This window comes from Neovison vison, chromosome 4 (genome assembly GCF_020171115.1).
Source record: "Neovison vison isolate M4711 chromosome 4, ASM_NN_V1, whole genome shotgun sequence".
Taxonomy (NCBI): domain Eukaryota; kingdom Metazoa; phylum Chordata; class Mammalia; order Carnivora; family Mustelidae; genus Neogale; species Neogale vison.
Genome location: NC_058094.1, coordinates 161,645,645 through 161,789,823, shown reverse-complemented (window position 1 = coordinate 161,789,823; position 144,179 = coordinate 161,645,645). Strand labels below are relative to the sequence as shown.

General features: G+C 39.2%; 2 long non-coding RNA genes across 3 annotated transcripts; both read right to left on the bottom strand.

The window, feature by feature from the left end:
* Positions 1–910: 910 nt before the first annotated feature.
* Positions 911–19,358, bottom strand: LOC122904828. Its single transcript, XR_006384269.1, has 2 exons — positions 19,327–19,358; positions 911–1,323 (listed from the first exon to the last, which is right to left on the bottom strand). It is a non-coding gene; the product is annotated as an uncharacterized LOC122904828 (long non-coding RNA).
* Positions 19,359–51,745: 32,387 nt separating this feature from the next.
* LOC122904827 lies at positions 51,746–120,230 on the bottom strand. 2 transcript variants are annotated; one of them, XR_006384267.1, is made up of 5 exons: positions 120,200–120,230; positions 111,571–111,616; positions 74,409–74,549; positions 55,199–55,290; positions 51,746–52,219 (listed from the first exon to the last, which is right to left on the bottom strand). It is a non-coding gene; the product is annotated as an uncharacterized LOC122904827 (long non-coding RNA). The 2 variants fall into 2 exon arrangements; XR_006384268.1 differs by lacking the exon at positions 55,199–55,290.
* Positions 120,231–144,179: the final 23,949 nt, after the last annotated feature.

Below are 144,179 nucleotides of genomic sequence, written 5' to 3'. Positions count from 1 at the left end.
CGGGAAACATTTGAGGGGAAGAGTTGAGGTGAAGAGAGGATGAAGAGGCCAAATCTGGGCAAGTTCAGTGTTGAGTGACTGTACCCCCCACTCCCAAGCTGGATAGGTTCCACAGACAATGAGCTACTTAGCCCAGAAGTCCAGAACTTACACTCGGTCTAGGTTTACAGGCAAAGGAGTTAAAGACATTATGTACTGATGTCATGGAAATGGGTGAAATCCCCCAGGCTGTATGTGTGCGTGGAAGTGGACAATAGGAAAAACCCAGGACAAAACCCTGAAGAGGCCCAGAATATTAAGCCATGGACAGAAGAAGGGGAAAATGCATCCAGGTGACTGAGAAGGAATAGCCATATGGGATGGGGGAAAACCATACGGTCTCCATCACAGAAGGCAAGTAAACAGGTTGTTTGGGGGAGGAGAGAGCAGTTTTTTGGGTGTCGAAGTTTCATGTGTTTCTGAGAGGTCAAGGAAAGCTTAGAAAGACTACTTAAATTAGCAATCCGGAGGTCACTTGTGATCTTGGTGAGGTGGTTTCAATGAAATGGAATCCAGCTAGGAGAAGGTGGAAGGGTGAGGTCACAGACACATCTAGGGTAGAACTGCAGTTATACTGGGAGTATAACAGAAATCAGGAGAGAGGGGGATATAGTGTAAGGATGATGTTGGGATTCATATGGCAGAGAATTATGAGTGTTAGAGAGAGACCATCTGAAGCAGACTAACCTTAACACAAACCCCATTCTAAAGATTTCCACTGAAATCTCTTCTCCTTCTTTAGGAGGAGAAGACATTATGCCCACCCTCATTTGCTTTTTAGCATTGAAGCAAGGAGCAATTAAGTGCTTACAGATTTTTTTTTTTACTTGATAGTGAATGATCATTCTTTTTTCAGGAGTTCTCTTTAAAATACGTAGACACAGTCAATTTATCTCATAGTTTATGAATCCCAGCTTAATCTGGGATTCAGTGCCCCATTTTTCAAGTTTAGAAATATGAAATAAACAATCACTATTTCTGCAGGACTCCCAGTATTCTTGTGTACAGATTGTATGGATGTATTTGTTTTGTGGTCTCTTGTGATTGTCTATTCTAAGCCTGATAATTCCAAAGGAATATATTAGGGAACACAAATTTCAGCTTTCAATTAAGTCCACCTCTTTCTTTGAGAAGATGCTGATTATATTTCTTCAGCTAGTTCCAAATCTATCCTTAAATTGAAGAGCACCAGAATGCTGATGCCTTCCAAAAGTCCACTCTGGCTTATTAGAACTTTGGTTGGCTTGGTTTCCAGGTTCATATTTTTCAATTCGTTTCAAGTAGCTGGAAAAAATAAAAAGACTTTCACTTTAGTTGCAAGAAAGATCTGGATGGTGGTGATTGATTTACCCATTAAGTTGAATCGAGATACATCCTCTTTGGTTCCTGCACGGCATACAGAATAACAATTATAAAGACTTAATTATATATGATACCATATTTAGAATTTGTATAATTTATATTTCATCTTTTAAAAGTAACTAGCAAATTAAGTTAGCAGTATTATTGACGAACTCTTTAGAGTTTAAAATTCGATCTTGACCTTTGGGATTCTTAATTTGCATGGATAATCTTTCAGTTAGTTAATGAGCAATCGTAACTACCTATTATATTGTGTGCTAAGTATTTTGCTAGGAATTTGACATAAATTATCTCAAACCTCTAATAATCATTATCTAAATCTCGGGGAGAGATATGTTTTATTATTCCCGATTTTATAAGTGAAAAACCTAACGCTTAGAGAAGTGAAGTGACTTGTCTAAGGCTTCCTGGATACCTCAGAATGAGTCAAGTCTCCATTGTATGTTTTCTTTTTTTGTTTTTGTTTTTTTTAATTTCTAGTGTAGTTAACATAAAGTGTTATTTAGTTTCAGGTGTATATATAGTGATTCAACAATTTTATACATTATTCAGTGCTCATTAATAGAAATGTCTCTTAATCCCCTTCACCTATTTCACCTGTCCCCCCCATCTACTTTCCCTCTGGTATCCATCAGTTTATTCTCTTATAGTTAAGAGTCTTTTTTGGTTTGTCTTTTTTCCCCCTTTGTTCATTTGTTTTGTTTCTTAAATTCTGTGTATTTGTTTTTCTTTGCCTGACTTATTTCACTCAGCATTATACTCTCTAGATCCATCCATGTTGTGGCAAATCCCAAAATTTCATCTTTTTTATGGCTGAGTAATATTCCTCTGTGTGTGTGTGTGTGTACACGGGACATCTTCTTTATCCACTGATCTATCAGTAGACCTTTGGGCTACTTCCATAATTTAGCTATCATAAATGTGCTTCAATAACTGTAGGGGTACATATATCTTATCGAATTAGTGCTTTTGTATCCTTTGGGTAAATACCCAGTAGTAGAATTACTGGATAATATGGTCAATCTATTTTTAATTTTTTGAGGAACCTCCATACCGTTTTCTAGAGTATGCACCAGTTTGCATTCCCACCACAAGTGCACAAGGGTTCCTTTTTCTCCACGTCCTTGCCAACACCTGTTGTTTCTTTTTCGATTTTAGCCATTCTAACAAGTGTGAGGTGCTATTTCGTTGTGGTTTTGATTTGCATTTCTCTGATGATAAGTGATGATGAATATCTTCCTGTTGTACATTTTCTAATGCCTTGTATTTCTAATATCTAGTAGCTCTCACTATGATAATTGATTAATTAATGAAAGGAGTTAATTTTCCATTGACTAACCTCCTTAAATATGAGGTCATTTTTTTAAAAGATTTTATTAATTTATTTGACACAGAGAGAGAGATCACAAGTAGGCAGAGAGAGAGGGAGAAACAGGCTCCCTGCCGAGCAGAGAGCCTGATGCGGGGCTCAATCCCAGGATCCTGAGACCATGACCTGAGCTGAAGGCAGAGACTTAACCCACTGAGCCACCCAGATGCCCCAAATGTGAGGTGCATTAGCATAGCAGAGACAATGCCCATTTTATTCACACTTCCAACCCTTTATCCTAGCATAGCACCCACTAAATATTAGATGCTCAACAACTGTTTGCTCAGTTAATGAAGACAGATTTGGCATGATGTCACTGGAGAACAAGGACCTTAAATATCAGTTGTGGTTATTTTCTTCATTGTTGGTTTATCATCTAATGCACACACTTAAAATTTTCTTTTTATTGATAGGCAAGAGTGGCAGTCAACACATGAAATTTACTTGAATAATACATGAATGTGTTTTAGCCAATTTACCCAATAGTAGCACCTAATTTTTCCTTGATATTAACATGTTGAGTTTAATTACTAAAGAACAAAGTGATCGAAAAACAGGAAAAGGCTAACTTTTCTCATTATGAAGTCAAAAAATTTTAGAGTTAATAACCATAATTCTAAATGTGTAGAATCAGGATTTGTTTTCTACCATACTTTTAATGTCTGGCTAATGTTAGGCACATTAGGTATTCAGTAAGTTTTAGCTGCATGAATTAATACATTTTATAAATGCAGATACAGGCCTGGAGAGGTTATAAGACCAACTGCCTTACTATAGACTATGACCAGAGGGTTTCCTGATTCCCAGTATCTTGATTTTTCCTTTAAATAAAATAACAACTAGCATTTCCCTGGAATATTTTGCAGCATTTAGCCTTTACAATTATCTGAAAATTAATTATTTCAGGGAGGATAAAATTGAGACTCAACAAAGTTAAAGGTCTTCAGGTCAAGGTTCTCAAAATATGGTCCCTGTACCAGTAGTAATATTAGCATCACCCTAGAATTTGTTAGAGATACAAATCATACTCCCTGTCCCAGACCTACTATATCAGAAACTCTGGACATGGGTTAGCAGTAGTCTGTGTCTGAACAGCACTCCAGGTGATTTAGTATTGAGGAATGTAACTTATGGTTAAGCTTGAATTAGATCTAAATCTAGCATCATGGAGAATAGAGGTGAACATGACAAGATAGAAAAGTGGGAGAGTCCAGTTAAGAAAATAATAACTCCTTTTCTCTATTCTCCTTCACTACAGAAAGCCCCCTTCACATCTACTTTTGCTCTCTTTCCAATATATCTGTTGACTTGCTGCTTCTTTTCTTAATTCTTCTTGGTTAAAGGGAATGGGTAGCTGAACATTCTATTCTGAAAGGCAATTATTTTTTTTTATTTACAGTATTTGTAACATCAAAGGAAGACCGTACTTCAATCCTGTTTTGCTGATCCAAACTCTATTTATTTGGATAAATAGCGTTTATAGTGGAAAATGTGTGAGGAAGGGTAGATGTGAACTCTTGGGGAAAGCTGAGTGTGGCTGACCTCATAGTTGGAACTTGGTGCTAATAAAGTCTGGGCTGTAGCCACAGTCCCTCTATGGACCAATTAACTTCTTCCTGTTTCACTACCTTGGAATTCACCACTCTGTGGTCCTGGATGTAATTCCCTGGATAATTAGTTCAGGTGAGGCAGGAAAGATTCATGGTTTACTGCAAATCCATGACTCATTCTGGACAATGTGTGCCCCCTCAAAGGCCCAGATGATGTTTTGAAACATTTTATTTATATATTGACATCACAGACATATGCTTCTATTCCCTATGGTCCCCAAGTCATGTTTTGATACTTGAATTAGAACGGCACTTCAGAGCCTTAAAAAATGGACTTTCCTTCTGAAGCACCCAAGAGAGTAAGTAAGCAAATAAATCTTCCTATTCAGAGCTCCATAATGTGCATGATGCTAGACTAAAGCTGACGCAGAAGTCATTGTTCCTGGCTGGAAGTCCCCACTGGATTTCCTGACAGGGTCCCGATTTTATAACTGTGGCCACTTATGCACATCTTCAGACCTCATCCTGCCCAGACTCTGTCCTTGGATAAGATGAAATTAAGAAGCTCCAGTTCTAGCATTTTCTGTCAGTCTTTGGATTTGACTCTCTACATTGTTCCTTTTGTCTGGGCTTAATAAAGCTAAAGCCCAGTCTAAATGTATGACCAGTCTTACAACATAGATTCTGTCTCTCCTTGTACCCAAGTTCCTCTTTTGATAATATGCTTATCTCCTCAATGACTGGTTTTATTCACTCCATTCATTCGTCACTCAGTGAATCTGTTACTCTCCGTGTAAGACAGAGTGCTGGGAGCTGGCTGTGAGACATGCTCCTGGCAACCCTCCCCTGACTGCCCTTTCCTGACACCCTGAAGACCAGAGTCCTGCCCCTAACTTCAGCACTGGGTCACTACCTTCCTGTCTGATACTGTTGCAGACCTGCCTGCTTGGATCTGCAATAGTGATTCCCCAGTGCTCTATCTTCCAACATCTGTGGCAACACCTGCATTTCTTCTTGCAGGACCTCACTGACGGCAGTCCTGGCTGGGCCTAGCACATCCTCATTATCTCTGTGCTTTCCCTGCTTCTGACTTTCAGCTACTGCCTGCAGCTGAGTCCATTCCTGCCACGCCTGCTCCCAATCGCCACTTTTCTCTGAGTCTCCATCTGAGAGAAGAGAATGGGTTTTGCTGATTCCTCTAGCCGCATCTTGTTTTGGATTGTATGCTCAACAGTGCTGGAGTTCCAGTTATGTGCCAGGTGCAGATGTGGGGATAGACAGAGGAATAAGGTATAGTTCCAGTCTCAGGAGATGTCACAAATACAGCAGATTCTCCCCAGTTGTGAGGATAAGGAGATGTATCGGCTCAAGGTACTTAAGATGTAGGGGCAAAAATAAGGTTTTGGAAGGACTAAATGCAAAACCTTATAAATCTTTGTATCATCCTCAAGTAGAACCATCAAGACAGCATGCTAAATAAAGAGAGTATCGGTAACATTTTTCACGTCTTAAATTACTAATAATGGTTATGGTACAATTGCTTTCCATTTGCCATCTCTTGCTCAATAGAAATTTCTCAGGGTCTCTCTCCCCTGCCATTTCAATGAAATGCCCATAAATTTGCTTTGCTTTGCTGAAGATAATATGCATATGAAAGGCATATTTTCTCCCTGTATCTAGTTCTCCATCCAAATGTGCAATGCCTTTCTGATTTCATGATTTGGAATTGTTGACTCCCGAATCCTCAGTCCCAGAGATAACTCCCCAAAGCACATACCATCAGGCCCCTCTTACACAAATATCACTTCCCTGTTTCCTTGCAGCTGCGGGAGTGCCATTTTAAGGTCCTGGTTTATGTCTCCTCAGATCCCCTTATTTCCTAAAGCCTCAAGGCAAAAACCTCTGTTACTGCTATGCCATCTGCTTTACTTTACTTTTTTATTCTGGACACCCAATTTCTTTCTTTCTTTCTTTCTTTTTCTAATTATCCTCAACAGGAGTGACTTATAATTCTTATATATGGGAACTAAAATTTTGTGCTTGGGAAAAAGTATACAAAACCAAATCTGCATACACTGAAATCCCTTGTTTACTAAAATTTGAAATAGGGGCAATTTAGGCATGGGGAGAAAATGCCTTACATAGCTGGAGAAAACCACACGTTAGCTCATTAAAATAAAGATATTTTGTGTTTATTCAGTGAACAACGTATTAAGATCTCAGGAAGTCTCTAGGAGGATCAAAGAAGAAGTAACTGCTTCTGCCGGGGATGGCTGACTAGGGGAAGGAAACACTAAAACTGACTCTTAGAGGAATTCATCAGGCCAAAAGGAAAGGCAAACCTTTCCCAGGGAGGTGGTACAACATGTGCAGAGACAGATGACATTTACCATAATCCCTATTTAAAAAATAATTAATACTATAAAAATTTCCCTCTTGAATACTGGGTCTCAACCTGGGCAATTCTGGCCCCAGGAGATTTGGAAGATCTGGAGACATTTTTTTACCATCACAGGGGTTGCAGGGGGCACTACTGGCATCTCGTGCATAGAGGCCAGAGATGCTGCTAAATACCCTCCAATAAACAGGACAGTCTCCATAACACATAATTATCCACTTCAGATGTCAATACTGCCTAGCTTGTCTTATTCACCCCAGTGTCAACGGACAGGTAATACTGACTTAACATTTGTTGGATGAATGGAGGGATGAAAGAGAAGGGGACATACTGGGGGAGGGGAAATACATGTGCAGAGTTAGAAGTTAGGGTATAATTAAAGACCAGTGAAAAAACAAGACCATTGTAAGTTAAAGAAAAACTATAGGGGCGCCTGGGTGGCTCAGTCTGTTAAGCAACAGACTCTTGATTTCAGCTTAGGTCATGATGTCAGGGCCATGGGATCGAGCCCTGCATCACGCTTTGCCCTCAGCTCAGTCTGCTTGTCCTTCTCCCTCCACTCCTCCTTCCTCTCTTATTCTTTCTCTCTCTCTCTCAAATAAATAAACTCTCAAAAAAAAAAAAAGAAAAAGAAAAAGAAAAAGAAAAACTATAAAGAGCATCTTGTGCCATATTAAGGAGGCTTCCTCTAAAATATAGTGTGCGGAGACTCACTGGAGGGTTTTCAGCAGCAATTCGATACCATCCGATTTGTGCCCTATCAAGGAGCAGTAGAAAGAGCCAGGAGTCCGGGCAGTCATTTAGATAGGCATTGTAATGTACAAGGATGATAAAGGCCTAAACTAAGGCTGAAGCAGTAAAGATAGAGAAAAGAGGGCAGATCTGAGAGATATTCAAGACTTAAAATTAATTAAAATTAAAATGAATAGGACTTGATAATCAGTTAAATATGGAAAATGGAGAAGTTTCTATCGTGGGCTACTAAGTGGACATTGGTATCGTTATTGGAGATGAGGAAGACGGGAGGAGAAGCATGGGATGTGTGTGTGGGGGTTGGTGTTTATGAGCTTGTCTTTGTATATTCTTTAAAAACATTAACTTACATCATTGTACTCAACAGATTTTTGATTAACCAATTATCCAGGCACTGAGGATATCAAAATAAATAATTCCAGTCCTTAAGAAGTTGACATGTTCATAGCAGCTCTATTCACACTAGCCAAAAGATGGAAACAACCCAAATATCCACTAATGGGTGAATGGATACACAAAATGTGGTATATCCATACAACAGAATTTTAGTCATCTGCAGAAAGGAATAAAGTATTGATACATGCTGCTACACGGATGAACCTCCAAAGTATTATGCCAAGTGAAGGAAACCAGACACAAAGGGGTTACATAATGTATGATTCCACTTATTTGAATTACCCAGAATAGAGAAGTCCACAGAGGCAATTTGGTGGTGGCCAAAGGGCTAGGGGGAAAGGGCAACAGCGAATGAGCACTCAGTAGGTATGGGTCTCCGTTTATGACGATGAGAATGTTCTGGAATTATACAGTTGTATGGTCTCACAACAATGCAGAGATACTAAATGCCACTGGATTTTACACTTTAAGGTGATTAATTTTATTTTATGCGAATTTTACCTCAATTTTTTTAAAGTAAGTTCACAATCTCATGAGAAAGAAAGACGAATAAAAAATATGGCAAATCAATGTGAACCATCTATTATTGTCTCAAATAATACAAAATGTTCTTCAAGCTGAGGAAACTTTCCAGATAAAGCTTCAGCAGGTATGAAAGCCCATGTCAGAAGCGAGGAGCAAAAAGGGATTTAAGAGACCATTTGCTCTATTTTTACAGGCCTGATTACCACACTTCATGTGAAGCATAATGGAGTTATTCCAGAGACATAAAGTGGTTCCATCAATGTCTTGTGACCAGACAATGACAAAGGTCTGAAATAGTTTAGTTCCCTGATTCTTGGAACTCAGATCTCTTGCAGACTTCGTCTCCAAAATATTTGTAGAAGGTGAAGTCAGAGAATGACAGTGGTAATTCAAAGAATTACAAATAGAAAAATAATTCTTTAAGAAAGAATAGTGGAAATTTACAACACAACTTAAATGGAATGACCTCTAATGTTTCAGATGGATTTTTTTTCCCCGAAGAGTATTAAGGAAACTCCACTGCTTCAGTTGTTTTTAAGAATAAAGAAAGGGTTAAAAGATGTACTGTAGTGAACAACAAGGAACTGATGGAAGAGTCTCACAATTAACTGAAGGCATATTTATAATGTAAAGTGACTATAGTAACACTTTTATTTTCCATATATTTAAATACCTTAAAAAATAGACTATTGCCCCTTTTATGTTTATGATGCCTTTCAAAGATGGTAATGAGGAACTGGAATCACTGAATAGTTAGGATAGCTCCATCCCTCCATATTGGAAGAAATATTACTGAACCTACTTCTTTCTCAAGTGAAACATTTATCCATTTATTCAGCAAACATGTTTTGAATCATAAGCCTGAGGAGAAATGGATGCTTAAGATGATAATTGCCTTCGAGCTGCTCATAATTTAGTGGGGATGTGTGAGACAGAAACAATACAATTTGACAGAGGTCTTTCTATAGGGAAACAAATGAGGTATCTAACTTTGTCGGAGAATATTAAGGTGGAGCTCCAAGAGGAAAAGAGGATTATTGATGGGTGAGGGTTTAAATAAGAATATGTAATAAACAAGAATATGTAAAAGCATAGGAGTATGGTGCAATCAAGTTATTTATCCATTTACTTATTAAATACTTTATGTCTACTATACCTTAGTATTTTAAGCTGACTATGTCTCAGGCACCGTGGCAGGCACTGATAATCTAAGGCAAGAGGGTTCCTGCTCCCATGATCTATAGTCTAACAGAAAAGACAGAAATTAAACAAGTCTGCACCATAAACTGTGATGAATCTGACAGGAAATATGTGGGGTGCTAAGGGGGTACATGGCAGGGGCCCTGGTCTAGCCATGGGACATAGGGAAGGGCTCTGGGGAAATACCAAACTCAGAAAGTCAATGGTGACTTAGCCTGGGCTGCCATTAACAACATACAATAGACTGAATGGCTAAAACAACAGACATTTATTTCCCACTGCTCTGGAAGCTGGGAAATCCAAGGTCAAGTGCCTACAGATTTGGTTTCTGGTAAGAACCCACTTTTTGTCTTGTAAATGGCTGCCTTTCCTGTTTTATCTTCATATGGAAGAGAGAGCATGAGAACTCTGGTCTTTCTGCCTCTACATGAATGGATATTAATCCCTTCATGGGGGCCTCACCATCATGACCTCATCTATACCTAACAATTTCTCAAAAGCCCCATGTTTAAATACCATCACATTGGGGTGTTATTCATCACAGCCAAATTTGGTGGGGATGCAAACATTCAGTCCATAACAAGTGGCTGCCATTTAGGTAAGGGAAGGGAGATGGGTGAGGTATGGGTTGAGTTCATAGATGCTCCAGGTTAGCCAGAAGACAATTGGGTGGTGGGGTGGGGCGGGGGGGGGAGTGGTTCTTGAAAGGCATCTCAAGAAATTTATTCTAGCAGCAATGAGAATCCACTAAAGAATATTAAGCCCTAAGCTAAACATTAACCTAACCTTCTAACTCTAACCCTAATCAGATTTTTGTTTAGAAAGACAACTCTCTGTTCTCTTGAGAATGGACTGGAGAGGGCTGAGTGGCACAAGACTCTTTAAGGGAACTTTAAGAGATACTTCTGGATGAGAGTTGATTGGTAGTGGGGTCTGGGGTGATAATATTGGGGATGAAGAGAATTAGGTGGATTTAGGATATAAGAATCAGGAAAAGAGAAAATCAAATGTGACTCTGAGTTTTCTACCTTGTGATAACATTCCTTTCTTTCTTTTATTTTTTAAGGTTTTATTTATTTATTTTCCAGAGAGAGAGCACACGCACATGCAAAAGCGGTGGGGGGAGGGGAGGCAGGCAAAGAGAGAAGCAGGCTCCCCTCTGAGCAAGGAGCCCAATTGGAACCAATGTGGGACTCAATCTCAGGACCCTGGGATCATGACCTGAGCCAAAGGCAGACATGTTACCGACTGAGCCACCCAGGTGTCCTGTGATAACATTTCTGAGGCAGAATCCTAGCAGAAGAGTGCATTTAAGCCTGAGAAAATGGTAAATTCCTTTTCAAGTATATTGTTTTGAAATATCTGTGTATAATTTCCCATGGATGGAACATGTGAGCTGTTTATGGTAAAGAATCCGAAGAGAAGTAGCAAGTAGGCAGCATCCATGTCACAGAGGACAAAGGTCTATCTTACAGGGAATGGAGAGTTATCGAGGGACTCTCACTAGGGCAATTCTGTGGTTTGATTTGTGTTTTAGAAGACTTATTCTGGCATTGGGAAGGATGGACCTTGGGGACTCGAGATTAGAGGCAGGCAGTTAAAAAGCAATTGTATCACATAACATGGTGGTGGTGGATTGGACAGGAGGAGAAGGAGAATTGTGTTTCAAGGGCAGGTTCATAGAATTTGCTGAGAGAATACTGGGATTAAGGGAAGAATTGTGAATAGTTCCTAAATGTCTTTTGGAACACTGAGTGGATGATGGTGTCTAATAAATATGGGGAAAGAAGGAAGAAAGGCAGACTTGTGACTCTAACTTATAATTGTACCTGGTATATTTTAGGACATTATTTGCTGATGACTGGTAGGCAACTGCTACTGGTTTCTGTGAAATCACCACAAGTAGCCTTATGAATACTGATCCATTTCAATTTCCCTCTACAACCCCTTTCTTTCTCTTGATCCCTGTAGATGGGTCTTCTCCCTTCTCTGTACACTATTCCTGTGAGAAGATCTTTTAATGGGGAGGTAACTGAATATCATCATTCTAATATAAGCACCACCATTCAATGTTGACTTTTGTTCTATGAACTCAATATTAGCCTTAAATATACAACTAATTCTGGGTATTTCTATTTGCATGTTTTGCCATCTTCTCAATTTAACATATTCACATCTAAGCTTTCCAAAATTCTTTCATTATGTCCAAAATCTTTGTATTTTCCTGAGTCTCTTTGTACCATAATGGTCTCTCAGTTGTACATTTTGAAATCTCAGTATCACCTGTGATTTTTTCATAGTCTTTGTTCTTAAAATTCAGTCAATTGTAACATCTTATTTTTTTCCTTTAAGATGCCACTTGCTTCAACCTTCCTAAATTACTATTCGAAATGTTCTAGTTAATAAAAACAGAAAAGAAAAATATGGATTAAGCCCCATACTGTGTGTCAGATAATCAAAGCTGCTCAGAGTGTAGTACCATTGGAAATATAAATACAGAAGCCAACAAATGCTATTTAATATGATATGGAATTACTGTAGAGTATAATGTATAGTGAAGGCCACAATAAGAGCTATTAATTCAAACTGTGAAAATCAAGGAAAAGTCAGTAAGAGAAGCAAACTTCTCAGTGAGTTTTGAAAGAGGAATATGATGGCATGGTAGATAAGAAGAGAAAGACAAGATATAGAGGTAGGGGGTATAGTATGAAACAGAGTGCTGAGGCAACCCTCCATGGTTAATGGGGTTAGGGTACAAATTACGTGGCAGGAAGTGGTGGGAAATAAGGTTAGCAAGGGACCAAATCCCTTATCCTAAAGAAGCAATGCTTCACACAATTTGCAGATTGCTGTTCCAACTTTGTAGTTGCTTTGATGCTTCTAGGCTCTCCTTCGTCTGGCTAATAAGAATTTATTTTATACGGTATGTAGAATGAGCTTTTCCAGTACTGTCTGTGTATGACCGAGTTAGCCAGCACAACAATCCCTTGAGGTAGTAGCAAGCTCAGTAAGTTTTTTTATATCAACAAAACCAACTTTAGACCCTAGATCTTTTATATCAGATTGTCAAATTCTTGCCATTCATGTATGCATTTTTGTGTGTTTCTGCCAAACTCTTTCACACAATGCTGTGATTATCATTCTACTCCTCAAAACTTTCATTTACTCCCTACTATCCTGTATCAGCAGAAAGAGCCATTCTGCTTGATGTTTTCAAGGCTCTCTATAATTTGGAAACATCATACATATTTAATCTTATTTTCTACTACTCAACAAAATTTGCCTTTATGCTTTGGTTATCTACTGCTGCCTAACAAACCAGCCTGAACGTTAGTGTCTTTAAACAACAAACTTTTGATTTGTGGCTCAGATATTCAAGTGAGGCTTAGTTGGGTGATTATTCTGTTTTACTTTGAATCAGCTGAGGTCACTCAGATTTCAGCCATCAGCTGCTCTGGTCCAAAAGGTCCAATGATGGCTCTGTTCGTCTATGTGGTACATGTGTTGCCTTAACAGAGATGACTGAAAGTCTGGGGCTCAACTGGGACTGTTGACAGAAATGTCTACATGTGGCAGCTCCAGCACAGCAGTCGGTTTTCTTATTTGGCTCCCACACAGTGTTCTAAGAGACTAAAGCAGAAGCTGCGAGACGACTTCTATCGTAGCCATGGAATGGAGGTGATGCAGTGCCACCTACACTACATCCCCAAATCACAAAGAGAACCTCAGTGCCAACTGAGATTCAAGAGGATGGGATGGGATAAGGTCTGATTACCTAGAAGCATGATTTATCAGGGAGTTACTTTTGGAAACTAATAAGCACACTTGGCTTTAGTCCAACAAATCCTCAGTGTACATGCACATGCCACACTTACGTCCATATCTGCACCTTTACCCATGTTCTTCCCACCAGATCCCATTCCATAGCTCCTTTCACTTACTGAAATTCTCTTTGTCTTTCAAGGAGTGTTCAAGTCTCATCTTGAGCATTTTGAGTATTTTTCTGAATACTCTTGTTCTCCAAAAATCTTCCCCTTATTGAAAATGCAACATTATGTCTAGCCTGGTAGTAAGACTAGGAAGGAGACATCTGGGTGGAAGAATCAACAGGGCTAGTGGGCTGGTAGTGTAGGACTCAGAGATGATGTTGTAGCTTAGAGCCCCAATGGATGAGAGGATGGAGCTACTATTTATGAAACCACAAAACACCATGTGAGTAGTGGACTTTGGAGAAAAGATGAATTCCCTTTTGAGTACGTTGCTTTGGGGGCATAAGGGAGGAGCCAGAAGAGGGAGTCTTGCAAATAATAAAGGGTGAGGAATGGAGATGGGACAGAGGTCAGAATTAGAAGAATCTGGGAAGAATCTTGAAGTTATGGGGTTGAATAAGCTTGCCAGATGATAATTTGTGGAGATAGAAAGTACAACAGCCAATGGCAGATCTAAGAGGAATTTTTTGCAGCGGAAGGAATATGAGAATACAGAGAAAGAACATAGAAAAAGATAAGAAGACATCTGAAGGAGTGCAGAGCTCCTAATGCAAAGGAGTAATGGGCTTCAAGAAGGTGAAGATGGTCAAGTGTTAAGGCTGAAAATATGTTTAAGAAGGAAGGGACTAAAGAAGACCACTGACCACTGATCAAGGAATCATGAGGAGGAAAGCTAGATTATATCCACTAGAAGTGGGCAGTGGGGTTAAGAAGTGGTGAGGCAGACTGGCCACTCTTTCTAGAAGTCTAGCATAAAGGAAAAAGTGGATATCTTCTGCAGCAGAATTCCAAATAGAACTCTTAAAGGTGACTATTCTTCTCTGATAGTAATCACTAAATGGGAGGGGTGTGTGTGTGTGTGTGTGTGTGTGTGTGTGTGTGTATAGGGATACACTATATAGCAGTGTTTTCCAAGCCTCGTTCTACTTAAAAATCACTGGAAGACCAGTTACACTTTGTAACGCCTCAGATCAGAATGAGAATTTTAAGGGGTGGGGTCCTGGCATCTGCAAGTTAAAAAAAAGTTTACGGACACTGATTTAAGGGTTTTGGTACATCGAGGAACCTTGGGCTTCACAAAACAGTTGGTGTCTTCACAGGAGTAGGGTGAAAGGGAATTAAGTTAAAGTGGAAAACTGCAAAATGAAAACCACAGTAAGAATTCAAGGTGTATAAAAGAAGGCAAATATCTTTAAATTGAAGACAAATATTTGGCAACTACAGAAACCCTGTGCTTTAGATTTATTATTGTTGTTGTCATATTGTCCCTGTTTGCCTCAGCAAGCAACGTGGACAATTGTATGAAAGTCTGTCATCAGAATTCCAAGCCATTTTCCTTTTCCTCTTTTAATTTCTTTTCTTAAAACTGGGCTGGGGGAGGAGGGCAAAAAGAATGTGGTTTGTGAGGCAAGCTAAACCTCAGGAATTATTTCAAACCAAACATTTTTTTCTAACTATTTGAAGCCTGGAAGTCTGGATATTGGGGGTCGGGGAATGAGCACAACTTGGGCTGTGGAAACATCTGTCATTTCCTGGGAGGTGCCCTGGAATTAACTCTTGAACACACTTTTAAGATGTGACCAAGGTCAGGTCCAATCCTAGACTTTTTCTTTATACTTTTCAGGTTGGTGTTTTCTTGGTCTACATCTCAGTGCGAAAAGAGTGGCTTTCCTTGAGAAACCAGCGAACAGCAGCGCCATTTGGGGATGTCAATGATACCGACACTGTTCAGTGCCTCTGTGTTCTCGCACTTCTCTGCGGTAATCCGAAGTGTGGACACAAATGGTGTCACATTTTATTAATCATATTTAAATATGAATTAGTTTAGGGTGTTATGGTGTGTGTATGTTTTCAAGGGAAAATCTTTATCAGCACGCAACGTCTGGCTTTTGTGTTGCGCTAGTATGCCCAGGAAAGGGTTACAGAAGCCTGTCTTCTTGATGTATAACAGCTGTTCAGAAAGCTCTGCTTCACGCTAACTCACCGCCATCACCAACCCCCACTGCCTCTCTCTACTTAGTAAAATTCCTCGCAAAGTTGAAATCCAGTGGTAAGCAAAGGAAGCAGCGTTGGTTCATTAGTTTTGAGAGGACTAAGGATGAGACTATTGTAGTTAAAAAGGAAGTTTTAAATGCACCAACTGGTATGCAATCTCCAGGATTCGTGGTTGGGAGTGTTGTTCCTGAAAAGGAATCATTCAGGATAAAGAGTAGTCTTGGATTTATTGAGAGCCTGAGCTAGAATTGGAAGCCCCAAACCAAAATCACAATCAAGTCTGAGAGCTCAGCGTCTTCAATTATGTGAATACCGCTTGGCAGTTTCTTGCTCTATGCAGCTTAGAGCAGATAACAACTTCCTCTGCCTCTCTAATCAGTGTCTTACAGAACTGCGCTTGCTCGCTACAAATAAACAGGGACACACAAATGAAGTGTCCACAAAATGGCACACCCTTGGGTCAGCGTAATAGCCACTTAGGCTGTGGAGAAATCCACATGATTCATGAGGTCCTTAACTAAACACATTAAGGAACTATATATTACATTTTCTCCAAGTCAGAATAAGTGCTTTAAATAGCAGTCAGGAAGGAGAGGTCGAAATGTCCATCTCAGAATGCCCCCACCCCCGTCTCTGTGTGTCTGTGTCTTTCTCTTGCTTTATCTCATGAAGGTCAAGGGTCAGTGTGTAACCCCCATCTCTTGAGTAACATGAAGTCCCCAAGGAAATGAAAACAACTCATTTCTCCGTGAAATCCAAGGATCATCTGGATGGACCCGATACACTACAATGCTCATTGTTGAGAGCCACGAAACTGATTTAAAAGACAGAAGTTGGGAAATGAAAGAGAGAAAGAGACGCTAAAGTTTACTAAATGCATGAATACTGCTAGAGAAGGGGCTGGCTGGCTTCTTGGCTGGAAGGCTGAGGGCAAAAGCCTCTGCTGAGCCACGCTGGCTTCCTTCTGGAAGGGCGGGCTGTGGGGCCGCAGCTGGGCGGGGCTCCAGCTGGTCAGCTATGTGGCACTGCTGCTATTGTTGAACAAAATTCTTTCCTCATTACACATCTCTCTTCTCAGTTTAATAGAAAGTACAGTTCTTGGGATTTTTCTCGTTGTGAACTTGAAGAAAATCAGAAACAAGCCGCTTATTTTCCCCTCATTTAACAAGGGACGATTTGCTGGATCTGTGGCTTGAAGCCACTTTCTATGAAATTAATTCTAAGGACAGAGAAGAAAGAAACAGAAATTTGATCAATGTGATAGGATGAATATTCAAGCAGAATCCATGATTTACGAATGGAGAAGTCTGTTCGGCCTGATTGGCTGTTTTTAATGGACCTTAATTCTGTGGCGATTTGCTTTAAATTGCTTGTGTGAATTTAATGATCAGTCCGATATTGTTTCTATTACATAAGTTAAGAGAAACTTCTGGAGCTGGAACAATAATCTTTTTTTGAGAATTATTAAAATCCTGGAAAGAACAAAAATAAAAGAGGGGCAAGATCCTTTTTGAGCCTCATTTTTTAATCTGTAAGTTGGGAGTAATACTTTCTCGGCCTACATACATGGAACAATGAACGGAACCATTATTTGTGAATTCACCAATGCTTTGGAAAATCAAATGCAGAGGCTTTGCAAATTATGAATCAGTGATTCTCAACTGGGGTAGGAAAGCTGGAGGAATATGATTGGTGTAGTCACCTACATTTTTAACTTAAAAGAAGACTGTAGCCAGATTTGAGGACACGAATTCAAGATCTTTCCCCTTCAGTTTTAGCATCTGATGCCTCTAATTCCTGGTTAATATGGCCTCACATCAGACAGAATTTTACACGATCAATTATCATTGAGTTGGTACTCTTGTGTATTTAACAGCTTGGATAATTCAGGCCAAAAACAAGATCGAAAACATAAATAAACCCTGTTTTTGCCAAAAGCCAAACTCAAAAAAAACTTTTTTAAACTAGAACTTGGTGCCAAATTCCCTAATATCATAGCTGTGACAGTCCAGCCCAGTGATTCTCAACGTGTGGTCTCTAAAGCAGTAGAATCAGCCTCACTTGGGAAACCTTTAGAAATAGAAATTCTGGTCCTCTTCCCCAGACCTAATGACACAGGATCCTAAGGGTGGGGTCCAGCAATCTTTGTTTTAAGAAGTCTTCAGGCAATTCTAGCTCACACTCAAGTTTGAGAATCACTCATTGATCTAATTCTGCTGACTATTTGGTCACATCCTCGGACCAACAGTTTGAACAATTACAATGATTGTTGTCTCTCAACCTCTACTTCTCTCTCCTTCTAATCCCTCCTTTGCCTTGTCAGTACTGATCTTCCTCAAGCACCATATTACTCATATCCATCCCTTCTCTTAAATTGTCTCAGTGGATCTTATTACCTGCTACGTACATTTATGCAGATACTGTAGCTAAAAGGGGTCCTCACTATCAAATCCAACCATTTGGGAGACCATTCTAAGGCAGGGAATGAGGGTGGGCAAATCAGACGAGAAATCCCTGACAACTTTGGGGAGTGAGACAAAGTTGGTGCTATGAGGCGGCAACATGCTAATTGGGGTGTGTGTTTAGAAGGGGCAAGAAGTCTAGGATCCAAGCTTTTAAGTATTTGAGATAGCCAGACCCCTTTTTGTGTTCTTGGAACTAGCTCATAGTGTGTGTTAGTTTGCTAGGGCTGCCTTAACAAAGTATTACAAACGGCGTGGCTAAACCATAGAACTTTATCAGCTCCCAGTTCTGGAGTCTGGAAATCTGAGTTCTAGGTGTTGGCAGGACCGATTGCTTCTGAGGGCTAAGAGAGGGAAAAATGTGCTCCATGCCTCTCCCCTTGGCTTGCAGATAGCTTGTCTTCTTCCTGTGTCTTCACATCATCTTTCCTTTGTGTATACCTCTACAACCAAATCTCTCCCTTTTATAAAGACATCCGTCATATTGGATTACAGCCATCCTAATGACTTCATTTCAATTCTTTAAACCTTTCTAACTCTTTAAGAACCCTATCATCAAATAAGTACCTCACAATCTGAGGTACTGGGGGTTAGGACTCAACCTACAAATTGGGGGTAGAGAACAAAATTCAACGCATGACATGGGCTTATTACCACCATTGGATGGTCCAGTGTGACGATCCCAGACGGACTAGCGTGAGGAAGAGTGCTGAGTGAGCAGGTGCTGTTCAAAGGCTTTCCCCCCCCCCCAACCTGGGAAACAACTCTGGTGTTAGCTCTAATTCTAGAAATGAAAAACGCTAACACTGGAGAGTCTTTTAGAGAACTTCTGGCCTGACCTCATCATTTTGAAAGAAAAGCCCACTGATGGAAAGGGTTTCGCCCACAGTCACAAATCAGGCTTCTGATTTTAACTACTGTGCTGTTGAGTATCCTGCATCCTTAAGTGATGAGGCCACTGACCAAGGTCACAGCAGACATGGGACAGCCAGATTCAGGTCTTACAGGACTCTATGCCCTTTACTGGTACTGCTGAGGGGCAGATATACTTCTGAACACTGAATATTATGTAACACTTGTGGGCATAACCATGGCTTTCCAACGTCACTTTCCACCTGAGACAGCTATATTACAGTGACCTAGAGGAGGTTTCAGCTTCTTTCCATCAAAATGGATTTCTGCCACATTTTTACTGAACAATATTCACCTGAATTCATATTACTTCTTTTAGTTTGCTTGTTAGAACTTTTGTAATAATTGGTACAGCAGAAATAAAGAACAGACTAACCTTATGGGTCTCTTCGGATCAAAAGTCACCTATTTCCTGCAAATTGTCAGAGAAAAAGAAAACAGATTGAGACAGGTTTTTTTTTTTTTAAGTTTTTTTTTTTTTTTTTAACCTCTTAAGACACACGACTGCAGAAAAAGAAAAGAGTTGCTGATCAGTTTCTGCCCTTGGTTGGGGCGGGGGAATACTAGGATAAAGCCTCATTAATTTAGACTTATTGTGAGTCTGTGATTATATGAATATATGGAATCATGTAAATAAGATCATAAGGGGAAAGATTAATTAGAAGAAAAGTTTTTCCAGTTATACAAGATGCAATCAGGTAAAGAAGCAATTCTCTCTTGTTAACCATTCTATCTCTAGCATCTAGCATCAACCTGGCAAATAATACATGCTCAATAAGTCTGTGTGGAAAGAATGAATGAATAAATGAATAAAAGAGTATACTTACAAGATAAGCAGACGTCGGCAATACTTGGGTTGGTGCCTGGATATGATAATCTAATTGCAAATCTTGCTTCGTTATTTATTAAATTTGAATCTCAACGAAGCAGTTCTCAGTCTAGTTTTAATTACCATAGATTCTTTAAAGCAATAAACCTGAATTTCATTAAAAGAATTATATTACCCAAACTTCATTAATTCATACTCCTCTTTTCCTTTATTTAGGATGGCATGGTAAAGTCTAATTTCATTGAAATGACCCAGAGGGAAGTAAGCAATACCAAATGGGAGACAGGAAAACTGATTAAAGACAAACTCCAATGTTTACCACCATCCCCATCTTTCCTTATGAAAGTCAACCTCACCTGAGAGAGAGAGAGGAGAAACAAAAAATATTTTTACAAATACAGAGAGATGGGTGTGACTGTCTTGGGGTGCCTGGGAAATTGTTAGGAAGTATAGAAGATAATTGCTGCCTTAAAGTTACAAATCATAGATTTCCCCCCTTCTGCAGCAAACACCATCACCCACACGGAGGAAGCAAACTTGAAATCCAGCCAGTTATGTAAATCCCATGAGAATCATACAATGTATCTTACTTGACTCCAGGATTGAAAAAACTACCACAAATCTGTCGTCTTTAAAGATCTTGTTCAAATTCTTTATTTTAAACTTCATTTTACTTTATGTCTAGGACTACCCAGGGTGAGTGGAGAGAACACTCTGGGCTTGATCTTATGGCTCGCAGGTGTTTCATTTTACGGTAACACCTCATTCTGAGGTGACTCCCCTTGGCCAACTCAAATGGTTAACTGAGACTGGCATTGGTCTCAATGGAGCCATTCTTTTCCCTTCACTTGGGAGCCAGAGTTGATTACAATCAAGAGAATAGAGGAGAAAGATAGACAATGGTTTCCTTTGGCTAATCTTGTCTGTTTTAGAGGGTGAGCTCCCTGGATTTTCAGTAAATAATCATGGTTTTACCTTATTCCTGGTACCAGGACTTATTTTCATGTTTATCAGTGCTGTATTTTTCTTAGACGTGTTCAGCATGCTACTGTTTTTCTAGTAATCTGTTTCTCCTTCCCAAACCATGAATGTATTGTCCTTGGGCCTATTGTCTCACATTAAGCAAATAAAACTTCTGTGGCTCAGTAAGCCTTCACAGCCTTTATGATTAGCAATGACATTCTATGGGGCCTAATGGAAAACCACTACATAATAATGAGCTCTCACAGAGATGAAAACCAGCACGTTTTCCTTTTAATTGCTGAGTATGATCAGAATGCTGCATTTTACTGCCGCCAAATATTAAGAGCTACTCTTCGTTAACAATACTTCCCCTTGGGGCACCTGGGTGGCTCAGTGGGTTAAGCCGCTGCCTTCAGCTCAGGTCATGATCTCAGGGTCCTGGGATCAAGTCCTGCATCGGGCTCTCTGCTCAGCAGGGAGCCTGCTTCCTTCTTTCTCTGCCTGCCTCTCTGCCTACTTGTGATTTCTCTCTGTCAAATAAATAAATAAAATCCTTTAAAAAACAAAAAACAACAACAAAAAAAACAATACTTCCCCTTTACCAGGCACTTATCATGCGTGTGGAGTTAATCTTCACAACAACCTAAACATGTCGACTTCCTTTAATCACATAAATACAGATGCGAAAATCCAGGATTCAGGTCACCAAATGGCAGAACTAGACTTGGAACGAACTCTGCCCAACACGGAAGCCTCTGGTCCCTCGGTGGAACTGCCTCTCCACATAGTCTGTGGTCAGCAGTAAAAAGAAAGTTTCCAAGCATTCAGATCATTCTAAAATGCCTTTTTAACATAGCGTTTTTCCTAAATACTAATAAAAGCCTCTACTCAATTGTAATTCTTCCTAATTACGTGAAAAATAAGGGGAAGAAATCAAAACAAAAGTAGGAGCTTGGTAAAAGGGAGAATATTCCCTTCAACCATATGCCTCCGTGGCACCTATAAAGTTGTAGTTCTTTTTGAGTGCTGGCCAGAAAGGAATAGGGTAAGAGAAATGAAAGCAGAACCAGATGTGGGCAAGTCTAGGTGACCTGCCAAGGGGAAGATAATGTTCTATACAGATGCAGACACAAACACAGTGAATAAAAATCTTAAAGACATACTCATCTCCATTCACTGGGCACCAAACAATGAGAAAAACACACGTCTTCCAAGGGTAATGCTTTACAACTTAGCTCTAACGTTTGGCATATAGAGTTTTATTTCCATTCTAAATTGTCTTCAACTTCCTTTGCTGAGCATTATGGGACCAAAGTCTTAACTGATTGCAAATGTTTCTGTGGTAAACTTTTCCATGGGAGTCACCAGCTGGATTCAGCAGGACTTCTTCTTTTGCAGTAAAACTCGGGAAGGAGTGGGTATCATCAAAATCTTCCTGTAGGACATCATTGTAAAAAGTTGTCAATAAATGTGTTTTCTGTGTTTGTTAAAGTGCAGGGTGCTCAGGAGGAGCAGGTAAAATAAAGCCATAAAAAAAGTACTTGGACTCTAATTCCTTCTCAGCCAGACGACTTCTAGTGGTTTTCGGAGTGCAACCCAGAAGTACGAGTGGTTTCCAGAAAAAATAGCGTAAGCGTCCAAACCAAGCAATCTACCTAAAGTGGGCAAAGCAAAGCTGGATGCCATTATGAGTTTGAAGCAAGAGACTTTCTTTTCCTTTCTCTCTCTCTAAGTGGACCTAAGAATTGAATGGATTTTATTTTATTTAATTTTATTTATTTGAGAGAGAGAGAGAGAGAGCATGAGAGGAGCAAGGGTCAGAGGGAGAAGCAGAGGCCCCACTGAGTGCAGAGCCTAATGCAGGGCTTGATCCTGGGACTCTGGGATCATGACCTGAGATGAAGGCAGACGCTTAACCCACTGAGCCACCCAGGTGCCCCAAGAATTGAGTTGTAATAGGAAATCAGAACCTGGAAAGACTGTCCAGGAGGAGCTGAGATCTTAGCAGTTATTCAGTTCTGTCATCTGTTGTATATTTGCATGAAGAATTGAAATTCTTCAAAATAAGCTTTCCTAAGGATTAAAAACAGAAAATCTATTATTACTACTTTTGGGTATTCCTCCTTATATTTTCCAGGGGCCAAAAGTCCTTGTTAGAACATACAGCCATCTTCAAATTAGACTTTCTAGAAAGGTCTTTCTTATTTAACGCATCTTCAATAGAAAGACAGCTGCGTTTTCCTTTACAGAGGATAGCTGTGAACATAGCAGGTGGTCAATTAGCACATTAGCCTAAAATATTTATGTTTGTTTATTTTTATTTTTAATCAAAGGTGGAGAGTGAGGTTCTTCCTAAGAGAAATCACTTTTCTTTGCTCTCGGGGTATTGACAGAGGTCACTCCCTATAGCTCAACCTCTAGGGCTTCATAGGCACTGGGACCATTTTTTATGTTATCATAAGGGAGGAAACCAGAACGTCTGAGGGCAGCAAGTCCTTTGGATTGGCAGGGAGGAAGCTCTCCCACATTCTTCACAGGGTGAGGCAGGCTTAAGTGCAGCCCATTTATCTTTGGTCCTCCTTGTGTCCTGTCCCTTATCCTCTGTGGTATGTAGAATTCCTCTCCTGCTATTTCTCTGCAGAGACCCAAGACCTCCTCCTGGAGTTCTGCCTCTGGCAAGGACCCATGAGATGCATTTCTCTTATCTTATCCTTTAGGTGTGACTGGCAAAGCTTTATGTGTGAGGTCTGGGGCTGACCCCAGAAAAATAAATCTCTAAGTCTGTTCGTAGAGTACTTTGACTGAGCCACCGAGGCATCCCTGCTCAGCTCTATACTCAGACCCTGGTGTAACCTGTCAATTCCTGTGAGAGTAAACCTCCTGGGCGTTGGGGTGGGGGGATTCCTTGCAGACGCTGGACTTGGCAGCACCAACCCAACCCGCTGCTGGGGACATTCTAGATCTGTAGTTCATAACTCTTTTGTCTTTGAGGCACCCAAAAGAAATGAATTCTAACTTGGGCGGCAGTGCCCTTGAAAACAAGAAAAGGTAAATATCAGCTTAAAAAAGAGGAAAATTTTGGAAAACTGAAAAAACTTACTGAAGTGATGTTCCTCTTCAACTAGTTACACTTTGGCCTTCAGCTCCAGTCCCTGCCTGAATCCAGTTTCTGAATGCTCTGACAATACTTTCCCTTTGTGAAGCAAGATCCCCACATGTTCCAGTGAATGTTCAGTGCCCTTTCCTGCTAGACAGAGTTTAATCTCTTACGTTCAGTAAGGAATACCCTAGTCCATATTGCTCTGGGCGGTCAGTCAGCCCAGCGTCCCGTTGGAGGGACCCCACCCGAAAGGGGTCTGCAGCTGCCGCACAAGTATACTCTACCTACTGAGCCCAAACTCTACACCGAGGAAGGGTCTGCAGTGCACTAGTGTGTTACAATTCACTGAGAACCTGTACCCCAGAAAGCCCTCATGTTCTGCTCTCTCCAGCCTCAGCATGAAGGAAAGCCTCAGGAGCAGGTTTGGGGTGGGGGAAGCCTCCATCTCTGTGCACTTCCTCCTAACTGATTCTTGTTAAGAACTGTCAAGGCTTTGAGATTTTTGAACCTACTTGCAAGCTAGCCAGTGAGACCACACTGTTTCACGGATACCTGTAGAGGACAAAAAAATAAATAAATAAATAAATAAATAAATAAATAAAATTAAAGAATAAAAAAAATTCCCGAGTAAGAAACAAAAGACTACTGCTCACAGTGATAGCAATGGTCAGAAAATGAGCATTCTTTTCTCTTTTGCTAGTTCCCTGAGTTCCACAGGGTAATGGAAACAAACTAACAAACAGAAATGGGGTCCAAGGGACACTGTCACGTGAAGGAGGAACTCTGAATTTAGGGAACCCAAATATTTTACAAGGGGCACTAAGAATTTCCATGTTTGCTCTCAGGGAGGCATTATCTTTATTGCACTGGAGGCTAAGCATGCAAAGTATCTCTCTTTGTTTTGGAGGGAAATACTGTCTTTTCCTTCCAAGGCTGTTGACTATACAAACATCCTTGAAAATACAGCCCAGAATAAAAGTGCAATCAGCATTTGTAGGGCAAAATGTGCAGAAGTGTGTGACCCACAGAGAATTGTCTCCCAACAATTTGTACTTGTACTGACAGAGCTAGTAAAACATTATTTCAGGATGAAGGAGAGTGAAATTATTTCTAGCCAGGATTCTAACTCCATCTTAGGCCGTGTTATCTTCTGTAGGGTTGCTAGACTAGTCTGGGAGGTTAAAGAGAAAAAAAAGATAAAAAGAATTGTTCTTGAGAGGTGAACGTATTTAAGGACTCCTAACTTGTCAGTTCTTAATAAATGCTAAATTGTAGAAGTTAATGATTCTTCACTGAATGGTTACCTTTCAGGTTATTGCTCCTAGGTTCGTGCCTCAATAAACTAGTAGTGGATAGTGTAGTTGAGTGCCATCTTTCCAATGTTCAAACATTACCCAACCACTGTAAGATCATTAACATTTTTATACTATTCTTCCCCACAAACCGGGACATTAACCTCACCACTAATAGGTAGAAGCTAACTTCAAAAATCGGTCTCTGATTGTCACCAGAAACCACACCATCACCATTTATAGACTGGAAAGCAATTATTGTTTTGTCAGTTCAGAAGTTTATAATAGTAATCTTTTAACTAATTAAAAATGATATATAAGGCCTAAGCTTCAGTTGACTAAAAATACAAAGGAGGGGAACTTTGCACAAACTGAACCATTAAAGGGGGCTTGTTTGAGGAGTCAAGCGAGGAGGATAATTAAAACAGTGTCTCCAACTCAAATGGGCTCGGGTCAGTCGCCTCTCCGAATAAAACAACATTTTCTCAGTGGGAGTGTGGTCTGGTGAGCAATTAATTTTAAACGATAGTTTTATATGTTCTGGGAAATGTAAATATCAATACAAGAATGATCTCCCCTCCCCTTTCATTACATTTTCCTCTTTCCAAGATGGATCATATAGCAGGGTTAGAATTCATACAGAGTCTCTCTGCTAACCAAGAAAGAGCAGCCTGATGAATGCTCTCAGAGAACACAGCTTCGGCAGATAAAAAGAATGGTGGGGAAAAAATGACTGCATTGCATCAAACTCAGATTATTTTTCCCTGAGGAAAAGGACAGCTTCAGCCTTCTCTTTCGTGAGCTTTCAGCCTACCATTACTCTTCTTCTGGGTCTCCACCGTGAAGTAAATAATTTCCAGGTTGCTTTCATTTTGGAAAAGAGAAAACACCCTGAGAGGATTTAGAGAAAATAGCCATGCTCATCAGAGATACCCAGCCTCACGACTCTTTGCTCTATGGAATTCTGAGGGAGAGTTTGTCTTTGCTGTTTTTATAGCAATGGAGTTTGCTATGCTGTTTCTGTGGAAAATATATTCATGTTAGGAATTAAGTTCTATGTAAGATGCAGAGAAAGAAATGTCTGGTGCATGGTGGGATAGAAAGTTTCTTGAAAGACACCTTTTCCTTGTCTCTGTATATATTGCTGAGGTACACAATATATATTTTTCTTTTAAAATTAGATTCCAGTTGGTTATGAAACTGTTTCTCTAAGGACCATCTTTTTCATATAAGTTTCTGTCCAAAGGGTATAATTTCTTGGGCTTCTAGAAGGCCTTTTGTCCAATTCATATACTACTTCTGTTCTCTGCTCATTATTGTCTACCTTTTGTCTATCCTTTCTATTCAAATATATCTCCTTCGGTTGGTGGTAATTACAGAGCCTTGCTCCTATGCTAGTTCATAGGGGACATCACAGAGGTAGGTGAACATCGTTTATGACTTCAGGGGTTTATGGTGTAGAGCTGTGCTGTCCAATACAGTAGCTATAGTTTGTCCAACATGTGGCCACATATGGCTACCAAACACGTGAGATGTGGCAAGGGTGAATGAAAGCTGAATTTTTTATTTTATTTACATTTACTTAATTAAAACTTAAAATATCTCAATTTTTTAAACATTGGTTACATGTTGAAGTGATAAGAAGCAGAATCTTAAGATTTATTTCCCTGTTTAGATGGACAGACTTACCAAATAAAAGAAGAAAATGCCCAGTTAAATTTGAGCTTCAGAGAAACAAGGCATGACTTTTTAGTGTAAGTATATTCCTTTTTTAAAAAAAAAAATCTGGCAAGTCTGCCCATTTTCATTACTTGTTTTAATAGGAATACTAGAAAATTTAACATTACATATGTGACATTTCTAGAGGACAGTATTGCTGTAGAGGAAATGTTGTTAATCTGACTTCATTACAATATAATTTCATGAAGGGAAGGAAATGTTTTTGGTTTTGCTGGCTACCATAAATGTGGCTGATTTTTCAAATACAAGATTTGCTACATGACTATTTTTCCTGGGAACAAAAGTGACCGGTTTTAGAAGAGGTGCTTAAAGGACAAAAATGTTCAAGGGCAGGGGTTCTCTCCATGACTCCTCACATCTCTCAATACACCATTCCCTTCCTTTCCTAACTTTCCTCCTCAACCATAAGTCCATGTGGTATTATTTCAATAACACTATGGCCATTACCACTAAATGCATTCACCTTTGGGTTTCTCTTGCACCCAGCGGGTTAGAAAGTCTTCCCCAGGTCACGCATAGATCTGCCCTTCCTGAGCTTGCATTGCACAACCCATCCTGGCTGAACAGGGCTGAGAGGGCTGAACAGCAGGGCCATAGGATCTGCCATAAATGGATACTCAACAACTGCAAAAGGGCCTTATAACTTGTTGCACGTTTTTGCCCAAATCTCACCCCCATTTTCTGAAAAGACTTTCAAACTCTCCTCAGAATCCTTCAACTTCTCTATCCTTCCCATTGCTCTCAGCCAAGGACATTTTCACCGAGAAAATGGAAACTACTAGATAGCATCGTGAGCTCTCATCTTCCCATTTCCAAACATATCTCTGCCTACATCTGTATCTAATCTATTTTTCTTTCCTCCTGTATAATAGAAGAGCTGTTTGCATCCTCTCAAAACCCAATCTGTTCACTTGTCCTTAACATTTGTACTCCAAGTCCCAAGTTCCTCCCTACCCAACGCCCACCATCATAGAGGGAGATTGGCCTGTCCCCGTCACTGAACTGTGATAGTTTTTATTAAGATCAACAATGGCCTCCATGTCTCTAAATCCAATGGACATTTTCAGGCTGCTTCTTACTTGACCTCCCTGTGGTGTTTGTCACTATTGATCATTTCTTTCTTCTCTTGACTGGACACAATCCTTTACCGCTTGCTTCCTCTTTGCGGACTTGTTGTTATCTTTGCAGGCTCATCCTTCTCCTTCCTGACTTTAAGTACCAGAATTCACCAATACTCAGGGTCCTTTTCTCTTTTCATCTGGTACTCTGTCCCCAAGCTCTCTCGTGATGCCTCCGGCTTCTCTTACTACTGATATGCAGATGACTCACACACATGCAGTGGAAGTACACTCCAGACCCCTTATTTCCCTTTGACATTTCGGGATAGATGTCTTAAAACACCTCAAGCTCAATACATCAGAACTGAATCCATTATTTCTCCTTTTCCCCAAACTTGGTTCCTTTTTTGCATTATCTGTTTCCATGACCCCTGCCCTCTCACCTTCGCGAAGTTCAGATTTAACACTGCAGTCTGACAACTCTCTCAGCCTCCTCCGATGTTTCCCCCAAGAAATCTGTTGCACCTTTAATTCCATCTTATTGTCTGTTTTCTGGACTAATATACAAAGTAAACAGAAACCTTCCCTGGGAGATGAAGCAACAATGAAATATAGCGACTACTATAATAGATCTCACTGAGGTTGGTCCCTTTATTTTCACAAGCAAGGCTTTCGAAGCTTAGAAACCCTTAATTGGAATGGAACTGAACAAGACCTGTCATCTTCAAAGTTCATAAGCATAACCTCTGTTGCACTGCCTCACCTGGTTCACAGCTGGTAAACGTAAAGTTCCCTTAGAGGCAGACAGTGCTTCTATTCTCAATATGTTTTTAGACATTTTCAAAGGGTAATTTTAATGGGAGCTCTAATGCTAAATAACATATGCACAGAAAACGGCATAAATCATGCATCCTGCTCGGTGCATTTTTACAAAGTAAACTCACCTACACAACCTCCCACAACAAAACACAGAGTGTTTGTTCCTCATACTGCACAAGACCCTTGGGGCTTCCCTCTAAGTCATGAACACTCCTTCTTCAAAGGAAACCACAACCGAGACCTCTAAAAACAAAGGCTCATTTTTAATTTACCTTTACGAAGTAGCTCAAATCCATCTTTTTCCATAAATTCGCAGTGCTTCAAATAAGGACGTATATATGTGTACTTACAACAATTCACCAGGAAAACCTCGGAAGCTGGTTTGTTCACCATTTCAGTGCTAAAGTCAAGGCACTTTCCCACTCCTGACCCCGTGATATTTTATAGGAAAGACAAGGCACCTTTGCCAGAAGCCGGGCATGTCCATTCTGCTGTTACCTTGGAAAAATTATTTAACTCAAAGATTCATCTTCCTCTCTGTGAAATGAGGATAATAATATTATACACAAAGATTACCATGATCTGGAATAAATATGTTCATGCATATAAAAGCCATATATCATGGTGCCCAGAACACAGTATAACTTCAGTGAATATTAGTTTTGTGGGAGTTATGATTAGTATTACTAATATACAAAAGTTCATACCAGATCTTTGTAGAGGCAATATGTTAAATTAATGCCTCCCTGTCCAGCCTAGGCCACATGATTTAGTTTTTGGGCGTTTGTGCTTCTCCTCTTTTCTGAAGAGACAAACGGTGAAGAAACAATTAATGAGTTGTTTTTGTAAGCACCAAGCTCTACAGATGAGAAGATGAAAGGCACCTTTAAAATATACAAATTATCTTTTTATTTCAAAGCACAGCAATGCAAAGGCAAGACACTATCCTCTTGAGAGATGATTTTTTTTTTTTGAAAGAGTAAAAGTCATATTGACTTTTGAAATCCCTCAAGAACATTTATTTGGATTACATTCTAATGCAAAAACCTCTATCTCCATTCCAGATAAAAGATGTCAAGAATTAATAGGTTGAAAAAGGAATCCAAAATTAATTTCTCCTGAAGTAATGAGATTAAAAACCACAAAGGCACAAATGTATATATATTGTTGATTATAAACGGCAGAGTTCAGGAGGTAGATGCTAGAGAGGAGTCAGTAATTCTGGGATCTAGAATCTTCTTTTCCACTATCCAGTTGTATGACCTTGGGCAAGTCATCTTACTTTTTTAGGACTCAATTTCCTTGACTGTAAAATGAGATTGTTAGTTCAATAACTTTATATTAACTGTTGATGGAACCGAGATTTTTAGATAATATCAAAGACTAAAGCCTGAATTCGATTCTCTCTCTCTCTCTCTCTCTGTGTGTGTGTGTGTGTGTGTGTGTGTTGGAGTGGTTCAGATGCTGGAGAGAAATGAGTTCATAAAAGGGAAAGAGGATACCACGGGTGACAAGAGAATGAGTACTTATAATGTTATATCCTAGATTTCTTGTTTCTGGATATAGCTTGAACCTGAGAGTTCTCAGTTTGGAATTAAGACAGGCAGTGTGTACCACAGTGGAAATAGTACTGAAATAACAGGCAGGACTCTGGATACTGGTAGCTTCTCTGTGTGATTAGCAGTATGGTATCTGACATATCATTTCATCTCCTGGTATTCTCAGATGTAAAAAGAGGTGGTTGGACGTGACTACTCAGATCTCTTCCAATTCCTAAAGTCTGATTTTTAAAGAGGAGGATGAACCAATTTTTCTGTGCCGTGTGGGTACTGGGTGGAGTGGCTTCATGGCATTTTTGGATCAATCTGAAGCTTATAATTAGAGAAGAGTCCAGGCAAAACTTCGTGCCTTCCTTTTTTAAGGTCGTTTGGGAGAACTGGAATCCAAATTTTGTCTCAGTCAGCTATATTCACAAGAACGCCATATACTAACCACTGCAAAGCTCAGTGGCTTCTAGCAATAAAGTCCTTTATTTCCCACGCATGCTTCTGCAGGTCAGCTGAAGTTTGGCTGATAGGGACTGAAGTGGGATCCAAAACTAACTGCAGGTTAGTTTTGGCTGTCAACATGGGAGCAGTTGTGGACTAGCTCAGGGCTGTGTAGGTGTATAAGACAGCAAGTCCAGCTGCTCAAGCAAATTTCTATTTTTATGCATAGGTTATCTCTGCTAATGCCCCCTTGGCCAAATCAAATCATATTACCAAGCCCAAAGTTAAGGGGCTTAGAAGTGGAGTCTACTTACCATAAGATCACAGGAAAAAATACAGATGTATAGATAGCACTTTTACCAAAGAGTAGAAGACTTTGGACTAATAGTTCAATGTATGACAACTTGACATAGGTGTGTGAGCATGTGCATGTATAACGAAACAAGGAAAGAAAGCAAAAGAGGTTTCTGAGTCAGTTAGGAAAGAGAACAGCATCGGACTGAGAAGGAGGATCTAGGTTGTATAACCATATGCCAATCATTCTATACCCACTAGCAAAGTAGTTTCTTGTACTCTACATTACTGACTGAATGGGGCTACTAATGAGTTTCTGCAGAGAAACGTTCTCATCATGCTCAACAATGATCTCCCTATTCCTAAAATCCCATAATTGCTAACTCTCAGAATCCTTTCTCAAGTCGCACAATATTTGACCTGTCCGTGGCATTCGACACAATCAAATGCTCTGTCTGCTTAGTACACTTTTGTGAGTCCGGTTTTCTTCTGCTCAAAGGCTGTTGACCAGAACCAGTCACATGGCTCCTTCCAACTGCAAGGAAAGCTGAAAAAGTGAGAGTCCCGTGGATATTCAGGGATTTTTTTCTGATGGATTCTCTGGGCCCACTTTATTTCCCTTATTGCCACAATTTTGGGGTACACCTCATGGCACCTCCCCCTCCCCCCAGATACTGAGGACATTCTCTAAAGGTAAGCATTCTCTACAAGAATGCATGATGAAAATGGCCTTCAAGAAAACACAGGAGGAAGGAAAAAAGAAGTAGCGAACACACAAATGATGGTCTGTATGAGTAAGAAACACTAGGTGTGGGCACCACTTCCTAGAGGGGGACGGGAGCAGCGTATTTAACCCTCTGTGTGCTCCATTACCTTATCTGTAAAGACGGGAGTGATAGCAAGAGCACCCACTGGCACAGGATCCTTTTGAGGACCAAATTAATATACATGAGGCACTCAGAGCAGTGTGTGGAACGTGGGAAGCCCAGTAAGTGTTAGCTATCATTATTTCATGCATTGAACAATTAAATTCTGAATAATAGAGAACTGAAGAGAAAAGTGATAGTAAATTTATAAAATTTTAAATCACCTCCCATAGAAACCATAGCCTAATGAGGAAGATTCTCATTTTAATATGTTTTATTATGAGGATTATGGAAACACATAAAAAAATAAAAACAGAATGTGTTCTTTCTCTGCACATGTGGCACTTTGGCTGGAGATTTTTTTTTTTTTTTTTTTTTTTTAGAGGCTGAACTAGAGCATTTTGGAAATGGAACAGTGCCAATGAGTAGCGGGCACTTAAGATGTGTTTGTAATTGCACACCATATTGTTTTATCGAAACTCTTCCCATTCTGTGTCAAGGGAGCGTGATGAGTGTCTGGAGGTCTAAGGGGCTTGTTAGAAGCCTGCAGAGAACTCAGGCCCGCCCCTGCTGATGTGGCTCTGTGGTGATGGCTTTTCTTCTAAACTGACAGCAGGAAGATATTCTCGCTGCCTTCTTTCCCTCTGCATTTCCAACAAGGAAGAACAGCTGAGGCAAATGAGACAGAATCTTTTTCCAATTACATAGTATGCATATTTCATTTCAGCCGCCGCCTATGAGGAACATGATACTGAGTGATTTAGTGGTGCTGAAGCAAACCCAGCCTACAAAAGATTTGGGGGTATGTTGTTAAATTTCCAGAAGATTATTTGGGTGAAATGGCATGGTAGGTTAATTATCAGACTGAAAAGAATAAGGCTTTTAGTTGCTTTAGAGGAGAAATTGCAGCCCTAAATACAGTCCCAAATTACTCTTAAAGCACAAAATGGTAAAAAAAAAAAAATTGTGACAAATCAAACTGGCTTTTTAGACTATAATTGTCTTGAAGGGGAGAGGGCAGAGCTTTTAGAGGAGAGGTGATTTACTTGGTGGCACTTAGCTGCTAACTTTTACTTTGAAGAAGGGTATATGTGAATTGACTTTCTTCACTTCACATCATCATAGAACTCTTAACTCTTCATAAATGTTCCTGAGGGAAAAGGCCAAGTTGGAATTTTCCCTGTGCTGAACTAGGTAAAACATCAGCCAAAATTCAAGCCAACATTTTTTGCAAAGGCATTACTTCTGAACAAGAATCTAAACAAAGTGAATTATATTTCTTAGTCCTATCTGTTTCTTCCTCATGTCTTATCACCTTGGGTCCTCTATTTTTCCCCTTGGATTAATCCTTCCTTATCCCTGCCCCCCCCCTTTTTCCTTTGTCCATTTCTGTCTCCAAAATTCTTTGATATCCTTCAGTAAAGCAGATACTATGCAGCATGTTGAGGAAGGGGTGGGTAATGTGTGATGAGAAGGGATGAAATGAAGATCTTTCCTTGGTTCTCAGGAAATATGCAAACTTCTGAGGGGTAAACCCATACATAAGCATACTCTTCTTTTTTTTTTCTTCCAATTTATTTATTTTCAGAAAAACAGTATTCATTATTTTTTCTAAGCATACTCTTCTAATTCAGGATGCCTGGACTGAAGCTTTTGGTCATGCTGAAGTCTAGAAGATCTCTCCCAGATCTCCTGACTTTGGGGTATAGACCAGTGTAAATTTTAGCTCTGCTACTTAATAGTTGAGTGACAGAAGGTAAGAAGTTTCTGAAACCCTTCGAAGTTTCATCTTTCTGATCTCTAAGATGGGTGTGAGAGTAGGTTAGTTGAAGAGTAGCTTAGTAGAAAATAAGAGTGGGTTTCAAATACACAGGAAGATGAATGAGCTGTCTACTACCATAGTAATACCACAAGAACTGCAGGTAAAATGAAGGCTTGAAGTTAAGGAAGGATGAATGGTACCAAGAGGATGAGAAGGAGGGTGAAGACATACTAAGTTTGTAGAATCAGGTCTTGGGTACCAGGTGATGCCATTAACTGGGAAAAGAAATTCAGTACAGATATAATTTACTTTGGGCCTATGGTTTTGAGGGACCTGCTGAACATTCAAGTAGAGATACCCAGAGTGTAATTTGAAACCTAAGTCTGGAGAAATCATCAAATTTCAACACATATTTGTGAGGCATATAAAACATGCTAGATAACCTGTGAGACACTGAATATGGAATGGCTACAGAAAGGTTTAATTATCCCTTTGCTTTCTAGAGGAGGAGAAAGATGTAAAATAAATGCTAATGCAGTGAAATACAGAACTAAAAAATACATAAGTTATATGAAGTAAAGTCACTAAGTGCCATAAAGTATCTAGTAGGAGGTGCTAATTTATACTGGGAGATTTCGGGAGGTCTCTTCAAGGAGATTTAAGCTGTGACTGAGGATAAATTAGAGGTAACTCGGCATAATCTACTCCTAGGCAGTACCTACCACAAAGCCGTTCTCTTGAGTTTCCCCATGGCTGCAGGTTGGCGATTACTGGTCTAGTCAACACATCTACACTGTAGCAGAAAGAATTAGGAAGAGGAAGGAGCACTGCCTATCTGTTGTAGGAACATTAGCATAGACTTCATCTTGCATCTAAGTGGGCAAAAGCACCCTAGCTGGAAGGAGATGTAGGAGAAGGACTTGGAAACTCAGGCTGGGGACCTTGCCTAATAGTATCTGCTATATTAAGCAAGAATTATGCCTTCAAAATGGAGAGAGAAGGAAGTCTCAAGAAGGTAAATTGGCAACACAATCAAATGTCACAGAGGTTGAGAAAGATGAGCTCTGAAACGAAACTATGGATTTGACATTTAGAAGGGCAGAGACCCTGCCCATCATGCTCTCTGTTGAATTCCAGGCACCTTCTCCAGCGCCTGGGACAGAGTAGGCAATTAATCACTGACTAGGGAAATTAATCTGGCTGCAGTGTATTAGATGTATTGCATGCATAAAGGTCTGTATTGATCATCCAGTATAAATTAAATTCTAATTTTCTCTAAGTAAATACTTTCTGGAAAGAGTGAGCATCTAGAGAGTTATCCTTCATATGTACATCAGAAACCAGTTAGGAGGAATAGACTAAAAGTTAAAAAATATTTCCCCAAAGCTCAATGAAAGCAAGAGAAAGAAACTACCTGGAAGAATTTGCCTGCCTCTATAATTTTAGTAGCTGTTTTTAGTAGGGACAGGTGGTTTGTGGACATGGAAAAGCTGTTTATGTAACATTATAGCTATGTATTTATATGCTCTCTTGCTATAGGAAAGACTCAGAGATGTTTTCTGTCACAGGTTGGTAGAAAAATTTCCACGACAGACATTTGTGTCATCGAATGTATTCAATCAGTATCTTACATTTGCATAGCACTTTAAGGTTCACAAAGCACATTTTAATGTAACATTTAATTATCTCAGCCATATTGGAGGTTATTAGGGCAAGTATCATTAATCCCTCATTTTATCACTGAGAAAAATAGATCTTAAGTAATTTACTGAAAATCACATACATACTAAGGGATTGAGCCAGGATTGGAACATGAATTTTAATTCTCAATTCAGTGCTCTTCACTAAATAAAGTTGGCTTCCCAATCATGTAGAATTAGGTAGGTAGTTTCACACTATCACTTGAAACCCCCAAACTAGTAGCTGCTTCTGTGGGATGGGGTGAGTGTGCTTATCTGAATCAGTAGCTAAATAAGTTTTTGAGTGTGGTGCATAAACAATGAATCTTGGAACACTGAAAAGAAATAAAATAAAATAAAATGGAATAAATAAGTAAGTAAGTTTTTGAGATGCTCCCCTCTCTTCCCAGAGGCAGCTAAAAAAGGATGAGAGTATTAATTGCAGGGCAATTTAAGGATCCTGTGTTAAGTGGTGTTCTTAATACAGGAGAACTCCAAGGATAACTTCCTTTTTCCCATTAATTTATGGTATTCTCTGCACATGGCCAAGTATTTACTGTCCATGCATTATTTTAGTGGGAAATAAGAAAAACGTCACAGAAGAAATTTATAGGTACATGTGGTAACCTGATCTGATTTAATTAGAATTAACCTGATTTAATTAGAATTTAGCATTTTTAACTCCTGGCGGGGGAGGGGGGGTGTCGTGGTTTCCTTGGTGGACATTCTTCTGCCTTTGCTGTTGGTGGTTTACATTTCCACCTCAGTTTCAAAATTGAGTTTTATGATGTTCCTCCTTTCTTCTGGAGTCTTCTGCAGTTTACCATATGCACTTTGAGGCCTTTTAGAGTAAATGTTGTTATGTTTATTCGAATCCTTTCAATTCCCTATCTCATCTTCCTTGTGACCGATGACAGGAATATGCACTCATCTTTTAAAAAAGAAAGGCACTAACTATATTTGTGGTCTGTAATTCCAGGATTTTATTTTGTGAAGGGAAAAAAAAGACAAAGAAGAAGAGAAATAACTCACTATTCTATAAAAGATACTTATATTGTAAATTATTGCCCATTTGATTTGACAAAGTCTAAGTTTGCAGGCCTTGAGGCTAGGAGCAGTTCCGAGCTGCCTGAGAGATAAATGAGAGCCGCTGATCCAGGTGAGCAATGGAGCTGAGGGACTCACTTGTCACTAGGTGACTTTGGAGATTATGACTCTGTGTGCTCTGAGAAGCCTTGCAGGTGGACATGTGCAATAAATCAAAACTAATCATATCCTGAAGAGAACAACAGCTGTGTTTACACCCTTATGGGGTTATGGTGACCCTCCCTGGTGGGCCTTCTAGAAGTGTTAGATGTGACGACTTGCTAATAGTTTATCTGAAACAGCTTTTGAATCCATTTATTAAAGTTTTAAAGATTTATTTTATATCTTTCTTCCAGGGGCCAGGGTTCAGTACCTTCATTTATTCACTCAACAAACCATTCTTAATGCTCTCTGTGCCAGATGTGGGACAGTGAGATGCAAAGATGAAGTAGGCAATGTCATTATAATTAAGAAACTTACAACCTAGTAAAGAAGGCAAAGCAGGGGCGCCTGGGTGGCTCAGTGGGTTAAAGCCTCTGCCTTCGGCTCGGGTCATGGTCCCAGGGTCCTGGGATCGAGCCCCACATTGGGCTCTTTGCTCAGCGGGGAGCCTGCTTCCTCCTCTCTCTCTCTGCCTGCTTCTCTGCCTACTTGTAATCTCTGTCTGTCAAATAAAATAAATAAAATCTTTAAAAAAAAAAAAGGCAAAGCACACAGACCATGAAAGAAAAAAAAATGTGTCACGGGAATATTTATCAATAGCACTTTATATATTAATATATTTAATAGAAAGAAAAATAAGAGAAAAAATAGGAGTAAGAATACATTAGAAGAGCGGCAACAAGAAGGCTCGGAACAGACGTAACAGGCTCCCATTCTATATTACCGCCTGCTTTCATTTTGCAGAACCCTTTTTTGAATATAAATGACTGCAGTGATATTCAGCTAAAATGATCTAGTCATAAGAAATTTTAGTGAATTTGTTCAAATAGCAAGCACAATTCCTGAGGTTTACAAATAGTCAAAACCCAGCAATTAAAAAAATGTTGAATTTGTTTATCTCTGTGCTTGCTCACATTAGAGTCCTCTGTATAATTTTTGGTACTAGAATTGGAAAATAATATAGACAGCTTGGAAAGAACCAGAATTAAAGTCCAGTAATTGATTAAAACAAGGTCCTTCACAAGGACAGTACCAAATGGCTTGGGGGCACCTAACCCTCCAATCACCCTGCTCCACCCCCCCCCACCCCGTAAAGATGCCATGTGAGTAAAACTGTGCTCAACGTTCACAGGCGGCTGATTCAGGATAGAAGTTGGCATCCTTGCCAGCCGACCAGATTAGTACCCCCAGGGCTCTTTTAGGTAGAAATTCTGAAGCCTCCACATGTCCCTAAATGATGGAAAAAAGATTTATGAGGACTATCTATGGGACTTTCAGCATCTGCTTCACCCTAAGTACTCAAAGATATTTGTCAGAATGAATAAAGATGACTCCAAGAGAAGTGACTCCAAGACTGACTTAGCTTTTATTTCCTGTACCTCCTCTGCACGTCTTTTGGATTTAAAAAGAAAATTATTATGAATTTGTTAACACTGTTAAAAATGGATGGGGTGAAAGGCCCTATACCATCGAAGGATCCAATGTGCAAAAGAAAGGACTTGGGGTAGACAGATTATTTCCTTATTGATGTGGTGGACAAGAAAAAATACTACCCGGCTAACTTATAGGACTCATTTTCAAAAGGAGAGTAAATTTTCAGTAGGCTGGGATAGTTTCAGAGAGTAATTTGAAGACCTATCAAAGTTTCTTCCTGCCCTATGGGTAATAATATAGGACTCTATCTATTTGGAAAACTTAATGATATGTGAACAAATTATAGATTCATGAATCATTATTTCATCAATCATCAAGCTGTATCTATTTTCCCCTTCCACATATCCTATAGCTTAACTAACAACCATCTCTGAAAGTTTTCTTTTATTCATTGTAACATGTCTTCGTTGAAGACCTGCAGTAGCAGATGCTAGAGCAAGGGACTATGGGGGAGAAAAGATTACTGAGATACGGTTGTTCTTTGATTTTAAAGAGCAAACACACTTGTATGAAAGGAAGATGAACGTAAAGGGTCTTGAAACCTCAAGCTCATGATTTGTAACAAAATACCTATTCAATTGTTAACGTGTAACCTTTTATAGTATGGTGCATCCTTTCTATTGTTCTGGGCTCCCCTCCCCAAGCAAAGAAATGGATGATGTAGGATTGGTTACAGACTCTTTGTCCAGCACAATTTTGGCTGTAAATATTTCACTAACTCACTACACACTTAGACACACTAACACACACACTTACACACACACACACATAAAATTTTAACTGATAGGAATTTGGAGGCAATTATTTTATGTTAGCTTAATTCTGAGTTGCATTTCTTCACATCAGAATGCAGCGGTATGTTGAAGCATACTTTGGCTTTCCCAAGGGTGTGGGCTTTCTTCCTGGGGTTTCACATTTTCCTTTGTGCCTCTTGTGAAATGGTTTGTGGAGACTGCAGAAAACAGAGGCCTAGCCTGACTCCTCTCCCTTCCCCCACCCCTTCCAGCTCATCATAGTCTTATATAATCCAAGAGAAATCTGCTTTTGGTTAGAATGCAGTTGAGAGCAAAGTAAGATTTTTTTTTCTTCCCCCTTTGGACATGAGCATGTTCCAAGTTTGTATGAAAGTTCTGTCAAAGCAACAACTTTTAAATGGAGGCAGCTGGAAATCATTAAGGAAACTTGCAGTGGACAGTGATTAAAGCAGGATGGAATTTCCACTCTCTCTCTCTCTCTCTCTCTTTTTATGGTACTTTAAGCAAGTTAGTGTTGCTTTTGAAACTTGAATTAGCCCTCTGACTATGAGAGTTGGAAAATTATTTTACTCTTTTACTTCCTAGAGACCACTCCACTGATTTTCGAGGCCGTTACTGCAAATGAATAAATGAACACATTTGGAACTAACTGGTGCTCGGCAGCACCATGCCTCATATTTCATGATTATCCCTGCATCTTCCTGGTCTGAGTCTGATTTGAAATGATAACCACTGAGGAACATTACGAACACTTTGTGGCTACTTTCCTAGTCTTATATGATAACAGAAGGCTACTCTCTAAGGCCCCAATTTTTACCTCCCACCTTTCTTCTTTAATGGTCGTGCCACTTTTAATAACAAGAAATAGTTGCAAATGAGTCACTTCAAGTCCTCTCTCCGTCCCAACTTTCTATGGGTTCAGCCGCAAGGCATACAGGGACTTCAGCAGCAAGGGCTGAGGGGCAGTGGCTGGGGTCAGAGCTGGGAAAGCATGGCTGTGGGTGGGGCGGGTGTTGCTATAAAGAGCCTGAATCTGGTCAGTGAGGCAGGGCAGAGGAAGCACAGATGATGGATAGAGCTGGGCAGACACAGAGAGTCTAGGAGATTAGTCTGTCGGGAGAATGACCCTGGCTCCTGGCAGGGTGTGTGGGACAGAGGGTCCTGGTCTCTCCAGGAAAGCAGATTACCATCACAGTCAGAGCACAAACGGGTCAGTTCGTACGAGGAGAGACCACCGTGGGCCGCGCAAGAACAAACAGCCTCGGCTGGTATTGAACTTCCAGCAGCAAAATGAATCCTGGCGATTGTTGCCTGCCTCACTCAGTGCTGGTGAAACACTGGGCTACCTGAGTAGGACTGGGCTGTTCTTTCGTCACCTGTCTCCAGTTCTTCTTCCCTCTCAACGGCATCAATATAAAACAAGGATGTCTGCGCTCGTCCTCATTTTCCCCTTTGATACTTACTGTAAAGATCAGAATACAGGACTTCATAGAATTTTGATGTGCCAGAGTAACCTCGCTGCAGTGGATGCGCAGGGTGGAATAACAAGACAACTTTGAGCTCCGCCCCCCCCCAAACTTTTTTTTGTTGCTGGAAGAATTCCAGGAAGAACACAGGGACTGTTTGGGTGTATTAGGTAGTGAGGAACCCTTTGTGCTGTTCTAGTCACCCAAGAGATCTTATTTCAGTTATTAAAATGTTGACTTCCATGTAATAACGTTAATGTGATTGGAAGCCGAGGCTTATGGTCTTTCTGAGCTTAGGTCTGTAAGAGGTGACCTGCAGGGGAAGGCAGACTGGGGAGCTCCATCTCAGAGTCCCCACTTCCTGCTTCCAAGTGCCCCCTCCTCCCTCTCCACCGGGCTACTGCAGGTGCCAACTCCATAGGAGAGGGCTGAGAGAGAGGGAGGAGGTCAGAGGAAAGGAAAGGTATTATTGGATCAGTGGTGAAATGAGCTGATGTCTGTGTTCTCTGTACTTGGCAGGTTTTTTTTTTTTTTTAAAGCTGACATTTCCTCTTGGCAAACTTGAGTGCATTATTTGAAAATTGCCCACCCTCCGTCCCCAAATCACTGGGGTATCTGACCTGCAATTCTCCTGAAGTACTGGGAAATTCATCATTGCCGATGCTTGCTTATTTGATATTCTCCCTGGGTCCCTGGGAATCTAGCATACAGTCCTTTGTAAGAGTTACTGTGTGCCTCGAAGCAGTCATTTGGGGCAGTATTTAGAGGACCTTAAGGCTGTCTCTGTTCTCTTGCATTCACGTAAACGTTCACACTTCCTCTGCACAAAAAATTTTCATCATCTTTCTTTGTAGCAATCCTTCTTGTCTTCCATCAGAGTAGAGTTGCTCGTCTGCTAGAGTTTTTCTATTCTGTTCACCTCTGTCAACTCTGGGGCACACCTTAAACTCTCTTAAGTGGTTCCATCGAAGCCACTTTCTGTGGGTTCAAGATGAGGGAAATCATGCCTAACTTTTCCTGTCATGGAGAACAAGAGGGACCCAACACTCATGAACAGCTCTCTTACCAAATCTTATTTTTAAATTCCAATTCCCCTTTAGCCTCCACCCTCCATTACATGGTAGAAATGGGTGGCTTGATTAGGCTTGCTTGCCTATTTCTTTCTTTCTTTCTTTAACCGCATCTCAGCCTTATATAGATGGTATCAAACTTTTCAAGGGTTAAAGAAATATTTAGCACCCATTGTCTTGGGACCTCTATAAAACTAAGGAGAAAGGAGCCATTTAAAAAATCTTGTTAAGACCTGATTCAGATACTAAAGGTGTATTGTTTTCTTGGTGGTAGAATCATCAAGAAAGAATGAGAGTTGTCTTTTCCCTGCTAGGTTTATTAACTTTGAAGAGTTGTTGCTGCTGTTGTTGTTGTTTTTTAACTTAACATATGCTCTCGATTTTCACTGAAGTCTAACTGCTAAACTCAACTTCTATATAAGAATCTATTATTAAGAGACAACTCTTGTTAAGAATAACAAAACAAAACATTAATTTGGCAGAGGTCTTAAAGTCCATAGTTGAGTAGACAAACTATTAGATTGATTAAAGAGATTTTCATACAAAGGCAGTCTACTAATTTGCTGAGCATTGTATCTCAAGGTTAAAAAATCCTGGCTACATTTTAAAGCAGGGAAGATCAATTAAAACATTCATTAGATTCCTATTTACACTTTAATTGTCAACTCTGCTCATTTGTTGGAACCCTTTTTTAGTCATTAGTGTCTGTCAGTAAGAAATATGTCTTAATTTCACTTATATTCATTTATTCCTCCTTTCATTCAATCAACAAACATTAATAATGTGCCAAGCTCTTTGCCAGCTTTTAAAAATATACTGATGAAAAAGACAAAGCTTACCCTCAAGGACATATTCACCTCAAATTTTCATGCTACTGAAATTAGTATAAAGGCATTAGGTTTTACTGAAGTCAGAAAAATAATTGCCTTTCACAATGGAAATATATAAAAAGGACCCTAATGAATGTATAACCTAATTGTTCTTTTCTGTCTGTGGTTATTAATTATCCCAGGTACATTTCAGTTTTAAGATACCTAAGTGTGTTTTGTTTTGGTTGCTGTTGGGCCTTTCTGTTGGAGAGCTCTTGGGAACAGACAATACACATTTTCCTTTTTAATTTATTTTTACCTTTTTAGATGTTTTCATTTGGATTCTGTAGGACCACAGAATCAAGGGTCAGTAAAGTCCCCATTTCCTGTTCAGAAGAAGAGTTTTCCTACCTTATCATTACAAGATAGAGAGAGTAGAGCTAGTTGAATTTCCCAGATTCTGAACAAAGGGATTTCTGAGTATAGCAGGTAGTGGGGCTTTTGTAAATGTGAATCCACAGAGGAAAACTGTAAGCTCTCCAAGATCACCTACACATAGTATGGGTGCACTTTAATTGTCTTCCAACTGGGCAGCTTAACTTCTGATTCTTTAGATAAAAACTACCTCCTCCCTTTTTTGGTGCTTCTGAACAAGATCTGGGTCAGCAATTAGGCCCTCCAGAGCTGCTGAATGCTTGACCCACACATTTCTGAACACTTTGCAGTCAGAACTATAGCATGAGATTACTTTTCTTGATATAGTCCCAGTGATAAAATAATTTTGCATTTGAGGTATTGTGCTACATTTTTCAATTCGATCTAGTAGATTTTAAGTGCTTTCTTGCATATATGATGCTACCAAACATTGTGCAGGATACTAAAGACTTACCAGCCATGGTCTTCCCTATTAGACAGACTCATGACAATGGAGGCAGCACAATGTGGTGGCCAGAGAACCAATTCAAGAGCCAAGAATATCTGCTCTGCCATGAACTAAATATGTGAATGTGGTCATGTCACAATTTCTTTGGGCCTCGGTTTCAACAAATATTTATTTTATTTCATTTGAAAAATCTGGAAATATTTCAAACACATAGAAAAGTACAGAGGATACTATAAAAAATACCATCATTGATGGTATACCATGTATCCATCAATAACAGTTATTGTCCTTAAGAAAGAAAAAAAGGAAAAAAATATCACAGAAAAGGGTTGAAACCCACCTTACCCTATTTTGCATCCTTTTAATTCCAGAGATTTCCACTCTTGTAGTGGATGTTTGTTCTTGCTACCCAAATCATTAACATTTTCAAAAACTAGGTAGAGTACTGTTTATATGTTTTTAGCTTTAAACCAATGATGCCATATTGTGAGGATATTTTTACAACTTCTTTTGTTCACTTAATATTACGTTGGAAGACTCATCCATGTTGATACCTGTAGCTTGATTTATTCTCTACCTCTTGTACCATTAAATAAATATACCTTGAATTTCCCTTTCTGTATATTTGAACACTTAGGTTGTTTCTAATTTCCTATTATCTCAAACTATGCTGTACTAAACATCATTGCACAATTTCTCCTTGTGTACATGTCTGGAAGTTTCTCCAGTCCAGAGCTTTTCAAGGTCCCAACTGATGTACCATACCACAATGAAGTACTCAGATCTGTGTCAGTTCATGTTTTTGGAGAAGTAGATGACCAAGATGGGAAATAGATGTATAAGGGATTTGTTTTGGAAAATGTTTGCTAAGGATAAAGGAGAAAGGAATAGGATGGCCCAGGCAGGAGAGCCTTTAGAAGTCAATACAGATTTGATACCTATAGAAGAAAAGAGCAAAGGGAGGATTGGATTGGAAGAGTCTTGGCCACGGCACAGTTCTGAGAAGACATCCTCCAGGCTTATGGGGACTCCTCAACCAGAGGTTGCTGGCTAGAAGAGTCCAGTATCAGGTAGGAATGCACTGGCTCTCATACTCTATCCTATGCTCAGCCAAGGGCTGGGGGGCAGCCAGGGAAAGTACTGTGAGCTGCACAGTGCCAGAAAAAGAATTGAGGCAGCCAGAGATATAACCAATCGGGAGGTGCAGAGCCTCTAGGAACTGAGGCAGTGTTATTTGAAATTTACTGTTCCTGCTAAAAGGAATTTTCTTTCTCCCATTGGCTCTAGGAATCCCCCTTTCTTTCTTTTGAGCCAGGCTATGTATTGAAGTGTTTTTTACTCCATTCCATTTTATCATACATATCTACACAGTTTAACAGAAATAGGTTCCTGTTTCTTCAACTGCCTGTGTTATCAGAATTGGAAAGACTTAATTTTCTTAATCTGTGAAATGGGAGTTTGGACTCAATGATCTGAGGTCACTGTCTGCTCTATTAATCTGATTCTAATTTTAAAAAAGAAATAAAAGAAAGTGGGCAGTCAATAATGTTAGTGGAATGATGTACCTAGAGATAACCCAAGAAAAAAACTTGGACTATAGGTCTTAAAAGAAAGATGGTAACAGTATGAACCATTGGCCATCTTCACTTCAGAAAGTAGAGGTGTCATGTAAACTTGACTGCTTTTGTGACATCTTTGATGGAAGGATTCATGGCTTATTTATCTGTGTATATATGGCCCTAAATATAGCAAATTCTTGGGTCATAAAACTTGAAAAAATGTGTATTAGATAGTACTTAATAGAAGAATCAATATTATCGTTCATTATTGAGAGGGGAGTTTAGTCTTATACTTAAAAACCCAGATTTTACATTTTTACGATCTTTATAGGTAGGCAGGGAAAATAGAATTTAGGTTATATTGATATGATATATATGAGTGTGTGTGTATGTTTGTATATACATATACCTGTATACACATACACACACATGCACATATATATATATATGATTTAAACTTAAGCAGTGATGGAAACAAAGACCAGAAATTTGGGGTGAGATGATCTTGACTTCATATTGGAGTATCAAATACAACAGAGTTCTTTTGATAATGTTATTAAAACATAGGTGAATTATTACTTAAAAAAAATAACAATACATTGCTCAAGCTCTCAGTAATGGCAGCAACTTGGGTCTTTCTGTATAGCTCATCATAGCATTCTTTGACAGCAGCCAATAATATGAGAAAAAGGGAAAATGGTCCCAAATTGACCAAATCAGATCGTAGATGCCTAATTTGCAAAACTCACCATTCTCATTCAGACAGATGCCATAGAAACACATTTAGACTTTCTTCATGATTAGAATTGCCCCTTATCAACAGGTCTGTTTTTAAAACTGCATTTCCTTTGTTCAGCTGAATCATAAAGGCTTTTTCATCAGTAAATATACTTAACTTTGAAGATCCAATCTCAGTGTGCCCAATTTCCTCATTTAGTACTGGTGTTAATGTCAGTATAAGTCTGGTGGTTATAACCAAAGCATTAGGCGGCTTCTCTTTCAGTTAAGTTCACATGAATTTGAGTCTGCTGATTTAGGGTTCTGGGATTTCCTATTCTTCCCTAGCATTTATGAATTCAAGTTGCATTTTCAGATTTCCAAAGGCCATTTGAGGGTTTAAGTAATGCCTTTAATTATAACTTAAAGTATAGGCAATTGTATTTCATGAAGCTAACAATTATCCAGAGTATATTATTAGAGAGTGAGTTATTGAAGTCTGCATAGTTTGTGAAAACCCATCAAAATAACTGGGTGGGGGGGAGATAAACTAGATTGGAACAATGAAGCTTGAAAACCACTTTGATTATGTCTGGAGTTTACATGGTAATGAGTCCTAATTCCCAGGCATTATGGTTCTTTGTAAAAATCCTTACAGTCTCTCTTGTTTACTCTCATTCAGAAATAGAGATGTCGGCAATGTTTTCATTAACTTTTTAAATATAAACACCGAGTGCTAATGTGGCTGTTGACTATGCTTTTGCAGACTTTATTTTATGTAATTCTTAAAATTTCCCTGTGACATAGGTAATAGTGTTCCCTGGAGAATAGATGCTAAGAGGAGATAAGCAGTTTGCTGGAAATCACATACTTTAGAACGAGGAACACTGAATTGCAACTCATATCTTCTGCTCTAGAATCTAGGCTAAAAAGCCCATTATATGATCAAGGAATTAGAATAGTAGAGTGATTTTCCAGTATTGAGGCATTTGCAGGTGATTTAAAAAATCCTAGCAAGTAAATACTCACAAGAATGACATTGAAAAAATACATTGATTTCAGAATCAATGCCAACATTTATTTTTTTTTTCCAACCTGGCCCATTTTCGCTAGTCATGCTCACATGTCCCAACACCCTAAGGATGATGATAAGTCTGGTATAAAGGAGAGAAGATGTATTTGCAGTCAGACATGGTTTGAATTCTAGCCTTCATTTATTAGTTGTATAACCTTGGGCAAACTCTTTGGTTTACTTATTTGTAAAATGGTAAAAATAATAGCAACCCCAAGAGGTTTTTTTAGGAATACATGAATGAGATGGTGTTGGTAAAGTGCCTGCCATTCTAGGCACTAAATAAATATCAGTCGTTCTGTTTATAGTAGTGCCTAATGGGGCATCATTTCAACTTAGAAGATGTCACACCTTATAGAAGGTAGATAGTTTTAAAACACATCATGAAGATTTGTGATCATTTAAGTGATTCAAACAAGCTATATTTCCCTGGCTTTGTAATGCAATGGTTTTCTATCTGTATTTTTATTTAAAAATCTAGAATATGGGATGGAAAATTCATGGCACTTTTTACGGGGTTTCTTTTGCTTCCACGGACACTTTAAGTCCATAGCTGGTCTTATTCTTTGATCCTGACATGTACAGTTCCCTTTGAGTAAAAGTTGCAGCATGTTTTGCAAACTCAAAGATGTTTTAGGTCAAAACAATCTTTCTATTAAGTTTGTGACCCCCTGAGATGTTAGTCTTATTTGCTTACCATAGTCTCTTGCTTACCATGGTCTCTCTGAATGGACTAGCATGGCACTAGCACTGAAATAATGGCACTTTTGCCTCCTTCTCAGTAGAGATCTGCAGTGAACATCCCTGGAGGTAGTAGTTCTAATGCTCCTTCTTTCATCATAGCTTAGATGCACACTTGTGACTGTGTTTGAAGAAGACAGAATCTACAGGATCTCAGTCTTTCCTCATCCTGTCCCTCCTGGTCTTCTCTCTCCCCACCTCTCCTTCTCTTAGTCCTCCTTCACTCTCTCACCATCTCTGTACTCCTTTTATAGCTACTTCTGCCCTGGACGATATTTATAAAACAGGCCTGAGAACATCTTAGTGCGCTAGGCAGCTGGGCAGTTTGCAGGGGCAATAGGAACAGGTGTCTTTCCCAGCTGTAGCAGTCCTTTAAAGGTATATTAAAAAAAGGAGGGGGGAGTACCTGGGTGGCTCAGTCATTAAGTGTCTGCCTTCAGCTCAAGTCATGATCCAGAGTCCTGGGATCGAGCCCCACATTGTGCCCTGCACCGGGCTTGCTTCTCCTTCTCCCACTCCCTGTGATTGTGTTTCCTCTCTCACTGTGTCTCTCTCTGTCAAATAAATAAAATTATACACACACACACACACACACACATATAAAAGCATAAGTAACTTCAGAGATGATGCCAGCAGTGATGATGATTTCATAGCTAACACTGGCTAACATTTATTTAGCGCTTACTTATGTGCCAGGCACAATGCGCTTTGCATAATTTCACACATTTCTTATGACAATCTCACTATGGACCAAACTGTGTCCTCCTAAAGTTCATATGTTGAAACACTAACTCCCAAAACAACTGTATTTGGAGATGGGGCCTTTATAGAAGTCTTTAAGGTTAAAAGAGGTTGTAAGGGTAGGCTCCTGGTCTGATGGGATTAGTGGCTCTATAATAAGAGACAGCAGTGAGCCCTCTCTCTGCCATGTTAAGAGAAATGGCAGAGGTTCACAAACTCGGAAAAGGCACAGTTCACTAACCAGGAACCCTGCTGGACCTTGATCTTGGGCTTCCAGCCTCTGCAACTGTGAAAAAATATACTTCTGCTGTTTAAGTCACCTAGTCTGTGGTATTTTGTTATGACGGCCTGACCCGACGAACACAACTATAATTGTAACCCCTTTTTATAGATGAGGACACTGAGGCTTGCATTACTGAGGTAAGGAATTCAGACCCAATTCTAATCCTGTTCATGATCTTTCTGTGCTTCCTAGCTCAGAGTGAAATTTGGGGGGTGGGAGGCTTCTTTGTAACTGTTTTCTCTAACCACAAGTTCACTTCCATTTCTCCCTGACTTTTTCATCTTTCTTATGAGTTATCCTCTCTGCGCTCAGCACTCTCGATTTTCTGTTTTCTTCCCAAACCCTGTCCCCCAGCCACATGAAGACATTTTGTTGTTGCCTGGTGCCCTCCCTTATCTCTTCAAAATGTTTTCTGAGAACCATTTCCTCCCTTGACGTTGGCAGTTTCTCTCACTTATCAAGCATATCCTTCCCCTTGCTCTATTACGATGTTGTTTCTTCAGTATTTCCAGTTGGATAAATATCTCCTGGAAGACACTGTGTGCTAGAGTTTTTGTTTTTCATCTTTGGTAAAGTTTTTGGTAACCTGAAGGCAAAGAGCAAGAAGAAATTAGGCAGATAATAGGTCATTTTTCTAAGTCAAGATTTAGTGATTCAACCTCCACTCACTACCCATTTCTTAAAGAACTGAAAGATGATTAATTCTGTGTAATTATAAAAAGGCGTCCTATCTATTCCTTTCCTATTTTAATTATGAAGTAGTCCTTTGAAATTTTGAATTCTCCACCCATGAGCGTACAAATTCTCTGTAGCTTATTGAGCTGACAATAACAAGACACGCAGTAATAAGCTGTAAACATGTTTTCAGTCTTGAATACCCAGGGCCATCTTATTGTTTACATTACTCATCCCTCTTATGTAAGAGAAAGATATTCCCCATAGATCTTTTCATTTTACCAATTTTGTGACTCATCCCTATTCTCCCACTCCCTTACCTAAGCTTGTAATAAATCACAAGTCCTGGAAATATAACTTCTTAAATACAGTATCTCTTGCAATCAGTCTTCTTGTCTCCAGCCTCCTGCCATTATTTCAGACCCTCTTACTGCTGCCTTGTCACACTCTCCTCTTCCTTATAACACTTCATGACTTGTTGAATAAAGGATAACATATATACCCTGCAGGGCACATGTGGTCTTTTGAGCTTTAATTCTTATCTATAAATTCGATCTTATCACTACACCTTATCTATAAATTCAATCTTATCCCCCACCCTTTCTGCAGCTTTGAACAACTGGTTCATTCTGCCTGCACTGACAGCTCTATGGCAGACACTTTGTTGGATGCTGGGGACACGATGGTGACCAAGATAGAGAGAGTCTTGATATACCTTCTGAGAACATGCAATCTACAGGGAATACAGATAAGTCTGCAGAACTCACACTAGAGTATGTTAAGCTCTATGGTATGGAAGTAATGGAATACAGTTAGGGAACATAGAAGTGGCACTTAACTCAGACCCGGGGAGACCAGAGGATTCATTATATCCAAGTCAAGATCAGAAGATTGAGAAGGTAGTACTCAGATCCAAGGCTTAGGAGTTGAGGTCAAGGAGTAAATGCTTCAGAGAACATCACTTGCAAAGGTGAGAAAGTACATGTTACTCATATTCAGAGAACAGAAAGTACTTCATTGTGGTGACTGCAGAAGTGGCTAAGGGAGCTGTGTTGCAGGATGAGGCAGGAGTGATAAATATCACTAATAATCAGGCTCTTTTAGGCCATTGCTCAGGCTGTTCCTTTTGCTTGAAATGACCTGGCAGCTTCCCACTCAGCTTAACCATCTCCGCTATAAAGTGTTTCCTTATCTTGCTCAATGCTATCATTTTTTATCTAGCACATACTTGGGTTTATCATTCATATCACTAATCTGTCTCTCCTACTAGTAGGTCAACTCTGGGAGGCGGAGATGATCACTTATTCATGCTCACATTCCCTGTGTTTAGCATAGGACCTATTCTAAAGTGCTTGCCCAATCAGGAACATCTGCTAATGTCACACTTTGGAGAAGATTCATTTTTGCCACGGGTAATAGAACATTTTGGTTCATTCAAAGGCTTGGGGTTGTAAAGGTATATACTGCCTTACTTTAATATGCCCATTGATACATGGAGTAGGGAGACTTACTGCACAATTATGTGTATTTGATTCTATAGACCAGTATAAAAATCAGGCATGGCTTATAGGTGTATGATCAGGGCTCCAAATTTTTTGCTTTGAGTACTGTGTTGTTTTTTTTTGTTGTTGTTGTTGTTGTTTATTTATTTATTTTTTTAAATGAGGTTTGAATGAACAAAGTTTGGGGGAGAAGGTATGTGTTCAGTGTCTTCTATATTGAAGGTCAAGGGCTGACTCCCTGCTTCTGGTTTCTCTTGGTATGTGATACCAGAATCTATCCTGGCCTCATTCCTGTTAGGCCAACAGGATTGGATTCATACGGTGTATAAGGAAAAGAGAAGAATCAAGATGTGGTGGTGAGAGCACGGGGGTGTCTCTGTAGGCCTGGGATCTTTGGGAAATGCCTCCAGAATGAACTTACTACTCATTTTTAACTGAGTATGTAAGAAAGAATGTCTCCTCTGCCCTTTGGGCCGTGATCTCTGCACAAGGGCCCAGATCTGATGTGCTAATTGTCCATTGTACTAGCTTCTAGCACATACGTCTTCTAGAGTGGATTTCCAGGAGCCAATTCCAAGGGGAATCAACTTTTACTTCCAGGATTTTTGTCCACAGCAAGATTAGTAGAATGTTGGAGAAAGAGGAACTTCCTGTTCATTTAAGAAAGCAGGAAGCCATGGTTGTTATGCTTGGGGATACTGCTGTTTGTTTCTCAAGGTGGTTAAAACCTAGATTTAGGTTTCACAGTATTGCACATATGCACCAGATATTGCCCCAGATGGGTAAGGTATATGGCAGTGAGCGGAAAAAGTTAAAAAAACAAAGACAAAAACACTAAATAAAATAAAACAAAACCCTTTCGCATATGGTAGCAGAACTTGGCAGAAAATGGCCCGTCTTCTGAGTATGTTGGACTTACTGAGAAACCCAGATGCTCTTTTCTTTTTTCCTTTTCCCAGAGTGTATTTACAGGTTTTGAATCTTCATGGTGTCTTCCAAATATACTCTTCTTTTTCTACAGGCCGACTGCTACCAAACTTAATATTTTCCTCCTTCTGAACATACAGGCTTGACCCAAAGGAGAAGAATTAGTGTAAAACATATTTCTACATGTTGAGACTGAACTGTTGAATTGGAGTGGGCTCCTTTGTACATTATCCCCACTGCTTTCCCCAGGACTGAGCAGAAAGCTCTGGGCACAAGCACCCAGCTGCTGACCAGCTGTGAGGACAAAGGAAGCACAAGCCATTTAGCTTCTTCGTTTGGGTTACTACAATGGACTGGGCTTGTGGGGGAATCATAGCTTTAATTATTTCAATAGTCAAGATTGTACATGAACCTCACCATTCTCTATTTGATTCTTTTAAGATCGATTTTTCTAATGGCATGCATGTGGTATGGACCAACAAAAAGTTACGACAAGTGTAGAAATGGATTTGTGGTTCGTTTTAATGGAAAGTATGTGTGAGGGGAGGCAACGGTAAAGAATACTGAAGATGGGATCTTTTCCCCCCAACATGGCTTCAAAGCAAATTAATCCAAGATTATACATCCCTGAATGTCAGATTCCTGAATGTTCTCTTCATTCTCACTGCTTTGCTAGTCATATCTGTTATCTATTGCTATGTTATAACTTGTCCCAAAATATAGAGGCTTAAGAACAACAAAAATGTATTCACAGATTTGGATGCAGCTTAGCTGGGCCTTCTAGCTCCGGGTTTCTCACGGTGCTGCAATCATAGTGCTGGCTAGAGCTCTAGGCATTTTGAGAACTGACTTAGGGAGAATCCACTTCCAAGCTCACTCACATGGTTGTTAGCATGATCGAGATGGCTTCTGGCTGGAGACATCAGTCCCCTGCTCTGTGGCCTTCTTCACAGGGCTCTTCAGAACTTGGTCACTTACTTCTCTTAGATCAAGGAGTCTGAGAAAAAGCATGAGATGGCAAACAAGATGGAAGTCAGTTCTTTGGAAGGGAAGTAAGCTAATCTTGGGAGTGCTCTCTCCTTACTTTTCCTGTAATCTCGTCATTAGAATCCAATCACTAAGTCCAGCCCACAATCAAGGGGAAAGGATAATACAGGGCAGAAGATCAGGAGGTAGGGATCACTGGTAGCTATTACAGAATCTCCCTACCTAATTTATTAATTAATAAGCAAATATTTATTCAAGGTCACTATGTTAAAAAGCTCTGTAGGCTGCAGTTTCATCAGGGCTTGCTTTGTTCCTCAAAGCGGGATCTGCAATCTATCTGAGGAAAAAAAATGTTTATACTTTAAAAATATACTGCAATAATGTGTCACTATACATAAATGCTCAGAGAGTAACAGAGGTAGGAGAACTCACCATGGAGACAATTTAGGGCTGTGTCTGACCTAGAAGAGAGATGGGTCCCCACTGGACTCAGCTGCTGCTGAATTAGGCACAGGAATGGATGATTATAGGCGGTCCATTTGGAACTGAACACAAACCAAATGAACAGCTTTATCCTTTTCTAAGATATTTCAGGACTCTCTCACAGTCTTGCTCCAACAATTCTCTTCCATTTTACTACCCCTTCATCCCCCAGTATGGCTGGGAGCAGGACTTATAGTTCTTGAGAAAAGCAGGACTTGTAGTTCTTTACATCAGGACTTTTTTCTGATTGTTTCTGCTAATTATTTTTCTTTTTTAAAAGATTTTATTTGAGAGAGAGAGAGAGATCACAAGCAGGGGGAGGTGCCTAGGGAGAAGGAGACTCCTTGTTGAGCAGGGAGCCCGACGTGGGACTAGATCCCAGGGCCCTGTGATCATGACCCAAGCTAAAGGCAAATGCTCAACCGACTGGGCCACCCAGGTGCCCCTATTTCTGTTAATTTTCTGAGATGATTTACTGTGGTGCCCCTGTGTGTCTTAACTGTTTGTAACTGCTAAGTAAATGATGATTAGAATTATAGTTTTTTGTTTTGTTTCTTTTTGTTTTAAAAACTCTGTCTGTGGCTGGCTTCTTATTTTGTCAATGAGGAGAACAAAATCCAGAGAAGTTCAATGACTTGCTCACATTCTCTACCTTCCAAACCACTGCTCTTTTCATGACATCCTGCAGTCTCCTACCTAAAGTGGATTTTTTTGCAAGCCCAGTGACAAGGTGGCCCTTACCTCATATGTGAGTTACCGGGTCAGTTTTGGAGGTGACACTTTTATTTACTCATACCAAATCGTATCAGCACAGATTTGTGAAAGCATGGTATATATAAAATACCATTTATTTCATTGAGGTGTAAGCCCTCTCCTTCAATGGAATACTCAAAAAAGAAAATTGAATACATTTTAGTATATCCTCTTGCAGACACAAGGGAGCATTACAAATTTTTTATATGATATTTAAATATGAGATTCAGAAGAAAACCGGTTTGCATTTGGTAATGACAGAAGCTCACAGAGACAATCTAATATGTACGACTCTCTTAAGTGGTTGTGAGTTTCTGGTAAATTTCATATACCAAAATGCCACTCCAGGGGAGAAAACACAAACTTTTCAATTGGAAATTTCAGAAACAGAGTCTTTATTAAATCTAGATTTTAAGTTTTCATTTACATGTGGGCTTAAAACAATGTTTTTTATCTCAGTTTTTGAACTTCACATGTACTTTCTAAGAGATGTCTTCCAGACATGGAGAGGAAATGAAATAGCATCACCTCTTAACTATTCCTTTATCTCCTCTGCACTTTCTTTTTCTCCTCCTTAATTTTAAGAATTTATCGTGCTACCCTGAACTTTCATAAACTGTAATATTCCTGCAGAAAGTGATAACAGCCATGTTAGATGCTGTGATTTTTTTTAATAAAAGTGATATACCATCTCTCCCTAACATAAATCCCAAACCCCAAATTAAAATACAGTTAAGTATTACAGATGATGCTGATATCAGTGTCATTATTTTGTGAAGACTAAATATTTTTGGAAGAGTAATGGTGGGTTCAATTTGCTGTGACAGAATGATCTCTGGTGAAACTGTCAAGCAAAACTGATAACTTGAAATTAAATAAAGACTCTGGCTGTAGTTGTACTGACTTATGAAACAGCAAAACCCTTTATGAGGACCTGTTAAGTATCAGGAAAGACCTGAAGCATTTTCACAACCATTACAATGTGGGATTCTTTCAAAGGTATTGTCTTACCACACCTCTGGACTCTTCTTGAAGATAAGACTCTCTCCTCATTTCACAGAAAAGGAAAACCTGACATCACAAAGACGGGGCATACCCACAGCCACACAGACACTAAAGTTGGATCCTAGGTTTCCTGAGTCCAGGACCAATACTTTGATACCTAAATACTTCTGCGAATTTGTGATGGGGTATCAATATGCAAGAGATACACAAAAAACGCTCCTCCACAAACACACGAGTGAACAAACATGAACACGGACTAATCAACGTGTTTTTCCATGCCCCAGCTCTTCCAGGCCACCTGCCATCTCTTCTTCTCATGTTATTTTCCCTTTCTGGGATTTTTCTATCTTTTGCCTTTAAATTGGACTGTTCTTTGTCTTCTCTGTTTATTGAATTGAATTGAAATTCCAAGCATTGTTTATGGTCCACCTCAGATATCTTTCTTTAGCCAGGCATTTTTTTCTTGATGTGAATGGAATATTTCCTTCCACCATCCTGGCTCCTCCAAATGATGTCATTTATGCATGACTTTGGGTGCTTTATCATATGGTGCCTTGTGTTAGAGTTATTCATGTTCATACTTGTTCTGGCTCAGCAGGGTCAGCTTCATGAGAGCTGAGAACATGATTTATTTTTTCTGGGTCCTCCAGTGGCTTATACATAGAAGAAGATAGGTATGTATGAGATGAACTAAAATATTTGTAGGAGCAGTTAATGCTGAGTCCCATCCAGGAGACAAGGAGCTTACCTTCATGGGCTTGAGCAGTTGGGTTCTGAAATCCCTTAGATGATCAGATGGTAATTACTGGGCAGAGGGGGAACAGTAGACTCGAGGCAGAGCTGCTTATGAAGACAATAGTAGTAAGAGAGTGGTAAGGGGAAGGGGAAACCAAGGTTCCCCTTCAGAAGTGCTCTTCCCTTACTTCGGTTGCCTGCTCCAGTCTTCATCTTTCCCGCTAGACTGAAAGCTCTACAAGCTTATTCCCTGCTGTGTCCTTGGTGCCCAGCACAGGGCACGGACGGAGGAGGTGCTTAAAAACATTCATGACTGAATGACTAATACATGACAGTTGAGACTCTCACAATAAGAATAGAAAAGGGGAACACATGTCATGTGCAGATTGTTTATTCGCTGATGATGGTCTGTGCATAAAGTGTTTTGATTTCTTAGTGTGTATTTTGGATATTTAGATGGCTTATGCCTTTTGTAAATTTTGTGGGTTTTTTTCCCCATCCATATGCCTCTCTGTTTTTAGTTACCTTTCTACACTGCCAAAACAAAATAAATCCAACAGTTGCCTTCACTTCAGTTTCCCTTAGTATTGTTTTATAGTTTCGTATCTACTTTAAATATATCCCAAGTACATTTTGTTTTGTGGGGGAGGCAGGAATTTGCAGAGAAAGCAACAAATCAGTTGATCTTGTCTTAACACAAAAATTTACTCCTAAGAGTCTAGCAGTGGAACTAACTTACCTCGGGTTTTTTTTCCCCCCAAAGATTATTTTCATGTTAAGTATCTTCTTCAACAGCTTCTAATTATTCATTATTTTCCCAGTTTAAAACAAAATCAGTAGGGAGATTTTCTTTCTAGGAATAGATATTAATAAGACTCCTCACTTTTTTTTTTTTTTTTTTAAAGAGGAGATTCCTAAACCTAGGCGGGAAGTTTTATTTAAAATATTCTAAATGTGAGATATTTAAATATATTTAAAGAGAGCTAATTTAAACGATTTAATATGTACTCTCTCAAGGGAAATGAAACCTCAGCATATGTGACTTTCATTAGTGGCTTTACCACAGAGATATAAGCCAAAATGCTTAATAGGGAAAGTTTAATGACTAATTAATTGATCCTTAAATTGTTTGCTAATGGGTATTACATACTCATGAAACACATCTTTTGTGTATTTTCTGAAGTGCTCTCCTAGGGAAGAGGCAAGATGTTACTTAGAGTAAATCAAACCTTGTCAGTGATTGGTAAGGCAGCCAGGGTCCCATTCCCAAATATCCCAGACTAGGTCTCTTCATTTTCTCAGATCATGAAAAGTGAACAAAACCATCATTAAATGTCAAACTAAAGATTACTTTCTGGCAGAACTCAGAATGAGGTCATCTTTGATACAATAGCTATCATACCAAGAATCAAGCAAATGTATACATACAAGGAAATGTACAAGGAATCATAATGTACAAGGAATCATAAGAAGGCAACCTTATGGTATCTTGCTGACTGACTATACTTTTATCCAGAAAAATTGAAGTTTCCTAATATTGAGAACCACAAAGAAACACAATCACAAAGTGACCCTAAAATTTAGTAGGGTTTGAGTCATTCTTTCATTACGTTTTTGCTACCTTTTTTTCAAGCAGACATGGAATTATAGCTAAATGCGATTCATGTTATGACATACTGTTTTTCTATTTGTTTAGTTTAAGAAAAGTGTTTTAAATACCACCTGTGCCAAATATATACTGATAGTTCCCAAATGTTCATGTCCGGCCTGGACTTCTCTCCTGTATCGCAGACTTGTATGTCCAGAAGCACACTTAACACATTCGCTTGATGTGTAACAGATACACCAAATCTGCTTGTCCCAGCTCTTTCTCACCCTTACCCCTGGGCCCCTCGTGGCCTTTCTCGCCTCAGTTAATGATAACTTCATCCGTTCCAGTTGCTCAGGCCAGAAACTTGGGAATTACACTCGACCTTTCCTTTTCCCTTACAGTCTGTCAGGCTTCAGAATGCACATGGAATCTGACTATTTCTTACCATCTCCTTCTACAGTCAGGTCTGAGCCTCTGTCATTTCATGCCCGGATTTTACTGGAAGAGCCTCTGAGTGGCCTCTCAGCTGCAATCTTTGTCCTCCCGCAATCTATTCTGAAGAAAGCTCCCAGGCCAATCCTTTAAGAAAAAGAGGTATACCACTCCTCTGCTCAGAAACCTCAAGTGCCTCTTCATTCCAATCAGAGTGAAGGCAAAGGTCCCTCAAATGGTTGTCAAAGCTCTCCATGATCTAGCCTTTTAATACCTCCCCGACTTTATCTCCAACTATTCTCTACCTGGTCCACCCAGCTTTAGCCACACTGGCCCAAGTCCTATTCCTGGAAAATGCCTCCGCCTGGAAAAATCTCTCTTTGATACCCACATAGTTCACTTCCTGTCCTTCAAGTCTTTCCTCCAGTGGCAATTTCTTAACGTGGCCTTCTCTGATGCCTTTGATTACCACTGTCTCTGCGTCAACAGTAGGAAGGGCATATCTTGCATCTGCATCCGTACATTCTGTTTGTGTTCTGGACAGTGTGTTTATTCTCTCTGGGTCTCAGTTTTCTCCACTATAAATTAAGGGTTTTGGTAAAGTGTCCCATAAGGTCCTTTGGGCTCTAAAATTTAAAAAATTCTATGAGACTAATTTGGCCCTGGTAAACTAGTTAGACTTGGGCTTGAAAGTCTATTAGCAGTGAAGGAGACCGACCCCTTTTCCTAGAAGCTGAGCTCTTGTGGGAAATATGAAAACATAACCCGTATAGCTTGCTAAGACTACTGCTACATTTCAGAAATAAGTCCTATTTAAAAGGTTGTTTGTTTTTGTTGGTTTCAGTTTACTTTGGCTCCCTAAATAGTTAGGAGGCCTCAGAAAAGGAGATTGAATTCTTTGAGCCTTGGTTTCCTCATCCATAAAATGAAGATATCGTGCCAGATGATCTCCAGCTTCTCTTCTAGATTTGGAACTCTCTTTTAACAGGAGGAAATCACACACTTTCCCTCGTTGTCACAACTCTTCATCTAGTTGTATGAAATATTCATATGCAAGTCAGTGACTAGAGACATCACTTCCTTGGCTTTGGGATGCATGGCACCATTCCCATTGAGTATAATTGTAGGCATTTCTTATTATAGCGCTGTTCATATGCCTAGCCATCCTACAGAGGCCTTGGTGTTTAGATTAGAGTGAGTGTGGATGTAACTCCAGGACACATCCTTTACATTTATTTTCAGTGTTAGATAATTATGCAGAAAGACAAAGTAGAATGCATAAACACAGCAGCTGTTTTGTCCCCAAGTATTGGAAAACTTCTCATTACAACTGAGAGCTCTGTTATGCTTGACTATAATGGTCAGAAGATCACAGCTATCTGAATATTTTAATGCAAATACCCAAAACATTTTGGAGGGAAAGGTGTTTTTTTAGTTGATGTGCTTAAATCAGTTTTATGCTTTCCTTCATAAAGGATACTAGTGAATAATAACCAACTTAAATGATCAAGTTAGGGAGTCATTTTTATCTTTGTGAATTCTATTTAAACATAATTATTAAACTATAACTTTAATTAATAAAGGCTATTTCTACATGGAATTGAGGCAAATGATTTTTTTTTAGAGTACTTTCTAGATGTGTGACTACTTATAGCTTCTAGGGTGTGAGTATGTAACTAGCCAGAAGGATTGTACAAAAAGGAAATTTTCTGTTCTTATTCTTTCTCTATGAAACTAGGGACAAAGAAGAGAATTAGGTAGTTGAAAGGTACAAAAAAAATCAAGAGCGGATGTAATTTTGGTACGTGGGGGCACAGTGTTTTGAAATGTACTTTTGTGTGGTTTTCAAAATGTTTTTGAGGCGCTATCCAACAAATTCTCACAAAGTTCCTTTGAGAATGAAAAACAAATAATATTGAAACAACGGTTGTCCACAGGGAAGAGCCTAGAAAATGGAAGAAGAATTCTCTAGACTCAATCATGCAACATTTGATTTATTGAGTCATGTGACTAATGTCATTCCTTCTTTCCTTCCTTCATTTATTAGCTATATATTGTTCCAAGTTAGGCTTTGCTAAGGATTTGGGAATGTGATTGTCTTGTTACTGGAAATCTATCAGGAACAATGCACTAAAATGCCCAAGGATAAACCCATGGGCCTTCAGTAACACTGGTACCTATTCTAGCTCTTTTTCCATTTTGTAGGAAGGATATTTCGTGGAACTGTGAACTTAATTGAAATCATATGTCACTACTCTTTGTGTTTCCAGGCAGGCAGACTAGCATCAGCTGCAGAACAGAAACTCGACACTCATGATGTTTTTTCTATTACTAGGGAGGTTTTTAAGAAGACTAAAAACTCATGAGTAGTGGTACAGTCTGAGAAACCCTTTCAGTTATAAATTTCTGGGATTTTGTATTCCCCTGTAGCCAGAATTTAATTTTATTTCTTTTAAAATTCCCTTCTTCTTATAAAAGTTACTTCTGTTCAATACACATGAACACACAGTCTTAAAATTATGGGGAATTTTTCCTCATTTTTGACCAATCATTTTATGTTATGGTCTCATTTCCTTCCTCCAATTGAGGATGGGGTCCCACTCAGAAACTGGAGGTATTTTATCTGGTTGGCCTGAACAAGCTGTCTTGTTCTTGGTAGTCCCCTTTCCTTAGGGACAGCATGCTGCTTCTCTAGGGCATATCTCTTGGTTCTTACTACAAAGGGGCAAACTTTCTAGAAAAGGGCAATGGCCTTTCAAAAGATTTATTAGCCTTTATTTTAACTGCTCCAAGCCAAGTTGATGGGAGAGGGGAAAAAAAAGCCCAGTCCTTGAAACAACTCCAGTAACACTTGGTTGTCATCATTTAAAAAAGAATGTTTTCTAAGCATAAGGTATGGAAATAAAGAATAATGGGAAATGGGAAACTCACTCCTTTGGAAGGAAAAGGAAAAAAAGGAATGAGGGAATGAAAGAAAGAAGGGAAATAAGGAAGAAGGGAGGGAGGGAGGGAGAAGGGAGGTAGAAAAGAACAGATCAAAGGAGGGAGGAGGGAAAAAAATAGTCAAGAGAAGAGAGAAAACTAAAAAGAGGACTGAGAGGAAGAGAAAGGGAGAGAAGGTGACGTGGCTGTTAGTAACATTAGTCTCAGAAACCAGCTGGAATATTGTGTGTCTCTTAGCTTCTGCATAATGAATAAAGGTTTTCCAAATGATATAGTTTTGGTTCCAAGAGGGAGGAGGCCACGTTAGCACACTCATTCCTTTAGAACCACAATATTGCAGACTGCACTGTCTTACTGCCTGTTTTCCCTATTTACCAAAGGGAAAGGGGGGTGGAGTTGCCTTTAATTATTAACCTTTAAAAATACCCTCTTTATTATTTGTGGTCCTGGCAAAAAGCAAAACTTACGTTCATAGATAATCTCAATCCTTATTTTAGCCCTTATTTTCAGCCTCTCCCTACTAAGTGTTTTACCTGAACCAAACCTAAAATTTAACAGATGTGCTGCAATTGGACCAAGGGGAGAGAAAGCAAAAGGAGTCAGGTCCTGCATGATAGCTACCCCTCCAGAGAGAAATCCCTGGAACTTTCCTATACCTACATTTGGGGCACTTTTTTTTTTTTTTTAAGATTTTATTTATTTAGGGGCACCTGGGTGGCTCAGTGGGTTAAAGCCTCTGCCTTCAGCTCAGGTCATGATCCCAGGGTCCTGGGATCGAGCCCCGTGTCAGGCTCTCTGCTCAGTGGGGAGCCTGCTTCTTCTCTCTCTCTCTCTCTCTCTCTCTGCCTGCCTCTCTGCCTACTTGTGATCTCTCTCTCTCTGTCAAATAAATAAATAAAATCTTAAACAAAAAAGATTTTGGCAGAGAGGCAAGCACAGAGAGAGAGAGAGAGAGAGTAGGAAGCAGGGTCCTGCCAAGCAGAGAGCCCCATGTGGGACTCGATCCCAGGACCCTGAGATCATGACCTGAGCCGAAGGCAGGGGCTTAACCCACTGAGCCACCCAGGTGCCCTGGGGGCACTTCTTTTTGGCGATATCATTTCAGTCATCCCAAGGAGGCAAAATAAAGTTTATCCCTTTATTATATTCCTGAATCATCTGTGAGCATTTTACATAAAATTAACTGTGGGTTCTTCAGTCAAATTCAAAATACCTTGTTAAGAAGTTAGGAACAGTAAAGGTGAAGAAAGCTGACACATTGACCTGAACTTTTATTCGGGTTCTCTCATGCCTAATTGTTTAGTGAATTAATTCTGAAATCTGTACGTATCAGATGTTTCATGTATGAGACTTACAGTGTGAATCTGAGTCATGACCATGACGACATGTATTGATTTCCTTAGATGAGCCATACTAAAGGGAAGCAACTGCAATTCTATCACTAAGTGATAGGAGAAGAAAATTTCTCCTGGCATTTCTTTTTTAGTGGTGAGATGGAGTATTGACTTAGGATTCAAGATCGATTGTTTGACCATTATAAGCAGCGTTTAGCATTGTCCTGATATATATTAGGCATCCATTGTTTGTGTAATGATGAATGCTGATAGGCATGATGTCAAATATAAAATCAAATGAATGCAGGAGCATAGTTTGCCTGCCAGATGCCCATGTTGAAAACAGTAAGAAAAACAAGGTGGCTTATTCTTTCTCTTGGAAATTCAAATGGACAGGTGACTGGAGTTATTACTTTGACACATAATGGAAAAGCAGTCCTCCTCTCCAGATATTTAGGTTAGTGGCTACTTTTTGGTTTTTCTGTCAGTTCTGTGTCGACTACAAAAATAAGGAACTACATCAACATTCAGGTTTTGGAACTGTTAAGTTTTTATGATTTTTAGAAAGAGCCACCTAGGGATGGTATGTTTAACAGTATAACACAAATGGCCGGACAAACATTTAAATATATGTTAAAATGAGCACATTCTGGGGATTATATTAAGGATATAATTGAAAGCTTATGCTGTGTCCTCATGAGACTAAAGAAATTAGTGTTTAATAAAACACTGTGTGGTAATCATTGAGGCTTTTCTTTCCTGGGTAAGGAAGTATTTGACCTGACTACAATATTTTTATGAGGGCATTTCAGAGTCAAATGGCACAATGTGCCATCCTACTGGGGAAACTAATTAGTGTGATAAACATTCTATTCTTTCCGTGTGGTAAATTTCTAATGCTAGATTATAAATAGAAGTCATTATTTAATGTATCTCTATTTACTAATTCTAGAAGCTCAAAATGGAATAGAATTTTCTGGAAAATTATCATTTATCTCAATTGGAATGAATAGCTAGAAAATAGACCATAACAGAAAGGGCCAGGCAAATCTATGGGTCAAAACAAAGTCTGTGTCCAAGAGATCTATTCATCTGTGAATAGTGAGCATGTAAAGATGATTCAGGATGAGCAAATCTCTTTAGGGGAAGGGACCCAACTAAATTGAATACAGTTGTACAGATGGAAGTTGATCCAGATTTTGAGATTTTTAAGACTTACAATTTTAACCCAGCCAGTAATGGAACAGAAGATGAAAAAAGTCCAGCAGGCATGAATTTATCCAAAGTCTGAGAATCAAAGGTAATTTTAAGTAAACAAAGAGGGATGCCACCACTGAGGTCCAAGCATGAAGGAAAACAAAGGCAGGATGATTAAGGTCAGGTTAAGGTGTACAGAGCCTCAGATGAGACAAAAGGCAGATATTAGCCCCAAGGCACTAAAGGCACAAGAATGACTCAATTCTGAGATAGATTACCATACAAATAAAGATATATGTATACCATCCCTTACTTAGAATACATATTGGCTCTTCTATAATAAATGTAGACCTGAGTTTGAAGGTGAGACTTTTCTAGGCACAACTGCGAGTTAGGCTTCCCTGCATTTAGGAATAGGCTTAGGAGCCTAAAGGACATTATGGACAGGACATTATGTAATCATCAAAATACATTAACCTTCCACTGGATATTCTTGTGATGCGATCTTATGTATAGTGCTTTTGGATATCTTTTACCAAGCATAGTACTATTGGCCCTTGAATAACACAAGTTTGAAGTGCACACGTCCACTTATACATGGATTTTTTCTTTCAATAAATACCGTTTAGTGCCGTAAATGCATTTTCTCTTCCTTATGATTTACTTAATAACACTTTTCCTTTTTCTACCTTACTTTATGTAAGAATACACTATGCGATACATATAGCATACAAAATACCAGTCCTCGTCATCAGTAGGGCTTCTGGTCATCAATAGGCAAGCTACTTGTTCAGTTTTTGTGAGTCAAAGTTACACTTGGATTTTTGATTGCCCGGGGGTGGGTGGGAGGTTGATGCTCCTAACCCTCATGTTGTTCAGGGGGCAATTGTTTAATTACCAGATCTTTCTTTTAGTTTAGGTGAGTTTCAGCAGCTTTTCTGTCACTTGCAACAAAAAGAAACCTGAGTAGTATTAAACAGACATGGCCTGTCCTGGAGCATAAAGTCTGCCGGGAGACTTAGAGTTAGGTAGGCAACGCGAAGAAGGCGGCCAAGGTGCTGGTACTGGGAAATGCAGGTACTGGGGATGCACAGGAAAAGCAGCTGACTGGGCCAGGGAAGACATCCCCGAGGAAGCGTTCTTTAAGCTGAAACTAAAGCACCCCCAGGTGAGGGAAGAGCTGCAGGTAGATGGAACAGCATGCTGGAAGTTTCCAACAAAAAGAATGCAAAACCCATCTGAAAAAAAGGTAAGAAGTTTTGTCTGTCTAGTGGGTAGTCAGCTAGAGAGGGATGTTAAGAGAAGACGCTGGAGTGTTAAGGGAAGGGCCTCCTCGGCCCTGTCAAGGATATTGAACATTAATCCAAGGAAAACGGGCACAGACCATTGTTGATTCATTCACTTATCTGGTTCCTGAAATATATTAGACTTTCATTTCTTGGTGGCTTGGTTTTCTCATTTAACATAAATTAAATGGGTTCAAGTGGCTCCTTCAGGGAATATGAGAATTTAGGAGTATTTTATGTTAGCGACTGATGCTCCTTCTTTCCTCCTTTTATTTTTGTTGACTATTTCAGTTTACGATCTCAATGGTAAGCTGTTGAGTCCTATGTTTGGTCATATGGAAAAATAATAGTATAAATTTCCATACACGATGGCCCCTAATCAATCTAGAAAAGGGTGCTGAATATTCTGTGTTAAAAAGTATCTACTGAATTGTTCAGTCCAGTTATTCTGATTCTATGAGAACCTGCAGATGAATCAATAGCATTAGCAGAGGTAATTGTTTCAAGTGGCATATTGTGAATTAGTTATCTCTGTCAGATAAACATAGTAAAATATTTGTGCAGAATTCACATAGGTAACATGTGAGTTCAACTTTTTTTTCTTTTTAATCTGTATGCCCTGGAACAAAGGAGGTAAGGTTAGTAAATTAATCAGCAGTGAGGGTGAAATTATACAGATTAAAGACTTCTACTTAACAGAAGTCTATTGCCTCTTTTGTCTAATGGCAATAATGCTGAGAAGTGGAATGGTTGCCATCACACCTGGAGACAAGTGGTGTTTAGTGCTTGATTAAGACGAAGGCCAGTCCCACTATTCACGTCCATTGTAGGCACCACTGCAGTGGTGAAATAATGACAACAATGCTATTATTCATCCAAAGATTGTGTTGGCAGTTTTGCTATTAAAAAAGCGGTACGTGGGGGGACCTGGGTGGCTCAGTGGGTTAAAGCCTCTGCCTTTGGCTCGGGTCATGATCCCAGAGTCCTGGGATCGAGCCCCATATGTGGCTCTCTGCTCAGCCTGCTTCCTCCTCTCTCTCTCTGCCTGCCTCTCTGTCTACTTGTAATCTCTGTCTGTCAAATACATAAATAAATCTTTAAAAAAAGGGGGGGGTAAGTGGATTAGGGGACTAGAAGGGACCTAGAAAGGACTCTAAGCCCATCTTAGATAGATAACTACCGATCTTGCTTTTTAGGGTTTTCAGGAAAAGAACACTTCTATCTTTTATCTGTAAAAGGTATTTCAGAATTGGTCTGTCCTGCCAAGAGATGTGTTGCTTCATCATTTATTTACTAGCTCGTAAATTCAGCAATTATTTATATAGGGTCTACCATGTATTGGGAAATAAGGCAAATACGATTTAACACTTTTCAGGGTCTTTATAATCTAGAAAGGAAGAAAGGATAAAAGAAAATATGATGAATGATGATAAATGTTATAATAAGCAAAATATATAGGGCCATAGGAGACCCTTATAGGGATTTCTCACTTAGATTAGGGGCTCGGGGAAGACTTGTTAGAGGAAGTAAGTTTTAGGGTATCTGAAGCAAAAATAAGAGTCTCCAAGTGAAGCCAACTTTGAGGTGGGGCAGAGAAAGGGGAATAAAATAATTTTCTAGGCAGAGGAAAGTGTGTGTGAGGGCTGGAAGATAAAAGGTTTCAGGCTATATGCCAGGATCTTGATAGCCTTGGGCATCAGGCTAAGGATGGACTTTTTACAGGAGGTAGTATTTCTGTTTGTTTGTGTTCTGGGTCATATATTATGACCATATATTATATGACCATATACTATATGACCGTATATTATCTGGGTCATATATATGACTTGGAAGGAGGGATGTGGGCAAAGTTCTCTCTGGAGCTCTGGTAGGGTCAGGGCCCTAGGACGATAAGGCCCCAGTGGAGAAGAAGAAGTAACTAAGAGTACAGCTCTGACATACACACTGACACAATCCTCAAAACGCAATTTTTCTACTTCTAAAATATAAGACTTTGGGAGAGTTAACACAAATTTACAAGTTCCTTCCCATATACATTTTACATGGAAGCCGTAATTTAAAAGACCTTCCTTATGATGACTCAAAGAATTAGTGAGACGTACACCTTAGTACACTGGGTAATGTCAATTGTTACTGTTGTCTTTGTCATTATTATTCCTATCTCATCGGATTCAGAGGGGTTCAGAAGAAGCCAGTTTATTCACTGTTACTGAAAAAAGCCATCACTTTGCTTATTCTTTATTCTTTACATTGATTTCAGAATCATGGACTCTTGTTCCCAGACTTTGATTTTACCATCCCAGCCATGGGCAGCCCATAATTGCCAGATGCATAGCCCGGATTTAAAACCCCTGGGTGTGTATTTGTCACTAATTTGGGGGACTATTTGAGTGATGACAACTCCAAATCTAACTAACATCTGGTAAGGTGTCTCTGTTTCTGACAGGGTAAGGCTGCAATATGGCTTCCCCCCCGAGTTGTGAGAGAAGAAGGGAGACTGTCATCAGACCTCCTTAGTGACAGTCACAATGACATCTGCTTTTTAGACCTGGACCCTGTTTTCTCAGAACTGGGATTTGATGCATTATATATTTTTTCTTCTTGAGGGAGCATAGTGGAAGCAGACCTAAGCATACCATAATCATGAAGTGCTGATTGTTTAAAAGGCAGAAAGGTCATGAAGATACAGGAAGGGAAAACCACATGGTAGAATCACTAATTCTAAGCTCCAGTGGAAGATGAATAGGCTATTATTTATACATACTGGTCTCAACACTGAGGCTACTTAGGATAAGAGGCAAAAAAGGCCCCCATTTTGAATTACCAGGCATCTGTAGCTAATGACTGTATTCAGTTTAGTGCGTATGGCAGGTGAATGTTCGCCTCTCCGACTTGTTCCTGCTATTATCCAGATAGCTACTCTTGTTTTCTTTTTGCTTTTTTTCTTGCTAAAATCACAGAGCTGAGCAAAGTAGGAGCAAGCCATCGGGACCTGCTAATCAAATCTGAGAGACTAGGGCTCCAATCTTAGCTCATCATATGACTTAAGAGGCCCTCATTTAGACAGGATCTGAAAAGTCCCTTCTAAAGCCTTTACAAAGTGAGAATAATCTTCATTAAGTGCTACAGATTTCATGGGGAAAAAAATGGATTAGGGGCTTGTCACAGGAAAGATAATTAATGTGCTGGGAAGAAGTATAGGCAATAGAAAGAAAAATTTCTCCATGAAAAGGGAAGAAAAAGAAATTTACAACAGCTAGGGTGAATAATGATTAAATGTTAAGAAGCAGTTCCTGCTGGCTTGATTTTTACAGTATAATTAAAAGAGCGAGAGATTGAGATGGGATGGGAAGAGACACCTACATATATACACAAAGAAAATAACTCACACACACAAAATATAATCTCAGGATTAAAAGGTACCTGAAAGGTTGTGTGTTATTGGATTGATATTTATTTATCTCCCCTGGATCTAAAAAGATTAGATCTTTTACTGTGTTCAAGTCCTCCGGAACATCTTGCTAAATGGCCTTTCAATATATTCTTGGTCAAAATATTGTCATGGGTTGGGAAATTATTTTGAAGTTATTTTCTAAGTTATTTCATAGCTAAAGAAGTCTTAGCAATTTTTCTTTCCACTGTTTAATTCAGCTATCTTGCTGCTCATAGTTCTTGCTGAAATTGGTGTTATTTCAGGCCCCGAAGCAAATGGTCCTTTGCCCCTTTTCTAATTTCCTCCTTTCCAGACAGCAGGACTTGGCTTTTTATCAAGGAATCAAATGCCCACCCAATGGGCCTGCTGGGACTTTTTCCAACTAAAACACATTTCTTTCCTGCGAATGTGTAATCATTTGCAAGTGAGTACACAGCTGAAAACCTGTTGATAGGAAATTCTGGAAGAGCCAGTTCTGTTTCTGTGGTGCTAGATATGTCTTGGACATAAATAATTAATGATCATACCTAGCTATTTATTTATTTAATTATGATTGCCATAAAAGTTAGAAAATGGCAGAAAAAAAAGACATCATCTGCTTCTGAGGTACAGTGCCATGTGATGTCTATACTTGGGTGGGATGTTCTACTCTGAATTCAGAATCAAGTCCTAAGTTTTGCATCGGAGTTGCATTCTGTCCAATCGAAATATATATTGTAGGACTATGATGTATCTGGTTCCATGTTAGGCACACGAAAAAAATCTAAAAATGAATAAGGCAGTATTGCCTCGTGGCTTTCTAGAGGACACAGACACAAATAACCTCAATAAAAGATAATGGTCATAATATAGGATGAGCAAAATGCAATACCATACTGGACAGATGCCCTCAGTGCTGCTTGGGGGCTGTGTATTGGTTCAGATTTCATGGAGGAGGTGACCTTGGAGCTGGGGCTTGAAGAATTGAGAAGGGATCACCTGGCAAAAAAGTAGGAATGGACATTTCACTGCCATCCGAATTATCTTGTGAAACAAAAACATGATCATGACATTCTTTTGCTCCAAAAATTCCAACGAACCCAAATACTCAGAACTCATCATCTGACTCATCTGAGTCTTTCACAAACATGTGCCTGTCAATGTGAAGTTTTTCTAGTGTCTTTGAGGGCAGTTTCTATGCACAGAAAAAACCATTAACGATTCTTTTGGATTTTCAATTAATATTTGACATATTATGGATCCAACTTAATTTTTCCTTAATCTTTTACATTCAACTTAGGAATCTTATTATTCTATTAACAGTGTAGCTTATTTCGGCAACCACTTTCAAGGGGATCTTTAAACCTAATTAATTAAAATTGTTTAAACATTTTAAATTAAATTTATAAATTTAAAATACTTGATTTTTAAAAGATCCAAAATTGTCTAATAAGTAAAATCTTTCTAAGTACTTAAGTAAATCTTAGGGCATCCAATTAATTTAACTTTGAAATATGAAATTTAAGTTCTTTTAAAATGCCTTGGTACTATTTATAAACTTAGTACACTCTTCCATACCTTTGAAATTAAAATAAAAAGTTTAACAAATTATGTAATTATACAATTTAAATGCGAATCACAAAACTAATGCACTGGAAACTCCAATATACCAAATTCTCTAAAGCATTAAAAAAAGAAAAATACATAGATTGTGTTTATATATTACCCTCAAATTAATTAATACTATGGGTTTATTTTGCTTCATCAATTATTTCTAATTCCAGGGTTATACTGACATTTAGCCACTTATAGCAGAGATTGCTAGCTGCCATACAGTTTCTAGTATCTCTTTCTTCCTTAGCAAGAGCGATCTTAAGAGTTTTATTGAGGGTAGCAGTGAGCCAGAGAAATTACATTTCCCAACCCTTTTTTGCATCTAAGCGTGGTCATGAGATCAACATCTGGCCAATGAAGTGAGTGTTGTGTGTGACTTCTAGGAGAGCTGTTTAAGGGAAAATGACTTATTTGGGAACAGAGTCCTTTTTATCTTTTCGCATTTTTTTGTTTTTTTTTTTCCCCCCCAGCTGCATCTTGAACTACAAGGTGACTTTGAAGATCAAAACAGAAAGACTCTCGGTGATTGTATTAGTTTGCTAGGGCTCCTATAACAAAATACCACACATGGTGGCTTAAACAACAGAAATTTATTGTTTCACAGTTCTTGAGGGTAGAAGTCCAAGGTCAAGGTGCCAACAGGTTTGGTTTCTTCTGAGGTGTCTTCTTTGCTTGGAGATAACAGGCTTCTCCCTGTATATTCACATGATTACCTCCCTCCTTGGTCTGTATGTTATCTGTGCCCTAATTTCCTCTTATTATAAGAACACATTGTATTAAATCCCACCCATATGATCTTATTTTACCATAATTTCTTCCTTAAAGGCCCTGTCTCCAAATACAGTCATAATCTGAGTTACCGGGGATTAGGAATTTTACATATGAATTTTGGAGGATCACCATTCAGCCGATTTATTATGGTTGCTATGGGATGAATGTCTGTGTCCCTCAAAATTTATATGCCCAATCCCCAATGTGATGGTACCTGGAGGTGGGGCTTTGGGGTGGTACTTTGGTCACAGAGATGAAATGAATGGGGTTAGTGTCCTTATAAAAAGAGATATAAGAGACATAAGAAAGTTTGCTTCCTTTTTTGGCAATGTGGGGATAACAGCAAGAAGGTGGCTATCTGCAAGCCAGAAAGTGGGATCTTACCAGATGGGATAAGCCTTTGCCTTGATCTTAGACTTCTCAGCCTCCAAAATTGTGAGAAATAATGTTTATTTTTTAAGGCACCATATTTTTGTTATAGCAGCTTGAACTGACCGAGACAGCAGTGCCATAAGAACAGAGATTTTACCAAATCGTGGAAGTCAAGGATGGCTTCAAAGAACTGCTGGATAAACAAAAATGTGAAGAATGGAAATTAAAAATTAAAGATATGGTGGTAGAGAAAGGTCTTGTCTTGGAGGAGAAAATGTGAGAACAAAGCCTATGGGGGGGAAGGAGGACATATGGCTGGGTTTCTAGAGGAACAGAACACCTGGTGGGAGGAATAACTAGAAAGGAAGTGGAATGAGACCAGGAAGGGTCAGCTAGGTTAGGAATTTTTATTTTATCCAAGAGCAAGAGAAATCTTCTGATTATTTAAAACAAGGGTGGCATGATCAGATTCGCATTTTGAAAAGGTCACACTGGCTGCAGTTTGGGAAACAAATTGGAGGGATGCCAGAATCAATGGAGGAAACAATAGAGAAAAGAAGAGAAAATTACATAGGCCTGGGTCTGGAGGAATGTCAACATTTGGTATCTGGGGAGAAAAGGATAAGCCTATAAACAACTTTTTTCCAACAAGTTGCTCTTAGAGGAGATGAGAGAAAGATTAGTAGCTGAAGAAGGGCATAGGGTTTAGATTTTGTTTTTCCAGTTAGAGAGATATGAGCATGTTCAAAATTTGATGGGAAGCTACTATGGAAAATGACAATTCCTGAAAAAGTCAAGCATAGAATTACCATATGACCCAGCAATTTCACTCCTATATATCCAGTGGAACTGAACACAAGTGTTTAACACAAAAACTTATAGACAGTTTATAGCAACACTGTTCACAGTAGCCAAAAGGTGGGAAAGCCCAAATGTCCATTGGATTATGAACAGATAAATAAAATGTGGTATATTCCTACAAAGAATATTATTCAGTTACAAAAAGGAATGAAGTATTGATACATACTACAATTTGAGTGGACTTCAAAAATATTGTACTAAGTAAAAAAAAAGCCAGGCACAGAGGTCCTATATTGCAGGATTCTGTGACATACCCAGAATATATAAATCCACAGAACTAGAAAGCAGATTAGTGGTTGCCCAGGGCTATAGGGAAGGAGAAATGGGGAATGATTGCTTAGTGGAAACAGGTTTTCTTTTGGGGTGATGAAATATTTGGAGCTAGAATGAAGAGATGGTTGCCCAACACTGTGAATGTACTGACTGTCACTCAGTTACATACTTTAAAATAGTTAATTTTATGTTATGTACTTTTATCTCAAATTTTCTAAAAGGGAAGAAATATCTGGAAAACTTGAGATGAAAAACAGAGAAAAGCATTAATAAAGAGTGGTAGGTTTCTGAGAATTGTGAAGAGATGAAATTAAAGCAAAAGTGGAAAAAATAATCTTTCACAGCCCCTTTCTGGTGACAGTCAGGAAGTAAGAAAGATAGGCATCTATATATGGGTTAGTGCATTTGCTATCAAGAAACTGAGGAGAGCCCCTATTAGGACATCTATTTTGCTCTATGAATTAACATGTGAGATCACTACGTGCTAAAAGCAAAGGTGCTCAAGGATGGGCCAAAGACTTAAGGAAATTAAAAAAATAAATTTAAGTCATTGGAAAAAGTGAGATAGTGTAGACTAGAGATATTAAAATAGTCAGAGTTGGTTAAGTTCATAGCATGTTTGAGATTGGGCTTCTGAAGTTTTAAAGGAATTAACCACTTTGCTATTTTATGTGATTTTTTTTTCCTCCCTAGCTATGTTTACCTATGCGGGTACAGGCATGGAAAAAGAGTTGTATAACTCAGGATTGGGGTTTTGCTGGACCTTTATCAATGAAAAGATAGTAAGAGAGTTAAGATATCAACAAGAATGCTATTGAAACCATGAATCATAGAATGAGGTTATCTCAGGAGGAAAATGAGGAGAGACAGAAAAAAAAAAATCTAATGACTAAGTATGAGAAAAGAGAGGGCTCAACCCACTGGGAGTGCTGATGAGGTTGAAAGAAGGCCAAGAGGTACCCAATCCAGTATGCTAAAGGTAGGAGAGGTAGGAGGATTTGTGAATAAGAAGGGGAATTAGTGAGTTTGGTTATGAAAAGGGTAAAATAGAAGCAATGACAAGAATGAGGGGCCAAAATGGAGTGGGAAAGAACTTGAGAGAGGGAAAAAAAACAAAAAAACAAAAACAAAACAAAACAAAACAAAACAAAAACACCTGAAAGCAGAGGATGCTGGATGGGTCAGTAGGTCATCCATGCAGATACGGAGATCATTCAGGCTTTCAACAGGACTTGGATGATAAAAACCAGGTTTGGGGCTTGATGCCAAAACCTTTCATTAAAGAAAGTACTGTACTTCAGTACAGATGGGATGGTAAAGATTAGTAAAATCAAAAAGAATTGGTCTAAATGAGCAGGATTTGAGAAAACAGGCAGGAAGTCTGCAGCAATAAGAAGAGATGACAATATTAACACTCTATCCTGGACCTGGAATAGTTGAGGCACGAGATAATAAACAGTGACCTATGAGTGTGTTGAAAAGCAAGTGTCATTGAGGAAAAGGTCCATTTTAATTAAGGCAGGAGATGGAGGAAAGCCTTGAAAAGGGGGTTGAGGGTGTTGGTTGTGTATCATACAGAGACTGGTGGTCAAGAAAAGAGAAGCTGTTTAGTGTCTTTCCTACAGTGGGAATTTTATTCAAGGAACTAGTTACAATATGTCTGGCAGGATGAGAGGAACGAAAGGAGAGAGGAGGTGGCTGAAGCGGTACAAGGGATAAGTGGATTCTCAGGGATCAGAAGCTGCTGATGCCCATAAGCCAGCCCTTGCTGCTGTGCTACTGGAGAAACTGTCACAGTCAGTCTGGGATTCATTTCACCCAGGCTAGAACCACTAAGACGGTGCTGCCCTGGCTGGGCTGCCAGGGTCCAGAGTTCTCTGATTCCCACGGCCACAACTGCCAACAACTACCACACCATCAGAGCCAGAAGCAAGAAACTGCTCCCTCCCTCCCACCTTCTGTTCTCCACACTGTCTTCTATTGGCAGAAGGAAGGCAACTGGCAGGGGGCCTGCAGAAGTATGTTTGCAATCTCCCAGCCCCAGCCATGTAGATCCAAGTAGAGAAGGGCAAGGATGGGCTGAAAGAAAACACTAAATAAGTGGGAGGAGGGAATAGCTTGCTGGTTATGGACAAGCTATTGGGGGGGCGGGGCATAGGAAAGGGTTTGGATGGTGGTATAGAGGTGATAACTGGGTCAGGGTAAAGTGAGGGGGATAGTGAGAAACATCCTTTATCCTAATTCTTCATCAAAGACCAGAGAAAATAGAACCAAATGGAAGAAAATGCAACTTCCCAATACCACCTCTAACAACCCACCAATATCTATCTTGACTTCTGTTCCTATAGTTGAATTTCCCAGCTTCTTAACCAAAGCCAATCCTGTCCTTTCTCCCTTACTTGAGGATAACACTCCAGTATCAGTAACTTTTTTCTTTCGCTATTGGATCATAACCATCAGAATTATTATGGTGTAATTTCTCTCACTAAAAAAATAATAAAAGGAAAGGAGGGAAAAAAAGAAACCCCTCTCCTGACTCAGTTGTATCCTAAATTGCAATAACTGGTGACTCTCTCTTTCCATTGCTCAGGCCAAGAACCTTGGGATCTTCTTTCCTTCTTACTCTCGCTGCCCCCACCCACTTCCATCCTTTGCACCAATCTATCTATTGAATCTTGGTAGCTCTATCTTCAAGGTGCACACCTATGACCACTTTTACCAGTGCTATCTTAGTCTATTCTACATATGCAGCCATATGATCCTTTTAAAATATTTAAGGTTATGCCTCTTCTTTTCTCAGAGCCATCTAAATCCTTCCCATCTCATCTAGAGTGAAATCCAGAGCCCATTTAAATGCTTACAGCCTTCTATGGGATGTGCCCTGTCTCCACTCTGACTTTCTTACTTCATATTTGGTTCACCTTCAATTACTCTGCTCCAGCCTCACAGGTCTCCTTGCTATTCCTGAAATATACTCGACAAGCCTCAGGGCCTTTGCACTTGCTGTTCTCACTGCCCGAGATAGTCTTCCCACAGTTATTTACGTGACTCATTCATTCATTCCCTTCAGGTCTCTGCTCAAATGTCATCTCTGTGAGAGCTTTTAAAATTAATCTCTTTAAAGAAACAGCTCCTACCTTCTTAGTGCTTATCACCATCTGCCATACCATTTATCTGGTTATTTCTCCTTTCTCAGTCTTCTTCCACTAGGAGGCAGGGATCAGGAGGATGGGTACTTTGTTTTCTTCCTCCCCACATCTTCAGAATCCACACAGTGCCTAGAATGTTATAAGCACTGATGAATAAATATATAAAAGCATAGAGGACAGATAGATAGATAGATATACATTTTTTTAAAGATTTTATTTATTTATATGACACACAGAAAGAGTCAGTGAGAGGGGGAACACAAGCAGGAGGAGTGGGAGAGGGAGAAGCAGACTCCCTGCTAAGCAGGGAGCCCGATGTTGGGCTCAATCCCAGGACCCTGGGATCATGACCTGAGCTGGAGGCAGATGCTTAATAACTGAGCCACCCAGGCACCCAATATACTGCATTTAAAAAAAAAATTTTTTTTTAGGTTTTTATTTTACTTATTTGACAGAGAGAGATCACAAGTAAGCAGAATAGCAGGCAGAGAGATAGGGGGAAGCAGGGTCCCTGCTGAGCAGAGAGCCCTATGTGGGGCTCGATCCCATGACCTGGGCTGAAGGCAGAGGCTTAACTCACTGACCCACCCAGGCACCCCCCCCAATATCCCACATTTTATAAGGAAGATGCCACACCTGTTGCCTGGCTCTCTTCTCTAGCTTTGGATATAACTCTGTGATACCCCTGACACTTATGAACCTATAAATTCTCAGGGGAGGTCACTGTCATTTCATTCTGACCCCTTCCCTTTCTACCTTGAACCAAAGGCACTCACTTATAATTCTAAGATCAAGCATTTTAGTTTTCATTTTTGAAAGGTTGAGCATTGTCTTTGATTTGTTTTCTTAATTTACTCCTGAGAAAGAACATAAAACAGTTAATACTGATGAAAAACAAGATCTTAATCCATAAAATGTCCTGATTTCAAGTTAATGTCTCTTAAACTTGGTGTTTTAAGAATATGAAAACTGTACTCCAAGTTCTGAAGCTTAGGCAGAAAAATCTAGACTTCTGAAACACATTGGTTTATATCCAGTAGGAGATCTGAGGTATATGTTATTTTCCCCAAGCAGTGTACCTTTTTTTTTTTTTTTTTTTTTTTTTAACCTCATAGAGGGCAGGATAGCTTGTTTAGAAAATGTACTTACACATTTTCTTCTGTGTTGAATGCTCTGGTTACATTTGAGTGATTATTAGTGAATTATTCTGATGCCCATTAGGGATATGGATGTGTGCCAAAGTGACTGTGCTCTCCACTCACACCCCTGCCTCCCCCCTCTGGGACACACAAGTGAGGAGTTGGGAATGAAAGGGTGCAGGCAGAGAGAAAGCAAGAAAGAGCAATAACAGAGAAGAAAAGTATGCCTGAAGGCGGGGAGAGAGTTGAAAAAAAAGGCACTGGAAAAAATCTGAGAGGCCAGCTTTAGGGGTAGAGAACAGCTGTAGTGCATATTGCTTTCTGACAAATCAGTTGAAATGCTTCATAAAAGTCCTCAACCCTTTCAGCAAATGGAAGGGGCTTTGTTTTGTTTTGTTTTGTTTTGTCTTTTTCATTTGAAAAGCATATAATGCGGTTGAGAAGGCAATGTTTAATTAAGGGGAAAACAGTTCAGTTTCTGTGAGTAAATTAATATCTACCTTTAGGTAACTTGGTGGAGTGTTTCATAAGCCAAATGGAAGACTCTGGAAAATAAAGAAGAGTTCAAGTAGCTGATCCTATGAAAACAGATTAAGGTCTAAGATTTTTAGGGGAATAGACAAGAACACTTTCGAAAGGTCCTTGTAGTAAACCTGTTTTGTATTGATTAGGCAAACCAAATCAGACAAATGGACACATTTAGTCAATTCAATTTTCAGAGACACATCCCCATAGTTGTATGGGATGGTAGTGATCTGGAGACCCAGGGTGAGGAGGACTTCTGGGAATTCGGCTTGGTATGATTATTCAAGTTGCTCATTTTACTTGACAGGTCTATGTGGTTGAGATCTAAAGGTTTACTTTTCTGTATTGCAATTGTATCTGTATGCACTAAAGAAAACTCCATCTCTATGTTAGCAGACCACAGCAGATGACTGAGAAAAAATTTTTAAGTTATTGCTCTGATGATTTCTGTCTTGTTCATTGGAAGGTTGGGGGGTTTGTTCAGGGAATTAGTTTTTTGTTTTAAAACATGGAGGCTATGCCAGGTGTAGTTGGGGGGGGTATGACCATGATAAAGAATAAGACAGAGAAAATGTCTTCTACTGAGGGGCATTAAGAAATACAAGCAGGCACAATAGAGGCCATACATTAACCCTCTGTATATGAAAATCCAATGGGAAGAACTGAAATTGATGGCAAATTTCTGTTTAGACTCTGGAGGATAAGAAGGATGGAAATGGGCAGAGTGAGGGGGTTAGAGAATCATTCTAGAAAAAGGAAATAACATGAGGAAAGGTATAGGGACATAAAGAGATGGATCCAAGCTCATAAGGACATTAATAAGAGAAAAAAGAGGAGGTAAGGAAGGAAGGAAAGAAGGAGGGTGGGAGGGAGGGAGGGAAGGAGGAGGGGGGAAAGGAAGGAGGGAAGGAGAAAGAAAATAACCAGATTATTAAAAGGCTTTGGATTCTAGGCTAAAGGATTGGTTGGAGAAAGGAAACCCAAGGAAATCTCTTTTTAGGAGGGAAATAAAATCAATAATATACTGCAATGTTTTCTAAATCTTTTCATATTGTTATCTAAGATATTTAATCAGTGGATAAATTTGTTGCTAGGCTAACAACATTAACTAAGGAAGGCTGTGTTGTTACCAAAAGAATCTAAGTTATTAAAAGTTATATCTTCTTGGATTACATTTTAAAAATAAGACTAAATTATTAGCAGAACTTTAATCTCCACCCTAGTATTTAAATTTAAATCAAATTACTATTACAGAACATGAACCTAGTAAATATCAACGTCAGTTTACAAGCTAATACTGCACTACACTTATGAAGTAAAGCTTAAGTAAACTTTAATTTCTGCTTTTAGGAAAAAGTTTTCCTTATATAAATCATCTATCTCATTCCTCGATTGGGGATATAAAATAAGGTCCTATTTCACTTCACCTGTGCCTCACATGAAATGTTTCTTTGAACTTAAAAAAAAAAAAAAGCCAAGAAGAATCCATGAAACAAGATGGGATAGGGAGGGAGACAAACCATAAGTGACTCTTAATCTCACGAAACAAACTGTGGGTTGCTGGGGGGAGGGGGGTTGGGAGAAGGGGGGGAGGGTTATGGACATTGGAGAGGGTATGTGCTTTTGGGTAAATTGGAAGGGGTGGTGAACCATGAGAGACTATGGACTCTGAAAAACAGTCTGAGGGGTTTGAAGTGGCGGGGGGGTGGGAGGTTGGGGTACCAGATGGTGGGTATTATAGAGGGCACGGCTTGCATGGAGCACTGGGTGTGGTGAAAAAATAATGAATACTGTTTTTCTGAAAATAAATAAATTGGAAAAAAAAAAGCCATTACTTTTTTGATTTTTTTCTGATATTATTTGGCACATTTGAACAAACAGGTCAGAAATATTTACAAACAAAAGTCTGTGATGGTTTCCCCAGCCAGTGCCGGGGGGTCCTGAGCTGGACTCCAGGGGACCACTGGCCTGTGGGTTGGGTGGATATGGCCGGGCAACCACAGTTTTTCTCCCTGGGGGCTTAGGAGGGAGAGGGGACAGCTCCTAGGGCTATAGAGTTCTTTTTAAGAGCAGCATTCACAGGCAACTCTTCCACATCCCAGGTTTAGAGCTGCCATCAGAGACTGAGAAAGTTTCTAGTGTGTCAACATACTGAGTTTTGTGGGGCTCTTGAGCATGTCTTTAAAACTTGATGTTGGGAACGTCAGCAAGGTTGGAAGCTGCCCCTCAAAAATCTGCAAGTGTGGGAAGAAGGGAGAAGAAACTTTAATTGTTGTTTATCATCTTGCTCTCTCTCCCACTCCCTCCCTTGTCCCTGTCCTTGTCCCACCACCCCCCCTCCCTGCCCCGGCCACTTCCTTTCTTACTCCTCTTTCTCAGCTCTAAATCTCTCTTTTCTTCTAAAAAGTTGTTAAAAATTAGCTTTTAGATGTAACTTTCTCTCCTTCCCCTCCTCCTCCTCCTCTCTCTCTCTCTCTCTCTCTCTCTCTCTCTCACACACACACACACACACACACACACAGTGGAGGAAGAGCTGTAGTCTTTCACAGAATTTCTCTTCTGATCCCTTGGAACTGTGCGTGCATGCATGTGTGTGTGTGTTTGTGTTTCAGGTACTATGGAAAGGCTGAAAAGAAAGTTGGCTATGGGTCTACTCCCTTAGCTCTGAATCTGGCATTGGCCCGTACCTACATTTTCTGTAGGTGGTCCTAGATGATGGGGAAGGAAAAGTTTTGCTTGTGTCATGAACTACACTTTTCAATTTTCAGAGGCTTTCAGGACATTCTGGACCTTTCAGTAAAGAATACTCAGAGCTGGGAGGTCAAGTAGGTGGGAGGGGAAATATTTCCCTCAGGCACTCTGATGTCTTCTTGCTGCTGAATGCTGTGGGCTCTCACAGGGGGAATTTCCATTTGTCTGAGCCTGTGGAGTCTGACTCACTGCATTGGAGGGCAGAGTTCAGCCCAGAGTTGGGAGCAAGCCCCCCCCCCCATCCCTGCCTTAAAGGCACAGCGCAGGCTCTGGTTTAAGAGAGGAGAAGGGTGCTATCAAGTAACTGGGCTCCTCTGTAATCTCCAGCCGTGTTGTTTATGTGGCAATCATTGATAAGCACAAATTCCAATAAAAAGGAAACAGTTTACTTAAAATCTTCTTGCCTTGGGAATGGAAAATACATATTGGATTTTACATGCCCTTGTGAATTGAGATCACCTGCATCATCCACATGAAGAGTAAGAATATTTATTTTATGATTAAGGTTCTGATCCATAGGGGGAGGAAAAATCATTTGCATGTCACGATTTATCCGCCTCCTTAATTCTCAGCCCACTCACTTCATAAATTAACAACAGGTAGCATCAATCTTTCTTCAAAATACGTAAGACACATGTAACCTGGGGGGCTCAGGCTTCGTGAGCTGGTGAAAATAGGTGTTGTCATTAACTCAAACACCCACATCTTATATAGCTCAAGACCCTGCTTGCTTGGCTGCAAGAAGTTAACTGTTTTGGGGCACCTGGGTGGCTCAGTGGGTTAAAGCCTCTGCCTTGGGCCCGGGTCATGATCCTGGGATCTTGCCCCTCATGATCCTGGGATCTTGCCCCTCATCGGGCTCTCTGATCAGCAGGGAGCCTGCTTCCCTTCCTCTCTCTCTGCCTGCCTCTTTGCCTACCTGTGATCTCTGTCAAATGAATAGATAAAATCTTTAAAAAAAAGGGGGGGGGAGTTCACTATTTTCCAGAATCCTCCTCAAGATGCATTGCCACGGGGTATGCACATACATTGATAAATCACCCCTTGTCCTTTCTGGCAGAGATGACCAATAAGCTAGAACTCAACAGTCTCAAGCCTTGACACATCCAGAAATGGCTTTTGAATCTGGCATTCTAACTGTGTGCTGGGCATTGCCACTTGGATTTGGACATATTATAGTCCTGACAGGATTGCTGCTGGAGGGGCTAGAACACAGTGATACTCCCACACAGCTGGAATTATGATGCTGCCACTCTACTCTGGGGCCAATCCTGGGAGGTGGAAAGATGTCAATTACTTCTGTGATCTGTTCAGTTAATGGGTGGGGGTGAGACAGATTATTTTCCCTTGCACTTGACAGGTTTTAGATGTGTATGAAGAAGTAACTTATATTTAACATTTTTATTTGAGAAACTTTGATGTGTACTTCAATTTACTAGCTATCACCTTTAAAACTCTTTGACACACAGAAATTATCTGGTTGATTTATCATTGTCTTTTGAAGGTTGACTCATTTAGGAATGACATGACATTTGCATTTGAAATCAGTACTGTATTTATTTCATTGTTCTGAGCCTTACTAAATAAATCTGTTTTTTTTTTTTTTTTGGATAATTGTGAGAAAAATAATAATGTAACAACCATTTTGGAATGTATGGGTTATCCATAGTTCACAGCTCTTTCAACTTCAGTCTTCACAAACTTTGCTCAGAACAGATAAAATGACCATGTTCTACCATAGGGAAAATTATGTTCTGGTACTGTGGCTGAAGCAAGGTTAATAATGGTAACAATTAAAAACTTTAAGAACAAGCAATGTGACTTTATCAATGTTTCTTCATTTCTAAAGTGAAAAGTTTTTTCATTCCTTAAAGAAGAAAGTAATAAAACTGATCTTAAATGCAGGGAAATAAAAATTTTCCTCATGAAGATAAAGATACATAAGTCAAAACTGGCTGAACTTGGTTGAAGTCTGTTGATTTGTGGCTTCGGATCAGCATAAGGACACTACTACACTGGTTTTTAGAAGATGTTATTAGTCGAATTCTTGATAAATGGGATGGTTATTGCATGTAGGGCTTCTTAAAAAGCAATTATTTTCCTTAAACTTGACACCTAGTTAGGTTGTTATGTGTAGAATTTAGACTATCGCTGATCAGAAAAAGTTTGAAATAAAAACTGGAATTCTGTTCAAAGTCCCAAATACCCATTACTTTTACTTATCTAAATTCAAAATGTGGGAAGGAAAGGCAGTCATATAGTTAAGGTGAAATTTTCTTGAGTACCTACTCTTTATCCCACATTTTTCTGATTCTTTGCATGAATGTAGCCACTTATTCATCCCAACAACTCCCCAGAGATAGTACCATTATTATTTCCACTTTCAAGATTAAAAAACAGGCTCAGGGAGGTTGAAGAGACTGCCCCCAAACCCAGAGCTTGTTAGTGGGAGGGCTGGGATACAAAACCAAGCAGTGGGCTTGGAGCCTGAATTTTGAATCACAAGGGGATGCCAAAGATGATGAAAATTCAGGAGACAAAGGAACTGGAGGTCACAATAATCTCCTAACTGAGAACAAGTATTTTAGAGAACCAAAGTGTCTGTACTGCAAACATTTTGTTTTACACATGAAGAAACTAGCCCAAGCAACTCAGAAGACTTGCTGGAGGTTACTTACAGCTTTTTGGCAGCAGGGTTGAAACTGGAGACTAAGTAGGTTTTCCTGCCTTTCATTAATTCAACCAATGTTTGCTGTACAAGCACATTTGAAGGTACTGAAGATACAAAGCAACGTAAGACATGAGGTTCCTGCCCCTAGAAGGGTTACATTATGACCGGAACAGAGATTAATATTTGATTACCAAGACTACCAAGAGATTAAACATTCGATAACCATTCAATTAGATTACCAAGGAATACTTGGACCACTCATGTTAAAATATTAGGAAAGTGAGCATAGACTATAAGGGAGAGAAGTGGGCATACCATCAGTTCTACCCCATTTTATAGATGAACTTACTAAGACTCATGCATAATAATGTGTCAGAGTCATAACCCTCAGAAGCAGGCAAGATTGAAACCCATCTTGATTCCCCTTCGCAGGGAACAGAGTGCGTGTTGGGGGGGGGGTGTGGGGGGGTGGCTCAGTCATTGAGCATCTGCCAGTCCTGATCCCAGGGTGCTGGATCGAGCCCCACATTGGGCTCCCTGCTCAGTGGGTTGTCTGATTCTGTCTCTCCTGCTCCCCCTGCTTGTATTCCCTCTCTCACTGTGTCTCATATAAATAAATAAATAAAAATAAACTACATAAATCAAATAAATAAAAATAAATAAATAAATAAAATCTTGAAATAAAATAAAAAGGACAGTGCAACCTCCTGGTTAGAGTAGCACTTTACACAAATGAGTAAAGCTGGCCAGAGCAAGACACCTAGTCTAATGGCCGGCAACCAAAGAGATCCATTTTTCTTGAAAAGCCCACAGTCTAACAAAGCCTCACCTTTTTCTTCACATTTAATTTCATTAGAAATTCAACCTGGGAACCCTGGGTGGCTCAGTCAGTTAAGCATCCAAAGCTTGATTTTGACTAAGCTCATCATCTCAGGGTCAAGGGATGTAGCCCCATGTCAAGCTCTGTGCTCAGTGGCACAGTGCGAAATCTGCCCCCCCGCCATAGTGTTCTCTCTCTAAAATAGATAAAATCTTAAAAAAGAAAAACCCTAATTCTACTGATGTGTACTGGTTCAAATTCTCTGGTTCTAGGTTGAGGAGCGTGTAACTTAGGGAGCATCTACCAGCCTGAAAGCTGCAAGGGAGATGGCTCAAACATCAGAGCAGAGAAGAGGCATGCCGTCTCCCAAAAGAAAGAAAGATACAAAGAAAGAAAGAAAGATAGATGGAGGGAGGGATGGAGGACAGAGGAAGGAAAGACAAAGAAAGAAAGGAGAGAAAGAGAGAAAGAGGAGTCCTGTCTAGATCGGTGCAGCCCGGGGTTGGGGTTGCCCAGCATTTGGATAGACCTTTTAAATAGCATTTGGTCATGACCTTGCTAAGAGTTTTGGTGCCTTAAACTTTGAGAAGCCTAGATGGGAGTGAGATCTGAATAACTCACTCACTTGCTACGGTTTTATAGGGGGTGGGAGTAGGAACTAAGGGGGTGGGTGCTTTTTGCCTATCAGAATTATTGTTGATCTTGTGGTGGACTTCTCAGCTTGGGAGATCCCAACACTCTGGCCCTCCTGAACCCAAGCTCATCCACCTCCCTGTCAGAGCTAACGTGGCAGAGGTGGCGGGGCAGTGGTTACTGGCTCAGGGCCCTGAAACACTGAGTAATTCCTAGGATGGCTAGGACTGAAGGCACCATTCCAGACACTTCCACGTTGTCTAAAAGTATAAAAAAAAAAAACAAAAAACCACCCTACCACCGTGCAGCCCAAACTGTCGGAGACAGATCCTTTGGCTCTGAAACAAGACCCATCCCTTTTATGGAAGGACATTGCTGGAAAGTTCCACAATATAGGAAAGCCAGAGTTCTTTTTCAATTTTTTACAGAGCGGGGCACGACCAAATCAGGGGTGAGGAATGAAGAGGGATGGCTGAAGAGAATCACAGCAACTTTCCAGAAATTTTTGAAATTACATTATCACTCTTGGCTTATAAAAACAGAGACTGAAGAGCCTCCTTTCAGAGCTCCTCCAGTGAAAGAACCCAGAAGGCCCCCATGCTGTGGACTTATTGAGGAGTCAAAAAGCATGGAGTTTCTGATTTCAGAAGAAACAAGACAAGATCCGTGGCACATCAAATCCTATAAATGACAACCTGGCATAACCAACAGAAATAGGCCATTGTGGCTGCGCTCTAGCTGAGTGTGTATTTATTGGAGAAGAGAAAGGCAGAATCAAGAGCAAGGGGAATCATGTCAGGATGTTACTGGAGTCAAGCAGATTGACTGCCGGGAGTGACATCCCTGGCTGTGTGGAGCAGGGAGGCCAGCAGTGGGGTCAGTTCCATGAGAACATCTGAGACATGGACTTAGAGCCCCCACATCGATTTTAAATTGGATTCCAGGTTTTAGTGCAATTAAAAGCTGCTGCATAGTTTCGAGAAGAGAAATGGTAGGGTCAAATATTAGACCAGTATGGTTTTGATTTTAATTAGGACAAACCGCAGGGATTGGGGTGGGGGCTGGGGGTGACAGGATCAGCAAATGTGATAGTTCACTAACCAGATCTGTGTAGGAGCTGACAAGGCCTCTCTGAAATCAACAGATTAAAGCTATAGAGTGACACTATAGACAAGAGGATTTTTTTCCCCTTTAATTTTATTTGATTCAGTTACTGTGTAAGTTCTGACAGACTTGGATCACCAGCTTGATTAGTTCTCTTATGCATCCATAAACACTAAAATTATACTGTTTCATCCATTTATGTCTTTATTCACATCCACAATTTAGGCGAAGTGAAGAGGAAAAATGTCCAGATTAAGGATGACTGAATTATTTCTCTATCCTATTTTGAAAAAAAAAAAAAAAAAAAGGAATTCATGATTCTTTTACTTTGTCATTGTCAGCCCTACTCCTTTTGGAGGTTTATTAGTTTGAAATCTGAATGTGTTTACCAGCTGGGAAAAATCTGACATTTACTTGATTTTGTCCCTTGGAAGTAAAAAAAAAAAAAAAAATTGGCAGCCTTATTAAACAACAAGTCTGCTTATTTATTCCTTCAATCCCTCCCCAGGTTTTGAGGTCTTTTCAAAGCTCCGATAGACCTCTAACCAGTTTTCTAAAGGTAATTTCTTAAAGTGCTGCCGCTAGCCAGGGAAAATGCCACGTAGGTTTCTGGGTTTATAAAAGCTGAGAAAGCCATTTTGGTTACATTTGCAGCTTTTTGTGTGGTTCTGGGTGGTAACACCCTATTGCCAACATTATTCTTTCCCTCTTCTGGGAAGAGCCATAATTGTACTTGGCTTGGTTAACACAAAGCCCTCTGAAAAATATGAAGCTGATCCCTCTAGTGTTCTTTTGTGAAGACTACAGTACGGAGCGCCAAAAGGAGGAAAACAGCAGCAAAATATCACAGACAATAGCTCCTGAAGTCAATCTGGTTTTCAAATGACATTAATAAAATGACTTGCCATGACAATTCTGTGTGCTGTGTGCGGGGATTTACAAAAGCAAACACTGTGATTTTTCTACAATCTATCTGCGTATTGTGAGTGTGCAGTTGGTTAACATTACTGGAGGACGTGCTGTCCTGAGAATTACCTGAGCAAATAGTAAACAATTTAAATAACACTGGTCAGAGTTATCAGGGGTGCAGAGACAACGTAAACGTGCCTCGTTTCCAGAAATGAATTTACTACACTGGTTAGGATTATCTGACTCTATTCATAGGCTTTTCGGGTCAAACAAAGAGGAGAAGAGATTTCCTACATTTTTACATCCCTTTCCTGATGCTCCCTGATGTTCAGTAAAAAGAGTATGTTATCCTCACATTTTTCTTTGATATTTTCTTCTACATTCAGATATTATTAAACAACTATTCTATTCTAGGCACTGAAGATAACAAAAATGATTAAGATAGAGTCACTTTCCTCAATGAACTACGTAATCTCACTGGCAGGCAGCCTCTTAGACAACTGAAGTTAAGATGTGTACAAAGCACTTGGGACTCAGGGGAAGTGATATTAATTATTAATCCTAGTAAGAAGGATGGAATATTTAACCTGGGTTTTGAAGAATGGGCAGGATTTAGGGACCTCATATGGCACGCAGCTCATGTTTCGTCGGTCTTTGACTGACCCTCAGTTCCCTCAGTTGCCAACGACAGCCACAGCAGACTGGGCAGCTAGTCCTTGGAGCTGTGCAATCTTAATTTCTTGTGCAAATCGCCTCGAGGTTTGTCCCGCTTCTGTTGCCTCGAGGTTTGTCCCGCTTCTGTTCTGTGGCTCCCATTCTTCACATTAAATAAAAAGAGCTATGCCATAGAAACGCTAGCTTTCAGTTTAATGGACATGAAATAAAATTTGAAGCATTCACAGGGGTAGGTATTCAGACTGTTGCAACAGCTCCAGATTCTGAACAGGAAGCGGTACTGCCCAAGCAAAGCTAAGTGAAATAGTGAGGGTAGAACCAGATCCATTGTGTGTCTAGAAGTAGGTTCCAATTGCTGGAGTTTGTTTGTACAAGATGATCTCTAAGAGCCTTTCTAGTTGTAAGAGCCCATGAACCCATTTTCAGAATTATTATCAAAAGGGCTGATTGCCCCAGAGAGTCTAGGTAGCTGCACAGCTACTCAAGACCCTGCTACGATGATATTTGTACCAGACATTGCCTAACAAGTTCTTCTGTAAAAGAGCCGCCAACTGACAAGATGATATTAACAGTGATGTTGATTAAAAAAAAAAAAAAAAAAAAAGAAGAAGTTCCCTGGCTGGAAAACACTGAGTTAGTTTTCACTTTTTTTTTTTTTTCTTGGTCTATAGAGATCATTTGATTCACTACATACAACAGATCATCTGTCGTCACTGTATTTATATTTTATGTATACAGTTAAAATCAAATCACAGTCATAGAGCTACAAACATATTGAGGGTCTTAAGAAATTGTACAATGCAAAATTGTGCTGTAATTCAATGTGAATGTCACTATAGTAAGCAAATTGTATTTTACAGGCAGTTAAAGTAAGCTTATTATTATTTTGTAAAGACTGAACTCTAGTATTTCAATAGTTCCCTAATGTTATAATAACAATATGGTGTAATAGCAAAGGCACCAGATACACACACACATACACACACACGTTAACATAGATATATGCTATTCAAGTGTAAAATGCCAGGGGAGGCAGTGTTGAACCACACACTAAATAGGAGAACTAAGAACTATAGATTTAAGATAGGCATGTTTATTTCTAGCAGTCCTTAGGACACACAGAGTTTCTCTTATAGAACCTTTATTCTAAACCATGAGTTGACATTGGAATATTGAAATTATCCCTATGTCTTCAGCCTCTTTATTCCTGCATTAATCACAATACACATTGTTGCATTCATCCTGCCACTGTAAGATAATTTTTATATATGCTCTCAGAAAAACTGGAGTCTTAAGTTAATTTGGGAATCAAAATTTGAGTATTTAAAAGGGAATCTGCATTTTGCAGTGAATATGTCCAACAATTACAGAAAGGGATATGGCAAGGGAAGAACACATTATGAAATGGGGCACAAATGTTTTTAGGCCCCTGAAGTCTAAGAATGTCCTAACACCTGAATTTTCCTGGGCTTTATAAGACTTGGCAAATGAATGAGGTCACATCAATGGCCATGGCTCAAATTTCATTGGTTCATTTTATTTACATGACTGATATTGGTCTTGAGCAGCTCAAAATGTTTATTCTCCCAAATATTTGGAAAGTATCTAAAGGGGATGTTTCCTATATGTACAGGCATAATCGACTAACCTTGAATGCTGCTACACTTCACACCATAGCCTCTGTTTTGCCTAGCATTCTAGTTCCCCACCCAGAGACACTTATGTTCTCCCAGGTATATTAGCTATACTAATATACTAATATAGCTAGTGTCCGGCACTGCTAGTTTTTACTGGGAACTGACACAGGTTCTAGGCATCCTAATCTGGGTAGAGAAGGAAGGGAGGGAGGGAGGGAGGATCAGAGGGAAAATGGAAGGAGGGAAGACAATATTTTTCTCTCTGATTTTGTTTCATGGTTAAAAGTGCTGCTTCTGCCTTAGTGTGTTACAGAGTAAACCAGCCATTGAAGGTTTTACTTAGCGCTCTTTCTCCTTGAGATTCCAGAGCATCTATATACATAGGGAAAAGATCCAATGGTAAGAAATCTGGGATTCTAATTCATTTTCTCTTCCTAACACTTGATATTAAAACAAACAAACAAACAAACAAACCAACCCAAGTAGGTGTTAATTTTACTTAAGAAAGAAAGAGAAACATCTGTAACTCAAGGTTCTGGGCTTCAGCATTATGTCCAAAGACTGCAACACAACAGAGAAAATCAAAGGGTCAGTTTCTGAGTTAACAGTTTAATCAATTATTTATTGATTCATCTCCCATTTATGTATGAAGATCTGATGCCACCTAAGATAATTAGAGAAAAGCCAAGATTAAGAATGAAAGGTGAAATCCAAAGAAAAGGATAGTAGAGAGAGTGCTTAGAGAAGAAATGAAGGAAATTTACTCTGATAAAAAGGAATTAAAAAAGATTAATGGAAAAAGACCTTTGCCACTGAGGAGAATGAGAAGGAAGGAGGCACTGTTTATATCAATAGGTAGTTCTCTGTCTTTATTTTCAATGGCACTATAGTGTTAAATCCTGCTAGCTCTTTGATAGCTCACCTCCAGGGCTAAACTAAGAAATCCAATTACTTTTCTAGAAGCTGTAGTGATGACCAACTAAACTGTGGCCCTTGGGGACAGTATTTGTATCCTTTGACAGCAATTAATGAAACCAATAAATCAATTAGTTAAATTAAATTAAGGTCCACCCAGCTGTTTCTACAGCCCATCCATGTGTAACTAAATGTGATTATAAGGGTGCCCTTGACGTGAAACGGATACAATTCAAGTGATCTTTGCTGTCTTTATGTCCTTAACGTCTCTCCTTTACAAAATTATAGTTATTCTACCTTTGTCTTGACTCTCTATTGGATGAACTTTGCTTGGGGGAGAGTTCTTGATAGAGGCAACGGAAATACTCTGTACTGCTGAGTGAAAATGAATAACACTGGAGACTGCAGTTCTTTCTATTTATTCTTTTCTTGGATTTAAGAAATCTCATTTTTCTTCCAAAATAATCATTGCATCCAGACCTATTTCCTCTTTCAAAGAGGAGGCTTTTCTCTCTTCTGACAATGCTAACTCCTCCAACTTCCGCCTGCTTCTGTAGGACCATTCTGATTTCACTCCTCGACTGTTCCCCGAGGTAAACCTCATTTCATTGCCATACTTTGCAAAGAAGTAACCTGTTTCTCTTTCTTCTGCTTCATTCCCACCTCCTCACATAACAGCATTTTAACCTCTCTAGCCACTGTTCTTCATATTATGAATATATCATAACCACAGCCTCATCACTGAATTCACTGACATTTCCCCATCCTGAGTACTTTTTTTTTTTTTAAACTTCTGCCCAGTCTCGGACACTGCTGACCAAATCCTTCTTCTTGGAATGTTTTGAGATTAAGCATGCTACACACCAGGTCCTCTCTATACCTCTCCCGCAATGTCTCCTTTATTCCCTTCATTAATTCTTACGTCCACCATTTTTCTTAACTATTTACCAAGTACCCACTGTTGGAAGGCATTGTGTTAGGTCCTAAATATAAAGATAAAGAAATAAGACATGCTCTTGAACAGCTCATAGAACAGAAAGGGAGGCAGAGGTGAGCAAACAGCTGTACTATGTTGAAATGTAATAGAAGACTCTGCTGCAAGAAAACAAAGGATGAAGAGAAAAGTTTTGCCCGGTTAGAGCAGGGAAGGACAACACAGATGTCGCCTATGTTGAATGACCAGGGTAAAAAGAAAAGAAATATCATTTCAAACATTGGGGGGCAGTGGATGTAGAGACCTGGAGTCTAAGATCTGATCTGAAATAGAATCTGACCACTTTGGCAATATTATCTGTGATTGATAATGTTGGAAAGGTAGATTGTGGCCAGACTCTTAAGAGCTCTGAATGCTGGACTGGAGAGTTTAAACTTTTTCACTAGAAACATGTGGGGTAAGATTTTTGAGCTAATGCATATGATCTTACACAAGCTGCAAAAGACACTTGTCAACCTTGTGAGGACTGGATTAGAGCCTGAAGTTAGCTCATTTTGATGGTCTACAAAGAGAAGGATGAAGACCTGAAACAGGACTGCTGCAGTGGGAATGGATACTATACATCTTGGGCAGACAAAATGGATAAAGGATAGTGTTGATTTGATGTTGAAGACTGGAGATAGAGGAAAAATGTAAAGACAACACTAATGTTTCTGAAATAATTTTTAGATAATGCCATGCCTCTGTGATAACATTTCAATACTTTCTCACGTCTCATTTCAGTGTTTGAGATACAGTTTCTATATCAGTCAAAGTTCTTTTGGTTACAAGTGAAAGAAATCAACTCTGGTTAGCCAATCAAAGAAAAGAGAAAAGGATATTGCAAGGATACTGAGGCTATCTCACAGAATTCAAAAGAGATTTGAACAATTTAGCACCATAAAAGGCAGAAATAAAAGTAGGGATGGATGCCTGAAAATAAGGAAATCATGAATATTTTATCTAAGAGTTCTAATTCCCACACCCTCTTGCCTCCAGTTTTCTCAGTTCACATCTCTATGTATACTCTTGGGATCTGATTGTGTCAGCCTGGATCAGCTGCTTCCCCAGCTTCATTCAACTGTGTCCATTGTGGCAAGGTCAGACTATACAGCTCGGGCCACTAGAGGCCACATCCTTATATTTCAAGGTCAATATCCAGAAAAAGGGGAGACTTTGTGAGCTGGGCAGACACCCTAAGAGAGGTGTCTTCTCTATGTTCTAAATTGTTTTGAGCTATGGATTCACTTGAGAATCTGATTAAAAAACAAACAAACAGGGGTGCCTGGGTGGCTCAGTGGGTTAAAGCCTCTGCCTTCGGCTCAGGTCACAGTCTCAGGGTCCTAGGATCAAGCCCCGCATCGGGCTCTTTGTGACGCAGGGAGCCTGCTTCCTCCTCTCTCTCTGCCTGACTCTCTGCCTAACTCTCTGCCTACTTGTGATCTCTGTCAAATAAATAAATAAAATCTCTAAAAACAAACAAACAAACAAACAAAAAACTAATGGCTTTCTTCCCAGGAGGAAAAAAAGCACAATCACAATGATACAGAGGGAGTTAAACGGGCTCCTTGAAAATTATGCACAAACCCAGATTTTAAAACTTTGGCTGGCAGAACAAAGTCTACACTTCTTAGCCTGACTTTCCAAGGCCTTCATGATTTGATTTTTAAGAGCCTCTCACCAGCCAGGCATCCCACTCCTTTTCTCCTCAAGCACTCACAGTAAAAACAAATTATTTTTCCAACTCTGAACCTTTAATCATGTCATTTCTTCTTTCTATAAAGAATGCTCAAATCCTCTTATTGAAATCCTACTCATCCTTTAAGGGTCAAACTGAAAACCTGTCCCTTTTATGAGGTCTTCTTTGACGCATCCATCAACACAGGGACAACTCCCCCTCTTCGTGTCATATGTAATACTTGATACCCATTTCTCTCCCGACATTTATTACTTTCTTCCCTACATTGTCATTTCTATATGCTGTATTTCTGCTCTTAGATGCTAAGATTCCTGGAAATCGGACCAGGTGCCATTCAGCTCTGTGCCTGCACTTCTAGTGTTCTCTGCAAGTGCAAGGCACTCAAGAGAAGCTTGTCAAATGAATGAAAGGCTACTTACTGGGAGAGAAAGGTCCCTGTATAATTTTATCCTGCTTGTATTTTTACAAGCTCTTCTTTTCAGAGGAACGAGTTCTTTTCTTATTTTCCTTTTTATTATACTCATTTTCTTGGGCTTTATGTTTTATCTCTGCTTCCCTCTTGGCAAATCCCATCTCTCTCTCTCTCTTTCTCTTTTCATTTTCCCTTGGAGAAAAATTTTCCCCCTTCAGCTTTTTTTTTTTTTTATTAATTTGAATGTCTTGTTTTCATTTGCTTTTCAGCCCCCAGCCTTTACTCTGGCCTCATTATTTACCAGAGGGAAAATTCTGATCAAGTCAAGAAGCACCCTCCCTTCATTGAAATGCATTGTTTTCAGATTCACTCGTGGGAGCTAGAAATTCACAGAAGAGAAAACAGTGGCTGATATTTATATTTTAGGCAGCCACATGTACTTCATTCCCACTTCCCTCCATTATTTTCATTTTCTTACAAATAACAGACCTAGAAATCACTACGAAAATATTTAAATTAACTTTAGCTGAGAGAAAGATTCTCTTCTCTTTGTTTGAATTGCAAAATCACACTTACGAAATGGCCTGATAGGAATCCCTTCCTATGCGGATGGTTTTCTGGATGGGATTGGACGACTGGGGGGTGGGGGTGGGTGGGGGAGTGTGGGGGGGGTGGGTGCTTCCTATGTATGGAAGAACAGCATCCTCTACTGGTGAGAGGGCCTCTGACGCTTGAGAGGCCTGAGTGTGGAGAGCCAACAAAGCTCTGGAAAATTCTTGGCTGGCATATTCACTACAGATTGAGAATCAATACAAGATTTCTTATGCTCATCACTCATGATGTAACTGAAACTTATTTAACTTCATACCATTGAAGATCGGCAATAAATCTTCTCTTCCTTCTTTCCCTTCTCCAATAGGACTTTTCTAACTGTTAAGAATTACTCTTATTCTTAATTGCCTTGAAAATTCTTATTATGCAAAGTTTTTATTACGATTCCATAAAAATGTATGTTGGTTCAAATGGAGAACCTTGACATCATCATTACTGTCAAATATTTCATTAGAAACCAGCTCTGGTGGTGTTCTTGGGGTCTCTATGTGGCTGCTTTTTTAGTGAGGCCGTCTTATACAATAAAGTCCTGTTGGTATTTATAAGCCCTTGGCCAGGGTCCACAACCAGCCATCATGAAATGAAATTTCCATCTGCAGCAAATATGTGTGAAAATGAATATATCTTGCGTTTCTTTTAAAAACGTGGTGCTTGATATTTTCTTCTATCTAATAAAGATCATGTTGGCTCAGTTTGTCCTCTTCTACCTTGGATGCGTAACGGTGAACTAATTCACTCCAAGTTACCAACTTTCTTATGTTACTCATGGAATTTTTACAAAATGACATCTTTCTGGGATAGAAGGAAAAGTAAGGTGAGATAGAGTTCAAGACAAATAATCACTGGGCAAGTATACTGATTTTTATAAGATTTATGAATTGCAAAATCTCACCCATGCACCTCCATAATTATTAGGCACATACACTTCATTGTTCTCCTAAAACTGACATGTCCCCTAGAGCTTGTAGGAATGGACATGAAAAGATGAGAGTGCTTTAGGAGTCTTTTCAATAAAAATGCCCCCCAGAAATTTCCATTTGTAGGTATTTTAATATGATCTTGATGGAGGGGTAGTTTCTTCCATTAGTGGGCTTCAAGGATTATGATCTATGATATTTTCTTTCTCTAGCCCACTTGGAATTAAAGAAGGTCCCAATATCTTTTCAGAACATCTCCTAAATCTCAAATCAGTTTCAATGTAAGACATTTAGTTTTAAGAATGATTTCTTTTTCCCCCCTCAGGAGACCTACAGCAGATCTGAACCAAGTCTGAATTCACCAAAATTTTTCTTTGCTCCAGAAGGCTAATCTCTAATAATTAATATCCACATATATTCTTTTGCATTACAATCATAAGTATATTCACTTACAGTTCTATATTCTCATTTCTTTATGATGGAGTAATTAGCATTAAACTATCCTTGAGGTTATTATGATTACAATGACTGTTATAATCACAGTTAGTCATAACTATAATTATCATCACAAATATAGTGGCTATTAAACTAAATTTTAATAACTCACTCTATTATTAATATAATTTTTATTGTTAACTTCATGTCCTCTTAGAAGCAGCATAATAATGAATAATTGACAGAGAAGTGGAAGTACAAATCACAAAGAACAGAACAAGAAATCCTATTTCCTATGTTAATGGATGAAGTACTAAAGTTTACTTATAAATTTGTAGTTTGAAAGGCAACACATTCTTCTCAATACTAATAGTACTATGAATGATGTTGCGTTTTCCAACTAGCTTCTACCTCCAAATCTCTTTAATCCATAATCTAGCTTAATATAAAACTAATAGGACAAGCAAGAATTGAGGATCAGGGCAGAATTGAGGCATGCAGTGCAGGGGGGAGACAGTGGATTTTCTTTTCTTTCTTGAAAGCCAGGCTGATTACAGAGAATACCTAGTGATAATGAAGTTTTCTCTCGCCTCCGGTCTTTGGCATGGTGCTTATACTACCTTCGATTAAGTCCTCTATGGTGGAACCCCACCTAAAAGGAATGCCAGGATGGTGGGAAAATGGCTATTTGATTACCACATGGGATCACTGCACATAGGAGATGAATATAAATGTTGTGAACCCTGCCCCCAAGAAGCTTATACTCTTACATTTTGGCCTGAGTAGCTTGAATAATAGATTTTCCATTTACTGGACAAAGACAGGGATATGAGCAAGTTTGAGAGTGAAATCAAGAATTTGGATATATATACATGGGGGCATGATGTAGGTAAATGGATATATATAGTCTAATATACAGGAGAAAAGGTACATATTTGGGAGATGCCAATGTCTAGAACACACCTTAAATTCATTAGACAGAGTGAGAACTGTCTCCTAGGAACACTTGAATGTTGAAGAGAAAAACCTAGTCCATGAGACTGGAGAAGCAGCCAGTCAGAGGGAAGGAAACCCAAAAGACAGAGCTAAGTGAAGAAGCTGTTTCAGGAAGGAAGACAGTGCCCAACTGCGTCAATGCTGCTGACTTAGAATTTGCCTTTGGAGATTCCACTGTTGGTGAATTTATGGGGTCAAAAGCCTGACAGGAGTGAGATGAAAGAGAGAAGAATTGGCGGGAGCAAATATAGACAATTATTTCTAATGTTGTAGGGTATAGGGAAGCAGAGAACTCATGAAGTGGCTAGAAGAGGTAAGAGGAGGGGATGACGGACATTGGGGACGGTATCTGCTATGGTGAGTGCTGTGAAATGTGTAAGCCTGACGATTCACAGACCTGTACCCCTGGGTCAAATAATACATTATATGTTAATAAAAATAACTAATAAAGAAAGAGTAGGGGATCCTAACTTCGTTTTTATGATGATGCACTGACCTACAAGAGACAGAAACCCTGAAAACACATGTGAGAAAGAGGACAACTGCAGTAGTGGTGTCTGTCAACAGTTAAGAGAGGGGTTGGTCTTAGATAGGACTATTTATCCTTTGTAATGGGGACGGAAGTCAGAGGAATGGGCCCAGATGCTGGTATCTTGGTATATTGTGATAAAAAATGGTGGCCGTGGTAGTGCTTGTAGAAATTTGATTCTCACTGTTACTTTTTGCCCCCTGAATGAAATGTGAAGTCAGTTCCGTTGAGAGTGAGAGGTAGGGAGGACGCCTAGAGACTTGAGGAAAAAACAGTAAGAATGAAATAGTGTAAGAATGAAATAGTGATCCAGGAAAAGGGAAGGAATTCTTCTTTCTTTTATTCTTCTATTGGTTTTTGTCGATCTTTTCCAAATGAACTCCCTTCACTGACCTTCCGGCAGGAGGTCTTCCTTAGAGAAAGGGCTTGAAAAACGTTGGCCTCATTAATTGACTAGAAGCTCTTTTCTTTATAGCCCTGGCCAAGGGGGTCACGGCTCGAGGCCATTTCAGAGACTTTAACTGATGAGACTACTCTCCCTTTTCAAATTTACCCATAACCCTTTCCATCTTTCTGTATTTTAAACTAGGAATTCAGCATACTTGCACATGAACCATATTCTACAAAAATATGTTTCTGTTGACATCAGATAAAAGTTGAGTTGTGAAATACATCTCTTTAGAGGATTAACCAAGCTTCCAAAAAGGCTCTTTGTTGTGGGATTTGCTACCAGATGGGAAACTCTAGGCTCTGGATGTTAACAGTATTCCGGTGATTGCAGAAAAATAGCTTCATTTTGTGTAAGCAAAATGAACATATATATGTAAAACACGATGACATTGTAAGTAGATATGCAAATAAGAGTGGAAAAACATGGTTAAATTGCTTATGGTTTAGAGAAATGGAAATGGAAAAAGATTGCTTGTTAATTAACTAGTACATACCTAGAAAATACTCTTTTTTTTTTTTTAAAGAGTTTATTTATTTATTTGACACAGAGAGATCACAAGTAGGCAGAGAGGCAGGCAGAGAGAGAGAGAGGAGGAAGCAGGCTCCCCGCTGAGCAGAGAGCCCGATGCGGGACTCAATCCCAGGACCCTGAGATCACGACCTGAGCCGAAGGCAGCGGCTTAACCCACTGAGCCACCCAGGCGCCCCCTAGAAAATACTCTTTACTGCCTACTTTCCTCACATGGTTTGGGGTACTGTGCTGGCATGTAAAAGAATATCTGATGCAGACCTAATTCTCAAAGACATTAGTATTGAAGAGAAGTGATCCTTGTATTAAAGAATTCAAAAACTGCTGAGTGACACAAGTTGTGGCTGCAAGTAGGAAGGCAATACAAATCTTGTTTGGGCCAGTTTTTGGGGGGAAGGCTTGCTGGAGGAGGCAATCCTTATACTTCAGAGAACTCATTTCTTTGTGTGTGATTTTGCTTTGAGGGCTTAGATAAAGTGGGGATGCTCTGGTTTTCAACTCCTATCATGCTGGGCTGGTTCTCCGATTGATTTTCTATATGTGTAAATCATGTCCCTTCAGCTAAAGTGTTTGTTATTCAACACAAAATGATAATCTACTAGGTTCCTTGGTGCTGTGGGTGCCTTGGTGAACAATTGCGGTATCTGCCATTGAGAAAATCATGGTGTAATGGACCATTACAAAGTGTGGTTCTTACACTTCCTCTTTGGCTTTTAATGCACGCACAGTAGGGTGTTTTCACTCCTTGCTGACCCATATATTAATCTTTCTACCCTCCAAGAAAAAATGTCTTCCATAGAAGATACTGGCATGAAATATAGATCCAATGAGGCTCCTGAGCAGCTGCTCAGTGGGGAAAATTGAGGGGTTGCATGGGGTATTTGTTTTGAGTTTAGTGTTTGAGCAGGAAGTGATCTTCTTTCCAAAATGGGCTTCACTTCCTCCTGCCACTGCAGAAGATGTTGACAGATCTTCCTATACGAGATTCCAGGCTCTCTAAAAAGGATAAGGGACAATGGCTGCATTTCCTTTAGCACATGTTTATCAGTCATCTATGATGGGCCAGACACTAATTTAGACATGGAGGATGAACGAATGAATGACACAGGCAAAGACCCTACCTTCCAGAAGCTTATATTCTACATGAGACCAACAAAAAACAGATGAATAGATAAATATATGACATGTCATGCAGTGGTTATTGCCATGAAGAAAAATAAAGATGCATAAAGCAGAATAAGGGGAACTGAGAGAAAGGAAAGGACAAGGCGCCTGTTTTAGTTTGGGCAGGCAGAGAAAACTCCTCTGATAATGTGAACTTTAAGCAGAGACCTGAAGAAAGCAAGGAAGTGTGGAGCATGCCGATAGTTGGAGAAACTCATTTCAGATGGAGGGAACAGCAGTTGACTTTGTGAGGCTCAGCGATTTAGGACAGTACAATGAACAAGTACAAAGAATGAGGCCCTGCAGAAGGCTGGCATGACAAGCCCTACATGTGGTACTCACAGAAACCAAAGACAGTGGGATCTAGAACGTTCTCCTTAGGCTACAAGTTCTCCCAAACTATAAGTTTCCTCCTGCCTCATGAAGAGAACCTGATCTCCTACAGAGTTCTGGCTTTGTCATTCTCAAAAAGCCCTATTGTCATTTTCATGAAGTCTTGTTGCTGTTATTAATCTCCCGCTTATAACCCTAGCACAGGTGCACTTGGGAATACATCACACTGCTTTTTGACCCTCAGAGTCCTGGAGAATCTGGTTTCTACTTCTCACCTCAGTGGTTGGTCACCCCCTCCTTGTGCTTGGCCACACTAGTCACATTTCCTCCATCATGGCAGTATCTTCTCTGCTTTAGCTCTTTTCTTTCTGTTGCTCCATTTGGACCCTCATCACCAAGCAGACTCTATAACTTACTTCTGCTTCAGGTCTCACTGTCAACATCACCTTCTCAGAAAGACCTTCTTGGACCTCACCATTTAAGGTAGCCGTACTCCCTCTCAACAGCACTTTATTTTGTTCCTTCATAGCTCTTAATGTTCACAAAATCATGAATTATCTTACTTAATGGTTTATTAAACCTCAGGTCTGTGGGAGCAACCTGTCTATCAGTATTAGTATTTAGTAGTAACCTGATGACTTGTCAGGGTGCCCACCATAAAGGAATATCCTTACATTAACTATAAATATTGATTACGTGAGATAATTCATATAGATACTCTGAGTTCTATTAATATAGACACTTATCTATTAATATAGATACTCTTGACCTTGCCTAAAGACTGCGGTCAAGATTCTGGTGGGTAAAAGTAGGCAAGCAGTATCCTTAAAGAATTTTACCTTACCAAGTCTTCTGACTCGGTTCTACATTCTACCTTCCAGGTTTGATCCATTGACCCATTTCTATTCCAATGGAGAGGAATAATTTGGTTCAGAATATTTTTATTTTAATGTCTAACTCTAGTTTGTCTGAATGAATTAATGCAGACCCACTGTGGAATTGCTTGGGGGGAAAGGTACTGGCATCTTGAAGCTGTGAGACTCAGATTTTGTTTAAACGAAGCATTGTTCAGACTATTCATCATATGACAATATGAGAAATGATTGCTCCAACCTCTGTTGTCAGGTGGCCTGATTCCTGATTCACTGAGCTATGGGGGAGGGGGGGTAGGGAAGGCTACACCTATGCGGAGAGAATTGAACTATGAATGCACTGGTTTCTCTGGAATCAGGTGAAAAAATGAACTCTGATTTTGTGTTTATTCAGGGGCTGAGAAAGAAGACAGCTATAACATAATCCCTTGGAGACAGACATTTGACTTGACGACTTTCTCACTTCTGTGAGCTGTGAAGTGGAGACTTCTCCCAGCCTGTCCCACTGCCCCAGGTCCTTCTCCCTTCCGTTCAGGGTGGGGTCAGTTGACTGGCAGGTGCTGGGGCTTTCACCAGCAGGGGTGGGAGAGGAACAGAGCCCAGGAGAAGAGGGTGGTCCGCTTTAAAAGCATGTGAGAGGAAGTACATTGCGATTCATCTTTCAGTTATCCTATTGACAGGAAAAAATTGCTACATTAGAAAATCACCTGTTCGTAAATACCAAGATGAATATAAAATAACTTATAGAGACAAGCAGAGCTTCTGTTTCGGTGCAGGCAAACAGCTATGCAGGGAACACAGATATCCTCAATTGTAGCTCTCTCTCACCTGCATATTATAATGATGAGAACAGCCATTTAATCACCTCTAGGAAAGAACTATAAGAACAAACAGTAATAGAAGACACACTGATTCTTTTTTTTTTTCAAGTGAAAACTCTTCAGCTTCTTTTTACCTTTTCCAAATGGTGTTTAAGCTTAAAGTTTTGTCATTATCATAGCTCAATTTTGGTTAACCCTAGGGCCTTCCCTCCTCATCTATTGCTGTAGATTGTATACTGTCTGATATAGTAGCCACCGGCCACGTATGGCTACTTAAATTTAAATTAATTAAAATTTAATAGAATTAAAAATTCATTTGCTTTTAACACTACCCCCATTTCAAGTGCACTATAGCCACAAATGGCTACTGGCTATTGTATTGAACAAGGCAGATATAGAATATTTCCACATCACTAAAAATTTTATTGGAATAACACAGCTTGAGAAATTAAAGGCATATGTTGGAAGGCAGTATAATCTAGAAGAGGTTTTCAATGTGTTTTGTGCATAGAAAATAATTTCTTGAACAAAGTTGTGTATGAAATGTCAATATATACAAATGACCATACAGAGCTACTCTCACTGAAGCTAGAGTGGAAGGTTTTAGATCCCTACTCATTTGCCACTTTCATCCCCACCCTAATACCTGGCAGATGACCACAGAGCACAGGCTGAAAACCATTAGTACAGAATGTCATCCTGGAAGTGAGCTGACCTGAATTTGAATTTTGGCTTTTTTCTTACCGCTTTGTGAACTTGGCAGTTCTTGGAAATTTCTGAGAGTTCAATGTTCTTGTCCATAACATATACCAATGATCTCAGAAGGCTGTGAGGGCAGGTTTAGTTTTCTTATTTCTCAGATGGGGAACTGCATCTTGGCAAGGCTACATGCCCGCCAGGCAGCTACTCTGCCAGGGAAGGCCAGACCCTGACCAAACCCACTCCTTTCTCACAGCTATTTTACTCTATTGCTCTACAATTTCCCCGTCAAATTGAAAGTTTTCAAGCCAAACCACTTTTTAAAAACCAGCTGTCTAGATGTCACTTGCGATTTTTTTTTTTTTATTTCTTGGATCAATGTGGGTGAGTACTTCCAAAGCATTTAAACAGAAGTTGCCACCCTTGAACTAGCAAACCGTGTTTGAGTCAGATCTCCTCTGATATGCTCCCTGCCTCTTTATATGCTTCATGCTCCTCTCTGCAGAGGGTGGAAAGTAAAACTGATGGTCAAACAAAACTCCCTAATTACTAAAAAGAGAAGGGTTATTTTTCAAAAATCCTCACTTTCAGTGGTGGAATTAGAAACCAACCTGAACGTGTGTTTGGAAAAGAGGCTCCTATTTCATAAGGCTGAGCACAAACACAGCTTGCCTGTGACCTCAATCACCCCTAACAACAGATATCCACACGGAGAAAGTTTTGACAGATGCAACATAAAGTTTGATGGTTTTCAATACTGAAGTGACTATCACATGATTTTAGTGTAGGATATCCAGGAATTGCAGGAACTTCATGATTATCAGTAAATCTGGGTAGTAACTGAGACACTGACGGACTGCCTTTTGATACCCTCTAGGTCCTCCTTCCCCTATCCCCAGGTGAAAAATCTCTAACCTAAAGTGAACTTGGATACTTTGTCACTGGAAAAGTGCAACTTGCTGGCAGGAAGCTCTTGGTGGAGCCTGAAAATGGCACTCGAGAAGAAGCCAGTAGGCTGGGTTTATTCTTATTTTCCGTGTGGGACTTCGGACAAGACTTTCAACATCTCAGTCATTCAGTTACCTCTTCTGTACTTTGAGGACATTGGCTGAAGTGATTGCTCAGCTCTGTCACTTACCATCTTGTCCTTTCGTTATAATCAAATTAGCTCAATGTTAGTAGAAAATAGTAAATAGTAAAGAAACACTTCTCTGTTGGAGCTGGTATCTTCACACTTCCTGTGTTTCTCCTAGGCCTGTGTGCAATTATTTCTGAGGTTCTTAGACCTGATTCTGAGGACAGACCAGGCAAAAATATGTGTGGGGAAACAGATAGCAGGAGTAGCCAAAACATCCCAAGAACAGGGAGTCAGAGAGATGCCTATGTCGCGCTTAGTTCTCCTGTTTTGCATAACCACCGCTCTGCTCAGACCTCATACTATCTTTGAGCCAGATGGAGAGAGCAGAGGCAAAGCTAACTCGTCCTCCTACCTCCGTGCTCCTAAGTACAACTGATTTTGTACTCTACTTCTGGATACCTTTCCTATATTACAACTCTGGTTATAAAACTCTTCTCTTCCAAACCTTCAGCAGTTCCCCTGTGACCACAAAATGAAACTTTAACTGTGTTGTATACATTTAACATGCATTCTACTTTACTTACACTTTAAATGCCTAGAGTTCTTTGGCTTTCCTCGGTGTGTAAAAAGTCTGTATTCCTTGCCACAGCTCATCTCTCCAAGTCATCAAGAAGAGGAGGCTAGAATTATCTTTCTTTAATTTGATCCAATGCTCCTTCCTCTATACCCTCAGCCTCCAGACAATAACTATTTTTGAATCAATGAAATAAGTATCAATTTTTAACACCTTAGTATGAAATACTTTATTAAATTATCTAGCCTGGCCCCAAAGTGTCACAGGATAGGAGATGGGGGCAGGAGTCTTTGATAGGGCAGTGCCAAGAAGGGTATGGCCAGCAAGACACTGGATGGATGGATCCTGTGTGCCCCAGGTATGTGCGGAGAGTTGGGGGACAGGACATGGCACTCAATGTGAGTAGAGCAGTACCATAAGGAAAGAAGGGAGGCAAGCTATCTTTCATTAAGCAATATTTCTCCTATGTGGAACACTGCTTGCCCAAGACATTTTAAATCCTTACTTTGCTGAGTACAGCTATAAAAGGGAATTTCTAGGCAGAGAAGCAGAAGAATTGGGGAAAAGTCCTTCCAATCACGTACAAACAATTTCGATGCAGTATCATGTCCTGGGGTCTTTAAAGAAAAAAAGTGTTTGTTTTCATGATTAAAATCAAATGAGTCTTTATTTCGGGTTTTCAGAAGCTTATGTTGGTTCAAATTCTAGAAAGAAAAGAGAACTAGAACTTCCCCAGGACTGAGCACAGAAATGGGTTCATGCAGTTTCAAGTCATGCTGGCAAAATATTGGGGAAGTTTACTCTTCTAAATCTTAAGGATTGTTTAACTTATTTTCCTATCGCCTGGCTACATAGATGTTACGGATTATATGGAAGGTTTTTTTTTTAAGATGTATTTATTTATTTTAGAGAGAGAGAAAGAGCACGAGTGGGGGAGACAGAGAATCGCAAGTGGACTCTGCACTGAGCGCACCCTGATCTGATGCAGGGCTTGGTCCTACATCCCCAAGACTATGACCTGAGCCAAAACCAAGAGTTGGATGCTTAACCAACTGTGCCACCCAGGCAACCTGAAGGTTATTCTGATTGAACCTTGTAGAGTTCTTTCCAATAGATTAACAGTTAAGTGCAAGTGCTTTACAATGTTTTCTGGACCAGTTGATGAAGGAAGAGAAAGATACCTCCTGGTGTAGATGGAAGGGGTATATACTTTTTAAGTCTTTGTGATCTCTGTCATGAGGACTACTCTGACATAAAAACAAGGACCTCTTCATATTGTGAATTAGGGAACTTGGGCTTCATAATACAAGCAAAGCAAAAACCAAAATTCTATCACCAACAAATTGCCCTATCAGTGGATGGCACCATTATCCACATCCTTTGATAAGTGAATGGGGTTCAGGGTAGTTTACCCCAGAATGGCCACTTTGCCAGGTGGATTATTTTGAGCTGAAGATGATTAAGGCCCAACATACTCAAGAAGAGTTTTTTTTTTTTTTTTTAATCTCCCCATTAACTGCCTGGAAGAATTTAGATTAAAGAGCCTGTATCAGGAAGAGACTAAGACCAGAGATTTTTTTTTTTTTTTAACATGAGAAAGTCTTCTCACTTGGCACAGCAAACATTTGTTAACCAAACATTTACTCTTCCCATCTTCCTGTGAATTGTCTTCCTCTTATTTGAAGTCCTAGACTTTCTACCCCCTTCTGCTTAGCTCAAGATGCCATATAAATCTCAATTGCCTATCAGGAAACTTCTCATGTCTTTGTGGAGCTCAAGTCCATATGTAATTAAATTGGCTTTTCTCTCATTAACCTGTTTTATAAAAATTTAATTATTAGGTCAAGCCAAAGAACCTAGAAGAGAAGAAGGGGAAAGTTTTCTTCCCCTATATCCTCAGGACAATATTAATGATAATGCTAAATTTAGTGAAATTTGGTGAAAGTGACTATTTTGGGGTTCTTTTTAAAAAGATTTATTCATTTGAAAGAAAGTGTGTATGTGTGCATGAATGTACACAGGTGAGGGTAAGCTGGAGAAGCATAGAAGGAGAAGGAGACAAAAAGATGCCATACTGAGTAGGGATCCTGATGTGGGACTTGATCCCAGGACCCCAAGATCATGACCTGAGCTGAAACCAAGAGTCAGACGCTTAACTGACTGAGCCACCCAGGCACCCACCCTGATCTGTGGCTCTTTATAAACTATTCTTCCCCTTTAGCTTGTTTTTAGGTCACAGTGATCATGCAGAGCTTTAAATTACTCCCAGTAGTAGTAGTGGTAGTGTAGTTATCATGGTGTTAGTACTGATAGCAATAACTATTCTCGTACTTGGGCTGCTGCAATTCTACTAAACCTACCATTGCTACTTCCCTCCAGTGTTAGTTTCGTTATGTCATTAACTGTGATGGTATAGTATATCAGGGAGTTTAGATACACACATCTAATGCTTACAATCATTCTGTAAGGTGAGTACTGTAACTCTCATTTTATAAAAGAAGGAACCAAAGCTCAGAAAAGTTTATGTACCCAAACTAGTGAGATTCTGAAGTGAAATTTGATTTTAGATGCATCTGTCTCCAAAGCCCACATTTCTGTATCATTCTTCATCCCTCATTTGCTACTCACAGTATGGCCATAGCTCCATAATCCCTACCTATATAGAATATACATTAAGATATGCACAGCCCAGGGAGTGTGAACTTCAAAGAGCTATGCAGGAAGTCCAGATGGTTGCCCAAAAATGGTCTGTTTCCTTTGTGTTCACTGACTCTGGCTTGTCTCAAATGCTTCAAAGTTATCTTAATGTCATTTCAAAGGCAATTGAGGGAGCATCCATGGAGATAAATTGCGTCTGCAGCCTGTTGCTGAATGCATATTAAGTTCTATTCATGGATTTCCTAGCAACCGGAGCCCGATGACGCACAGAGTCAGTGAGCTTGCGTTATACGCATCTAGAGAAATTAAATCACTTGGATTTTATTATTAATATTTTTAGAAAGCTTCACTAGATTAGCTGTTTGAAACACGTTGTTATCTGAGTTACTATCAGCAGCTGGTTCCAGTCACATCGGAAGTCACTGAGGACTCTGTAATTTTCACAAACGCTCCAGTGAGAGATTATCTCCATTTTAATATTTTTGACAATTAGGGATTTAGTTGGGGAAAGAAGGCAATTAAAAAGAGAAAGGTTGGTCTAGCAGTTTGTGATCTTGGTAAAGTTCTCAAACTTGAGACAAACATATTAGAAATAAGCAGTAGGCATCCTGGTGAAAAGAGACAGGAGGCTAGGTAGTCGGGCTAATTTGCATGAAAAGGACGTATTGAAACCAAAGAACATTAACAAATCTGGCTCTCTACAAGACATTCTATAAGGTTAAAGGCAGAATATTTTCACATAGGGTTCACTGAATACACTGTTTTATAGATTCAAAGAACATTCGAGTTTGTTTTTCACAGTTCTAAACAGCCTGGAGTGGTAAAGGCTTCTCACAAATTTTCCTCAAGAAAATTAATTTGTGCTCATTGGACATAAAAATCAAATATATATGTGATCTGCTATAGTAGTGTGAACATGGCATGGAAAGGCAGGGGTAGGGTAGATACATAAATGAGTATGATATATTTTAAAGCAGTCAATATGAGAAGATAAGATACTTAGCCCAATGATTCAATGATTCTACTTTGCTTAGTTTTTTTTTGTTTTGTTTTTTGTGTTTTTTTTTTAAACTAAGACGACTTTTAGAGCAGTTTTAGGTTCACAGCAATACTGAGGGGAATACTGGGGGAAGGTTCAGAGATTTCCCATATATCACAAATTTCCCCCACATGCGCATAGCCTCCCCCATTATAAGCATCCCCCACCAGAGTGGTATCTGTTTGTTATGATTAATGAATCTACAATGAGGCATGATAACCACCCAAAGTCCATAGTTCACATTATGCACCATTATGTAGGTTTGGACAAATGTATATTGACATGTATCCATCAATATGGTATCAGACAGAGTATTTCACTGCCTTGAAGATCCTCTGTGCTCAGACTTTTCATCCCAACCCACTTTCCAAACTGATTTTTTTACTGATCTTTTACTGATCTTTTTACTGTCTCCATGGTTCCGCCTTTTCCAGAATGTCATATAGTTACGCTCACACAGTATTACCTAACCTTTTAGATTGGCCTCTTTCACTTAGTACTATGTATTTAAGGCCCTTCTACATCTCTTCATAGCGTGATAGTCTATTTCTTTTTAGTGCTAAGTAATATCCCATTGTCTGGGTGTACCATAGTTTATCCCTTTCCCTACTGAAGTACATCTTGGTTGTTTTCAAGTTTGGAAATTATAAATAAAGCTGCCATAAAAATCTGTATTTAAGTTTTTTTTGTAGATATTTGTTCCTTTCAATAAACACCAAGGAGTGTGATTGTTAGATATTATTAGAGTATGTTTAGTTTTCTAAGAGACTGCCAAACTGTCTTCCAAAGTGGCTGTACCATTTTGCATTTCTGCCAACAAGGAACGAGAGTTCCTCTGGTCCCAAGTCCTCATCAGCATTTGGTGTTGTCAGTGTTCCAGATTTTGGCCATTCTAATAGGTATACTATAGTAGCTCATTGTTGTTTTACTTTGCATTTCCTGGATGACATAAGTGGTGGAACATCTTTCCACTATGGTTATTTGCCATCTGTATATCTCATCTGATGAGGTGTCTGTTAAGGTCTTTGGCCCATTTTTTAAGCACGTTGTTTGTTTTCTTATTCTGAGTTTAAAAGTCCTGTGTATATTTTACATAATAACCCTTGATAAAAGTAAGGCATAGTGCAAACCAGAATCAACAAAGGCACAGATATAAATTCTTCAGGATAATCTTTGATTTTGACTTGTGCCCCAACACATTTTGAGTTCAGATCATGACTGACTGAGTGTGCCAGATATATGAACTGATGATGTGTGTAAGAGCTGAAGCCACTATTCATTAAAGCTTCTCACTCATAGTGTCGAGGGTGTGAGCTGCCCTCTGCCTAAGTTCCCTCGCTACCACATTTAGAAGCCTGGTGAGCCCAAAAGGTTTCTTCAGAAGAGTGGCCAGGGCGCCTGGGTGGCTCAGTGGGTTAAGCCGCTGCCTTCGGCTCAGGTCATGATCTCAGGGTCCTGGGATCGAGTCCCGCATCCGGCTCTCTGCTCAGCAGGGAGCCTGCTTTCCCCTCTCTCTCTCTCTCTCTCTCTCTGCCTGCCTCTCTCTCCATCTACTTGTGATCTCTCTCTGTCAAATAAATTAAAAAAAAAAATCTTAAAAAAAAAAAAAAAGAAGAATGACCAATAAAATGTGCCCCAGAGAGCATCCACTAGGGCTACCATTATTGTGACAGGCTATCACAGAGCTTACTCTGCTCTTAATGAGAATGATTCCAATTCTACATGTCACTTTTCCAGGTGATTTAAGTTCTACAAATGCAAAAATTTGGAAACCACTTCATTATAGCTGATACCCATGGCTCATTCTCTCTTTTTGAAGAGTTTGGAATGAAGGCTTGCTTGTTTAAAGAAATGAACAGTTTTCAGACTTTCAAACACTTCTGTCCTCTCCAGAATCACTGATTATGCATGGATTTCATTTCAGGGTTAGTATAACATTTCATATTAATGGCCACCTGTTGCCAGATGGGAAAGCAATGATGGTGCCCAATGAAGTATGCCCTTACCAGTGAAGCACATGGCTCATAGGACTGCTTTGGGAAAACAGACCTCTGAGTGTTTTCAGCAAAAATTAATTATTTTGGAATGAATCTGCCAGTTTTCCTCCAAGTGACTAAATGTCAATTAACTTAAAATAACTTTTCCTATGGACTTTGATATTAGTGCAAATCCATATATATGTTTGTGTGTGTGTAAAATTAGATATATTAAGATTTATATTTGATTGTTATATATTTACATATACATATATGTGTATATATGTATATATATATTTTTTTAAAAAAAATTTTTGTTGTTTTTTTGAGTCTGCAACTATCAAGAATATTGGCCCCTTTCTGGCCATGTGCCAATTCAAAGGGACTTAAAAAAAAAAACAACTCAGTGAGAGATTGATCTCACATAAATTGTAATTCTGGATCTGAGCCATTATAGGGGTTATCTTTACAGCTGTCCTGTGGCTTTTATTTGACAGTATGTATGGGAATAACTGAAATCATGATGCATTGCTGAAAGAAAGGAATCTAGGAGATGGAGTCCAGTGGTCTTGCTGATGGCAAGAGAAACTTGACCAGCCTTTGCTAGTCAAAGCTGATGAAAAACACTAGGGGAAGTGGTGAAATCCAGTGTTTATTTGACTTCTAAAATATACCTAGACTTTTTGGAAAATATTTCTCAGTTTCCTTTAGAATTAACTCAGCACTTCAGATCTTAATCTAGACTATACAAAATTCATTGTTGTTGCTTCTCTTTATATGTAGTACTACCATTCATTTGAATATATTGGTTGTTTTATAATTTCCATTCTCTAATTTTCATATCGTTGACACACTGAAATGATTTCATTCCTTGTTTTAGTTTGTGAATACACAGAATTATGTGTTCTTTAAAAATTGTCAAGCGACTGGGGCACCTGGGTGGCTCAGTGGGTTGGGCTGCTGCCTTCGGCTCGGGTCATGATCTCAGGGTCCTGGGATCGAGTCCAGCATCGGGCTCTCTGCTCAGCGGGGAGCCTGCTTCCTCCTCTCTCTCCCTCTGCCTGCCTCTCTGCCTACTTGTGATCTCTCTCTGTCAAATAAATAAATAAAATCTTAAAAAAAAATTGTCAAGCGACTAATTTAATTAAACATCTAATATCCACACACTGCTATTCTTTTACATCACTAATTCCTTCGATAATCTTTGATAATCTCTACATCTCTATTTAAAATTATAATTAGGTTATTGTGTTTTGCCGTTTTCACCTTATGTTAGTTTTTATATCTCTATGAATCATTATGACCCAAACATATAAGATTAAAATACCTATAAAGTATATGTTCAGGTTAATAAATCTTATTTGCTCAGTCATAATAAGGTTTTCTTAAAATGAGGATTAAATGGTAATATTTATATAGGGCTTAGTACTTTATCTCTCACAGTAGTGCTAAATAAACAGATATTAATAGATAAACTGCCTTATTATTAATAATTTTTGTTGTTTAGTATTTTTATATTATAAATAGAACTTCACTGTCTTTAAATATTAACATTAAAGTAAATATTCTAATTTACCCAAAAGCACATACCCTCCCCAATGTCCATAACCCTACCCCCCTTCTCCCAACCCCCCTCCCCCCAGCAACCTACAGTTTGTTTCATGAGATTAAGAGTCACTTATGGTTCACTGGGGGTGTGGTGAAAAAAATAATGAATACTGTTTTTCTGAAAATAAATAAATTGAAAAAAAAAATAAATAAAGTAAATATTCTAGAGTATTTCCTTGGGTTACAATTCCCCCCAAAGAAATACCAGGCAACAGACTCTGGTTGTTTTGACAGTTTTTGCTGTGCATGTTGTCTAATTTATCATAAATTCATTGTGCAATTAGTAATGTTCCTGTTCACAGTCCCATCAACTGTGGATTTTATAATATTTTATTTTTTTTTACTCATCAGGCATGTTTTTGGACTACTAAGGAATTTTTCTCAAAGCATGGGAGATGAAGCTTCTAAGTGAGAATCACTAGGGGTGCTTGTTAAAAATTTCAGAAATCTAGCATTCTTGCAGATCTCCTCAAAGTGTTTCTTGAGATGGGATCTGGAAATCCCCATGCTGAACAAACTTTCAAAGCACTCTAAAGCTTCAGAACTACTGCCTTATAATTATTTTAATTTGTATTTCTTTAATGAGAGTAAGGCTTAGCATAATATCCTAGACCTATATGTACTGTAGGCAGCTGGCAAGTTTTCATAGTAGTAAACAAATCTCTCCAATCCTGCTCCTGCTCCGTGATTTGCTGGCTGTGGTCTGATGCATAGCTTTGAAGAGGACTGGATGTTAAAGAAATTCAAGTGTTAATATTTTAGGGAACACACAGATTGCAACTGCAATCTGTCTGTAGGTGCTGCTACAGACCACCTCTTATTAGGACACCCACCTAAGCTCATGTTGAAAAATGAAATGGATGGTGTGGTCATGAGTTTGAAAGAACTGATTGGCTGTACCTTGGCAGAAGGAAGAGTTTCCTGGGAAAGAAACAGGAACCCAATATCCTAGATAAATAAAGTAACTAAGACAATGGAATTAACAAAAGTCTTCTCATATTTTTATGAAAAATGGTATATTGTAACCCACTCAGTCCATTTCAGTTTGCTTACCTCTAAAATTTACTCTGTGCCTAAAACATCTCCTTCATTTTTTGTTAATAAGAGATCAATTGAAAAGAAGAAAAAAAGAAGAAAAAGAAAAAGTATAGAAGGACGGAGGAATAAGTGTGTGTGTGTGGGCAGGGTTGTGTGTGTCAGAAATAAAATTTAGCTTTAAGAAGTAGATTATCAGTGGACTCAGAAAAATGCTTAGTGACTTCAAGGGATATAGATGATGAATAAGTGAGTTATAAAATCAATATATTATGCAACTCTATGGTAGGCACAGATAAAAAGTAGTGCTTTGCTTTCACATCTCATACAATCTTTCTCCCAAAATGTGTCCAGATAACAAACGTGTAGCGTTAAACCAAAACAGAATTAGATAGACGTAGAGTAATAAACTACTGTTCCCAGCCTCTACAATCAAGAGGGAAGTGTGTTTATTTAGAAGCCTTTTTCAGGAGGCCATTTTGAGAAAAGAGATTAAATTATGGAACAAGAATGATTTTTTTCTTTTGCCTTTTCTAAGCAGAGCTTCCCACAGAGAATCCAAGGGAATTAGCTTTTCTTCAACACTTAGTGTGGACAGGCACTGGGGTAGAGGCTTTAGTATATATTTTCTCCCTTAATTTTCTCAAAAAATTGTTGAGCAAGCAATAGCTTTTCACATTTATAGCTTCCAAACAAGGTATAGAATCGGAGGTATTAGAGAACTGTGCACCTGTAGAGAGACACTTAACTCAATCCATTAGTCTGACCCTTAGAGCTTTTAATGTATTTTCAATTTCTTACTATATCCCCCATCTGAATGAGTTTTCATGTCCTTTCATGACCAGAACTGCTATTATCACTAACATGTGGAGTGGGTGTGTGTTCACGTGCCTGTGTTTTTGTCCATAATGGATATTAATATGTTCATTTTGGGACAATTTTTCATCAATATTGTTATATCTAATTAAAACTTTTCTACCAGGTCATTTTAGTGAGTCTATTGTATTCCTCTACAGGTACCATAACTTATTTAACCAGGAGAATTTTAAATATAGAATCAGTTGAAACTCAGTAGAAAAGTATATTTCTAAACAGGGCATAGGCATCTCTTGGTCTGAATCTGTGTCCTCCACCACTGACTTTTGCTAGGCTAGGGACTGGTCACACAGCATTTCAGTTTACCCATTTCTAAAACACCTGTTGGCTACTCATCTCCCTTAGAGAGATATGGTAATGTTTTATAGCCCTATTCTCAAGCAAGAGATAAAAATTCAGATTGCATAAATAACAGTGATTTAAGCTGATACAATTTTAGACACAGAATTGATTTGAAAAATGATCTAGACTACCATCTTATTTTCTAGACAAGATGACAGAGGCCCAGGATACTTATGCTTCTTGTCTAGCGTTAGGAGGGTGGAAATAAGATTAGAACCTGGTTCTCAAACTTCATTTTGATACTCACTACACTTTGTTCCTACAGTTTTCCCAAGATTCCTTTTTTTTGGACAGTAAAATAATAACATTTGTGCCTAGCATTTGTATTATATTTTCAAGCTCACTATCTTCTCTGATTGAAATTTTTTTATTCCTCTAAGGTAAACCTCATGACCCCCATTTTTTCCACCATGGATTAAGGTAAAGAGGGATAAGAAACTATGTCGAGACAACACAGATAGTTAGAGGTGGGGCAACTCATGCACGTAACATCTGCGATGCTGATACTATGCTAAGTCTTATGTGCATTACCTTGTTGTTTCCTCACTTCAGTGAGGGACTGTTACCAGCCCCATCTTACAGAGGAGGAAAAGAAATTTAGTGAAGTGTGGTCACTCACTAGGATGTGACGTAACTGGGATCTGAATCTGTGTTGCCTGATTGCAAAGCCCATACTCTTAATAGCTTTCTCGTGTTGCATTTATATGTTAGTCAGTCTTTTCATTCAGTCCTTTATTTACTCACCAAACAATTGCAAAGGTTCATTTTGTGCCAGTTTCCATGCCAGGTGCTAAGAAGAAAAACAACAACACATAAGACATGGTCCAGGGCCCAGGAGAGAGAATTTGATATGTAAAAATATAATGCTATATTATTTAGAGTTTATAGGTCATTTAGGACCTATAGTTTATAAGTCATTCATATAGGTTTATATTTACATTTTATATAAATTTATATATATTTATAGTTTATAGGTCATTTAGGACCTATAGTTTATAGGTCATTTATAGGTCATTCATATAGGTTTATAGGTCATTTATAGAAAAATGACCAAGGTCCAGGAGGTAGGGACAATTTAATTTGTACCACTTTCCTTATTGAATGCCCTTTTCAGAAATCTATGACTCATAAAGGATGAGTTTAAGTGAGGCTGAGGAAACAAGCTTTGACCCCCAACTTGAAGTCTGGTCACTATGGTTGGCTCAGTGACTAATCTGGTAAACGATCATGATATTTTAATAGCCCGGCCTACATCAAGTTAGTTTATGAAAAGGAGGTGAGACTCCTGACATGTTACCTGTGACACTGGTAAAGATTAATAATGACGATGACCAGGAAACATTTGCTAAATGTTTAAAGGCCTAAAACACAGTCTTAATCATCTCATTAATTATGGACTAAATATAATTTAGATTTTAAATTAAAATTTTTGGCACATGGCTGCTATAATAAAATACCATAGACTGGGAGGCACAAACAACAGACATTTATTTTCTCATGATTCTGGAGGCTGGAAAGTCCAAGATCAAGGTTCAGGCTGGTTTGATCCTGGTTCTAATAGAGTTCTCTTCCTGGCTTGCAGGCGGCAGCCTACTTGCTGTGTCCCTCTTTACATGATATAGAGAGAGGTATCTTTCTCTCCTCTTTTTATAAGGCCACTAATTCCATAATGAAGGTCCTACCTTCATGACTTTATCTAACCCTAACTGCCTCTCAAAGGTCCCGCTTCCAAATGTCATCACACTGGGGGTTAGGGTTTGGACATAAAAATTTTGAGGGAATACAGTTTAATCTGCATCAGTGGGATTGCACAATCAACAGCAGTATGAAACGAATAGTATCAGCATTTAAGTTATTATTCACTTTTAAGCCTGAGGAAACTACATTATCTTCCATGTATATGTCTTGCACCTTTAAGTATTCTTATTTTCATTTCACTATGATATAACTGAAAAGTTCAGTTATTTGCTTAGGAGCTAAAATGAGTGACATGGAGAAACTGGCAACAATAAAAAAGTAAGGAATCATGCCCCTTTGATTTGAGTTGCAAATGAGAAATTTCTGCTCAAAGCCTTGGAAACAAATTAAGAATTAGCATAAAAAGTTAAATACCGAAGTCATGCCTTAAAGCCGCTAGTAACACTCAAAAATGTTGGTCTAATTTTGGGATATGTTTGCAGCTAGAGTTAATATTTCATTACAGTGAGTAGAATAATCATAAAAATTATCACAATAAGAAACTGGTGAAGAAATGAAATCAAGTGTTATCAGTGAACAACAATTTGGAGATCAATACCATCAAATAATGGTATTGTGATTTTCTACAAAGTGCAAAATTTTATATACAAGGCAGAGCAAAAGCCATTTTGAGCAATAAAGAACAGTGGATTTAAAGACTTCAGGTTATTCCCACCAGCCCAATATGCGTTGACAAATCACTAACTCCTCTGAATTTTCTCACATGTAAAAGGAACCTTTCTCTCCCTCCCTTCCTTCCACCCTTCCATCTTTCCTTCCTTCCTTTTCTGCCAATGAGTACTTGTTAAGGCTCTATTATGTGCCCACTGAGGGTACCTGTGCTAAGGGAAAAACTCTCAAAGCTAAAAAAAAAAACAAAAACAAAAACAAAAAAAACCCTTTCTCACAAGATAGGTTTAAATAAGACTTTGTATGAGAAAGGGCTGTAAAAATGTTCAACATTTTAAGTATATTAAGTACTACTCCCTTTGGAGTCGACTTCTGATTTCAGGATTAATGAGCCAGGGGAGTTCTGTTCATGCCCTTATTAAAGGAAATAAGATTAGTGACTTAGATAAGTTGAAAACTGAGTTCATTAAACTAAATAATTTTGTATAGTTCCTTAAGTCCTCTATAGTTTCAGAACAATTAAAGTAAGCAAGGTAATACTAATGATACATTCTGAATTTTAGAAAAAGTTGAAAATGTACTTCCTGTTCAGCCTTATCATGTATTCTGCAAACCAACCGTAACAATCAACTAAGCCTCAGACGGTTTGATGATTTGGCAGGGCGTTAGCAAAATGATCAAAATGACACACATTTTGTTCTCTCACTCACCACCACTGCATCACATTAATTACATGCCTCCCAGGCATGGCAGTACCAGCCACTGGACTTTGGGTTTCTGGGTACTGAGCCGTCAGGGAGGCTGTGATCACAGAGACGTAAAGCCCACGTCTTTTCCAACCCTGCCCTTATCTTTGCTCCTTGCAGTTATCTGATTTAGCATATCAGATGAGAAAAGAGAGCATGATGGAATGACTGAAAGAAATCACACCTTACAGTTTCCTCCAAGAAGCCTCTTGGGAAATGGGGTTTGGGGGTGGGGAAGAGAGAAAGAGGGAGACTCTTTGCTTATTAATATGTATTTTCCATAAATGCCTCAGAAATGAATGCTGTTTCTGAATTACTGAAGCCAATTACACCAACCTATCACAAAAAAGTTCTAAAACACATCTCTTCTTCAGAAACACAAAGGGACATATCCCAAATATATACTAGAAAAGGTTCTCCCTCATAGCAGAGCTGCTTAGAATTAAGAGCCACATAAACTGAATTTCAAATTAAACAGGACTACTAGTAATTGCTCAAAATGGGATTCCAGGCTTGAGGTTGGCAATGCTGTGGCATATTTACAAGGTCTGAGCTTGTCCTTGATGCTTGACTACTACTACTACTTCTTTTAGGAGATCTAAGGGCCAAAAACCTGTTATAAAACCTACATCTATTTCATTCAGGTTTTGACAGTTAAGAGGGAATAAACACTTCTAATAGGACTAGACTACTTAGTCCAATATTCAAAATTGTAAGACTGGCTTATTTACTAATAAGGGTTTGGATCATCTTCAGAACTTAGTTGGGAGAAGAGAGGTTTAAGTAAACTCTAAGTTCAGTGTAAGTGGGAAACCTGCAAAAGTCAAGGTTTTTGTTTATTAGCTTTTTACACCAAGCTTTTGATTAAAGAAAGCAGTTGTGTAAAAGAATTCCATTTTAAGCAAACACCTTTATTATTGATAGCAGTCTCAGGAGAATGAATCAGTGTGTTTCTCTGAGCAATTGGTTTGTTTTTATCTCGATGGATTCTGTATATTTTATAACTGATGTTTCCCTCTGCATTTTATCTGCTAGAAAGATTAGAGCCCAAATTCATAGCTCGCTTTTTGCAAATATATCAGACCTTATAGCAAGTACTCTGAATACAAGCATCACTCCTAATTCTATCTTTTCTTCTTTTACTTTTATCTAGTTCATCCCACATACACCACAAATATTTTATCTTATTGCATGGGATCTTTTTTGAATTTTCCTAAGCATTTTTCTTGAAACAAGGTAGAGTGCACATAGATAACAGTTATCATAATAACATTTGAGTCAGTGAATGCATAGAAAATGACAAATACGAATATTCAAAACTGAGTGCCATTAGGTAATACTAAAATAAATTACTGCAAACTGTAATTTAGAAACAAATTTTATGATAGTTTCAACTAATTCTAAAGTACCTATAAATTCTGGCGACACAAAGCTAGGAAAAAGGATGGGGAATTCTTCTATTTGTTTTGCTTGTTTGTTTGTTTGTTTTGTTTTTAAAACCTCTATACCTAAGAGTGGGAATTCAATTCTCTACAGACCCTGCCTGATGGCTGCTTATTTTCCCTGCTTGCTGTTGCTGCTGATTTCAGGGCCAGGCTGGTAATTATTAGTTTGTACCATTCTAGCAATACTAGTTGTTAAACTATTGAAAACTATTAAAGTACTTCCATTTCTGTTGGTAGAGAGAGACCTTGCCATGCTAGTACGTTCCAGTGGTTCTGGCCATTCTGGGCCATCCCCTTACATACCTGAGCCTTGCCTGTAATTCATCAAAGGGTTAATGCCTGACACAATAGGTGGCCTCTGGTAAACAGTTGCATTCTGATTGGTCTGTACCCCAATATATTTTAAATATCATCCCTGGTCTACATGTGTAAACCAAGGCAAAATCACGTACAACTCATGAGTAAACTGGAAAGCCAAACTGGTAAAGTAAAAAAAAAATCCAGATCCTCCCTGCAAAGAAAAAAGACTGAAGGTTGGAGGAAGTATTTTAAATGATTTTGGATAAAACCTTCAACCAATTGATTATCTAATCAGTACGTATTTTTGAGTTTTTACTATGTCTTTATCACTATGCTAGGCATTTTGAAGGATATAAAGAGATGTAATACCTGGTTGGGGAGGTGACAATATGCCTGTGACAAGATAATTGCTAACCCAGGCAAGTACTATATGTTATAGACTTCAGGGGATGAAGAGAACACTGATTGAGCATAATTAAGAAGATTTGTTTGGGGGAGGTAGAATTGGAGCTGAGTCTTAAAGAATGAGAAATATTCACAAAGGTGAAGATAAAAAGTTAATTTCATTCTGCAGAATCAAAGCTAAGGATGCTGTATCACTGTCTTTATATGTGGTTAACATATCTCTTATCAAATTAATAACTCTAATGATCGCTTTCAGCCTATGTCCTTGTGTGACATCAGTTCTAGGTCAGTGGACATGTGGGTCTCCAAACTGGCCATGGTGGCCTAATGTGTTGGTAAGAATTTTAGGAAAAGCAACAACTGCCCTCCAGGTCAGTTGCAGGTTGGCTCTGAATTCACAGGCTACTCATACAAGATTCCATTTTTGCTTAAATGAAGAGGTGTAACTAGCAACCCCCATTTTTTTTCTTTTAGAGCACATGGATGGGGTTGGGGGTAAAGTAGGGAGGTGGGGAGGGGCAGAGGGAGAGTGAGAGAAAGAATATCAAGCAGGCTCCATGCCCAAAAAAAACTTGATCTCACAACCCTGACATCATGACCTGAGCCAAAATCAAGAGTTGGATGCTTAACCAGCCAGGTGCCCCACTAACCACCCATATTCTTAACAAATCTGTGGAGGTGCTGATTAAATTCCCTCATTTTGCATTTAGCTATGTTCTGCTTTTGGTATGCAGACCTGACTTCTTGACTGCAGGTCTCCCAAACCAGCATTTGGCATTCTCTAGGCAAGTTTTATAAGGGAAACTCAAAATTGAAGTCCACTGTGTTAATAAACAAAGTGAACCATACCAAAACAAAATTTCAAAGAACCATCATATGTAAATGTATTATAGAGATGTGGAAGAATCCATTTACCAAAGGATGCAAACAAGCAGTGAGACTTATTTATACCATACAGTCTGTTAAGAAACAGCTGTTCAGAAATGACATTATAATGCTAGTTCTTTGGCTGGGTCTTGTCATATCTGTATTTGTAAATATTTATTGGATGAAGGGTATGGTTAAAATTGCACAGAGGACTGATTTCTGATTTAAACTTCTTGGTGAAAACTGAAATTTCCCAACAGATTTTAAGGGGGCATAAATGTTTCCCAAAATCAAACAAAAGTCCCATGGCATAAATTCTAAACTGCTTTTAGGGAATTATAGCACTTAGGGAGGTAAGGGGTTGATGACAGAAAGATGGAATGAAAAGAAGGCAAGATGTGTGACTTTTTCCTTCCCCTTTATCTGTGTTAATTACTTACATTCAGAAACTTCCTGAGGGGCCAACACATGACATTCAGATAGCCTTTGAAAACATTGAACATACATGTTATTGGGGCTTTTATAACTAACTCTCTTTACCTCGAAGGGCCACTGCTATTTGGGAATTTCTCATGGCTTGAATACTATGAAGTACTTCTGAGCGAAGAGGAAAAGGTCAGCCAAACTTGTATCACAGAACTTAAAAGCTTATATTCAGAGCATTGGAGTAAGTGCATGGATTTGAGGAGAAGACTTTATGGAAATTAGTGGGAAGTGTGATACACACGCACACACACACACACACACACACACAGAATATTACTCAGCCATCAAAAAGAATGAAATCTTGCCATTTGCAATGATGTGGATGGAGCTAAAGGGTATTATGTTGAAGGAAATAAAGTCAGTCAGAGAAAGACAAATACTCACTCATTTCACATATATATGGAATTTAAGAAACAAAACAGATGAACATAGGCAAAGGGAAGGAAAAATAAAATAAGTTGGAAACAGAGAGGGAGGTAAACCATAAGAGATGCTTAACTCTAGGAAACAAATTGAAGGTTGCAGGAGGGGTGGAGGGTGGGATGAGGGGTAACTGGGTGATAGGCATAAAGGAGGACACTTGTGATGGGCACTAGGTGTTCTATGCAACTGACGAATTGTTAAATCCTACCCCTGTACTACACTTTATGTTAACTAAATGGAATTTAAATAAAAATTTTAAAAAGAAGAGGGGCAGCATCCAGGAATACCTGCCGACCAGAAGAAGGTCTCTGTGTTTTCATTTTCACTTTTCTGTTCTATTTTAAACTTGATTAGAGAGTTAGTCTCCCTCAGCTATCTTTGGATATTCCTGTCTGGAAGTTTACATAAATGTGATACTGAGCAAGGAAATCTCAGAACAGTGTTACACTCGAATATTAGAAGAATTTTTTCTTTTTTTAAGAGTTGTGCTTCCAGTTTCCAGAGTCTTTGATATCACACACTGGCTAGTTCGCCCCCCTGATGACACTCTACTATAGAACCCTGCATGATTTCTTAAAATTACTTACTTCTCATATTGCTTTTGGCGTATCATATAGGAGGCAACAATGTTAGTCAATTATCATTTGCATTTTTTCCAGGCATTTTTGAGGTCAATTTCTGGGTCATCGATTTGATCTGACAGGGAATGGGATTGGTCTCTGTTGCTTCTGGAGTGGAATATTAAACCTAGCATAAGGATGTTCCAATTCACAGTCCTCCTCTACCTTTCTGTTGATTGTCAGCTGTTGCTAGAAGCATTGAATCTTGGGTTTTGAGAATATTAAATTGAATCTCTTCTTCAATAGTCCTATTCACTGATCTTCCCAGCTTAGGATTCTGCCGACGGTCAGAAAGTTCTTTGTCATGGAAAAGGAAGATCAGCTTTGCCAAGCTGTCCTGTTTTGGACCCCTTAGTTCTATCCTCTTGGTATCTAGTCCTATTACAGACTCTCCACCACAAAACAGGTCTTGGAAGACTAAAGACCTCTGCATTTAAGAAAATGAGAGATTCCTTCCCTCATGTTCTCATTAAGTCTTAAAATAATAGTTATAAGTTTTAAGTTTTAGTGTTCCTCACTCCAATTCCTTTAGGCCACCAACTTGCCCTATTTCTCCACATATCCTCTCATTTTTACTTCTATGTCAGGGTATAGTTGGGAAAACCAAAAACATGCTAAGGTATTTCACAAAATAATTTAATATAGGGAACTGGTTAAACCCAGTTTAAACTGGTTTAACCAGGAGGACTGAAAAAAGCGAACACACAGAGGTAATCCCTACAGGATGCAGCTATCCTTCTAGGGCTAGGGATCCTCAGGGGAATCCAGTGTTTGGGAAGGGGACCTTGCAGAGCTGGGATTGAAGAGAGGATGCCGTTCCCAGGAGCCTAAAAGGGAACTCTGTGGAACTGGCCCTCAGACTTCTCAGGAGAGGTGCTAGGCTGCTGCCACACCTCACTGGCTCAAGAAAGAGCCCTCTGAGGCTGGCAATCAGGCAACCGGGAAGGCCGTGGTGCCCACTGGTGCTGGCCCCACAGCAGTGTGGACAGCCTCTGTTTAGCTGGGGCTCAGTGATTGAGTTTGAGGAACTACCTCCCTCATGCTCTTATCCCTGGGAAGAGGATGATGACCCTGGTTCTAAGAGTGCCAAAGGAAGCCTCAGACTGAACCCAAGAGGAAGAGGAAATAACTTGCTCCCCTTCTCCAATCTTCAGCTTCCCTCCATGACCTCCTAGCTGAGCAACCCAGCAGGAAGGCAGCCAGCAAAGGAGAAATATGTTTTGCAGACCTCCAGCCCTAGTTTCCCAAAACAGTAAAAAATAAAGAAGGATGCATTTGGAACTGAGAGAAAACGGCCCAGAAAATTACTTTCAGAAACTCATTTTTCTTAACTTTGGTTAGAAACGCAAATAAAGATGAATCAATTTCCATTGCATTTTCCAAGTAGGATTAAATTTCTAATATGAATGTTAGCTTATTTATTCATATGTAACTGCTCAGGCAGAGTTGCTGCCGTCATCCCTATTTATTTTGCTGGGGGTTTTTGTTGTTGTTTAACTCTCCTGTAAATCAAATTTTCTCTAGCTTGAAGATTATGAATTTCTTCTTTGGAGGCTTCTTCATGTCTCCAATGTATTCCCTCCAGTGTCTAATTTCAGGAAATACAGAATATCAGAGTACAACTTAACTGCTAAAACTCAAATTACCAAAATAGAAACTCTACAGACTAACTCGCTCGGGAAGTTAAAATTAAAGTAAAATTAATATCACTGACCTCATTCAAAACGTTCCTTGTCAGAGCTAAGGATGAAAAGAAAAATATATTGATGTCAAAATACAGCCTTCTCTGAAAAGTGACACAACATTTTATAATAGCTTTGATTTTCTCCTTCCTGGTGAGACAAAGCACTAACTATAAACTCATGCGTTGGGTGTACAAAGAAAGAAAACTTTGCCATTCTCCGAATTGTTGTAGGGTTTCTGGACCAATAACTATGGAAGCAGGTGAACAATCAGGAAAGCAACTTCTTGATTTTGAAGATGCTTTCTTTTTCTTCTTCTTCTTCTTCTTCTTTTTTTTTTTTGTAATGAAATTGAGAGTGCTGGTCTGGGAATATGAATTGTCTCTTTCTAGTCCTGGCTCTGTCATAAGAGACTGAGACCATTTTTTTTTTTTTAAGATTTTATTTATTTATTTGACAGAGAGAGATCACAAGTAGGCAGAGAGGCAGGCAGAGAGAGAAGGAGGAGGAAGCAGGCTCCCTGCTGAGCAGAGAGCCGGATGCGGGACTCGATCCCAGGATCCTGAGATCATGACCTGAGCCGAAGGCAGCGGCTTAACCCACTGAGCCACCCAGGCGCCCCAAGACTGAGACCATTTTTAAGTCTCAGCTTTCTCTATTTGAAAGAGGAATATGGGCAATTATCTTCAAGGCTTTTCAGTTTCAGTAGTCTGAGCAGAAGTCATTCATTCTAGAATGTTCTTGATTTTGTTTTCTCTTTTGGAAGTAGGGGTTTGGGGAAAGAGAAGAGGAAAGGAGTATATAGCCTACTATAAAATTAGTGGTATTATGGTTTCAGTGTTAGTCTCCTCTCTTCTGAGTTACAAAGGACTCTGGAGTTGAAAGTCTTTGTGACATTTTGGCATCAAACTTTGGTTTTAATTCCAGTTCTGTCTTATAAGTTGTGATCTTTGATATTACATGACATTACTGCGCCAAAGTAGCTCATCTATGAAAGAGGGATAATAAAATCTGTCCAAAATCTTTTTGAAGAAAACATCAGGTGACAAATGAAAGGTCACCAACATAATCCTTCATATCAATAATATTAATAAAATGGTTAATAGCAATCATGAAGTAACTGTCTTGCCTGCGCTTCTCTGGTCTACTGGGATGCAGTGCTGTCAAAGCTATTCTTCGCCTACTTCCCAGCTGGCATGTGTCCAACTCACACAGACTGCAGGCCAAAACGTGCATAGGTGCTGCTGCATTTACAGCAGCCTAGATTTCTGTGTGTGCAGGCGGCGTGCATAGGCATGTGCCCAAAGCAGAACTGGCAAGGTCATCTTCCCACCCCGCTGTGTTTCAACTTCTAATGTATAAGAATTTGATGATAAGACTCGTCTTTTTCTGATGCAGAACAAAAGATAAAGCCAATTCTCCTTAATCAGACTAGGTAGACACATGGAAGGATAGAGGAAAAAAAATTATTGGCATTGTCATTTTGGAGATTGGTGAGGCTGTGGAATAAATTATGGGAGTTTGAAAGTAAGAGGTTCATTCTACCTCCTCTAAATGACATCGTCAAACAACACAAAATTATAGGATGATTTACTGATTTATAGAATGATTTACTGATGAAGTTTCATTAGATGGTAACTTTTTTTTTTTTAAATTAACATCTAGAAACAGTATTACATAAATATTTAGGAAACCAAGACCAAGAAAGTTTAAGTGCCCCATTTCAGGGCACCAATGAATTTAGGTGTCACGAAGAATGGAGAGTACTTCTGGGTTTATTTTTCAAGTTCCAATGGCTTAACCTTTTTGAGGTAAGTGGTATCTCTCCCAGCCACTTTGGCAGCAGGCCCCCAGGCTCACAGCACTTTGTGTTTCAGCGCGACAGCTGGCACCACACAACTTGTGCCATTCTGATGAACCCCCTTCCCAAGCTGATACCAGGCTCCAGAACAGCAGGCACCGTATCAGAGACCACTGTGTTGATCACAGCTCGCCAGGGCTCCTTGTTTTCTTAAAGCACGGTGTCTCTTGTCCCCACCCCCCATTTATTCTGAACCCTTCAACAGCTCGGCACAGCAAGCTTGACAGGACCTGTCTTCCTCAACTGTTAATTTCACAGCCGGATGAGTAGAGAGGTAATTTATATGGGTCAGTCGGATTTAAAATGCTGCTGTGTCTCCTGACGAGGTGGAATGAGAGGATTTAAAAGAATTATTAGTGTGGTCCAGAGCGGCGGTCTGTGGTTTCTTCGACACAGTCCTATACCTTTTCCATTTGGTAAATGCCCCACGTGGCCTCCACATGTTGATTGTGGATTACAACCAAGATGAGAACCAAGCCACTGGGGGAAGATTTTTGTTTTCATTTATTTTTAATTAATTGCAAACTTCCTCTTTCATTTGGCTTGCCACGCTCTGCAGATCCTGGTGACACAGGAGCTCTGCCAGCATTAGGAGCCACTGTGCCGAACTGTGAGCGGCTTAAAAGTACCAGCCAGCTGCTTTGCACTCAATCCTCAGGGAAGGTTTGAAACAAATTTGCATGTTTGGAATTCACCTTCAAAAAGGATCCAACGGATGTTGTTGAAATCCATGCTTCTCTTTCCTTAATTCTCTCCTTAAATTATAATATTAATAATTATAAATTATTAGTATTCAAACATTGTTATTAATTTTTTAGGGGATAAAGAGAGTGTCTAGGGAGCACTTTAAAATGAAGGTCATAGAGAATTTTTCCTGCCCTTCAGATTTTTACTGAAATCCCTGAAACTAGTAGATGTATATAAGAAAGGAATGATGCTTAACAATAGAAGAGCCTCCCCCCCAAAAAAAAGGCAGCTTAAGATGGGAGAAAATCCCAGTGGTTTGAGAATCAGCTATATCTCTTTTGAGGTCAAACAGATGTGAGTTGCATCCTCTGGTGCTTAATAACTGTGTGAACTTGGGTGAAATGATTTAATAACCCCAGTCCTCAGTTCTTTCACCTATAAAATAGTTCTTCTAAAAACAAAATACAACAATCAAAATGAAGTATCTTGCATCATTGTTGCATGTTCTATAAATGGTATAGCAGAAAAATAGAAGTGTGAATTCTCTAAATATTGAATTTATGTGTCTTAAAACATAAACTGAAAACTTTCTGTTTCAACAAGCTAGTCAACTAGGATAACAGACATACCCTCATGCTATAAACATCTGGAAAATGGGAAGATATAAAATAATAATGACAACAAAATTATTGGCTATCTGAACCCCCAAAACAGAAATGGAATTCTCCCCGTGAGTTACAACTGAAGAAAGAAGTAGAAACCTGAATGGCAACTGAGGGAGTCTAATCCTGCTTGGGGAGAGGTATATGGGGCCCTGGAAATCCTGATGTTTAGGTTCTAACACCTAGATGGAATCAGAAGAGGAGGTCTTGGGTCCAGACAAGGAAGGGAAGGTAACACTGAGAGCACTGCTTAAAGTCAAGTCTCTTGGAGAAATGAAAAGACAGCCTTAATAAGACCTACTGAGGCAGCATGGAAAGAGAAAAAGAAAATGTAGAGGCTGAGTAAAAATGAAGACATCTCCCCCTGGAAATCACAATCCCTTGCTTTTGCTTCACTGGAGCTTCGATATGATTTTGCAATGCTCTGGAAAACTCCAAGCCTAGGAGTTTATATACAATTTGTCCAAAAAATGGCTAGAATGTTGAAGAATAATGAAATGAATAAAACAGAAAAAAAACCCCAATATTGTTAATAAAGCTGAACAGTGGTAAAGAACCAAAATAGAAGATTTTGAACAACAATAATAAAGAAATAGTGTGGGCGCAGATAAATCATATTTGGAATATAAAGTTTAATTGCAGACTGAACGTGTATATCTGTGTGTATGTATGTATTCAGAAACTATACAGAGATAAATTTGAAAGCTTTAGTAAAAAAAATTCTAGAAAAATTACCGAATTTACCAAAATTACTACACGCAAGATGAATAGTTTTATAATTGTTAAAGAAATCGAATCAGTAGTTACAAATAAATCCAAATAAAGTAAATTAAAGAGAGGGTTTTACAGCCAAGTTCTACATATTTAAGAAAGATATGTAATTATTTTTTAAACAAACTCTTTCAGAGTAGAAAGAAGAAAATACTTTACCACTCATTTCATGAGTACAGTAAACATTTGAAACCCCAACTTGTCAGAACTGCAGTATCACAAAGGAATACTATTAGCTTAATATCATTGATGACAATGGTGTAAAATCATAAATAAAATATTCATAAAACAAATCAAACAATGTATTAAAATATATAGCATGAAAAAGTGGAATTCAATTTGGAAATACCAAGATGGTTTAAATAAACAAATCTACTAATTTTACTCATTATATAAAGAAATTGAAGATGAAAGGCATAATTATCTCAACAGATTGAATTATTTGACAAAATTCAATACCCATTCAGGGTTAAAGAAAAAAAAAGAGCAATCCACACATTTACAGTAAAATGAAAAAGGAAGAAAATTTCTTAATCTGATACAGAATATCAACAAAAAACAACAAAATGATATTCAGTGGGGAAACATGAGAAGCTCCATTTAAATCCCTTGTAAAATCACCACTTTATTTTAATATTAAACTGGAGATTTTTAGGCAGTGCAGTAAGAAAAACTAAAGAGTTTTTTTTTAATTTATTTGACAGACAGAGATCACAAGTAGGCAGAGAGGCAGGCAGAGAGAGAGGAGGAAGCAGGCTCCCTGCTAAGCAGAGAGCCCGATGTGGGGCTTGATCCCAGGACCCTGGGATCATGACCTGCGCCGAAGGCAGAGGCCTAACCCACTGAGCCACCCAGGCACCCCAGAAAAATTAATTAATTAAAACCTTTAAACTATGAACAAATAAGAAAGAAAAAAATAAGACATCACTGATGATATGATTGTCTCATAAAAAAAGTAGAAAAATCTATAAACGATTAGTACCAAAAATGGTTCAGCTGGATTTCTAGATGTAAGACCAATGTACAAAATCAGCAGTGTATCTTCATATCCTCCATAAAATGTAGCAAATATACATAAAGGTAAATATAACAAAAGAAGTGCAATATCTTTATCAAGACAATCACAACATTCTACTGAAGGACCTAAAAGAAGAGTTAAATACACTGAGAAAAAAAAATCTACAAAGATTGAAAGACTTAATATTAAAAGGATGACAAGTTTCTAATTAATTTATAAAGTAAATTTAATTTCACAGGACTTTATAAAATGACCTAAATGTCATACAAAAGTAAAAAACACTAAGGATGGACTAAAATAATTTTATAGAAAGAGATGAAGAATAAGACTCAGGAGGAGGAGAAGGAGAATAAAAAGCAGAGACACAACCCTTCAGAAGTAAACTTTGATATAATCATATTGAATAAGGCAGTATTATTGACATGGGGAGAGACAAAGAGATCAACAGAAGAGAACAGAGTACCTAAAGACAGAACCATCTCTATGTGAGAACTTTGTGTGAAGTGGAGTGGCCTTACAAATGCATGAGGGAAAGCTGGGCTGCACACTCACTGGTGCTGTGACATCAGGCTAATTCACAGAGGAAAGAATGGCAGACTCCTACTTAACACCATACACAAAACAAACTGCAGATGGATTGAACAAGTGCAAATATCATTTTATATAACATTTAAAAATGTGACGAATACAGGACAGTATTATATGACTTCAAGTGAGAGGTATTACTTAAACACCCCCCCCAAAATAGCAAAATAAAAGAAAATGATGATAAATTAGACTTCATTAAATTAAAAAACTGTGTATGACAAAATACACTATAAATAGAGCAAAAAAAAGATAAAACAAAAAAACCCACTCTAAGAAAAGATATTTTCTATCTATATAAGTGCAAGAAGAACGGTATTCAGAATACATAAAGTCTTCTATAAATCAATAAGGAAAAGAAAAATAACTTTTAGAAAACAGATACAGGATATTAAAAAGCAGTTCACAGAAGGGGAAACTGGAGTATTTCATACATATATGAAAATATGCTCAACTTCATTGTTATATAGAGAATACAAATTAAAATAATGTGAGAAACCATTTCATCCTCAAGAGGTAAGAAGGATAAGTCTGATATTACCAAATGTTGGTAAGGATGTGGGGAAACAAGACTCAGGTAATTTTAGCGGTAGGATAAATTGGCACAACCACTTTGGAAAACAATGTTTCATTAGTTAGTATGCATGGACACTCATGTATCCTAAAATTCTATCTCTACTTATACATCTTAGAAAAACTCTCACACATGTACACAACAGGTCGTATGTCAAGATATTCACTGCAATACTGTTTACAACAGTGAAAAAGTAAAAATAATAAAACTGTCCCTTAGTAGGGGACTGGACAGGTAAGTTGGATTTACTTACACAAGAACTACTATACAGCAGGTCAAATGAATTACCTAGCTCTACAGATGTCAATATCACAAAACAAAACAAAACAAAACAAAACCCTCTTGAGTAGTATATGTAATGAAAAAAAAAAGTTGTAAAAAGATGTAGGCACTAGTAGTATCATTTAAATAAACCTTAAAAATACATCAAACAATAATATGCATTATTTAAGCATCTATGCATATGTGTGAAAAGAGAACAACTTAAAAAAGGTAAAAATACATGCACACTTCATCAGGGTGCCTGTCGCTCAAAGAGAGGGGAAGGAAGACATATTGCTGGTGGATTTTTATCTGTGCCTGTACCTATTACTTCTTTTAAAAAGTTAAACAATAAAGAGACCTATTAAACAAATGTGATAGAACAATATGTTTTGAATAGTGGGGAGACATGTGAAATTATGCTTTTTCTGTATTTTTGTATTTGAAACATTTCATAATTGGAATCACAACTTTCAAAAGATAGATAGTCAAACTAATTTCTATATTGCAGATAAAGCTAGATGCCTCATTCTTCCTGTGGAGGGTTTGATGTGCCCCTTGCCCACCATCATCAGTCTCTGAGAATCACTGACATGGATATGATGGAATTGTTCCCTGCCAGTATCTTGTTACAAGTTATTTCTCCTAATTCTTGTTATCGAAGCAATAGCATTTCCCTTTTCCTAATTTGGAAGTATAGTCTGATATTAATTATGGTTCTTAAATCTGAACATGCCTTTTGGAAACACTTATAAATCCTCTCTCCAACCCAACTCCCCTCATCCCATTGGAAATCACAGATAGAATTAGCTGTGCACATGTGTTTTTCTGGAAAGCTCATCAACAGAGTCTAAGAGATAAGGAGACAAGCGTCAGAACTGGAGCCTGGAGTGCCGGCTTCTCTCTCTGTTCAGTGACTGTAGGACTGTTTTCTTAACTTTTCTGTGTTTTAGTTTCTTTATCTTTGAAGCGAAAGTGTTGACTAATCCTTTTCACCTCTAAGGTTTTATAATTTTATGAAATATGTGCATGCAGCCAGTTATAAAACTAAGTGGTAAACTGAGGAAGAGCCAAAGGGTTTCTCCTCTGTCTTTGCCAGAGTGTCACTGTTTTAGATTTATGTAGTGAAGGCTAGACTATGACAGCGAATGTTTTCTGAGAAAGACAGGCCATTGTTGCTCATTATGTCTTTGTAGAAATACATGTTGAAATAAGCATGTCAACTTGCTGGCTTCCTGAAAGATTTTGGGACACAGGGCATGTAGTTTTGATGAAAAGGTAAGCCAGGATTGGGCTAGAGTATTGAAATCACTGCCTTTGGAGGGATGCATAGGGCACCGTAACTTGGAAATAATGGACCCTGAATAAGGGGAAAGAGTGGACAGGGAGGGTGGAGCAGAAGTGAAGACTGAGAATTGCCATAAGTTCACAAGGGCAGCTCCCAGAATCACCTTTTAAATTCCAGTTGCTGAAAGAACTGCTTCTCAGAGACAGGGGGAGTTTACAAGACCACCCCCACAAAGATACTGGCATTGTTCAGGTACCACTTGTTGGAGCTGCAGGAGGCCCTGGGGTTGGCGGAGGAGTGCCAGTTAGCTGTCCAACTCCCCAAGTTCCTGCTGGATTAGCAGGTCTTGTCCAAGGGTTTGGGGAGCCATCCCAACAGGTAATGACTCCAGAGGGAAAAGCCACTGTAGCAGCTGCTACAACTCAATACCCACTAGTAGGAGGTACCCCACTCACTCCTGTGGGTTGGGTAACACCACCTCCAGGCATTATGGCTCCTCCACCTGGTATGAGGAGCCCCCACGGGCCCACCAACTGGGCTTTTCCCTGCTCGAAGGACGCCGGTAGGCATGTCCTCCCACCCTAGGAATGAGACCCCTTTCTCCAGGTATTAGAGGTCCACCTCCTCAGGAATGCATCTCCCAAGGCCCTACGATATTGTTGATCCTTCTAAGTCACGTTTCCCCCTACAATGTGTCCTGTAAAACTGTGTAGGGTGTTTGTGAGCTTTTGTTCCCTTTTTGCTGAACTAATACTAGCTGATAAATGCACACAGCAATTTAAAAAACCCAAGTTGATCGTTGTGTGTAATGAGGAAGCGTGTTTTGAAATCTTTGGATTTGTGATAGGGGTGGCTTCCTGTTTTAGGACAAAGCTGAAGTGAAGCCATTATTCATCAAATTGCCAAGGAAAATGTCCCAGTGGGTGGGCCTCTTTACCTGGAACTACACCTACCCAGAGCTTAGTGCTCAGTTAGAGTTACGTCCAAGTTGCCAGGTTGCGTTAGATTTAATAAAAAGGTGAGAAAAAGGAAGTTCAAAAGTTTTAACAATGAACAATCTATTCTTTTATCATACAGGAACTTCTGAATTGGTGTGGAAGTTTTCGAGGCTGCTACAGGAGTGATTTAAACATAATTTCCTGAAGTCTTAATTGCTGATTATTTTAACTAAGAGTTCTAAATTAAACTTTCTCTATTTTGAAGGCTTTAAGGAGTTTAAAGCAATTGCTGTCATTGAGAATGTGTTTAGTAACTGTTCTTAGAAGTGGAATCTAATCAGCCACGCAAGCATGGTGACCTCAGAAGTACAGCCATTAGCAGCAGCCTTAATTATATTGAGAACTCAGTGCCCATTTGTGTGAGATACCTAACCTTTGACTTGTGGAAAGTTTTGGAACTTCAAGTTCAGTGGATTCAACAATCACCCTAAAATACATCTTTTTGAAAGGCTGGTCTATAAATCAACTCTTAATTTAAAAAAAATGAGATTGTTGATTTGGAGTGGAGAGCCCCACAAGTCAATTTTCTTTTTGACTAATCATATCCTAAATGCCTTTCTTTCAATTAATTATGCCTCTTTGTCAATCCCATATATACATTATACACATACACACACACACCCCCACACACATATGTGTGTGTCTGTATACATGTATACAGACACATACATATAATATAAAATATATTCTATATGTAAATAAAGTACTTATGGAACTAGAGGGTATTGGGTTAATTATGCTAAGCAAAATAACTCAGTCAGAGAAAGGCAAATACCGTACCATTTCACTCATATGTGGAATTTAAGAAACAAAACAGAAGAACATAGGGGAAGGGAAGGAAAAATAAAGTAAGATAAAAGCAGAGAGGAAGGGAAACCATAAGAAACTCTAAACTATAGAGAAGAAACTGAGAGTTGCTGGAGGGGAGGTGGGTGGTGGAATGGGGTAGGTGGGTGATGGGCATTAAGAAGGGCACGTGAGGTAATGAACACTGTTATACACAACGGATGAATCACTAAATTCTACCCCTGAAACTAACAATATACTATATGTTAACTAAATTGCATTAAATAAAATTTTAATTAATTATTTAATTAAAGTACTTATAATAGTCACTGCCTACTAAGTGAGTAGCCACATTTAAAATATAAGCATTTCAGTGCTCGCTTCAGCAGCACATATACTAAAAGACAAGCATTTCAATACTTAAGACAACATAGCCCAATCAGATGCTTTCAGAAGGTAGGTATCTAACCCATCCTGCCATTTTTAAAGTGTCCTGCTAAAATTTTATATTCCCATATTCAGGACCTCAAGGAATTTTATAATAAAATATCTGAGTTATTATAACAAGAAGTTGAGCAGAATTTTAATTTTATTTTTTTATTTATTTATTTTTTAGATTTTATTTATTTATTTGACAGACAGAGATTACAGGTAGGCTGAGAGGCAGGCAGAGAGAGAGAAGGAGGAAGCAGGCTCCCTGCTAAGCAGAGAGCCCAATGTGGGGCTCGATCCCAGGACCCTAGGATCATGACCTGAGCCGAAGGCAGAGGCTTTAACCCACTGAGCCACCCAGGTGCCCAGCAGAATTTTAATTTTTGCTCTGAGTTGTAGCAAGTTCCAAATCTGTGCAGGAAAAGTACCAGGTACCCAGAATTCTGAATGCAAGGAACCAACAGTTGCTGGGACCAAACAACCTTTTGCAGAAAATAAGCCTTATAAATACAACTGCCCCATTCCCCCAGTCAACAGAAAGGGACTTCTGGGTGGAGAGAAAGAGTTCCCTTTTAGGAAACTCAGTGTTTCTGAAGATGGCTGCACAGCATTTACATTTTATTTCCCAACTGGACTTCTGCTTAGCCAGTAGACTTGCTGCTTGCCCCTGTACTGTTGAGAAAAAGGAAAAGGCAATTCGGGAGAGAAGTTACAGAACTCCCAGGTGAAAGGAAGCCCGGGGCTGAGACACATACCCTAGTTTTCCTTAATTCAACATTTCCTGGTTCTAAGAGTTGTCTGGAAAAAGTAGATGAGATGAGGGCTATAGGCTTGCCAGACCTGCTGTACTATAAGTGATGAAAGGACTGGGTCATGGCCAGTCTATTGCGCATCTGCCAGAAATCACAGAGTCCCCCTCCAAGTCTCATGGGGAAATCTACCATGGTGGTTCACTGATCTTTAATAGTGAGGCACATTAGAACTACCATACATTCTCACAGAGCCCATAGGCAACAAGCCAGAACGGCAATCTTGGCCAAACTGGTATAAAATGCAACCTCCCCAGTCAGGCGACATGGCATTTTTCCTCTCCCAGACATGACACTTTCTCCCCTTCCATGACCACTATCCTAGTTTAATCTCTGTCTTGCTCACCATGACAACAGATTTCTAATCAGTTTCTACGCATCTAGGTTAGTTGTTCTATGTGTCATTCTCCAAACAGTGACTAGAATGATTTCTTAAGGGAGGAAAATCTAATCAAGTCACTTCCCAGATTAAAATTCTTCGATGGTGCCTCATGTTACCATTAGGATAATTCCCACTCCTTAATTTGGCTTTCCTGGTCTCCCCAGTCTCACTTCTTGACCATGGTGAACTTCTTTCACTGTCTCCATATTGCCCAAGGATTCTCGTCTACTTCTAGGCTTTCACAGTAACTTCTACTCTGCCAGTGACAGTCCTCCATCAGACAATGTACCCTGCTTTGAGTCTGCTAAATCTCACTTGACCTTCACTTGTCAGATGAAATGTTACTTCCCCACAATTTACACCAGACCATTCATTCCTGTGTCATTTGTTGCTCCCTCCAAGGTGGAGTTGAAAACCTACCGGTCTTATTTACCCGCCTATCCTGTCCCAGAGTATATACACTCTATAGATATTTACTGAAAAAAAAAAAAAGTTAATTAGGGACCATTTAATCCTCAGGCACTAGAGAGAAAAAGTCAGTTACCTTGATCAGATCAAACCTGGGCCTTCTGCCCACGCCCTATTAACATCTGACTCAGAGCAGATGCTAACATTATATCAAGGTATCAACGAGAGAATAATGAATATAATCCGTCATTTTTTAGACAACAAGCTAAAGCAAAACACTTAATTTTTGTAATAGAGAAACTTACCCTCACAGTCGTGCATCGTATACCTTTTCTAAACTCAAACTGTTCAAGTTGCATTATTGTTTATTTCCAGCCTTTTCTTTATCTGCCAACTGCAAAATCATCTGCTTGTTCTCCTCAAAATTTTAGACTGTGACTACAGGGAAAATAAGCATTTTATAAAATATTCATATCTAAATTTAGAGCTCAGCCTATTATCTTCCTATGTAGATTTCCCCAGTTTAACGACTCCTCTCCTTGGGCAACCCAGGTCTTTCCTGACCAATAACTTAATATGAATGTGTTCCCTTAAACTCTTCAGAAACCTTCATGTTTAAAAAAGAAAAGTCAGGTGAGGTGTTTTGGTTACTCTATTAGCTGGCTAGGGCTGCTATGATAAAGCACCACAAACTGGGTGACTTAAACAGCAGAAACTTCTTGTCTCAGTTCTGGAAGCTGGAAGTCTGAGATCAAGATCAACATCCTAGATTTCTTTGGCCTGCAGAAACTTCACCCTGACCTCTGCCTTCATCTTCACATGGCATGTTTTCTGCATATGTGTCTGCGTCCGATTTTCTTTATTTATTAAGATACCTAGTCATACTGCACTCGGAGCATACCCTACTCTGGTCTGACCTCTTCTTCTTTTTTAAAAATTAAGATCTTATTTATTTATTTGAGAACAGGAGTGGGAGGGAGTGGGAGAAGCTGGTTCCCCACTGAGCAGGAAGCCAGATTTTGGGTTCCATCCCAGGACCCTGGAATCATGAGCTGAGCCAAAGGCAGACACTTAACTGACTGAACCACCCAGGTGCCCCTGACCTCTTCTTAACTAATGACATCTACAATGATCCTATTTCCAAATAAGGTCATATTCTGAGGTCCTGGTTTTACAACTTCAACATATGAGTTTTGAAGGGACATAATTCAACCAAAACAGTTTCAAATAACTATTTTTTAAGAGAAAAATAGAATTTACTAAAAAGGGGGCAGTTTTGAAAAGCCTCCGTGATTAGAACTGCTTGACCATCCCGAGCGCTGCAGCTGGGGAGAGTGGACTCTATTTCTTCCATCTTTGGACAACTCAAGTCAAGATTCAAAATCCTAGCAAAGTTCATTTGGCATACGGTGGGTCATATGCCCACTCCTTGGTGGCATGGGACAGTGGTATGGTGACGAGACGGAGTTTTGGTAGGAGGGGTCTCTTTGGTTTTCATAGCAGGAAGGCAGGCACTTGGATTTGCTATTCTGCCCGTAAAAGAGGGATGTAGTTAATTCCTCTAAAGAAATCTGAGACCTGGGAATGTCAGAGGTGGGGAATGGATGCTAGGCAGCCAAAAAGAAAAGAAAAAAAAGCCTTTTTTTTTTTCCCCCAAAAAGAGAAAGTAAACTCGTAAGAGGAATAGTTTCTTTCTTTCTGGTGTGAATGTTAGACCCAATAATAATCAAGTTCAGAGATATTTTAGGCAAATATGAATTGAAGTTTTGGGAAACATTTTGATCATACTACATAATGACTTTTTTTTTTTTTCCCCTGATGATGTCCCTTTAGAATAGGTTCTTTTATATTAAAATAGGCCATCTTTAGTGGGCCTATAGTTATAAGTTTAGTGGGACATAGTTTAGTGGGACATAGTTATATGTCCATCTTTTGTGATAAATATTTCCTGGAAGAGGAGAGACAGGTATTAGGCTTTTGTAATTCTTTCAGTTTTTGTTTTTTCATACCCATCATTGGACCTAAGGGGTCACCTGTGTGCTTACATACAGGAAGCAGAACCAATCCTTAGTAAAATGCAATCTGATTGCCTCCCAGGCCCAGTGACCCAAAGTCTTTATCTACTGTGCCTGCTAACTTACTCACCCCCTGCTCTAACTCATTTTCTTAAAATAGCAGTAAAATTCAGTGTATGGGCTTGAAATTCCTTTGGTTCCACAGGATGGACCAAGCTGAGTAACATATTTCCTCTGAACCTCAAGATCCTCTAGTGTGAAGTGGCAATGATACCTCACAGGGGATAACATGCTCACAGGGTTTGTGCAAGACTAAGACCAAGTGCAACTCTATCAACCTGAGAATGTGGATTTCTGTGGTGACAAGTCAGGTTGTGTTAACATTTATCATCGGCTTTTGCTGGCCAGCTGTTTTCATCTTCAAAACCACTGTACCTCACACCTTCCAATCTCTCCTCCAAAAATCCATCCAAGTGTTTCTAGAATTCCCAGGGCAACCTCTCATATCCCCACAACAGCTGCCAGCTGACATCTTGTTGGTAACATTTGTCTGTCAGCTTCTCTAGGAAGACATCTCTCCTCTGCTGCTTTTGCTGTAAAGACACAGCTTCTACTCTCTGCATATACACTGTCAGTCTGATCCTTGGATTCCTTGGACTTCTTAAATCTAGCTGAAAGTACTAAACACTCTCTAGGGGACACTGGATTTGAAAAGTGAATTCGAATATGTGAGTTACAGCCCCTTGTACTGCCATGCTGGCCGTGTCACGAACGCTTGCGGTTGTCTGATAGATCACTGGAGGAGCACCATCAACACCTGTAGCTCCCCAGAATGTGACTTGGCAAGAGGAGAAGGTTTTATTGGATTAACTCAAGGATCAGTAAATTCGAAAATTTACTTAGGAGATTAAATAATCTTTTATTGTGATTTCTCTTACCTTTCCACTCAAATCTTCTCTAATAAAATTTCACAGCTAGTGAAAGTAGCGAGGAAGATTATAGTTTTGGGAGTTTTGGACTTTGTTCACATTAGACACTTGCTATACACATCAAACCTCAAAACTTGGTAAATAACAGTGAAGGATTTCATGAGGCTCTTGGCTTTGCCTGAACTGAAAATCCATACTCTCTTTCCTTGTTTGTGCTTTCCCCAACAAGTGCCTGATGTGCCCAGGCACTACCATGGCCCTCAGGCTACCCTCCCTGTGTACACTCCTCGCCCTGTACATCTCGCTTCTCATCTTGTCGACCTGGTAGGTTACTTTATCTGATAATCTCTGTCAGGAGGACATAAGATGCTCCAGGCTAATAATGGAAGCTCTACCCTTTTATACTTTTATTTTAAAATCTAACACCTTCCCACTTCCCAAGCCTCCTTCATTCACCTACCACTTTCACGATTTTGCCATATCTAAGCAAGCCTTGCACTATATTTTTCTTTGAACCAACTCTCATTTTCAACTTAAATGCACATTTTAGCTTTTATTCTCAGCAATAATACCTGTGGAAAAAATGGCTTTGACCCATAAGTTATATAATTTCGAGTGCACGTCAAAATAATAGCTGTTAAAAAAAAAAATCCTTTGTGTACCACCTATAATCATGTGGCACTAGTAGTGCCCTCCTTAGTTTATATCAGTGCTATCCAACAGAAATTCGTGATGATGGAAACGTTCCATATTGTTACTGTTCAGTATGATAGCCACTAGCTGCGTGTTGGTATTGGACACCTGAAATGTGACTAGTGCAACTGGTGAACTGATTTTAAAGTTTACTTAACCAATTTAGATTTAAATAGCCTCATGTGGTTAGTGGCTGCCACACTGGAAAATGGGTCCACTTGGGAGATGGTTGAATTAAATTCTCTCTCGGTTTTCTCCTAGCTCTAAAATTTAAAAAATGGAAGGATTTCCACAAGTAAGAATATTCGTGTAGTTAGAAGGAGGGAAGGGCACTGGGACTAAAACATTTGGGTAAGATGAACTTTGTCAATACGGCTAGCAAATATCACGGCACTTGAAAAAAAAATTATCAAGGAGTGGTAGCTTTCATCAACTCTCAAATCACACCATCAAGATGGTGGATATGATGAAAGAAACATAAGATTAAGGGATCTTGATTAATGAAAGTTGGAGATATTTTAGTCCCCTTATCACAATTTATCCAGGGCTCACTGTGTGTAGAGCAATTTATGAGAAAGTGATGCAGGCAGGGGTGCCTGGGTGGCTCTGATGGTTAAGCTGCTGCCTTTGGCCCAGGTCATGATCCCAGCGTCCTGGGATCAAGAGCCCCATAGGGCTCCTAAGTTAGCAGGGAGCCTGTTTCTCCCTCTCTTCCCCACTCATGTTCTCTCTTGCTATCTCTATCTCTCTCTCTCTCTCAAATAAATAAATAAATAAACAAAATCTTTAAAAAAGAGAGAGAGAGTGAGAATGTGATGCAGAACCCAGGAGCATAATCCCTGGTATGTGGTCAGGGCCTTCCGGTCAGGGACGCACTTCAATGAAGGTTATAGTTTGCACAGCTGAGAAAACTTTCAAGCACGGTTTTTTCTCCAACTTAGTTTCAACTTGAACAAACACAAGAGCACTTGTAGAGAGAAATTCTCCTCCAAAGTGCACTCTTCTGGTGATTACCAGCAGGTCCACTGGCAGCAGCTGGATTGAGTGTCTGAATCAGCCTGGCTGATTACCTTAATCACCTTAATCATAGAATCTACTCTCCCTGGAATGGTCTCAACATGGAGAGTGGCAGAACAGCTTCTCTCAGCTGAACACTCCTCGTTAGAACATATTCTGATGATTTAATGAAGAGTTTATAATTTATATTAGGGACAAGATAATTTCAAAGCTTCATCCATCTTCTGCTATTCTTTTGTTAGCGATGGAGAGTTTTCCAAGAATGTCTTGCATCGAATACTGGGCACATCTTTGAGAGCAGTTGTGATGTTCCAAGGTGAGTATCTCTTCCCTGACTGCTCATTAACAGTTTAAAGCAGTACGTGAGCCTTTTTCTTCTCTAGTCCTGCATTTTGAAGCCCCATTAATGCACACACATATCTGGGAATGGCGAGTAGAGCTTGATGCCCATTCCCAGAGTAAGAACATTCCTCCTCATGAATCCTTCTAAGAATCTTCTAAGATATCCCACTCCACTGGGATCAGACTACCTGAATATTCAAAACTGTGCCAGATTTGCTTTTTTTCTTTTGAAAAAATGGTACATTAGTACATAAGGAACAGCGATTCTAAAACAGTATGATGCATTCATGCCTGTAACAATATCATTGGAATTTTTCTATCTTTTCATGGTAATATTGGTTGAGTTTGTGAGAGTAAGCCATCAGGAGCTGTTTATTTCCTCCTAGCATTGCCTTTTAGTAAAAGTCACCACAGAAATATAGTGACAATGGTATGCTGTATTGTCCAAACAACTAGATTTTTATTTTTTTAAATTTTTAAAAAAGATTTTATTTATTTGACAGACAGAGATCACAAGTAGGCAGAGAGGCAGGCAGAGAGAGAGAGGGAAGCAGACTCCCTGCTGAGCAGAGAGCCCCAAGCGGGGCTGGATCCCAGGACCCTGGGATCATGACCTGAGCTGAAGGCAGAGGCTTTAACCCACTGAGCCACCCAGGCACCCCTAAACAAGTAGATTTTTAATAGGCATGGCTAATATTACTGATTGCTTATAATAAATGACCTCTTTGCTGAAATAATAAGCAATATCAACTGATCTTTAATTACTAATATTCAGACAAAATTTTAAAGAATATTACAAACTAAATTATAAAATAAACAATATTTTAGTTACAGCTAGGGCTAATTTACTATACCTGCCAGAAAAATTAATCATTAAGAACATTAATCCTGGAGGCAGGAAGACCTGACTTTGAATTCTGGTGTTTCACTTCCGTCTTCTATAACCTTAGGTAAGTTTCTAAAACTGTGTTTTTCCAGTTTCCTTCTATAAATGGGGATAATAACGTACAACTTATAACATTTTCTGTGATTATTAAATAAATCTATGTAAAGTGATTAGGATAGTCTCTAGCACAAGGTAAAAACCAAATAAATGATTTAAGTAATTAGTAGTGGCATTATGCTTTTTAAATCAGTCCTTGGGGCGCCTGGGTGGCTCAGTCAGTTAAGCATCTGACTTCAGCTCAGGTCATGATCCCAGCGTCCTGGGATTGAGCCCCAAGCCCTGTGTCAGGCTTCTGCCACAGCAGGGTGTCTCCTATCGCCCTCAACCCGCAAGGACGACAAAAAGCCCCAGTTCAGATGTACCTTCTCTCTCTTTATTTCCGCAAGTCTACACACTTATATACGTTTACGTGACCAATCAGCGAGCAGGGTACAGGAGGGAGCGAATCAGGCTGTGCACCTAAACGAACAACTTTGCTAGCAACCAATGCTGTTTACTTCCTCTTTGGGCGTTCCGGTAGTCTCACGAAGCAATCCTAACCTGGCAACTAGCCAGGCACCATCTTTTAATGGCGGAGGCTGCCCTGGCCAGGGGCCTGCCTCTGACATCTCCTTGTCCCTTTCCCTCTGCACCGTTCCCCCAGCCTGTGCATGCATATGTTCTCTCTCTCTCTCTCTCTCTCAAATAAATAAATAAAATGTTTAAATCAGTCCTCAGGAATATCTATTATCCAAAACTGGTGCTAATTTTTAAATTTCAGGCCATTTAGTTTTCATAACTAAACATATTTATTTAGAACAAAATACTTAGAGTGAGCACTTACACAGCACTTAACTATTTGGCTGCCAACTACTCTGTGTCCTTCACCTACTTCACCCATTTAATCAGCACAACCCGATGATGTAGGTGCTCTGATCATCCCCATTTTACAGATGAGAAAACTGAAGCACAGAAAGGATAAATAACTTATTTAAGATTACCCAGACAGTCTTAATAGAGCCAGAATTCCTGCTTTTATCCACTCATCTAAATATACTGTCTTGTTGGGCCAGAAACAAAGGTTGCTTTATGATAATTATATTATAATATATAAACATATACATAATTATAATACATGATAACTTAAACAAAACATGTTAATTGTTTAAAAATTTAAAGCCTATACAAATCAATAATAAAATCTTTAGTACTCCTTCAACAGGATTACAACAGCATAATTTGTTCCTCTCAGCCCCTTTGAATGAATATTCTCAATTAGTTGATGTTCCGCATTTGAGATTCAAAATTTTTCTAAAAGTTTTCTAGAATGAATTGAAGTTTACTTCTTATGAAGAAATTCTATTTCTTTCCAATCTCTTAGCTTTTATAGAGTAAGAAAAATCTCATTTGCTTGTGAAAGTCCTCTGACTTTTTTTTTTCTGAAAAGAAAACCAACATCTAGTGCCAAGAACATGAAGGGAGAGTGGAAAGTATGAGAAATTATGGTTGTTCAATTGAAAATGAAAATTTTAATTATTTATTTTTTGGGGGCATGATGGGCAGAGGGAGAGGGAGGGAGGGAATCTTAAGTAGGGTCCATGCCCAGTGCAGAGCCCCACATGGGGCTTGATCTCCCAACCCTGAGATCATGACCTGAGCCAAGATCAAGAGTTGGTCACTTAACCAACTGAGCCATCCAGGAGCCCCTGAAAATTAAAATTTTAAACTAGCTAAAATGGACAAGGGAATTTGGCAGTGACCTGCCTGACTCTGTGATAGAAATAGGTCTAAGAATCCCCCACACTATGTATACATCAGAATAATGAGTTCTAGGTGCTATAAAAATTGAATCTGGGGAAAGTATATGCCACTGTAATATTTAAAAATGTGAGAACTTCCAAAGTATATATTCCTGAAGTAACAGATCTTGTGGGTCAATATATTTAAAATATATCATTAGGATCATAACATAACAAATAATCTGTATGTATTTTATATGTTATTTATTTAAACAATGTCATATACTGTATTTCCCTGTTTCATTAAATCTTCTACAAGCTTATTGTAACAACAATTATTCTTGTGAAAATTGGACTATTTCTATTTTTCATTATTACAGATAATTCTATGAGAATTACCCTTCTGTCTCAATCATTTCACATCACTTACTGCATAGGACAGTATTCTAGTTGTGAGTTTAGAGTGCAAACCTCTAAACTTCAGTGCCTATTACCAAATAAATTTTCACAAAAATTATGCCCATTAATACTTTTGCTAGACATAAAACAGTTTGCCTTTATCACTGCACCTTTGCCAATCTTAAATATTCTCAAGTAGTTATATTTCATTTTTTAATTTGGCCATTGAACCTATTCATAATTAGTTTTCATCTAAGGATTATCTGCTTATGTCTGTATTTTAGTTAGGATGTTAATAATATTTCTTAGCAATTTGTATTAGCTCATTCAATACTAAGAATATAGACATTTTAATTTTGGGAAACATTCTTCCAAGCTTGTCATTTGCAATCTAAGTTTACTTATGACTTTTTTCAAATGTTTCAAAATCAAGCTATATAGTCCTTATTCATAAATATCATAACCAAATACCGTATTTACTTTAATAGGAAGATAGTGATTTAACATATTTGTTCTAATAATTTATGTAATACATTTAAAATAAATTTAATTTGATATTTACTAATCACAATAATAAGAGAACAGGCATCATCTTCTAGACCATAATTACCAGAAATTAGCATCAAGGTACTAAAGGAAGAACACATTGAGTTCTTAAAAGTGGCCAGAAGTTATTATTGTAATAAATCGAGCATATTATGCAACAGACATACATATATTTCTTCTCATTACCATTTTTACTAATACCTTATCATTTCTTTTTCTGTTACATTAAATATTCAAACTGCTTTACAGTGCTCACTTCAGCAGCACATATACCAATTGCCTTAAAAATCTTTTGTATCGGGGCGCCTGGGTGGCTCAGTGGGTTAAAGCCTCTGCCTTCGGCTCAGGTCATGATCCCAGAGTTCTGGGATCGAGCCCCGCATCGGGCTCTCTGCTTGGCGGGGAGCCTGCTTCCTCCTCTCTCTCTCTCTGCCTGCCTCTCTGCCTGCTTGTGATCTCTGTCTGTCAAATAAATAAATAAAATCTTTAAAAAAAAAAATCTTTTGTATCTACAATGGAATATTATTCAACCCTAAAAAAGAAAATTCTGCATTTGTGACAACATGAATGAAACCCAAGGGCATTATGCTAATTGAAATAAGCCAGACAAAGACAAATACCGCAGAGTATCATTTATATGGGGAATTAAGGAAAAAAATGTCCAACACACAGAAACAAGGAATAAAATGGTAGCTCCTAGGGGCAAGGGCACGAGAAATATAGGGATAAGTTAGTAGAAGAGTACACACTTTCAGCTATAAGATGAACGAGGTCTGAAGATCTAACGTAAAACATGATGACTATTGTTGATAACACTGTACTGTATAATTGAAATTTGCTAAGAGTAGAACTAAATGATTTCATCAAAGAGAGAGAGAGAGAGAGAGAAAGGTAAATATGGAGTTTATGGATGTGTTAAGTAACTACATGGGGGAGATATTTCACAATGTATGTATGTGTATATCAAATCATCACAATGTACACTTTAAATATCTTACAATTTTGTATGTCAATAATATCTTGATAAAGCTAAAATTGAAAAAAAAGGATGAGTGAGTTCTGGGGATCTGACGTATGATGGTTAGAGTTCACAATGGCGTATTATATAATTGAAAGTTGTGAAGAGACCAGATCTTAGATGTTCTTGCTACAAAAAAGAAATTATAACTAAGTGAGGTGACAGAGGTATTAACTAATGCTACTTGGTAATCATTTCTCAATACATAAGTATATCAAATCAACATATCGACTTAAACTTCAATAAAGCTGAACATCTTTTCTAGAATATGTCTATATTAGATTGTAATATTGGAACTTCAATATCCTGCCTTCTCTGTCATTTCATTTCTTCTGTACTATTTGTGTAGAAGAAAATACAAGGAGGGGGAGCCTTCAATTTTTCCATTGCATTTGAAAAGCAAATTAAGTATCCCAAGGGTTCTCCACTGTGGGACAGGATGGGGCTATTGTTAGCATCGTGCATGTCACTCTGTACATGAACCTTGCATATATAATTCCCCCACATGCTTAGAGAATAAGAACTTTTGACATGGAAAGGTCTGTAGAGACTGCTCATTATTTTGTTTCTGTTTGAAGATTAGGTAACGGTCCTGACCAAAAGAAGATAGCACTTTGAAAAAAGAAAATCACTGAGTTTCTCAGGACATGATCTGGATCAGCTGGGAAGAGAGAATGGTGGCCTTGACAAATAGGATCTTTGAACAATCAGATGAGCACTGTGTCCCACCAGAGCTGGACAGACATAACAGATGTCGGTGAGAGCTGTTACTATCTTGTTCTACTCTCGTCCAACCTTCAAATCCCAACTCAAACTGCATGCCCCTTTCTGTCTAGCTCTCTGCTCAGCACCTACTGGTATACTTAGGGAAGGGAAACTGGGTGGTAAGCTCTTTAGCAGAAAAATGCAAATGACACCAGAGTGTCCCCTTGTTTTAGGTGTGACTCCAAGTGCTTCCTTCAACTTTTCCTTCAGATTCCTTCAACTTGCTTTCATGAAGGCCCAAGATGGATATATTAATGTCCTTCCCTAATGGGGAAAATTGGGCTGATTAAAATAATACTGCAGGTTAAATCTTATTCCTTTGAGATACCTCCGTTTTGCATTTGTTCAAAACTCTAAAGAAGCATTTTCAATGTTGATTCACTTGGTGCACAGCAATAAAAACCTGGCAGTGTTGGGGCGCCTGGGAGGCTCAGTGGGTTAAGTGTCCAACTCTTGGTTTTGGCTCAGGTCATGATCTCAGGGTCGTGCAGTCTCCTCCCTCAGCAGAGAGTCTGCCTAAGATTCACTCTCCCTGTCCCCTCTGCTCTTCCCTCCACTCACAGTCTCTCTTTCTCTCAATAAGTAAGTAAACAAACAAACAAATAAAATCTTAACGATTTTTTTAAAAAAAGTATGTATTTATTTGACAGAGGGAGGGATTACAAATAGGCAGAGAGGTAGACAGAGAGAGGGGGAAAGCAGGCTCCCTGCTGGGCAGGAAGCCCGATATGGGGCTCGATCCGAGGACGCTGAGATCATGACCCGAGCTGAAGGCAGAGGCTTAACCCACTAGAGCCACCCAGGTGCCCCTCTTCACAATTTTTTTTTTTTAAAAAGTAAACCTGGCAGTACCAATATGGTGCAATATTCAATTCCTCATTCAGCTTCTGACCTACAATAGTCCTTTTATACTGTCACAGGGCTAAAGAGACACACAAATTCAGCTTCAAAAAAGTACCTCGGTAGCTGGGTGTCCAGGACCTCACTCTCATGCTCAGTCTCTGGCCTAGCCCCAATGTGGTGATCCTGCCTACAGAGCCATTCTCATGCTCTGCAGATTTGTCTTCTCTGATTTCATTTATTCTCTCAAGCCAGTCAGCGGTTAGCAGGGACATACTTCCACTGTGTTTTGCCAGTTTTCCAGGTAAAACATTCATTAGGTATCCACCACTTGCCTAATGTACTGTTGCCGCCAGGAACCAAAACAGAAAGTCAAACTCATTAAACACTTCCTTCTCCCACGAAGCTTCTGCCATGGCATCAGCAGCTATGGGTGATCCCTTAACACATTTCCCAAACTGCCGGATCATAACCATCATTTGGGCACTCTCTTGGAGTAAAACAAACAAATAAACAAACAAAACAAACAAACCACCAAAAAAACCAGATTGATGTATCCCACCCCTGGACAATAGGGTTTTGGTGGATTTGCCATGGGGCCCCGGGAATTTATATTTCAAAAAGCCCAAAACACATTAAGCATGTTGTATTGAAAAACTGTCCCAGGTTGGGTCTTAAGATCAGGCAAAGGGAAAGTATCTTAATTACTGCTTCACATCTTCTGCCTTAAGGATCTGATGATTTAATTACATCTTAAATCTTCCGGCTGAAGTGTGCCTTGTGGAGAGATTTCAAAGAAACAAGAAGGGCAATTGGATTTTTTAAAAGGTGGTCATAGGGACTGGAGTGTTGAAAAGATAATTAAGGAGGAGAGACAGGAAAAGTGTTTCACAAAAGAAAAAGGGACAGAGTGGGAAAGAGTGGGGAGATGGAGGATCTAACATCCAGGCAGCGTGATAATGACCTCCTTATTGGTCTTCCCGCCTCAGCCTCTGCACCCTGAAATCCCTCACAGCTGTCAGTCGTCTTCCTCTGGCCTCTCTTTGATTGCATTATTTCCCCTCTCAGAGTCCTGTACCAATGCCCAAGTACCTCTTAAGCCAAATTAGCACTCTTAATCACAGGTGTCAAGACCCTTCACCCCTTGGTTTCCTGTAACTAAGGGCCATCCTCACCCCTCACTCACTGCTGCTCAGACTTTCCTCTCTGGCTCCCAGGCTCTGTTTACCAGTCTTTGGGTGAAACTTGTCAGTTGCTCTTGG